This window comes from Pseudochaenichthys georgianus, chromosome 22, assembly GCF_902827115.2.
Source record: "Pseudochaenichthys georgianus chromosome 22, fPseGeo1.2, whole genome shotgun sequence".
Taxonomy (NCBI): Eukaryota; Metazoa; Chordata; class Actinopteri; order Perciformes; family Channichthyidae; genus Pseudochaenichthys; species Pseudochaenichthys georgianus.
In genome coordinates, this window is record NC_047524.1 from 6,971,321 (window position 1) to 7,083,318 (window position 111,998).

The 111,998-nt window shown below is 40.8% G+C and overlaps 3 protein-coding genes and 3 pseudogenes across 4 annotated transcripts; 3 read left to right on the plus strand and 3 right to left on the minus strand.

The window, feature by feature from the left end:
* Positions 1–23,539: 23,539 nt before the first annotated feature.
* On the plus strand, positions 23,540–43,174 carry exoc3l4 (exocyst complex component 3-like 4). Its single transcript, XM_034111024.2, has 14 exons — positions 23,540–23,751; positions 25,116–25,365; positions 26,386–26,505; positions 26,714–26,917; positions 28,261–28,879; positions 30,845–30,962; positions 31,726–31,851; positions 32,592–32,692; positions 33,127–33,219; positions 34,750–34,873; positions 35,394–35,516; positions 36,010–36,162; positions 39,056–39,177; positions 40,900–43,174. The coding sequence occupies exons 2-14, from the start codon at positions 25,140–25,142 to the stop codon at positions 41,117–41,119; spliced, it is 2,349 nt and encodes a 782-aa protein (XP_033966915.1). The 5' UTR covers positions 23,540–23,751; positions 25,116–25,139; the 3' UTR covers positions 41,120–43,174.
* LOC117468232 (small nucleolar RNA U3) lies at positions 40,556–40,744 on the minus strand (annotated as a pseudogene).
* Positions 43,175–45,303: 2,129 nt separating the features above from the next.
* Positions 45,304–45,490, plus strand: LOC117468224 (small nucleolar RNA U3; annotated as a pseudogene).
* Positions 45,491–47,973: 2,483 nt separating this feature from the next.
* On the minus strand, positions 47,974–48,170 carry LOC117468231 (small nucleolar RNA U3; annotated as a pseudogene).
* Positions 48,171–49,672: 1,502 nt separating this feature from the next.
* LOC117467582 (tumor necrosis factor alpha-induced protein 2-like) lies at positions 49,673–62,274 on the plus strand. Of its 2 annotated transcripts, XM_034111296.2 has the most exons (13): positions 49,673–54,544; positions 54,715–54,915; positions 55,455–56,097; positions 56,753–56,864; positions 56,960–57,082; positions 57,805–57,902; positions 58,021–58,113; positions 58,203–58,329; positions 58,797–58,916; positions 59,227–59,274; positions 59,401–59,556; positions 60,278–60,399; positions 61,485–62,274. In XM_034111296.2, exons 2-13 carry the CDS (start codon positions 54,759–54,761, stop codon positions 61,630–61,632), a joined length of 1,947 nt encoding a protein of 648 aa, XP_033967187.1. In that variant the 5' UTR covers positions 49,673–54,544; positions 54,715–54,758; the 3' UTR covers positions 61,633–62,274. The 2 variants fall into 2 exon arrangements, with proteins under 2 accessions (XP_033967187.1, XP_033967188.1); XM_034111297.2 differs by lacking the exon at positions 59,227–59,274 and having other exon boundaries at positions 51,866–54,544.
* Positions 62,275–68,471: 6,197 nt separating this feature from the next.
* LOC117467865 (exocyst complex component 3) lies at positions 68,472–76,566 on the minus strand. The gene is made up of 11 exons (XM_034111754.2): positions 76,319–76,566; positions 74,070–74,535; positions 73,382–73,499; positions 72,723–72,812; positions 72,399–72,499; positions 72,209–72,310; positions 70,920–71,040; positions 70,705–70,812; positions 70,125–70,280; positions 69,902–70,023; positions 68,472–69,757 (listed from the first exon to the last, which is right to left on the minus strand). The coding sequence occupies exons 1-11, from the start codon at positions 76,458–76,460 to the stop codon at positions 69,610–69,612; spliced, it is 1,674 nt and encodes a 557-aa protein (XP_033967645.1). The 5' UTR covers positions 76,461–76,566; the 3' UTR covers positions 68,472–69,609.
* Positions 76,567–111,998: the final 35,432 nt, after the last annotated feature.

Below are 111,998 nucleotides of genomic sequence, written 5' to 3' on the forward strand. Positions count from 1 at the left end.
AGGACGAATTTGGGGTGAAGTGTCTTGCATAAGGACGCAACGACATGCTGACTGCAGTGGGGATTGAACCAGCTCTTCCCAATCCCTTATCAGAAAATCAGCACTTAACCACTGAGCCACAGCCTCCCTTCATCTTCCACTCAGTCATCAGTCAGCCATCTTCTCTCTTAAATCTGAAGAAGATTATTTGAAATGTAATTTATTAATTTGAAACGGAATCCCTATTAACTTGGGAGGCGTGTGGCGTAGTGGTGTAGTGCATTGGTGTTCAGATCAGGGGGGCACAGGTTCAAACCCCACTGCAGTCAGCATGTCGTTGTGTCCCTGAAGACACTTCACCCCAAATCGCTCCTGTGGGGATGGTCCACAGTACTGAATATATGTAAGTCGCTTCGGATAAAAGCGTCTAACAAATAACATGTAATGTAACTTGAAACTAAATACAAATTACGAAACCTCATGATAATTTCTGATCAGCTATAGATCCCCAGATTCACCCGTCAATATTACATGATTGGATGGCCCAAAGCTGAGACCCACAGAGTTTTGGGAGCAACACATTAACACATTTCATCATTTACACTTCCACCAATGGGGGGATACAACACTATGGAGTCACACTATTATGTACTGGTTATCGTGGTGAGAAAGGGTAGCAACAGAAACATTTCTTCATAAGTAAATTTGTTGGGTTTTGGAATAATATAATTGTTTTCAGCACTTCTGATACTCAGTCTTTCAACAAATGAATTACAATTGAAATGTGCCATTTGGATGTTGTCCTTTTGGCTCAGAGGAGGATGTTGGCTCATGCCTGTGATGAGGGGTGAAAACTAGACTCACAAAACACGTTTTCCCATCTCTTTATATTCCCATCTTTTCTGTCTGTCTGTGTCTGCTGCTGCATTATACAGTCTAATAAAGCAGCAACAATACCAGAACTTTCACATGAACAGCAAACACAATAACACAGACAACATCGGGAGTGTAATCAAGAAGCAGGCTGTATTATTTTCCTCTTTTGGGAGTCGCAGCAAGCCACGAAACAAAACAAACTCCAGCAGACGGAGCTTCTCTTCTTGCTGATCTGCCTGAGGATGCCCCAGTTTAAAAGGAAGACACAGGTGAATAGGGTGATCATTTTAACTATATCCCCATGAAACCTCCCCAGTTGATTGCTATGATTAAACCTATATGCATTTGCATTATAAGTTTTCTAAAATGTAATGTTAAATAAAAAAAATAGGGCATTGTATTATCAGGAAAGGTGCTAATTTGCATATATTTACCAGAACAGTAATCTGAACAATGATAAAGCCAGACCTGTTGTTTCATTCTGTATACATGCTGCGTTAGAGTCAAAGGTTTTTACAGATTTGGATATCTTTTTTTATCACCCTATATATCAGAAAAAACTGTCAATGGCTGAGTTGTGGCGATGAATGATAATGATAAAACCCCTCAGAATATAATGAAAAGGGAAAGTGTGGTGTAGGCTACTGAAGTTGAGATTTCTAGCTCGGAGTATAAGGAATACACTAATTGCTGTAAGAGCCCTTGTGTATTGTAAAATGTCATATGTTTTGCCCTTAAGATGAATAAGGTAAACATGTTTATTATGCTGCATCTCAGAAACTACAGTATCTTACACTTTGGCAGTAGTAACAGGATGTCATGGCTGATGATTCAAATACATCTTTGGAGTAAGCTATGAGCACTTATTGTCCCTTTAGCTAACGAGTTAAGCTAACGACAGCTTTTTTCCTCTTCAATACGTTTTTGCTGAAGAAAATTATGTGCAATCAGGAACAATATGTGACAGAAAACACAAAAAAGGGACATTTGAGAGAAGTTATTCATCCAGAAATGTGGAGATGGAAACGTTGCAAAATAAATGCAGCTTACTATGAGTAAACTATTTTACAATGTTAGGCCTAGAAGTTAGCCTCGTACTTACCAACCCCCTACTTCTGTTGATTTTTACCTACAGCATAAAGTCATAAAGAGAAGATGCAGGCAAAGGGTAAAAGACATTTATAACTCTCATCTCTTGATGCGGTGTATAATATTTGCTGTGAAGTTAATACCACTTGATTGAAATGGAACTGTTCCTCATTTTGCTCGTTGACCCGCTCAAAGCCTTGGAGATGGTTCAGGTCACGTCGGGCCTCGGGGCGTCTCAGGCTGAGTCTCTGCATCTCTGACACAGAGCTGAGGATGCCGCATGCATTATTTAAAGTCCATCCAACTCCCAGAGTCATAGGATTTTAATCTGCAGCCTCACGTAACCCTCATTTCTGCAAGGCTCATGTTACAGTTCCCTGGTGGTGCTGACAGAGACACGATGTATTTTTCAAACTATGATGTTGCCCACACTGTTAAGATTCTTTTTTACTCAAGATGATTTGGTGGAAAAAACAGTGTAAAATGTATTAGTTACACTTTATTTTATATTTGTTGCTTTGCTGCTGTTTATTTATTTTTTATGTTGACCCAAAATGTAAAAATGTGTAATACAACATCTAGAGAGAGTATTTGAGGTGGAAAATAGGCTGCAACCATATCATGTCATGACTATTAGGGTCAGTGGCCTAACAAGGTTGTGATTGGCCCCGGTGCAAATATTGTTTTGGGGCCCCCCCCCCCATCGCCCCAAACATAAGCGCATGCTGATGCGCTCACACACGCACGGACATACACATTTATAGGTTATCAACAACAGCCTGCCCTGGCCTCAAACCACCACAGCCTGACAACAGCACAGCAACCTAAGAAGAGGATTACACCTGTTTCCTTGATGTTTGTCTCTGGGGAATGGGCCGGTAGGCCTACATGGACCGGTTGCTATAATATAGCTTTTGATCTTGGCGTCGGGGGTCTCAATAGCGCCATAGAGTCCCCTATAGGTTGGAGCCCTTGGGGGAACTGTTGGACCACCGCAAGGCACAGCCAAATCCAGCCTCTCCTCCTGGCTGGCTGGAGAAGAAGAAGGTTGCACAGCCACGGCCACGGATACAGCTTCACTTGTAGAGCTAGATGGCAATGATGGTGGTGAGGCAGGTGAGCTATCGTTAGCCTCCGGCTCCCGCTGCACGTCAACATTGCTAACGTTAGCGCTTGATTTCGAGGACGATGTATGACCAAAAAAATGTATCTAATTTCGTCAGTTTAGCTGTTACATCTCCTTGTTCTCTCTTGTCCTTTCTCTTTTGAGCGCCGCTCTTGTGCTTTAGTTTGCTGTACATCATAAATGCAAGCTATTACATTTTGTATAATGCTGCTGAACTTGCTGCTGCTAGCTACAGTACAGTACAGGTTAATTAAACGTTTCACTCGTCAAGCAAGGTATCACATGGCATGAAAGGGAGCAAGGTCATTGGACAGACAAATTACAAATTACAAATTAATTTAGGTTGCTTGGTTACTTTGAAGACTGCGTGAACCGGTCAATGCCATTGGGGCCCATGCAAAAAAAAAGGGGAAAAAAAGAATATATATATTCTTTTTTTTTGGGGCCCCAATGGCATTGACCGGTTCACTGGCCGGCTCTGGGCCCCGGTGTGTTGCACCGGCTGCACCGTCGATAGTTACGCCACTGATTAGGGTGTATTGACGTGGACGTGCATCTTAAGACTAGGCGCAGCTACGACCGTGACTAGTCAGGCTTGTTGCACTCAGTGTAAATTCGAATCACTAAGTCGGACGTAGCTAAGCCCGACATTAGAGTTAAGACCTACTTTTCTACGCCCAGCTGGTGCACTCCACTCCCGGAGACTTCAAATCTCTGCCAAGGCCTTTCCTGTGTATCTTAGTGTTTCAAATTGGCTCTGATATTCAATGTATTTTCCTTGGCTCATACTCTTCCAAGTTTCAGTTAAATAAGGCCAGAATAATCCTGCTGACAAACAAACCAAACCAGAGCATAGCCTCATTTACAGAGGTAATAATTTAACACCATAATGTTGATGAGAGATTTACCACACTCTGCTCTTTTAAACCTTGTTATTGAAATGTTGCTCATATCTTTAGTCTGTGTAAACAAAGGGCAGTAGAGATCATGTGTTACTACCTGTTATAACCCCCCGTGGCGGCTTACATTTCCTCCCCTGTTGGCGTCATATGCTGGCAGAGTCGTGCAGGCGCGTCATGGAGCTGCAGCACACCTGGAGCAGCAGCAAACACAGCAGGCCGAGCGTGACTTTCACCGTTCATACAGCTCCGGGTCACGAGATATGATGTTTTATTTATATTTGACTCTCATATTTTTAGCTTACAGCCATCCATTTTCCAAACATATAACCTTTACTTTTACACTGCTCTTAAATGTCTTTATAACTCTGCTGTCAGTAAAGGGAAGTGGATATAGAGTGGTGCGGGAATGACCATAAACGCAAGGGCTCCCTCCAAAAAAACCAACTAAAGGATTTCTCTATTTTTAGTCACTTGTTAGCAACCGCTGTTTTATTTTTATTTTCAGAAACTCTCCAGTGGGGTATTTACTGACAGACTACATGTCATAGAACAACACACCAACATCTCTTAAGATTGTGTTAACAAAATACCTAACTTCCGTCGTCTTACCGATTAAAAAAAGCACTGACTTTGAGATAAGGAAACAAAAAGTGCTAAAATGCTAACTCATTTCCCGTTTTAGGACTCATTCCTGCACCACTCTATTTGAATGGCTAACCATGGTTTATAAAGCAGTGCCCTGCATAGTATAGTGTAAGGACTTATCTCTAACAAGTGCATAAGGAAAACCATAAGTGTGATCAATTTTAACTTGACATTTACAACATATTTTCTCTTTTCACTTTTTGTATTTGTTCTTGTACATGGTGACTTGTAATCTTTCTGTTTTTGATACTTACCTAGGGACTATGGATTTTAACATATAATATGTTATACTGATGCTCATTACCATGCATTTTCCACATCAAATAAATAAATAACCTCATATAATAAAGTACATCTTATCTTATCTTATACCTAAAAGCTCTGCTCGATGGATGATCTGAACCTCAGCTTATAAAGTGTAAGCATTTTTGTCTCACATTTTCCTACATCTTCTACTACAATCCACTCCAACCACTCGTTCTTTATAACCTGCGGCAAACTCGATATTCGTGTTTGAACTCCTTTCCATTTTGATTTTATTTAATATTTCTGCTCAGCTAATTCCTCCGATTATCTCAGACTCAGGTCCCCGCCGCTCTCACCAAACGTCCTTTCCTCTAACATCAAAGCCCAGTTTTAACCTTATTGCATCAGATAAGCTGCAAAAAAGGAGAATAAAGGTAGAATTCTTGCGCTTCACTTAAATTTTACTTTGGTGTCTTAAAAAATCATTCCTTGTCTGCAAACTGGAAAATAACAAAGTCTCATCCAGACAAAAATTGACAGGGTTTAAATCTTTCATGTTCTGTCTCGTCTTCTCGACTCCGCCGGAGATGCAATAAGCCGCCGTTACCATCAATACTCTTCAGCAACGTCCGTTCCCTTAGAAATAAGGTGGAGGAGCTACGCCTCAATACTAGGATCTTAAACGAATACCGTGAGTCGTGCATGATGATTTTCACTGAGACCTGGCTTCAGGAAGACTTCCCAGACTCATTGGTTCAGGTACAGGGCTTTTCAAACGTTCGTATGGACAGGAACAGTAACTCGGGGAAAGTGAGGGGGGGAGGCATTTGCGCTTATATAAAGGACTCTTGGTGCAGCAATTACACAACAAAAGACACTGTGTGTACTCCCGATATCGAACGCTTATGCCTAAAGAGACCATTTTACCTACCTCGAGACTATGGGAACATTTTTATCTGTGCTGTTTACATCCCACCCAATGGGAACGCATCAAAGGCTGCCTCACGTGTAGCGGACTGCGTGCACGAGCAGTTAAAGAACAAACCTGATGCACCTATATTTGTTATTGGAGATTTTAATCACTGTAAGCTAGAACCAGCACTTCCGGGATTCCAGCAATACGTAAAAAATGGCACCCGGAAAAATAACATACTGGATAAATGTTATGGCAACATCAAAGATGCGTATGCTGCTCGGATTAGACCCCCCCTTTAAAATTCGGACCATAACACCGTCCAGCTAATCCCCACCTTTAAGGCTGCCATCAAGAGAAGTAAACCTGTCTCTAAAACTGTCAGTCTATGGCAGGATGAGCATAAAGAAAAGCTAAGTGGCTGCTTCCTGGCCACAGATTGGGAAGTATTCTACCAGGACAATGACACCGATACCATCGCTGAGACCATCACAGACTACATTCATTTTTGTGTCGATACTGTTGTGCCAAAAAAGACCATCAGGATCTATCCAAACAATAAAGACTACATCTCATCGGATATTAAACAGTGTATCCGACGAAGAAATATCGCTTTTCAAAAGAACGATGCAATACAACTGAGATCAGCTCAAAGAGAACTAAAGGGGAAACTTAAAGAAGCCCGAGAGCAACATAGTCTGAGTGTCCGAGAGGATTTCTCAACCAAGAACTCGAAAGAACTGTGGGACTCTGTTAAAGAAATTACAAATCTGAACTCCGGCAAGAGGGAGATGCATGTTCTGGATGAGCTTAACTAAGCAAATGAACTTAACAACTTCTACAAACGTTTTGATATGAATTCTGCTTCTAACATTGATGCATGTAGTAACTTGTCAACCTCTTTAACCTGTGACCCAATACACAATAGAAGAATAATAATTGATGATAGTGCTGTGGCCAGGGTTTTCAACCAACTGCATACTAAGAAGGCCAGTGGGCCAGACGGTATTTTGGCACTCCTGCTGAAAACGTTTGCAGACGAGCTCACCCCTGCCTGGAGTCCATTATTCCAGCTCTCTGCTGACTCGGGAAGCATCCCTCAAATATGGAAGAAAGCTGTCATCATACCAGTTGCAAAAAAACCATGCCCACATGACAACAACGACTTCAGACCAGTGGCTTTGACCTCAATAGTTATGAAGTCACTGGAACGGATTATTGTAGGGAACTTGCGAACTGAGGTGCAACACCTCTTGGACCCCTACCAGTTTGCGTATAGCGATGGTAGAGGTACAGATGATGCTCTGACCTCTACAACTCACTTTATTATAAAACACCTGGAAAATCCTTTAGCTTATGCTAGATTAATGTTCATGGACTTTAGCTCAGCTTTTAGTACTATTCTTCCCCAAATTATGTTAAAAAAGCTCAAACAGATGGATGTGAACCCTTACTTGATCAGATGGTATCACTCCTTCCTAACTGAAAGACAGCAGCAGGTGAAAGTAAACTCGACCCTCTCTGACACACAGGTCATAAGCACAGGGGCACCGCAAGGCTGCGTTAGTTCGCCTCTTCTCTTCACACTCTACACAAATGAGTGTAGGAGTCAGCACACACACAACCACATTATAAAGTTTTCTGATGACACAGCCATACTTAGTCTACTGACAAGAGACTCAGACATTTCTCTTTATAAACTTGAGATTGAAGAGGTCGTGAAGTGGTGTGAGGCGCACAACCTGGTGTTAAATGTTAAAAACACAAAGGAAATTATCTTTGACCCCAGGTCAGCAGGCGATCACAGCCCCGTCCTTATCAACAGGGAGGGAGTTGAGCAGGTTACACGTTTTAAATATTTGGGGATTTATTTTGATGCTCAGTTAGGCTGGGCCCATCAGGTGGATCAGGTATGCTCAAAGATAAGCCAGCGCCTGCATTTTCTGCGTCGGCTCAGGGTTCATGGAGTGGATAAATGCATCATGTTAATGTTCTACAGGGCAGCAATTGAGTCTATTATTCTTTATGGCATCACAACATGGTTTGGTAACTTGTCAGTTAAATCTAAATCACAACTCCAGAGCTTGATCAAAAGGGCTGGAAAAATAATTGGCATGCTTCCACCATCCTCTCTTCAGGAGATATTTGAGGAGATGGTGAGAAAGCAAGGCCGTAAAATCACATGCGACCCCAAACACATCCTGTATAGAGAGTTTGAGTTGCTGCAGAAGGTATAGATTACCAAACTATAGATTGAACAGGTATACGTTTTTCTTTGTTCTGCTGTCAATCAAGCTGCTGAACAGTCAGAAATAACTGTGATTATGCTGTTAGGAGTTGTTGGGAGGTGCAATGTTTACAGTGTAGTTTGTGCAATCGAGAAGGTTAAATAGGGAAAGTGCAATATGTGTAAATAGGTATGGACACAATAGGGATATGTGCAATTTGACGGACACTATGCATAGGTGCAATAGGGAAAGTGCAATATTGATTTGTGTATGAATACAGTAGGGAACATGCAATATTTGATTTATGTATAATGCAATAGGGAAAGTGCTGTACCTGTATGTTTCTTGTTTGTTTCTTTGCCATGTGATATGTGATCTCTGTTCTGTATCTATGACTGATTGACCTGAATGTTTTATGTGTATTATCTTGATGCCCACGACAAATTTCTCCTAAGGGAGACAATAAAGCTTTATCTTATCTTATCTTCTGTTTGTTGTGACTGAACAAAGGGGCTCGAAATCTCTCACAGGAACTCAGCGGCTCATTTTGTATTCTGCATGCAATCATGCTGCCATTTTCATCTGAGCAAGACAGGAGGAGTATTGTGTGTTTACATAAAACAGACAGAGAGACAGACAGATAAATGATGGAGTATAATGGCTGCATCATTTCATGTATTTTATTTGTGTCTTCCCTCCCAAAATTCAGAAAATTGGGATGGCTGCTATAGACTTTAAGAAGGTCGGTTGGTTTGAACAGTTTGTGATGATTAGTGCAGTAATGCATATGTTAATGTATTTTTTTATTACATTTTTTTTAACTTATTCGACTATTTCAACAATTAGACAGTTTATAAATCCAAAAAACAAACAAAAGTAGTAGAAGTGGGAGGGCAGAAAGCATATATCTTATACAGAGGTAGCCCTCCCGTTAGTCTGCAGTTGCAGGATACAGAAAAAAAAGATAATTCCGTAATTAAATACGCACACAGATAAACAATATTCTATATATACATATACATACGCATACATACATACATACATATACATACACATTTCCAGGGTGAAAATAAAATAATAAAGTAAAACAAATATATATATATTCCTACAAATCCATGTTCAGATAACAAGACAATTTCATTTCTCATCCTATTTCTATATGAACTATGATAATGTATATAATTATGTATAAATAAAATAGACATTATAATTATTATAGTATTTATAATTATAATTCATTATAGTGTTTGATGTTTGCATCACCGAGCAACAAGATAGTTCAACCTTTGAACTGAAAATGGGTCTTTGAAAGAAGATCAAACGCCACCTTGATTTAATGCATTTGGCTGTTGGTGAAGGCCGTAGGTGAAGGTGGTGAAGTGCAATGAAGTTTGACTAACAGAGCTTCTTACATTTCAATACAAATTGACCAAATTAGTGACTGAATAATGAACATCAACCTCTAAAAATGTTACTCAATCTAATCTTAAACTAAATCTAATCCCTTTTATCTTGTCATACAAATATCCTGCAATTACGTAGAATTGTTTGAACAACCCAGAAAGTCATTTGTGAGTTTCGTCCCCTGGTCATAGTGTTTTCCATGTATATGTAGCGTAGATACCTTGACTTGTTTGTTAGCAGCATAATAGGATACCACAGTAAAAGATGAAGCATGTTATTGTATTGCTTTCTCTGCATAATAGTTACGGAGGCAGTGTTTGTGTGTCGGAGAGAGAGGGACTCTGAGCCCGTCTCACAGCTGGGAGACCCGTTCCTCAGGAGTGGGGCGATCAAACCAACGGGGCCGCAGGTTATTTTTGAAACCACCGAGGAGGAAGTGCTTATTTTTGCCACCCTCCAACCCCCAACAACCCCCTCCTCCCCCAGCTTCCTGCCGTCTAACAGCTCCCTCTGCTAATTTGCACAACCTCAATTAGCCTTCAGCGAGGAAAATAAAGGAAGTGGTCAAACAAAATCCTTTAAAAGGGTCTATTCACCAAAGACAAGGGGATTGTGTGTGTGTGTGGGGAGGGCTGAGGGTCTAAAAATACATCTGAGATTGAAGGTGTGTTTGATGTTTGCACCACGAAGCAGGGAGGCGGTTAAACCTCTCAACTGGGAATCTTTGAAAGCAGACGTATGATGTCAAATGCCACTTTCATCGAATAACCGTAATCGGACTACATTTTACGACAATGTACTGATTGCTTGTAGATAAGAAGCTTTTTCAATGGAATAGATTTAACGGCTGGAAAAGCCAGAGTCCCCTGCTGATTTCCCCTATTATGAAAGTGTCGGGAAGCCATGTTAAATCTTAAAGATTTTCATTATCGCAGCTGTGACATATAGATTGTGCAAATTGGGGTGAGATGAAGCATGAACATGGTGTGACATTTCTGACATTACCTGAGAAGTTCAGTATCTTAGTTTGGTTTGTTTCATTTCTACTGAACGTGACAGGTATCGGGAGTTTCATTTCTGATAGAAAAAGGTGCCGAAATAAGCTGCTTCACATTATTTATAGCCTGTCATATGCTGATTTTGAAGAAGCTATAGAAGTCCTTTAAAGATAACAGTATAAAGCTGGCGACCTCCTACATATCATCAATCAATCAATCAATCAATGTTTATTTATATAGCGCAATATCACAAATGTTACATGTGTCTCAGTGGACTTCACAGTGTGTACAGAATATCAGTATGACAATACGACACCCTCTGTCCTTTGACCCTCACATCGTACAAGGAAAAACTTCCAGAGAAACCCCACAGTTTAAAGGGGAACATGGGAGAAACCTCAGGGAGAGCAACAGAGGAGGGATCCCTCTCCCAGGACGGACAGACGTGCAATAGATGCCGTGTGTAAATTGAAAAGATAATACATTTGCAACATAGGTAGTCCAAATGTTTGGAAATGCATGTGTGTATAATAGGAAGATGAATCCACGAGGATATCCATCCAGGACTTATGATCCAGGACCACAGCCACGACTCAAGATCCAGGGCTCGCGATCCAGGACACAGGACCGCAGGATCATCCATGACTCCGGATCCCGGCGTATATAGACACCAAAAAGAAAGAAATGTGGGGAAGCTGGGTTAATCGGAACATGAGAGTACACAGGTATAGACAGAGAGAAGGAAGAAGTAAGATGTCCCCCGACAAACTAAGCCTATATCAGCAACATATTTATTTTTGTATACAAATACCATGAAAAGACCAAAACAAACATCCAAACCAATCACCTTTAAGGCTTTCTGGAGCTAATGTCTTCCTACTGGCAATCTAAATCTTTTAAAACAGGTCACAAATATTATAATTTTTTAATTGTTAGCCATTTTCTGTAACACATGTATCTCAAATTGTTAACTTGGGTCTATTAATTAACACACAATTGGTTAAGACACAAAATAAGTTCATAATACATTCATAATAATTCATAATAATTAATTTCATTTCAAGCAACATTTTATCTATAGCTTTTTGCCCTCTGCTTCACATCCTTAATCTTAATCAAACACAATAACTGATAACTTGTTCATTTATTACGTAATGCATGTTTCTTTGCCTCGTGCTTCCTTATAACTGCGTTGTTATGCTGCAATATGGAGGCAACACATGACCAGAGTTAAAAAGTGCCTCCTGTTAAGGTTAATTTATTCTCTGAAAAACGCAGATGATGTGTGTGTGTGTGTGTGTGTGTGTGTGTGTGTGTGTGTGTGTGTGTGTGTGTGTGTGTGTGTGTGTGTGTGTGTGTGTGTGTGTGTGTGTGTGTGTGTGTGTGTGTGTGTGTGTGTGTGTGTGTGTGTGTGTGAGGATGTAATGTGGGAGATGAAGATGGAGGTTGATGTTGCCGTGATCGGGGCATTAGGATCAATCAGTGACCTTCCTCTGTGAAGAAAGCCCAGAGCTCTGGATACTCTGTGTGTGCGTGTGTGTGTGTGTGTTTGCATTCAACACATTCCAGCAAAACTCTTTTGACAATGTGGGTGAGCAGAACATGAACTGCTGCTTCCCTTTGTGCTCTCTACCAATCAGCAAGTTAAAGCAACAAACCTAGCTACTGTAAATAGGCTACTAATCCTTTTGGTTTTTCCAGAGTTTGCCACGGCCCCTTTTCCAGCAGGCAATAACACACCCTAGCATTTGTATTTTGTCTTTAGTGGAAACGGTTACAATGGGTATTACTTCCCTGGACCGAGTACACTGCAGTCGTCACAGATATTTAGCGGTTCCAGCTCTGATGGAAACATGTCACCCTGGTCGACATTATTTTCACCCCTTTACCGGCGCGATCCTATGCAAGATGTGTTGAAGTAATATATTTGGATTTGGATATTTATTATAACTTGAACTCACAAAAATCTTAATTATTATCCTCTATTCAAAGACCCTGAGAGACACATTTATATACCTTGCTTATCATAAAACACTACTTGAAAGAAACAAAATATAACTCCACCCATATTTGTCTGTCTTTTCCAAACTCTAGTTTAAAAAACAGACCAAATAGGTAAAAAGACCATAAATATTTGCTACTGTTTACTTACCCTGCTGTCCGGATGTTGGTCTAATCGCCCAAACAGTGTTCTTCTTCAGTGTCTAAAGGTAATATACTGGAGGCCAAATCAGACTTTCCCATCGCCAATTAAACCCATTCTCCTCTGGACACCCTAACTCAACACCCCTTATACCACATGTGTCAAACTCAAGGCCCGGGGGCCAAATCAGGCCCTTGGTGGATTTAATTTCGGCCCGCATGATAATTTTTAATTACTATTAGATCTGGCCCGCCGGTATATTGCACGCACACCTTCACTCAATGAGGAATTCTTCCGCTCAGAGCCTGAGCCCAAACATTGATGAACTTGCACCCAAGATGAGATGCCAAGTATCTGGCTTAGTGTGCATCACAGAGCAGCACACTGAGTTTAATGGATGTTTCCTTCTGCACTTGTTTTTCTTGCGACAACAGGGCATGTTTGTTTTTTCTTTGAGGGAAATTGTTTTGTTGAAGCTGTTGTTGGCCTGTGGAAAAATGTAATCATAAGAAATGACTCCGGAAAGGCTGCAGATAAAGCCATAAGAAATTAATGCAGCTGATTATTTAATGTTTAATGTTGTTTTTATAGGCAATAATTTAAGCTTTGTTAGTTCCAGGTTTCATATGTGCAAAAAGTTCATTTCAATACGTTTTGCAATAAACATTGAACCAGTTCGGCCCTCGACAAGTACGGATTGTTTTATTTTGGCCCACTTTGTATTTCAGTTTGACACCCCTGCCTTACAGTAGGTATAACAGAGGTAAATGAACACTCGTACACTAAAAGGGTTGTATGTCGTTATGTTTTTGCTCTCAATCCTCTCTCTCTATAACCTGATTTTCATAAATATTCATTTAATTCATAATCATGTCTTCTCTACGTTCATCACCTACATTTCACTCTTGTACTTTCTTTTCATGTCATGCCACTATATCCCCCATCTCTTTTCTCTGCCAGCCTCTCTTTATCTGAAGCTCGTCTGTCTTTTCATACTTTCCCTTTAAATTTCATTTTCATAAAACCGACTGACGGCTTAAAAACCTACCTCACCTGTTTTTTCTTTTTGTTTTTCTGCTCAGGAGAGAGCAGACACAACTGAAAGCAGAATGAGTCACAGAGCAGAAATCCAACCAGAAAAATAAAAACAACAAATATATTTCATTCAGCTTCCTCTTTTGCTTGTGAAGCTGACACTTTCCTGCCATCTGCCTGTTGACTTTCCTTTTGTTCTTGAATATTTTATTGTTTGACAGTGCTTTTCAAATGTTGAAAAAAATAAACATGTTTTTCAGACATAATTGGAGATCAGACATTAGCTTTCAGTCAACTAAAACATTACAATGTAAAATACAACAACTGTGCAATTATTATTTTTTCCTGATATATTCACAGGTGAGTGTTTAAGTTGTTGATGAACATAATAAATAAGTGAATTTGAGGGGAGGCGTGTGGCTTGACGGCTCAGGGGGGTCACAGGTTCAAACCCCACTGCAGTCAGCATGTCGTTGTGTCCCTGGGCAAGACACTTCACCTCAAATTGCTCCTGTCGTCATTGTCCACAGTATTGAGTATGTAAGTCGCTTTGGATAAAAGCGTCTAACAAGTGACATGTAATGTAATGTAATGTAATGTATGTGACTGACCATTCCCTAAGCTCTTTTCCACTCGGACACTGTTGCTCAACCTTAAACACTGCACATACATGGTAACAGATACAAATCCAACACTGTACCATCACAATTCTTAGTAATTATTAAACAAAGAATCCTTAACTGCTGAACAGAAATAGACAAAAGCAGGCTCCCAAATTTCTGGAGTGAAACCGCTGATTTTTTTTATCTTATATGACTCAATGGTCATATATGATCAATGGTAGCTAACTGGCTAACTGGCAAACTGGCTAATGTTAGTTCCGTGAGTTGGTCAAAAACAACATATGGCTATGGCTGGATGTAGTTTAGTTCTTTGTTGGACTTAACTGGAATACAGATTGTGTAGAAATTCAGAAAATGTGAAAGCTAGGCAGCACAGGTATGTATTCGAACCACTAAATCTCTGAACTTATTTACACGTCTTTAAATTAAATAACTGAGGCAGACTTTTTCTTGTCAGTTTAGGCAATGTTTAATATGTATGCCGGCAGTAAGTGCAAAGGGTGTCTTCAAACAAGTTAGCTTGAGACATTCAAAAGTCAACAGGAGACCGTGTTTTCTACCAACTAATGGAGCTCACGTTAGCTTAAATGACAGCAGCATCTGCTAGCTAGCAGAAAATCACAAAGTAATGAGGCTCCTTTTTTTACCACAGTCTGAAAGTGATGACCAGTTGTTTCAATAATAAAATTAGACTTTTGAGTGCTTAATCTGCCACCTTTGTAAATATGCCACTCTTAACTTAATATATGCTGTGTGAGAATGGAAACACTTGACAGGCACAGGAACAACAACTAATGGGGCCAGGTTTTAGCTGTCAGTTGTGCTTTCTTTTTTATTTTTCACAAATTGCCCCTCAAGAGAAAACTAGACAACATGTTGGCTTAGCATGGCTGAGACAAATAACAAGCTAGCAGACCCTGTGACGGATAATGAAAGGACAAACAGGCCCTGCAGCAGAGATTCTGATAGAAAGATTGACGGCTCCAATAGAAAGGAAAGAAACCCGGGGGAAGGTTGGTGGGGTTATTTTTTCTTGAAAAAAGTATAGATACCCTCTGAACAATGTAGGTGGTAATATGATAGACAGCCAAAAAAGATCTACTGTGAATTACAAACACAATAAACTAAGGCATGCGATGGAATAGATACACGAAAAATAAAAAGGAACAGCAATATCTTTTGCAATTAACCAAAGTAGGTTATAATAAGTGTAAAAGCATTTATTTTTTAAAGAATCAGCAATGCAACACTGTGCATCACAGTATTTTCTGTCCGTTGTTACGGTTTGATTGGCATGGAAGGGGGGGAACTCTGAGCTGTCTGGGTCATCTGGAAATTGGACGGCTGACAGGCATGAATGGATCTAATTTCCATATGTAAATTTCAGTTGAATGCAAATTTCGTGCACATAATATGACTATGTATCAGCTGTATCAGCATCATTAATATGAGATATACAAGTATCAAGATCGTTTTTACGTATAGGGCTGCACATGGGTACACGGATATCGTAGTGAAATGGCTGGTATAATACTGTATGTGTCTGTGTGTAGGGGTATAAAACAACAGTTACCACAGTACACCTAGCCTTACCTCAAGCAACAAGAGATTATCAAAACATAATTGACATTACTTTAGATCAGGGGTGGGGAACCTTTTTCCTCTCAAGGGCCATTTCAATTTTTACAACATCTTTCGAGGGCCGTACAAATTAATGAACTCAACGTCTGCTTAAAAAACTAAAATCACAGCCCATTCATTTCGCCTTTCTTTCATGCTGTGCAAAGAAAAAGCAACCTCTTAATCCAGATATTTGACCATGACCTGCGCATGCATATGGTATATGGACACAAGATGTGTGCAAATGTATTTAGTTTCATATCCATGTGGACATGATTTAAGTGTGGGGGGTGGGGGGATCTAACCTCCCCCCTTCACCTCTTTCTTTCAGAATGAAGTGAAAAGTATGAAAAGAGGTGAAAATCACTACAAGTCCGGTCATAGGCACAGCCCCACCTAGTGTCAGCAGAAAGTATTAAAAATAATGATTACAAAAAAATGCAAAAAATAAATTAAAAAATATATGAAATATATTTTAAGATCATGTTTAATCATCTGATTTGTCTGTACATTGCTGTTTTAGTCTGTGTTCTTCTAATTAGTGTCTACAGTGTGTGCCTATTGAGCTGTTTAGAGCCATGTGGGACAAAACCCGATCATGCCCCTCCCTCTCACTGTCTAAGTCAGGGGTCGGCACCCGCGGCCCACGGGCCGCATGCGGCCCTTTAAGCCCTCTTCTCTGGCTCCCTTGAGCTTAGACAAAAATAAGAAGGAAATAAAATAAAAGTATTTGTAGGACTATTTATATTTTGTTGCATGGTTGAAAATGTTTCGTATCTTGTATTTTGAGGTGATACTGTGACACATAAATAAAAAACAAAACGGTTTTAATTAGGTCAACTAAAATATGCGTCACATCCTGCTACGGTCCCGCGCGAGCGCCTTTTCTTGGAGGCGAATAACCTGACCCCCGGCTCGATGAGCGAACTATGGATAAATCAAAGAAAAGTACCGGAGGAACACAGGATTTAATTCTGCGTGGACAGAGTTGTATGCTTTCACAGCAAACGATGCTGGTTTACCGGTATGTTTGATATGTAGAGAGAAGTTGTCAATGGTGGTGCAGCCTTTACGTATCGAGGAACAACAAGGGAGAGGAAGACAGCTGACGATCGTCAGTCATAATTCAATGGGGTATGTAATTTATTTCAGAAAACACTTTTTGTTATATTCCATGGAATGCTCTTAACGTCCCAATAGCAATGAATATATTGAATGCTTTGACAATAAATACATACAAAAATGAATCTCTGGAAGCCGTAGCGCTGTAAAAAGCACGACCAATCATCTGAGCCGGCCCTGCTAAAATAACTGGATGGCCTACCTGCCTGTCAGCCTTCCATCTGTGCACAAACTTATATCTTGCCCTAATTGGTCAGGTGCGCATTCGTGTGTGTTGGAGGAGGGACTCTGTAAGAAAGTCTGAAGGAAGAGGCATATTTTTTCCGGTTGTGTATTTTCAAATTCTAGCGCACTCGAGCTGGTTTCTCCATTCTTACCTTTAACTCTTTTTAGGGTGCAGATATATGTTTTATTTATTTCAAAGTGCGCCCATTTAATAATATTTTTTTCCCCTTCAAATGTGCAGAGGACTCCCCAAGTGCTGTGTTTAATTTATTTTAAAGTAGGCCTGTGTATTATTTTTAATTCTCCTTAGAAAAGTTATTTGTTTCTTATTAGAGGTTAACAGTTTTATATCATGTAATAAATAGCCTAATAAATGCAAAAAAACTGTAGTTTTTGTCTGATATAACAATAAAAAACTATGAAATATGTTTTGCGGCTCCAGACAAAAAAGTGTTGGGGGAAAAGGAGCGAAATGGCTCTTTTGGTCAAAAAGGTTGCAGACCCCTTGTCTAAGTCAATGGTGACTGTAAAAACTACACTGCGCATGCTCAGAATATTTTCCTATTTAATGTGTGTGGCAAAAAATAATGACCATAGGGGCATAGTGCTGCCATCCCCGTCATCTCACATAATTCAGAGCTGATTGGCTGTAAGTACGTGTGCCGCGAAAAGTGTGGTGTGTGAAGAGGAGACGAGAGAGCTGCAGTGAGGCGTCCTAAAACCCGGAAGTAAGCTGCGCATGGCTTCCCTCGACAAAAAAGCAATGAGATTTCTCCATAGGATTTTAGAAAATAGCTCCAAATAAGATCTGTGGGAAACAAACCTGTTAGATAAATGCACGTTTTGTTCAGCCGGATAATATCCACATGTCTACCCTATTTTTATAATTTTCGAATCATAAATCTATTGATTAGATTAGATTTATGATAGACTTTTGAAACTACAAGAACATAAGGAGGACTTTTACAAAAAAGTAAGAGATTTTTGTCCAGAGGGATAGGCAAATGGACTTAATCTTCAAGTCAAGGTAAGACTGCAATTTTATTGAAAATGGGATCTTACTAAGAGAGAACAATTCAATATTTAAATGATGAAATTACATTTTTTGGGTATCCTTTTGTTGAACTGTCTGTTTAAAATTTATTGAAGCATCAGACAAAAAAAGCTTTTGAAAATAATATTATATTTTGATTTAGGTCAAAATATAATATTTGTAAGTGCCAGTGCCTCACCAACCAGTGCCTCACCAGCCATGAACCTCACTGCAGAAGCTTATAGACATTTTTTGTGCCCCACCACTTCTGTACATATAAAAACGCCACTGCACACACCCAATTACAATTGCATGTTCAATTCACTACCCTGGAAGTTAATAAAGTTGTTAAAGTTGGAACAGCCTGTGGACAGACAGCCGTTCTTCCTTGCATGTCAGTCGCCAACACCTTCTTGACCGGCACTTGCTTTTGATCAAAGTCAATGCGGAAAACCTGCACTCACACAGGTAGGTGGAGGCAGGGGCGCCGCCAGGGATTTTGGGCCCCATGAAAATATATCACATTGGGCCCCACCACCAGGCATAGGCCACGCAAACCAAGCACAATTGCTGTAACCACACCTCCAGAACCCAATCGACTCATTTATGCTTTAAATAACTCTACCTGTACAGGCTTGCATCTATCTTGTAGTCCAATACTAACTGCACTATATTTACTGACACTGAGCTGTGAAAATATAACACTGTGCAGACTGCAAATTCTACTGCAACATTCTGCTGCAGTATAATTCACTATTTGATATAACACTAACATTCCTGACAATAGACCTCAATAGTTATCTTTTATGGTGTACATGCCTTTTTAATAACATTTTTGAATGGAACATTCATAAATCAAAATAAGTATAACTTAAATATACATGACTTCTTAAATTAAAATAAAGTGAACATTAACACCAATATTATCATTTATAACATATAACATAAGCAGCAGATTTTCTAATTAAATATACATACCAACTACAAAATAAGCGGGTATTAAAGTGTAAATGGACAACAAAACGGAAATGGAAATGAAAAGGCCTGATGGTGGTGCTAAATCAGAGCAAAACTCTCTTGTCTTTCTCTCCTTTCTTTTCTTTTTTGAAAGCCTGACTTTTTTGTTAGTCGTTGAGACATCATACACACGTAAGTACTCGCATCCCTGCCTCACATGCTCTCACTCTGCTAGAAAATGCGGTGCCGCACAGCGTTTGGAGACAGGACCAAACCATTACATGTAAATAGAGGGGGGTGTTCGATGCTTTGGATAATTAACTTTTCGAACAAAAAAAGTGAAATGAATCGTAAGTTTAGTGAGTACATTATCAATAATTTTATATTAATGTTAATTATTGATGATTGATGAAAAGTTACTTAAACATTTTTTCTTAATGTTCTACCATTTTTGGGGCCCCTGTCAGTCACGGGCCCTTAGAATCGTCCTAACTTTTCACCCCCTTACGGCGCCCCTGGGTGGAGGTGAAGGGAATTAGCACTTACAGCCTTTTTGGCGAGGTGGGGGAAATCGGTCTCCACAGACAGCCAAAAGTGAGCAAGTGTCACTTTACTCATCTTTTTCTCGTTCTTTTTTTTCTCACGCTGCGCCTCCCCTGAAGCTCTCTGGCGGCTCCCAGGGGAGGCGCACCTCACACTTTGAAAACCGCTGGTCTATGGCAAAAGAATTGCAGTATATGTTCAAGAAACATGCAGATGATACAAGAAAAATATTACTGATACATAAAGGATTATACACTATTATTAGTGTAAGACGGTCTGGTAAAGGGACGTTTAAATGTTCAAATTGAGAAATAGATATTCACAGATGTCTCTTTAATTGAAAAAATCTTCTATAGCACATCACGTGACGCAGTTGGAAGTAGCTGACTCCTAAAGGTAACGTTAGCTTTAATATCTAGCTAGCTGAAACGGTTCAAATATGCAAGCCACAACTATTATTGTCATTTTTTTCTTTTCTTTACATACTGTATATTGAGCACATACCTAAAACCAAAAATAACTAATTGACCAAGAATACAGGATTCTTAAGAAAAACTCTTTGTTGTAGTTTAGCACAACACAAGACATTCAAACCCTGTTTTATATTGAGCTAAAAGGTTCTGCCATTGCAAGGTTGCTTGTGTGGAAGCACAATGCTTATTAATGGGAAACCTGGCATCTGAATGAAAAGAACCCACATCTTATTTAGGTTTGATGCTAACATATTGTTTACTTGCTCCTTTTTCTCCACACCATACAACACAACATACATTATGAAATAATCTTTGTTAAATGTCTTTAGCTTGACTAAAAGGGTTTCATATCCATGCAGTATCATTGAACATTCAACATGGTCTAAGCTCAATGACATCTGGACTGACACACTCACCATTCACATGCCACAGCTTTCCTTTCATTATGCAACACTAATCTGAATGAAGCCATTGTGTGGTGGAGATGCTCTTGAGTTTAGCAGCGTGGTAGAAATCCCTGGACTGTTAGGGTTAAAACCATCATTAACTAAAAGGAGGAAGAAGATGGTAAAAGATACAAACTCAGATCTCTTTCTTACATAACAATAGAAACGAAAGGGAAAACATTAAGTGGTCAAATATTCCTGCCTTCTACTCAATTTGAGTGATACAAATGTTCTTATGATTTATGGTAGCCTTTTCAAACGTGAGGTTAACGTTGAAATATAACAATAAGCAACAACATTTGCTTTAGTGAAAAGATGATGGTTTACTTGTTTACATTTAGTTATGTACATTATGGACCTAAATTAAGTTGTTGACTTTTGGTTTCACACAGGACAGAGATAATGATCTTCTGGTTGGTTTAACCACTCCATCACAACCTACACAATACAATACTGTATGTGTTTCCGAAATAAATCTGAGAGAAAATGTAATTAATGGAAACTAATAATGCAGTTTTGGTTTACATTGTTGGAAACATTCATTTGAAACAAGAGATACCGGTAGATTTGCTTATTTAAATATTTCAACAGTATGCATGGGTTACCATTAAAGTTAGACATTTGTGGACTCCAGAGGATGATATAGATTTTTTGTGAAATGCCTCAACAATTGTTGGATGGATTGACATGACTGACATTTCCCAAAGTGGCAACATTTGGTTAAAGTTCAAAATGTATGCAATTAAAGGAAAATACAGCTTCACAGAGATGCTGCATGGACATTTTACATTAGAAAAATAGTATTGCATATTTAAAACAAAATAAATGTCATTGTGTTTTATTTTTTAGTGCTGTTTTTGATACAGTTTTGATTTATTAAATACTCGGTATATATACAGTATTGACAACATTTTGGGTTTAGAGGAAGAATAGGTTGAAGAAGAAAAGGCCTGATGGATGATTGAATGGACAAAACAGGATGTGATGAGTTGTGTTAAGCTGTTGTTGACACTATGCTGTAGATAGCAGCTCAGTAACCCTTTCATTTTCGTAATAGATAGTCATAATCCTCTCACTGTATGTTGCGCACGCACACACGCACACACACACACACACACACACACACACACACACACACACACACACACACACACACACACACACACACACACACACACACACACACACACACACACACACACACACACACACACACACACACACACACACACACACACACACACCATAAGATGGAGCAGTTGGTCACAATGCCATTCATCTGGACCGGAAACACACATTGCTGATCTACTCCGGCCGTGAAGCTGCAGCAGATGTCTGACCGGCTGTTTTGGACTGAATCTGAATTCACGGCAAAATGTTTATATCTACATACTAAAAAACATCATTACATTTATATTTCCTGCTATAAAAAGGAATTGTTTAGGTCAGGGCTTTCACAACTGCAAAATAAAAAATTCTGAATCATCACCAGTTACAAATATATCACATAGCTCCCTCCAGTGGACATAATCACCACAACATTCTTTTATTTAATTTAATTACAACTTTCACACACTTTGACATGGTCTGGCAAAGTGCAGGTAAAAAGGAGTGAGGAATTATCTAAAACTATGGGTTTGTTTTACGTTTGCATGGAATCTACATATAATAGAAAAATGGGAGTGAAGGAGAAATAAATACAACCATCTTGTTAAGTAACAGTCAGGTTTATTTTTCTTATTTTTGCTCTCTTCTTTGGATACTAAAATTAACTTCCAATTAGTTAATTACAAATTAAAGGTACTTGTATACATGAGTATTATATGATTATTATGATTATATGATTATATTATATGATATTAATATTGATATGTCATGCTGTTTACTCAACTACATTCATTTAACATACTCACTTAAAATAAGCTTATAATATATACCACACCACATTGTTAAAGATTAAACCAGTTGTTCTAAACACTTTTGGCTTTTGTCCCCTTACAAAAAATCAATGTCTATCTGAGGCCCCATGTTGGGTTTGAGATGCCAATGAGGAAACTTGCTTTAAAAATCAAATATACTTTGAAGTAAAATAGTTAAAACTGTATCCACAATTGAATGAAACAATTAAAAAACTTAAAATCATTGCTTAATACATAATAATAATAACACATCAAAAAGGACAAATGATAAAATGATAAGTGAAGCAAATTAGAAATACTCGCTTAAAGTAAACAGATACCCTGAAATATTTCAGTCATAAAGTAAATATATTAAAAATATTTTACTTTTATGACAATCAAATAATATGCAGTATGCAGAGGGAACTGCATTTGTTGACAATACATAGATTATACCAATACTAATATTAGTAGAAGTATAAAGCAACATGCAATTAAAATACGAAATTACCATGAAATGTTGTAAAGTTATAGAGTAAATGTACTTACTTAATTTGCCAATGAAAAATGCAATATAAATAGTAAGACATTCTGCTGAAGTAGTACTTTTTATACTTAATTTCATGATAAACTGTTGAAGTGCATGTCAATCTAGCACTTTAACTTGCAATGGAGTACTTTAACATAAATGTACTTGTATTTAAGTAATGGAGAACTTCTTTCATCACAGCTTAATCATTATTAATTTATGACTGACGACCTTGAAACCGGATTTTACAGAGGCTCTTAAAGGCAGCATGGTCGAATGCTTTAACGCCACATTCCAGGTAAGAAAGAAAATCTACCTGTAAACTGATTTTGCAGAAACGTTTAGTATAATCACATTTACTAAAAACCTCTGGTAAAGATCAGTTTAAACTCTCTGTGACTGACACTCCTCCTCCAGGTTATATCTGTTAAATCATTAACTCATCCTCTGTTTTTTTCCAAACACAAATCACAGCGGGTTAAACTTTGTCATGTGGCTTAAGAAAAGTTGTTGCTCTGCTTCTTTACAGACTTATTTTTGGCTCCATTAGCTGCCAATCCTGTTGGTTCTGTAATTTCCCTATTCTTATCTTCCAACCAGATTTACTGTAAAGGTGGAGAAAGGGAAAGCAGGTAGGAGTGGATGTAATAAAAGAGAGGAAGGAGGGCTGGCAGCGTGTTTCTACCTGAGCTACGAAGGTAAGGTGACACCTTTTTACTCTCTGTCTCTCTCAACATACATTACGAGCCAGTTACTTTTTAACCTAGCGAACAGTTTGTCTGTATTGTGAAAATATTTGTCTTTGCAATCCAGGTATTTTACTCCTGAGTTTTTACAGGTAAAACAATGGCGCTCTGTATGTTTTAAAACAGGTTATTTAGTGTCAAACTGTTATCAGCACATCATAACTTTTTAATGGTTTGATCCTGAGCTGCTTTAGGAATAAAAACCTGACTGGACAGGCCTGTAATATATTACATTAATTCTGTTCCATTTATAGAACACTTGACATACGCAGAAAGGAAACATTCAAGTGCTTGATAAAATAAAAAACAATATCACCCAATACAATACAAGTGTTGCCTCTGCAGCCAAAGCCTGCACAACTATTGCCAAAACTACAAAACTAAGATCCAAGTATAGTTAATTATTCTTTAAATGCCAATCACATGTTGGCATTACTGTTCACCTTGACTCTGAAATTCAGGTGAAGTCGTTGCAGGGTATTTCCAAAATGAAATGAAACAGAAAGTATTTCAAGCAGGCCGCGGTTGTTGCCTGACTGAATTACACCTTTATTTACTCAGGGCAGAAAGTCCAACACTAACATGGATACAGTATGCAATTACAAAGTTAGACAAGAACAATAGTGAGACATTTGAAACAGAAACAAAAATGTGTGGACAATATAAGATTTTTTATGTAAGTAATAAATAGAAATGAAAGAAGGTTCTTGGATGTTTTAGGGCAAACAATTATATCAAATATTGCTGCAATTTGCTTTTAAATAAATGAAAACGATTGCTGTAGTATTTAATCTCCTACTCAGTGTGTTTGGCATTGCAAATAATAACATTTCTGGCACGGCTAACTAGATTATATGAAATAACATAAGTGACAATACCGTCATCAGGCAATTTACAAGTAGAATACAAACCTTTAATTTTGAGAAACAATTAAAGGAATCTTTCAAATTAAGGTGTTTTCATTTAATATGGATTATGTGAGATTGACATTCAGAGGACACTAGAGATTCTTTATAAAAGGAAATCATCCTGAAACTATAAAAGTGAGCAGGACAAGAAGAGGATTTTGGGATATCCTTACAATGAATGCCAATGAACATTTTAGCTGCTTTTACAGCACATTCTCAACCTGATTTACGTCACTCTCGCTCTGTGTTGACATGAACTGCACTGTGATGTTATCTGTAAACACAATCTATTCCTCCTTCCTGAAACCACAATAACCAAAGAACAGCTTCACTGCCGTTTCACACACACATACACCTTAGTTCAGAAATATCAGGCAGACATTTAACATTTCTTCTGTTTTCTCACAGGTGGATGTTATTCAACGAGTTGAGATGTCACAAATGATGGACACTGAAAACACGGAAGAGGACAGAGTGTCCCTGAAGAGCAACGGGAAGACGCCGACCAACGGAGGCACCAAGGAGTCGCTGGGCATGTTAAAGACGCTGAGAAAAAGCATCCGGCAGGCGGCGGAGAAAAGCCCGCTGACGTCCGGAGGAAAGGGGTTAAAGGTCACGACTGGCAATGAGTCAGGGTCATTAACGCCTCAGTCACCCAGTGAGTACCGTCATTATGGCTGACATGACATGTGCTTTCAGGCAGGTAGAGTAAGGTGGTCTCTCAAAGTCAGAAGAAGAGTAAAGACTTGTCTAAAAGTCACCCACAAGCTGTGTCTCAGCCTTTAACTCACCAAGCTGCACTTACTGGTAATATTTGCTAATATAATAGAAGATCAGTTTGTTTTTTTGTGTTCGATTACTCTGTCTAAAATTATTTTTCTTTTATCGTGACACAAAGTGCTGAACACACAGTGAAATATGGTTTTCAACCGTCCTAGTATATTAGGAGCAGTAGGCAGCTAAAATACAGGTTTCTTAATTGTATTTTGTGCCTCCATGTTTCCATGCTTTATTGTTCAAAAAGGTCTTTATTTTTCTCAAACTGTCACGTGTCACATGACAATGTGTTGGAGCTCTTGCCAATAGAAGCGTAGGTGTTACATAATGATGTCACTATGTTACTGAAGTAAACAAAGGAGTCCAATCAAGGCATTTCAGCAGCCATCATTACCATTGATTTTTGTTTTTACACTGCAGTGGTTTGGAGGCTTTGAAGGCAGAAGTATGACGTTGATGTTTTAATTTAACATAAGGATTTTCTGCAGAATTCAGTAAGGTTACAGTCATCCAATACGTTTCATTTCAGAGTAATTCTTAGGTTCTCAATAACTGTCTCCGTCAGCAGGAATGAGCAGCACAAACTGCTTCCATTGCATTTCCTTTAGCTGATGCTTTAAAAAATCTCCAGTGAGTTTCACTTTAAATGCTGGAGCCGGGCCAAAGTGACCTGGCAGTATTCGTCAGGACTTAATAATTGCATTCCTTAGTTGTATTAGTTAAGTCACTGTCAGGATAAAACTCTACCATCCTCTCAAATATACATGTACACCTTAAGAAACTGAAATCTTTTGAAAGCACTGACATTTATTTTCTTACTGACGCTACAAAAGGAGATGTGATTGTGAAACAGAGATACTATGGAATCGGTTTACTGAGAAATGTTCTGTTTCTCCGTCAGGTCGGAGCTCTCCGGTGACATCTCCTCTAGGAAACATCGGAGGCCTTTTCAACAAAAAAGACGAAGAAGACAGCGACACTACTCCACAGAAAGGCAAAGGGCTGGCACGTTCAAATACAGGTAGAGCAATCATTTCATATTTTATATTGGTTTCCTGGACACTTCATGGACAAAACAGTTTCAAGTCAAATTAAATATGCTTGAAGTTACAAAGGCTTATTTTAAGGGTTTCTTATACATATTAGCTGAGAAGTTAATATATAGACATAATTTGGGGTATGTTTTTGCCAATGCCAAAACTGCATACATATGTGTATTCTTCCTTCAGATCCCAACATGAGCAGGTTGGACTCTATCCTAACAAGAGGAGAGACCATACGTCGAAGCTTGAATTTTGGCACCAAGAAAGATAAACCCTGCCAACAGCAACCGCTCGTCTCCGTCGCTGAAGGACCAGCGGAGGAGAAGACGGAGGAAAAAGCAAAGGAGGAGGAGTACACACTGCCAGAAATACCACACACACCACTGTCAGGTACATGTTTAATTCCACATGTTGAGATCACTGGCTCTGGAAATGTCAAGCTTTAACTGTGGTTTTAATGGTTCAATGGTTTTAATGGTTTTGCACAATTTGATAATACACAAACATAACAAATGAACATGCCAAAAACCCATTTGGCTTGAGCCTCTACCTATATAATGTTAAAGATCTACACTTTATATAAAACACAAGATCAATGTACAAGCATTTGCATGAATTCACAAAAAATTGCAACCTTTAATAAACAACATATACTATACTTAACGTTTAAATAAAATAACGCTGAGTTGAACATGAAAACCAGGCATCATACAGCGTTCAAAATATTTTGAACGAAGCAGCGAGGTACAGTTTTTTGTTAAGGTTAGAAGGACATTACCAGTTTAATGTTTACGTGTTGTGAGCACCGGCTTTGAAAATGTGAAGCTTTAACTGTCCATATAGGTTCTGATTTTCTTTTCAGTCGCTTATATTTGTATTAGTGAGCCCCAGCATACATACAAAAATGGCCTATAAACCATAGAAGTGCAACCTTTTCTCACATGTTCCTGTCTCTTTCGCCGTCTGCACCTTCAACGTATCTTCATCTGTTTTGGCAACAGAAGCAGACAGTGATAGGAATCTTATTCCAGCTGTAAACACAGGGGTTCAGTTTGTCTGCAGACACCAGAGTCTTAACCCTCATTTACTATTGACATCATGGCTTTCTAGTTTTTTGATCTTATGTTAAATGCTAAATAATAAATATATTAGGCTGTTCACCACAACATCTCATTATGGAAATGGGGCGTGTTGTAATGCTATCTTTCCTAATAAGACTTCTCTGGTACGGTCGTTAGGGCTGTCAACAAATGTGTTTCCAAGCAGGTAGAGTAAAGTGGCCTCTCAGGGTCAGAGGAAAAGTAAACCATTGGTGAGATTTGGTGGTTGTGTGCAGGTTTATCCGACCAAAAGTAAACACAAGATGTTTGCAGTACAGTAGAGCTCTGCAGGTGTATTTAACATTTCAGTCAGAAAACTAATGTTGGAAATGTTTATTAGAAACAGCATATATTTTGAGGTTGTTCTCTAGGCCCGGGCCACACATTTACACATCGAGTGATGATTATATAGAATTGTGACTAAACCAGTAGCAGCAGCAGTAGAGGCAGACACATCTTGCAGCCTTATAGTTAATAGAGTGGCAGATTTAGGAGAATGTGTTTGGTTGGCTGTAAGAGGGGCAACGCGCATTCGTATAAATGTATCATTGGCGCTCGAGTTGACTGCCTGAACTGGCTCGCAGACTTCAGCCCCATTTGTAGTGACTGGGCCTTTTCTCTGTTCCCTCTCAGTGATGCAGATCAATAATCTGATAGAGTCGGTGGAGCTGCAGGACGCACACCTGAATCTGCTCGCCCTGCGTCAGGAGTTCCAGCAGGAGCGGGAACGGAGCGGTGACGACTCCCCCGTGGAGCTCGCAAAGAAGGAAAAAGACCTGAACCTCCTCTACGGAGAGCTGAGGAACAAGATCAAAACCATCGTGCGTGACTCCAACTCTCTTCCCTCTGGAAACAAGGAGCTGCTGGAACCCGTGGCGCGAATCATCCAGGAGGAGGAGAAGAGAGCGGAGCAACCTGGAGGACTTCAGGACAGCTGGAGGGAGGCGTGGAGGGAGGCGGTGGGTGAGGGCGTGAAGGTGAAGATTGGGAGCATCGAACTGGAGCAAAAAGAGAAGAACCTCTCCTGGTTGGCGGTTCACCTGGGGCTGCTGGGTAAAACCATCCTGGAGGATTTGGAGAGTGTGAAGAAGGATCTGCGGTGGTCCTACCCACCCAGCTTTAAGGTTTTCAGTACCTACGTGAGGAGCTACCACAGCGGCGTCGGGCAGCACCTGAAGAAGCTTGAGCCACAGGTGACGGAGGTGAAGGACCTGTACGCTCTGCTCAACTGGATCATCAACGGATACAAGAGGTCAGTAGAATAGAATCTGTGGATTTTATATCAATGGTGTGGATCTGATTCTGAAGATGTAAGTGAGCTATTACGGCCCCTACACACGGCAGCGTGTGTTGGCGCTTGGCAGTGAGCGTGTCTTGAGCTTGGGGAGTTTACGCGAGCAACGACCAATCACATGAATCTCTCCTGTCAATTGCATAAAAGGTTTTATATGTGATAGAGATTTTGAGGGATAACTTGTCCGCTTTCCAAATCTCCGCGCGTCCCTAACAAGCTGGTTATCATACAGGAAGGAATCCAGAGCATACAAGTAACCGTTAAACAATAATCTACTTTAATGGTAATATGACAATGCAATACAATCAATACATTACCATACAAAGCCATATCATATCATATGCGTAATGTCAGGAATATGCCTACTCCTGGCCTTATTCACGGGCTGCCCCGACCTTCCGGTCCGGGCTGCGCGAGAAGAGAGACAGAACCAAAGGATGCATGGCTCTCAAATACCAACAGAAACAGGAAGGGGTGGAGTTTAACTGGTCGTCTTTTCCGGTCATCTCAAACAAACACCTCTGGCATTCACTGTCTCCTATTTCTGCAGCCTCCACACACACATTCCCCCACATTCCAGAGACCACAGTGGGGTCTTGCTCACAAAGATAACACAATGATTTCATCTCTCATATCTCCAACATCTGGTTACACAGATTGCTTATTATTAATACAAAGTAATTAAGCCCACACATATACTATTCAAGATATGTAGACTTCCCTGAAACATGACATGCTAGAGATCTTAAGCAGAATATACTCTCATCCACTTAGCACCCTGTCCTGCATGCCTACACCTCCCCCACAGGGCAATAAAACCCTGTTTACTCTAAACAGCCCTTGTTTATAGCCATTTTAGTCCTCACATTTATGAAAGGATAAAACAGAGAAATCAATATAAAACACAAACGCAGGTATTGTTTGAACAGTATTCCCTTAACTGCTACTATTGATAATTACCAGAGAAACTCAAGGGACCTCTTTTAAGATCTGGAAATTGCAACAAGACTTTCTGCCATTTCAAATGTAACACACTTCTTAAATATCAGATGATAATACTCTGCATATGTCACACTTTATATGATGAACATTTATGACATTAATGTCTATGGTGCTATTTTACGCAACATTCCATGCTGGCTAAATACTGTCTATGTCTGCTAGCTGTCCATTCAAACGAAGTACACTGGATATAAACTCCCCAAACAGGCGAAAACCTACCAGGTTCACCCACTGTCTCTGCCACCTCCCCCCATGCCTGGCTCCTCCGGTTTGTATCCCGGTAGGTGAACAGGGACTGGTCATAAAGCACCGGGTGATTCCCTACCGCTACGATTATTTTCTCCTCCATTTTTTGGCATATGAGGAAATGTCGAAGCGTCAAAAGTAGAACATTGCTCTACTTTTGCAGCGAGCACCGCGAGAGAAGCTACGCTTTGCTCCCACAATGCAGTTCGGCGAAATGTGACGTCACCCCATTCAAAGTGAATGGGCAGAAGCGTTGAAGAGTCAACGCACGCCGCCGTGTGTAGGGGCCGTTACACTTAAAGGGGCCCTATTATGATTTTCGGGGTTTTCCCTTTCCTGTAGTGTGTTATATATGTTATAAGGACATTGGCGTATATACAAAAAAGTGCAAATCTCTTGTGAAAAATCTTTTATCAAACTAAGCATCTCGCAGCTCTTATACAGTATACTGCATTTTCTTAGAAATAAAAACAATTCTATTCTGCTTTTTGTCTTTCTCTAAAGCATTATTTAGTGGTTATCATTCCCAAACATGACAAAGTTCTGCTGAGAACTGAAGAGTTTATCACTTAGTATCTTTCTTTCCCCACACATGAAGCAACATGCCGTCAGCATTCTTTAGTGGCAACAGATTTCATCACATGTTTTTAAACGTTTCTTGTTCTCTCCGGGCAGTGAGAAGATCATGGGAGGTCTCTCCCTGCAGCCAGAGATGGAGGAGGAGAGCTCTGATCTGCAGCTGGAGGAAGACTTTCTCAAGAAGCTGAAAGACAAATACTGCTGTAAATTAAAGGTGAGGAGCACCACGTCATGTTGTCCATCATCTTTCTGGGATTTTTGGGGCATCATATATTATATCTGTAATTTTAGATATATGGCATTTGTTATTTTCAGGCATCAGTATTACTCCATTAGAGTTAAAGTAAACAGGCCTTTCAGTTCTTCATATTGAGAATTAAAATGTTTATTTTCTGTGCATGACAACAAAACAATTCTGCAAACCATAGCTCACTTGTACCTATACCTACATCAGGGTAAACTCATGATGAGTTCATGAATTTTACCAAGTGACGTTTTCCTGAAGTTTCAAACCTTTTTGGTGGGCAAAAACACATAATCTAGGAATACATTGGGAACCAAACAACAAATTAAAATAACAAAAAACTGTATTAAAAAAAAAATCCAAGATTTCATTTTTGCTCACATAGCAGTAGCAAGTCCAACCATTGATTGTAAACAGAAGTGTTTGTTTTTTAATTTTGAGGGGTGGGCTGCCCTCCAGTTTGGACCCTTTTTCTTTAGCCTGCAAAATAAAAGCACAAAGATTTGGAGACGGAAAGACACGTAACCAATGTCTCTGATCTTTACCCTCCTATCGTGGCGCAGTCAGTGGACACAGCAATATACTGTAAATAGATAATAATAATAATTGAGTATGTTTGCAGTCACTGAAAGAAGATGAGGTAACATAGAGTCCTTTCAAACAGGAACTAGCCCTTTATGCTGATAGTTTACCGCCTCCTCCACCTTTTGTCTCCACGTGTTCGTTTCTGCAGGAGGACATAAGATGCACCCTGGACAGAGTCATTGAACAAGAAAATAAGACAATATGGAGGGACGGAGAGACTCCAGAGAAGGACGAGGGCTTCCTCCACTCTCAGTTTCCCATGGACATCTGGACGGTAGGACAATATGTTTTTATAAATATCACTCCGTATCTCATCTTATAAGTCATGTATATTAATTAAAATATAGTTACAAAAAAAAGAAAATAAGTAACAGATATAATTCATACTTTAAAAATAGAAAAAATACATACATTTAAATACATATATACAATGAATACATAACATATGAAAATGTTTTTATTTAAAACATATTTAAAAAGAGTAAATAAAATATTAATATTTGATAAATATATTATTGGTCTCGGAATATGTGGCTTAGTAGCATAATGTTTCTTTTTTGGAGAGTTTTGTGTGACATTGTTGATTTTCTCTGTTTAAAAAAAGTGATTGTGTTTATTTTTGTTACAGATTATAATTTATTGTATTTTTATCTAGGCAAGGCAAGGCAAGGCAAGTTTATTTATATAGCACTTTTCAACGCAAGGCAATTCAAAGTGCTTTACAAAAAATGAAAGACATTAAGCATTAAAAAAGAAAAGCTAATAAAATAAACATTAAAAGGAAAAATACATGGATAAAAGTTACAGTGCAGTCTAAAATATGAATAGTGCAATTAAACATTACAAGAAAAAGAAATAATAGTATTAATGAAAATATTGGGATTTATTCATCTGTGCATGTTGCACTGCAGTGATTGACCCATTTGACGGCAGCAGAGAGCTTCATAATTACCTCATTGTTTCTTTGTTTTAAGTATCTGTCTTAAGCTCTATACTTTTGTGTGTTTCCTGCAGAATTTGAAGGGACGTATTGTATGGTCTGCTGAGATCGATGCTCAGCTGAAACAGAAAGTGATCTCTTCCTGCCTGCAAGAGCTGAAAGACTTTCCCAAGAGGTTTGTTAACACAGAAATACACAAATACTGTGTGAGCACTTCAATTTAAATTATTTTAACAAGATCAACTGAGTCATTGTAGTAAATGTTGTTTTTTACAGCACTTTTGACCTCTAGGCTATTATAGTAAATTTAATGTAAATTCTACATTAATGATGGATTAAAGAAATGTAGAAATGTGTGTAAACTATCCAAAACAAACCAAAAACAGGAACCAGCCCTTCGTGCAATAACCACACTTTTGCAATATGAGAACACTTCCTCTGCCTGATTTATGACTAAGACTGTTTAACACGTGAGACCCCACCTCGATACAATCAATCATTTAAAAAAGCCTCTAAAGATCATGTAGACATTAAAGTCCATTTAAAGTGTGTTGTTTAAAGCCCTTGTAGTTGTCTTGCAGGCTAAACACATGTCTCTCCTCTCCACAGATTTGAGGCGGGGTTCAGGCTTCACTGCAGCGCTCTGCAGCCTCTCTGGACAGAGTATCAGATTACATACATCAACAGCTTCACAGCTTTACAGTAAGTCACATGACTTCCTGACATTACCCCCGGTAGGCATCATGCCAACATGCCATGACAAAAGCACAAACCTGCCACCAGAGGAAAACAGATGATTTCCTGTTTTAAAAGTACTCTTAATTAATGTTTAGGAGTGTATTTGTCTTTTACATTGGTGCTTAACTACTAGAATAACATGAAAAACTGCCTCTAGGCTGTTTAACCTTCAAAATAAAAGCTCTAATTGGTACATTTAAACATGTTTATCGGTTTTTAAATAGTAGATAATACACCTTCAATGAATGAAATCCCTGCAGGTAAAGTAATCATTTTCTCTCTCATGTGATAAGGACTTATGCAGATTTGAAAAAAAGGATTTGGAAGGAACCTTTTCCAAGTTCCCAAGTGATATAGGGTTTGAAAACAAGGTCACAGTATGGTGTTAATAGTACTTTTACTTGAGTAAAGGATCTGAATAATTCTTCCACTTCTGCATGTAACTGGATCCACGTTCAATACTGTACTCTACTTAACATGTATGTGCTTTGATTTGAAAGTCACCCACAACATATTTTATAGTGATTTGGACCAAAAAATTATCTAAATATCTGGTTATATTATATGTTAGTTGATTTGCTTTAAACTAATGATTTTGCAGCTTCTAAAACAGCAAACACGGGGTTAAACTGCACAGAGACTCAGAAGACGATCAGAGCTTTTGTTTGGATGATTCATGTCTGAGCTATTTTAGATTCAGATAGAGGACCGTCTCTTTAACATACAGAGGCTCACCACAAACCCACTTAAAATAAGGGCTTGCCATTGTGAGATTGGCACGCCTTGGAAAGAGTTTTGCCCCACGTGATTTCAGGGAATCGGGGCTGCGAGTGAGAAACGCTCTGGTTTTATAAGAGTGTAGAAAGAGAAAGTAGAGCAAGCTGAACCTCTAAAAGCACCCAGCTGCTATTTGCAGTCACGAGACAGCAGATGCAGCTTCGCTCTGGTTTATTTAATGCAATTGTAAATGTCAGGAGCAGAGTGTGTGTACAGATGCAGAGTAGATACATACATGGAGAGACTTTTAACCTGCTCTGCTTCAGATTAAGTACACATTAGCCAAAGAGTCTCTTCACCCTTTACAAGTCAGTAAAAAACAGAACAGAAAACATACAATATAACATGGGAAAGTACACACAAATCTGTCACGTCATAATGTTAATATGACAGCAAGGTGGAGTTTAGGATTGTGGAAAGCTGACATTTTACAGTTTGCTTTAGCAATGTGAAAGGATTGAAATATCATTTTCATGAGTATGTTTGTCAAACTACATTGTGTTTTTATTGCGTTTAAATAATATTAACAATCATTTTAAGTGATCCCAATTCAACAACTTAATATAAACTACAAAAATGTATCCAAGTGGTTCCCAACACGATGGTCCAAACACTTCCAAAGGATTACAATTAAAGGGAGAGTAAAAAAGCAGTAGACAAACTAAGGTCAGCTATTTCATTACAGTCACTCAGTCAATGCTGTTTTTTCTCCTGCAGGCAGCACATGGAGGGGTACCGGGACACGTGTCCTGCAGAGGTGGAGGACTTAAAGAAAGAGACTAATGGGCTGATCTTCAGGCTCATGCAGGGGCTGGAGGTCCAGTTCAAAGCGGACGTTGAGGTACGATCACAGTACTTTATATCACATTCATGTTATCAATTTACTGCCTGTGCTGCAGCACCTCTTTTCCCCCTCTGTCTGAAACCAGAGCCCAGTCTGCTCTGATTGGTTAGCCGGCCGGCTCTGTTGTGATTGGTCAACCGCTTAGAGATGTCCCACCTCTTAGCCTCATCACGTACAATATGTTGGAGCACGAGCTGAAGTGCGTGTGTTACATAGTGATGTCATTATGTTACAGAAGTAGACAAAGGAGTGAAAGGGAGGCGTTTCAGGCGGGTAGGAGAGAAACTCCCTGGAGGGAACACAGGGATTTGGGCATTTGCAGACCATTTGCATGCACAAAAGCCGATATCACACAATACAAGAAAGGGAAAACCACGTCTCTTTGAAAAGACGTCCGAATGAACAGAAAGAAGAACTGATGACCCCCCTTCAACCTGTGGAGAATAAAACAGTTAAAGCATTATATAGTAAGATTTATTTTTCCCGCTTCAAACCTGTTTTCTGATCTTTTTTCCAGCTGTATCTGAGGAGAATGATAACAAGGAAGTGGCTCACCGACGATGAAGACTTTAAAAAGCTTTTCAGGCGCACGGAACAGCTCTCTCAGCACTGCGCTCTCATGAGGCCTCCACACAACCAGGTGAGGTCAGGGGTCGATTCCCAGCATTTACCAACCACTTTGTTATCTTAACGTGCCAGTTCATTTTTTTTACTTATCAGTAAAGACCACTGCCTCTTTAAAATGATTGGTTACCTGCCAACGTTTGGATATTGTCTGATACATTTCCCATTTAGCGCTTAGGATTTAGATTTTTGGATTACAAGAAACCCTCTTACATGACTTAAAACAATAGATTTCAGGTTTGGCAAACGCATTTGTGTTTTTTTTACTCTAAGAGTTAGTCTAATGAGGAAAAAAGATGCAGACGATCAGCTAAAAGGAGGTCTGTGGAGGAAATTCTTATTTACTTATTGGGTCAGCCCCTCTTGGAAGTTCCAGTTAATCAGTTTGTGCACCATTGTTTCCAGCGGGATGCAGAAATGATTAAAGAGACAAGGAATACATCCTGGAAAACTTGCACCGATGAATAGGTGGAAGTGTTAGTGTGTGTGTGTGTGTTTCCCGGTAACAGGACTTTGCCAGCAAGCTGCACTACCACGTGGTACGAGAATACATCGGCCAGCTGATGAAGAAAAACTTCTCGTGCAAGAACCAGAAACACGAGAGAGCAGCGAGCAAGATCCGCAAGCAGTGGGAAGAACTGAGGGACCTGTTTGATGACATGGTGATCATAATATTATTGTTTTATGTTATGGTGATACACTCCTTTACTTCCCCATCAACGTGAACAGCATCTTCTGCATGTCAATAGGAAAAAAGTAGTACTTCTTCACCAACTAATATTGGTATTGCACATCTTATATTTAATATTAGAGACAGATTTAATTAAGAATAACGCCTTTACTTCCAAGTATGGTTCAATGCCCAAAAATGCTGGGTCATACTGTGCAGTTTCCCATGATGCGACTGTACAAACATTTGTTGTGTCCCGACTTGGATCAAAATAACTCTGAGACGTTATCAGTTTTTAGAAAGTTAACACAGAGCCACTGAATACATTAGCGCAGTGGTTTTCACCCCTGGTCGGTCGTGGAGGTACTGCAGGGAGGTCGCGGGAAGATTTTTTAAATTTGATTATTTTCTCCTTTTAGCTTTGTGAAGCACCTTGAGACCTTGAAAGTGTGCTATATAAATTTAATGTATTATTATTATTATTATTCAATTGTAAACAAACACTGATCGAAAATATCTCATTGGTCAGAGAGCTGTGGGCATAATGCTGCTTTTTGCAACATCCTACTTGTGCGAGATACAGTAGGCTTTTCTGCTGTTGCTGCCATCAAAACGAAATACAGATCAAAGCTGAACATTGAGAATGAACTGAGAGTGGCAGTCTCAAAACAACAGCCCCGGTTTGAGAAGATCTGCAAGGGAAAGCAAGTACAGACAAGTCATTGATGAGTGGAATAGGAGTGGTAAAGTGATCTGATCGTTTGCAACCTGCAGTAGGAATAGTAGTTCATTAATATATTTTCCTTAAAGGAATGGTCCACTCATTAGATAGACTTCAGTATTTAGTGAAACGTTATGTTTAAACCATACTCTGAAGAAATCAGCGATATTCCCCGGTAAATAATGATTTTATAGCTCTTTTTTATCAAAACCTGTATATTCCGTCTGGCCGCCGCCATGTTTGCCATTTTCAGTAGTCACGTGATGGTCGTGACGTCATCCATGCGTTCACTTTGTCAACACATGGAAACATGGTGGGGTATTTCAGTTCGGACTCGTCAGCAGAGGAACAAGTTTTGACCAATGTGAAGAGATTGGATGGGGGAATTCAGCCATACATATCAGTATGACAATATGACACCCTCTGTCCTAAGACCCTCACATCGTACAAGGAAAAACTTCCGAAGAAAACACACAGTTTAAAGGGAACATGGGAGAAACCTCAGGGAGAGCAACAGAGGAGGGATCCCTCTCCCAGGACGGACAGACGTGCAATAGATGCCGTGTGTAAATTGAAAAGATAATACATTTGCAACATAGGTAGTCCAAATGTTTGGAAATGCATGTGTGTATAATGGGAAGATGATATAAGATACTATATGTATGCATGTAGTACGTGTATGTAATACACACTAGCCGGTACTACGCTATATGGAAAGGCCACCAAAAACTGTCCTGGCCTGGACGCTAAAGGACGTTAAAACGGGGCTAGCCGCTGCAATGGAAATGCGCTATAACATACCTTATTCTTACTCCGAGCACTACTTCTGCTCCTCCGTCGCTTCACACTTGCAGAGGGCGATTTCTCAACTGGCCGAACTGGTGTCCTGGTCGGTGATGACACCAGAAAGACCGATGGTACTGCATCTCCATTGAGTAATGGTTGTTCTTTAAATCCCATGTTATGTTTTACCATACTCTCAGAGTAGTCGTCCGGAAATTTGAAATGTTCGCTGCATACATGAGCCTGTGAATCTTTCGGTTCGGGCCGGCCACATTTCGCTAGCCACTGCCTCCGAATGTACTTCTTACGCTTACCTTTTGGCAACAGATGGAACCGAGCATTCCGTGGATTGTTCCTATCAGAATTGTGGCAATATTTCGCGATACAGTGAGGCATATTTGAAGAGAGAAACTACAGTAAATAACATGGAGATCAACGTGTCTTCGAAAACCAAACGCATGGTTTACGTCACGTCCGGAGAATGGCGGCGCCCACAGTGTTGATGTTATTTCGGTATATAATCAGTTTAAAATCACTGATAATGTCATCGGATTAAAAAAAAAAAAAGAGAGAGAGACTGGCAGAGACTGGTCTGTTTTATCGGATGATAATTATTTAAAAATGAGTGTCATGAGCATACCATTCCTTTAAAGAAATTAGAATTAAAAAATCTACTACTAGGCCAACCAGTTTTAATTAGGCCAAATTAATTCACAGTATCTATTACAAGCACTTTTGTTCATGTGTAATCCATAATAAAATATAAAATTATAGTTGGATCTTTGTATCTTCTTATTATTAGCAGAGAAAATGTAATGTTTTTACAACAATATACAATTAATCCTACCAATATAGATGGGAACCGGGTTGGGGGGTCCCGAAAATATTTCCAATTACCCAAGGGGGGCCCGACTGAAAAAGTTTGGGAACCACTGCATTAGTGTTTAAAACTGTTTACATACTCCCCATGACTAATACACTGACCTGTATGTATGTAATGTTGGAGTTTCCCTTTAAAATGTTTTAAGGAAGTGTTTTTTGCTGTATCATGTAAGAAAGTGCTTTTATTGATTTTTTTATTGATTTCTCTACAACTGTTTCTCTTACTCGTTTACATTATTTTTTAGTTTTTAGTACTGTCAATACCGTTTTGACACATTACAATAAACATATTTTTAAACTTGTTACCTGGGGACAGTAAGATATTGAAGTCACAGAAAGGCTTGCATCACCGTAAAAACAATTTTGTATTCTTAAATTGAATAAATAAAGGCACCAATATACCCTAGTGTGTTTCAGGTTACCCCGGTAAAATTAGTCAGAACACTTATATTAAAAAGAATATTGAAACGTAAATATTAATATTTTTTTTCTGTTTTAGAACTCGGCTCACGAGTGGCTCTATGATGTCGGAGACGAGCTGAGCATCGTCATCGAACAGGAAAACAAGAGAGACATAAAGAACCATCTGGAGACTTTAGTGAAGCATTACCCTGACTTCTGGTAAGGTTTTTTTGCAACTCATTTAAAAAACAAACATGTCACAATAGTGCACAAAGTACAAATGTGAACTTGAAACTGAGTATAATATGTCCTCTTTAATGTATTCACATGCAGGACCTCTGCATACTGTACATTTAAAATGATTGAGGCTAAACTACCTAATGCACTTTCTAGCACTTTCTAAAATTCATATTCTAAATCAGTAAATTAACTTTTGGTTGGATGCTAACTGCATGTCATGGCTTCGATCTGCACTGTGCACTATGACAAATATTTAATCTAATCTTTATCTAATAATGTGTCGATTAGCTCGATGTCAGAGGGGTTAAAGGCAGGTCTTTCCTCTCACTCAGTCATTTCTTTCAAAACCTGATAAAGTTAAACATACATGGAGGTTACTGAAGTGCAGCAACGCGTCCCCGTGTTGCAAAGCAGAGTTTTTGTTAGGTTACACAAGTCAGTCACCACAACAAAAAAAAGGCCTGAGTGAAGACATTAAACCAATATCCTGATTTCAATTTCTATTTGAAACCCAAAAGGTTTGACTGATTCCCCTTTTGGTCATTATGGAATAATTAAATGAAGGTGCTTCTGTTCACATGGAGAGGTCAGCAGATTAAAGCGGTGCAGGAATCCCCCCATTTGAGACTGAAACATAGAAAACTTGAGTTAAAGTAACCAAAAAAATGAGGAAGTGATGATGAAAAAAGAGCAAAGAAGGTGAACAAAATGAGGTGCAAAGTATGCTTTTGTTTCTGATTAACCCAAAAACAGAGAGCACTGATCATTAACAATAAACCTCTGATGCTTGTTGCAAAGAACCCACAAGCAAAACACATCTGCAAGATTTCATTACACTTCAAAGAAGTTGTCATGTTAAGTCTAACATATTTGAAAAGTACGAAGTAAAATGTGGATGCAATTTAACATATAGTCAACTTTTCATTTAGACTTATTCACATACAAATGTGTTTTCAATAAGAAATGCTTGATCCCTAAAAGGATTTTATGCAGCATATGGATAGTGTGCACCAAAGAGACTGTGACTCTCAGGAGTTCACCAGCAGTGAAAGTGGTCGTCTGCAGACATAGGACCCTGAGAAACACTCCCCCTGTCCTGCACTCTGCTTGATATCATCCCACTCATAAACAGTAACTTGTGGAGTTTTAACATGTTTCACCAGAAACAACAACAAACTCACCTGTTGGCGTTTTTTCACGTTTGTCCACAACATTTTGTTTTCTGATTTGAAAACACTGGTGTCATATCACAATATATTGAACCTTATGACATGTTGAAAGATTTCATTGGTTTCATGTTTATGTTGATAAATGTGAAGTCAATACAAGAGTTTTTTTTATCACAGCAGAATAACGCTCCATTCAGACCATGCTTCCTCTGTCAGAGTCTCACTCAGAAACACTGAACAGTCTTCAACAGTGGAGAAGAATCAAAGTCTTCCCATCAGTGTCCTGCTCTGAAGGAAACATCTGAATTAATCATCATGGGCAACAAAACCAAACTTTTAGAAACAACTAAATAAATGATTCTTGAAAGAACAGCCTTGGTTTGTTCTGGGTGTTTCTCAGGGCCTTATGTCTGCAGACGACCACTTTCACTGCTGGTGATCTCCGGAGTGTCACACTCCTACAAAAGGGAAAATGTGGATCCAATGCACTGAGTAAAATATCTAATATATGTGTCTTTTCCTCCACCTGCAGCAAGAAGCACCTGGTTGCTGTTCTGTACTTCAGAGGTCTGATTCGAGGCCGTGAACATCAGCTGATCCTGCAGAAATTCACGGAGCTCAAGAAGACACAAGGCAGAGCAGACGAAGACAAGAGCCACGTTTTATTTCGTGACATGCAGATCCCCGCCAACACAGACTGCTTCTCTCATCTGCCGTTCTCCTGCCTCAGCTCCCTGCTGCCCGACAACTAGTGCAGCAAGGACGGAGGACTTTTGACAGAAACGTTTTTGACATATCGCAAACACGGCCGACTAAAGTAACAAACAGCAACTGTTGTACAGAATCACGGTCACATTTATTATCAAACTAGACTTGTTACCTTCAAAATGTTATTCATTAACCTAAAACATCTGTTTGGTTTCAGGATATAACTCGGATATTCGTCCTTTTTTATTATTGTTAACGAATTCCACATTAAAACCCAAACAAGCAAAAGCCGTCATGTAAGAACCATTCATACACATTGACTTTTATTTTTAAAACTGGCACATATAAGCATTTAACGTGGCTTACAAATTAAAACGTCTGACACGTTGTACGATCCACATTCTCCCTTCACCCATAAAGCCCAAAAAAAATACATTTCCACTGACATCATTACTCTTTTATTTGAATTAATTTGAAGTTCAATTGTTATACTCACATATTCAAAAACATATATGGATCTAAGATAAATTCAATGCAAATGTATTCTTATGTTCACCATTATCTTCATCATGGCTTGCCAATAGACTACATAGATTGTTTTGGTCTTTTTTTAGATTTAGTGACATAAAATATATATAAACTCACCAACCTTATCCTTTAACTTAAAGGTCCCATATTACACCGTTTTTCATAAATATATTATAGGTCTCAGATATATACAAAACATGTCTCTGAACTGTTTGACTCGAAACACCAAACAGATCATTGCAGCATTACCCATAATCCCCTCTGTTTCAGCCCTGTTTCCAAAGTGCTGATTCTCTGTCTGTTACTTCAGATGAAAATAAGGAGCCCCTCCCCACGCCCCTCTGAGAGATATTTGGTTAAAAAGAACACTATGGTGCTCTATGAGGAGATTCAGGTGATAGGGTGGGGGGGGGGGTTAACTTGGTTGCTGATTGGCTAATGGTTACACAAGACAAAACATCGTAATGACATCAGAAAGTGGGAAAATTCTGATCAGCTAATTTTCAGACAGGTTTTTATAGAAATGGATCTGGACAAAAAGAGAGAATCTTTTTTCCTGAAACTTTCAGAATCTCTTTACACAGAGGGGACACATGTTGATGTAGAAGAGACATGAAGAAGTGGACTTTGCATAATAGGTGACCTTTAAGTTGACATGAAGTTAAAAATTAATCAAGAAAATAAGTCCACTATACAGATTAACATAACAAATGCAGCCTGACAAAGGAGTGATAAATTGGATGTCTCCTCCAACTCACAGCCAAATGTAGAGAACACATATGTTTCCACTAAAATAAGTCAATAAATGTGACGCATGAACTCCATTACACAATAAGAGTGTATCCAGTATCGTGAGGAACTGCACGATACATTTCTAAGGAACAAACATTTAGCCAACTGGACCGGATCAATTAATTAAAGATTGTGAAACTTTGTGAGAAGCTGCAGATTTGATAAATAAAAAGCAGATTTCAGGGGAGTTTTTCTCAGCAGTGGGATTATCCTATTGTTGACTTTAGTTTGGGTTTAAAATGTAAAACTGATAAAACTGTAAGAAACCTTTTACATATGAATGTGTCAAGCGCTGTGAAAACCCAGCAGACGTTTGAGACGTTTAAAGTGTGTGTGCAAGCGCTCCAAACTCCCTTCAATCTAAAAAATTAGGGCTTTCTTTTGTAAAATATGAATTTTTCCTTTGTTTTCTGTCAAATCTCTGATGTCACATGACCCTGTGTGATCACTCAAGCAGGAAGCCATGCGGAAACGAGCTTAATGTGATTTTCTTTGCACCTTTAATGTATTTATTTAATCGTAATTCTGCTTTATTGTCTTTGTAAATATGTATGTATTTTCAGTTGTGGTGACTTTTTTGTTTTGATTGACTAAAGTTCTCATAATTCCTGACAATTATATGAATATATATATATGAAATACTTCAGTAATTGTTTCCCAGTCAGTGTAAAGCAGTGGTTCTCAAACTTTTTCTGTCATTCCCCACTTTGAACAGGTGGGCCTTTTCAAGCCCCACCTGTTCCTCATCGCTCCAATAAAATGGTAGGCCAAGTTTAAAATTGTCAAATGTATCGTTCTATAACAGGGGTCTCCAACTTTTTTTAGGATGAGGGTTACTTTAAAAAAATAAAACAAGTCGTGAGCTACTTTTACTCCTCTCTTTTGTTTTTTTGCAGTGTATATATTTAGCACATTTTAACATTATTATATGCTACCTTTAACCTTTGAGTGCTGTTTGGGTCTGTGGGACCCGTTTTCAGTGTTTACTAAAATAAAATGTATGCAATTTAATTATTTTAACCTATTTGGTGGTGGACGTCACATCCTCGAGGGTCCGGGGGCATGCACCCCCAGGAAGATTTTTTTTAAATGTTGAAGTTGAATGCATCAATCTGGTGCACTTTGAGCTAGGGCTGCTCAATTAAATCGTATTTTAATCGCAATTACGATTTTGGCTTGCAACGATTATGAAAACAACATAATCTAAATAAAACGATTTTATTTATTTTTTAAATAGGTTTTTCAGTTGAATTATACTTAAAGTTCAGGGTAATCAACTGTTAAAAACATACTTTTCAAATTATTTTCTTCAATAAATTGATGTTTTTCAAAGTAAATGGTTAATCGTTTTTAATAATCGTGATATCAATTATTGACCCAAATAATCGAGATTATGATTTTTGCCATAATCGAGCAGCCCTACTTTGAGCCCAACATGAATTTATGGATACAGCTCTCAACACTCAGATGAAAGGGAGCTGTATACTTTTCAATAATCCAAACTTTAGAATATGATCACAACAAATCATTTAAACTTGTTTATTCTTATCTTATGTTACCTAGTTAGCATTCTTTCTTTTTATTTATGCATATTTGACTAATCACTCCCCTTTTAAACTTTTTACTGTCCTATAGTACACATTGGAATGATTTCTTACTTTATTTTGTACAACTTTATTAAATAGATAAAGATGTGCTCTCTCTCTTGCTTTCTCGCTCCACATTGCTTTTCTTCCCGACTGCAACGCTGTTGTGTGTGTCTGTGAGAGCATTTCACACGTGTGTATGAGAGATTTTTACCAGTGGCGAGCCTGTCTCTGAGGGCCTAAGATATTCTACAAAATAATATTTAAAAACATTAAAACTAATTATATGTTTCTTTATATATATTTTTTAAATATGTTTTTAGTAATATTTGTCAATAGTTTTACCAACAATAACTTGATTAAATTGTATTTAAAATAACATTTCCAAAGAAATAAATCCTTTGAATCTGCCTATTCAGTTTCTGTTTGAATGTGAAGGGTTAAATGAAAGAAGCTCCTCTCTGCGAGTCTGTGAAGACAGGAGCTGATTGGACGTCCAGCTATGAATTCACAGAGGGCCAGCTATAGTAACTGAACGAGAGTAATGTCAAATGACAGTACAATTGACCAATCATATCTTCCCTCTAAATGGGTGGGCTTTATTATCGCGGACTTTATGACAAGTTCCGCCCGCTGTGAAACGTTTCTTATTTCCATAGCAACAACAACTGTCAACAGCGTAAACTTGCCTTCAAAATAAAAGCATGCCAAATTACACTTAAGACATACAACTGCAACAAAAGTAACAAACACAATGCAATATCCTTTTCAATTTCAAAGAACACAAATTGGGTTATCTACAGGTGTTCATTGATACGTTTTGCACCCCGGGCGGTCCGTTGTTTTGATATTCCACCAGTGTATACATTTTTTTTTCCGCGACCCACCTATCACATCTCTGCGCCCCACCAGTGGGGCGCGCCCCACACTTTGAGAAACACTGGTGTAAAGCGAACCAAAATGAATTACAGAGGAAATTATAATGGATCAACCATGTTTTATCTTTTTTTAATAAAAAATATGAAACCTGTTTAATTAATTTCATGAATCTCTTACGACTATATTTACATGTGAAGAAACTTGGTTTGACATGAGGAAGCTTTTCAACGTTTATGAGTTTTCAGTAAGACGATCAAAGGTACTTTGAAGGACACAAATATATGAAAATCAGTTTATCCATCAGTACATGTCAAATTTAGCAGGAACGTGCCACCCTTTCCCCTGATTGTAGTAGGAGTGTCTCTGTGACCCTCAGGAGTTCACCAGCAGTGAAAGTGGTCATCTGCAGATATAAGAGCCTGCAGAAACGTCCAGAACAAACCAAGACTTTTCTTTCAGGGATCATTTATTTATTTGTTGGCTTGAGAAATGTGTTTCTAAAGAGTTTTGTCTCGCTGCCCACGATGAAGGGTTCAGATGTTTCCTTCAGAGCAGGACACTGGTGGGAAGACTTTGTTTCTTCTCCACTGATGAAGATTGTTCAGAGTTTCTGAGCCTTTTCTGAGTGGAGCATTATTCAAATGTGAAAACAAAATGTTCACTTAAAATTGTAATGAAGATTATTTTTCACTCAACACTTATTAAACCTATACATTTAAAATGAAAATACATTCGTCCTTTTCCACCTCTGAAAACGTTTAAAGTGCACCTATCATGCTATTTTCAGGCAATAGGTCTCAGATATATAAAAAACATATCTATGAAGTGTTTTACTCAAAATACCAAACAGATCACCCATTCTAGCCATGCCTCATATCCCTCTATTTCACTTCCTGTTTCAAAATGGCTGATTTGGGGTATAAAGCTTTAAAAAAAAAAAAATTGATAAAAAAAAGGAGGGGGCTGAGCTCATGCGGGAGATTCTACCGGCAGATTCTGTGGTGATGAAACGCCATATCATGGATTATCAAGGATTATTTCTGAAACAGTATGGAGCTCAAAGGCTTTCTCTCTTGCTGGTTACGGCCCGTCCACACAGCGGCGTGTGTTGACGCTTGCCGGCGGGCGTGTCTGGCACAACAACCAATCACATGAATCTCCCGCCCCTGACACACAAGCAGCGGTTTGATTGGCTAGAGCAGGGGTGGCCAACCAGTCAGAGGTTAAGAGCCACATTTTTTCTATGTTACTGCAAAGAGCCACATCAAACACACAGTCACTGATACCGCTTGTTTCAGTATTTTGTTTTATGGAGACAAGATTTCAACCACGTCACTGATGCATTTTTGTGGCATTGGGATATATATTTTTTAAATCCTCTGGAGCAGAGAGAGGAGATTATTGTTATTGATTAATGCATCAGTGTTTCTTAGGGTCAAAAACACTAAACTCACAACTTAAAATGAAAGCGTTTAGTTTATTTAATAAAAGAGCACATGTTCAATGTGAAAAGTGACAGTAGTTATAGATTATTTGCAATTTGGTGCTATATATATATATATAAAAAAAAAATTATATATATTTTGTAAACACCTTGAATTTCAGGGGGGGCGCGGGGCTCCGTTGCCCGGGCGCAGCGCCCCTCCAAGACAATGGTAGGGGAAACACTGGATAGTGTTTAATCAACGATAGGTTTCCCCCCCCTCAAAGGTGATTGGTTCACTGCATCGCAGGTATTATTGTGATTGGTTCTTGGGCCACATCAAAATGAGACGTGCTGTCATCCTCTCATACTGACACTACACATACACACGTAGGGAGAGCCGGGACGAAAGTAACACGGGACGAAAGTAACACGGGACGAAAGTAACGGAGCGATTTTATCCGAGCCCAAACAACTTTGAACGGCCAAATTATGTCAGAATTAACAGCATTCAATACTTAACAGACCTACTAAATATCAGGTTTAACTGTCAGGAGTAGCTAGTGTTGTCATGATACCAACATTTTGATTTCGATACCAAGTCAAGAATTGCAATTCTGATTATTTTTCTATACTTTTCTTAAAAAAAGGGAAACAGTCTTAAATGTAATTATTGTGCTTTATTTCACACCAGAACCATAACACAAACTTTTAAACAATGAGAACAATAAATGAAATAAATGACAATAATACGTATTAAATCAAATTAATACATTTCTCACAGACAGGCCTCGTGGTGTCCGTAGGCTTGCCCTCACTGTCAGAGATATAGCTCAAATACTTCCAAATTTCGCTTCTGACGTCTTTTTTGTCAACAAGCCGGGGCGCAGCGGGAGTTGCACTCCCACTTGCAGCCATGCTTCTCGTTTTCTCACATGCTCTGGCAGCTAGCGCGTGCACGAGAGAGGGGAGGCACTTGAGCGTGCTTGAGAGGGGCGGGACTGCAGGCACGGCTGCAGTGCAGGGAGTGGAAGCAGAGCGCTGAACACACACGGCTCTTATTAAAACGGCGCTTTCTCACAGGAGTACTTTCCCCCGTCATTCTTAAAGTACCGATACTAATGAAACGGAGGAATCGTAACGTTTTTAACGGCAGGGTATCGCGGTACCTTTCAAGTATCGGTACACCGTGCAACACTAGTCAAGAGTCAGTGTCTCTCCCCCAAACTCACACATATACAATTCGATATGAACTGAAGAGCCGCATGAAACTAGGCAAAGAGCCGCATGCGGCTCGAGAGCCGCGGGTTGGCCACCCCTGTGCTAGAGCTTGTACTGGCATATTATTCGATTGGCTGACGCTTCTGCCGAGGCGTCAAAAGTTGAACATTGCTCAACTTTTGCAGCGAGCCACGCCAGCAACGCTCCACGTCGCTTCCCATGATGCAGTTCGGCTAAAAGTGACGTCACCCCATTCAAAGTGAATGGGCAGAAGCGTTATACCACAAGGTGAGTTCCTTTTTATGTCCTGCTTCTTCACACACATGCTCTCCAGTACAGGTTAGCTCTGAGTGTTAGCGATGCTAATGTAAACATGCACCGATCATATTACGTCCAAAACAGTCGGGCATTGTTTCTGATAGCAACGTCCCCTTTCAATTGAAATTTAGTTTTCACATTTGAATAATGCTCCACTCAGACAAGGCTTCCTCCATCAGAGTCTCACTCAGAAACTCTGAACAGTGGTGAAGAAACACAGTTTTCCCATCAGTTTCCTGCTCTGAAGGAAACATCTGAACCCTTCATCGTGGGCAGCGAGGTCAAACTCTTTAGAAACACATTTCCCAAGTCAACAACTACAGAAATTATCCCTGAAAGAAAAGTCTTGGGTTGTTCTGGATGTTTCTCAGGGTCTTATGTCTGCAGATGACCATTTTCACTGCTGGTGTTAGACTTTTCTGTTTGCTGTATGAATCCGAGGAAGCTCATACTGTATTCAGGTAGAACTAAACCTTCCCTCTGCCATACTGTAAACATCTTATTTCCCATAAAGGCTCCACTTTATAAAATGCGATTGCACTCATGTGGTTGTTGTGGTGTCAGCCTGGTATAGTTTCACTTTCACATCTATTAACTCTGGTGCTGATGCAAGTGTGTGCAGCAACTGTTTAGAAACTTGGCTCATGTTGTGCAAAGTTGCACTCCAGCTCGACCAAGACAGTTCTTGTGTCATTATGGAAAGATTTTTTTTTTTTCTTTTCTTTGAAGTGAAAATGTTATGTTTGACAGAAAGCATCACAGCAGTTCCTCTTCTTCTTGACATGTTTGTCTTGCATCATTGTGAGATTATCACTTTTTTTTTTCAGTGAATATGTTATGACAGAAAAACCCAAAACACTTCCTCTTCTTTTTGAATATTTTTCCTTATAAATGTACAATACATGAAAAAAGAAACAACAGACATCCACATAAGTCTTTAAATACAAATGATTTCCTTTATTTTGTATAATGTTTCTTCATGTGGAAGTAAAACAGCAAAACACGGTTTCGTGCGCACACTACTTTGGTTCTGACTGAAATAAATTGACATATACATTTGCAATCAAATATATGTAACCCATAGGATGAACCCAACTCACTTTGGTCACCTCTTGACTTTCCCCCCTAGTGCCACTACGTCATACAAATCAACAACTTCAGATGCATTGGTTCAATGAATAATAATATTACCATCTGTTTGCATAGTAACAAGTAAACTTGTACTTTGTATATCCATTTGTATTATATTGTATGTAACATGCAAGAAACCACACCGCTCTTTTATGAATTGGCTTCTGCCTTCTCTGTTTTCTAAGGAATTGAAACCTTCTTGGTTTATTTTTAGTATTTAAATGCAGCTTGTGACATGTGCTATACAATGAGATGTTTTGAAAAGTTAACTTTTATTGTAAAAGTATTGTTGATTTGTGCCTTGGCATGATGAGATAGGCAGTATTATAGAGTTAAACGTGAATTTGTGGAGGATAATCATTGAGTAATTGTTTTAGTGTTGATAGTTAAATTCAAATGCTGAAGATGACATTTGAAAACCAGAACTTAACTGTTCCTGTATTTGTAAATCAATGTAGGCTCTAAAAGCAAACCTTCACCCACAGTCTGAGAAGCTTCTGATGCGTTCACTCTCACAACACACAGGTGCACACCTTAAAATACCACACTGTCTCAAAACAGCACCTAACCAACATCCTGACATCAAATGTGTTTTGCATTTTTGGCTCACTTCAGTATGAATCCCTGCATGAACTCCACACAGCTCTGAGTCCTGCTGCCTCCCGCAGACGACGCAGAACAAAAGGTAAGAAACACATTTGACAACACAGCATTTTTCAGATTTAAAGTTACCAACAGGGTTTATGGATGACAGATGGTACCAGGAAGGACATTTACATCTGCCAATGTTAATGTTGGCTGTGGCAGATCAAATTCAGCTAACCTGCCGCCATAACAGACAGGTTTTCTCATAATTAGGAAATATTATTCAAAGAGAAATAGTCAGAGTTAAGGTTACATTTTATTTTGGATATATTTACTGTCTGGTACCACATACTCAAGTGGCAACATGCGGTTTCAACAACTTGCAATTAAAAGTGCTTTACAAAAAACATTACAAAAAACCTTAAGACAGAGACGGATTGCCTTTGTTTATAATCGGCTTTACGATTTATAGCCATCAGTCACTGGAATATGCTTCCAACTGAGCTAAACACATACACACACTTCCACTCTCTTTTTTTTCCTTTTTTTTTTATAAACAAACAACCTAACAGACAGCACAATAGCAGTTGGCAAACAAGTAGGATGACAACAGTGCTGCGATTCGAGAATCGAGTCCGACAGGACAAAAAACAAAACAAAAATAAATAAAACAAAAAAGGGACAAATAAAATAACAACAAAATGAAAAACTAAAGGCTCTGAGTCTAAGTCCATTATTAATAAGGCAAATAAAGTAGAAATCAAACAATGTGTATAAATGGAACAAAAAGACCAAACATATCAAATAAAAACATACACAACACACTTGTTGGTCAGTCAGTCACCCACTATTCACAGTTTAACACCGCAGGTCCACCACCCTATTGTACAGAGACATCCGGCATGTCCAGCTCCCGTATATACCTGTAGAAGGGGTTCCACATCTTGTGGAATTTCCCCAGGGAGCCCCTCACTATGCACCTTATTTTCTCGAGTTCACTGAATTTAGGACTTCTTTTAACCACAAGGTGTGCGAAGGGGGTATTGGACACATGAGCAATATCAGGCGTCTGGCTAGTAAAGTAACAAAGGCTATGTAGGCTGTCTCCCGAGAAGAGAGTGGCCATGTGGGTGGGGTTACACCAAACAGTGCGTTCATGGCATAAGGAGCGATCGGTTTTCCAGTGATTTCTGACGGTGATCTAAAGATTTCAGTCCAATAAGAGTGTAAGACCGGACAAGACCAGAACATGTGTGCATGACTCGCCAGTGCTTGGCTACATCTGTCACAAGTTGGGTCCACCTCCTTATATATTTTAGAGAGCCTGAGCTTAGTAAAGTGTGTGCAATGCACAACTTTGCACTGAATCAGTCCATGTCTAGCACAAATAGAAGATGTATGTACATTAGCAAGGGCTTTTTCCCAGAGTTCCTCAGAAATCTCCTCCCCAAGATCTATTTCCCAAAGAGATTTAATGGAGTTCAGGGTAACCAAACGAAGAGAATAAATCTGAGCGTAAATACAGGTCATCATTCCCTTCAGACTAGGTAACGGCCTAAGGAGTGTGTCTAGTGGCGAATCAGTTGGGTGATTAGGAAACTGAGGAAATCTATTATTAACAAAACTGCGAATCTGTAGATACCTGAAGAAATGTTGCCTAGGTAGTGCAAATAGCTGTTGGAAATAAGCAAATGTGTTGTGAATATAAAGGTCTTTGAATGTTTTAATGCCTTGGTTAGACCAAATAGTAAATGCGCCATCTACTAAGGATGGAGGAAAAACATGGTTTGCAGTTAAAGGGGCTAATGTAGAGTATGTTTGGAGACCAAAGAAACGTCTGAACCGATTCCAAATTTTCAAGGATGCTTTGACAATTACATTTTTTGTGTAAGCAGAGGAGGGGGTCTTAATGGGAGAGTGAGCCAATGCTGAAAGAGATACTGGACTACAGGAAGCAGCCTCCATTTCAAGCCAAACAGGCTGAGAGTGCTGTGAGTCAGACTGCAGCCGGACTGTATTATTCTCAGATTAGTAGCCCAATAATAGAACCTCATATTCGGCAGAGCAAGTCCACCCAGCGCCTTTGGTCTCTGTAAAAATTGCTTGCGTATCCTTGGGGTTTACTTGTTTGAAATAAAGTTCGAAATAATAGTGTCAGTTTTCCGAAAAAATGTTTGAGGGAGGACAATGGGCACACATTGAAATAAATATAGAAATTTGGGGAGTATATTCATCTTGATAGAATTAATTCGGGCAACCAGAGACAGATTCAACACTGACCAGCGGTCGATGTCTTCCTGTACGCGGGACAAAACGGGGGCAAAATTAGCTTTTGGGGGGCGGGGGGGATGCAAGGATGACTTCCTAAGACAGCTGATTGTGACATACACAGGACATTACATACACAATACATTACACAGGAGATGCCATATTGACAGGGTCAAAATTAGCTTTATAAAGATCTTTAAATGTATCGGTCACCTGGATCCCGAGGTATGTGAAGCTGTGTAGTGCAGTACACACTTCCACTCTTTACAAATAATTGTAAAGTTGTACTGATAAATGTGCTTGAATGTATATTTGTCTGTCTGTATAACTGTAAGCTTCCTCTGTAAAATATCCATAAGACTTACTATTGCTTTCTGTTTAAAATGTTCAACCTAAAATGGAGAAAAGGGCTAGCCAGAGGAAGGTGCAAAAGACCAGTCTTATTTTGGTAGATGTATACTGTGAACTGTAATGTTTACCAGCTGCGGCACTTGGTTTGGTTTCAGCCTGTGAGTCTGTGATGTGTCATCATGAAAAAATAACCCTCGAAACATTCGTTGTAACAAGAACTAAAGTACAGATAAGGTTTTAGTTATGCGATTTTGTCAATGCAAAAGCGTCACAACGGTGAAAGATGCAGTCACAAAACGTTCCAGATGTGTATTTAAGATCAAAGTGAAGGGGAGTTTGGAGATGGGTCTGCTATGAGCAGAACAAAAGGAAATGAACTACAACACACATAGTTACTTAGATGCAAATCCTTAAATGCATGGTTTGGTTTAGTATGAATGAGGGTAATGCAAAAGTCAGTGGTGTAAAGTGCAAATCTAGCATAAGATGTTTGAGGTCTTTTGTTGAGGTTTTCGAAGAAAGCTTTGAATGTTTATCTTCATATTTCTTCACCACAAACACTGTATGATGTGTAATTTCCTTACATACAAAGTCTTATAGTATTTTGAAATCTGGTCAATGATCAAATCAAATCAAGTTTTATTTATATAGCACATTTATAAACGATTTTTGGTCGAGCCAAAGTGCTGTACATATAATAAAAATAGCCTACAGTAGAGACACTTTACAGCAAATACAACCGCACAGATTGTTCAGAATATCAGTATGAGAAAAACGACCCTCTGTCCTTAGACCCTCACATCGTACAAGGAAAAACTTCCAGAGAAAACCCACAGTTTAAGGGGGAAAATGGGAGAAACCTCAGGGAGAGCAACAGAGGAGGGATCCCTCTCCCAGGACGGACAGACGTGCAATAGATGCCGTGTTTAAATCGAAGAGATAATACATTTAACAGCATATAGACCGAATGTTAGGAAATGCATGTGTCTGTCATAAGAAGATTAATCCACGAGGATGTCAGCTACAATCCTGTGGAAGCCATCAGGGAAGCAGCATGACGAGACCCAAGGCAGGACCGCAGAGACAGGTTCAGCCACGACCCGAACGTCCACGACTTAATCCAGAACTCAGGATAGAGGATCCAAGACACAGGACTACAGCAAGAGGATCAGCCTCGACTCCGGATCCCGGCGTAGATATAGATACAAAACAAGAACAAAGATGTGGCTGGGTTAATCGGAACAAGAGAATACACAGACACAGACAGAGAGGGAAAAGGTCATTGGATAAAAGTTATTCTTGATAACCCTCTAGAAAGATCTCATGAACTTCCCCACTCAATCTATCAAGACCCGAGCAGTTCTATTAGATATAGGATAAGAAACAGAGATAGGAAACAGAGATAGGGATGTCAATGACAATGATGGTGTTGTCTTGTTGTCCATTACCAATTACAGTACTGGAGTTGTAAGGGAAACTTCTGCAGCAATGGAGAGTCAGGACTCAGAGAGACACGAGGAGAGTTGGAGCTTTGATGTCAAACACTGGTAGTTTATTACAAGTATCGGCCGGAGAATTCATATCACAAGTCACAGCAGTCAGAGGTTCTGACTGCACGGGTGGGTTGCCACATCAATTCTGCCCAGCCTCTCTCTCGATAGACATTTTAACTAGTTTACATAGGGTTAATCAACAGCTGGGAACACTGGATATATCCCCAACATCTGGAGAGACTGAATCACTTGCCTGACTCTTAGGCTCTGTGATAACCCTCTAGAAAGATTGACCGGTCATAAAACTGAGAATGAGTCAGGGTTGGTCATAAAACGTCAACAGGCAGAAAAGTTAAATATCTTAGGAGTAAGGAAGAATTATTCCTCTCTAACAGTACTAGTGATGTTTTTATTGTATTATGTTGGTCTGTGCACATGACAGCATACAGCATATTGCACATAATTCCATCCAGGGAGAGTTATCTCTAGTCCATCTAACACAACAATAATTGTATTAGACCTAAAACAAAACAAATGTTGTTAGATTGTTTACATCAGTCGAGACCATTCGTCTTGTTTCTTAACTTGTTGCCAGAGGGAAAAGTAAGGACATCACCAGCGTGGGTTTATCCGCGGGGACCATGAATGTCTCTAGAACATTTAATAATGTTAAGTCCTTTAAATCGTCGTGGAATCTCACTCTTAACCAAACAAAAGTGGCCAGCATTTCCTCAGCTCATCATGTGTTTAAAAAAAGACCAGCTGTGTGTGTGTGTTTCTGAGGGGGGGGGGGGCTTTCCATAGCTCGATCAAGCAGGAGGAGCCTGCTGCTGTAGCTTTTAAAAGACTCACAGCAGCTGAATGGCATCAACAGAGAAGCACTGTAAGATAAGGGTAAGTAGCGTCTGTTGAAGGAAATGACTTACACACTACAAAATAGCTTGCTAATGTAGCAAAAAACTGCTAAAATTGTTGTTAGCTTTTTAACTAGTTTGGTTCAACCGTTATTTTTTATATTAACAAACGTTTGATTATTTACTTTTTGTCTCCATGTATGTTTTCAGAGCATTTTTCTGGCTGCTGGCACAGTATCTGTTCCAGGAAAACGATGAGGGCCGACACACGCGGCATTAGGAACTTCCTCCCCCGTAAAAAGTGGTTCGGGTTCGGCCCCAGAGATCAACCACAACCCCCGGCTGTCAACAACAACACCTCCAGCCTGACGGATGGATCCCCCTTACCCCAACAGGAGGAGCCCCAACCCGGTCAGTTAAGATACATAAAACAGCACAAGCTAATGTGGCAATAATCATCATTTTGTTATTAACTTAACATTTTTGGGTGGTGGGACTCACCTCTCCTCTATCATGTGCATACCAAGCAAAACATTGTATATTTAGTTTAGTTGTGGTGATTTTTTATTATTATGATACACTGAAGGACTAAGTATTTGGATAGGCTGGAAAATGCATAGTCACAGAACTGAAATTAGTGCTGCTTTCATGTTTTCTCATAAAAAGATATGAAAGTTTTGCACGAGATGAAATACCAGAATAATAGCACAACTTTAATGATCCATAGAGGAACCATTCATCATGCACATTTATACAGCAGTAATATTAAACAAAAAAATTATATATAATAGTAAAACACAACAAGACTTTCTCATACTTTAGTTACATGTTTCTGATCAGTCTCACATACTTTAACTTAAGTAATTATAAATACAGGACTTTTACTGGGGAATGTTTTACTGCGACGGTAGTAGGATGGCATTATTTACTGCGACTTTTCTTCCCCTCAGTGATCCTCACATATGAGCAGATGCTCCAGGAAAAACTATTGTCTGAAGCCGGCCAGCTGCTGATAGAAAAAGAGGAGCGTGTGTTTAGAGAGTTAAAGGAGTCAGACGCTTTTACACATCATGAGGAACAAGTAAACCAGCTGAAGGCAGACCGCAAGGCCCTGCAAGACCTTGTACTGCAGACTCTGGGACAATCTCTTTGTCTGGAAGAGGACAGCTTGGCGGGTCTGACGTCTGCCGTGAAGGCCGTGATACAGGAGGAAGACCAGGACTTGCTGTGGAAACAAAGGGATCAGACACCTCCGTCTTGGAGGCCCAGTGGATGGAGGAAGCTGCACGACTCCACGCTCCTCAGCTTGGTGAAAGAACGTATGGAAAACCCTTCAACACCCTCTGCTTGCCAGATCAAACTGACTACTATCCAGGCGGACATCACCAACATGGGCAGGCAGCTGAAAGAGGATCTGCTGTCTGTGGTGGGCGGTGTGAAGAGATGCTACCCACAAGAGATGGACATTTGCAATTTTTACTCCAAGTTATACCACCAAACCTTGAGCGCCAGTCTTATGAACATCGCAGACTTTGGTCTGGTGGACAAGGATCGCACTTTCCTCCTGCGCTGGGTGAACGAGTATTATCCAGAGTAAGTCATTGCTTCAATTGTTTGAATAAAACTCCATGATATTGTGTTTTTATGTTGGTACTGTCACGGTTATCAAGTTTGAGTATTTTCATTTTAAGGGTATTTGAGAATTAAACTTGTAGTTTTGACTCCCAAAAGTCTTTACGTTTAAGGGGTACAAAAAGTAATAAACACAGAGTCAGAAGGGAACGTAGTTATAATCAGAGAAAACATTTTTGATTTAAAAGTGGTCCAAGAAAAGACCCACAAATAATTGAGAACTCTTATATCATTTAGTATCAGTTGCAGGAGTTGCGCAAATATCAGATTAGGTTTTGTTATACAGTTTTCATTGAGTCACTTCTACACAGTCATACCCTGATGTTTCCAAACTATTAACTCACATGTCTTTTACTGAAAAAACACTGCCTGTTCTTGTTTCGAAATTAAGAAAATGAAGTCAATATTATGAGAAAAAACTGTTGAAAATGCACAGAAATCCAAACCTTGATGCTCAAGATGTCTCGAGGGGGTTAATGAAGGCGTGTGGTGCAGTGGGTTGTGTGTTGGTGTTCGGATCAGGGGGTCACAGGTTCAAACCCCACTGCAGTCAGCATGTCGTTGTGTCTAACAAGTGACATGTAATGAAAGCTGTGATGTTTGGTGTCTGTTTCAGAATCCTTGCAAAGCCACAGCTACACAGCGAGATCGATAGTGGGCCGTTGGGAAAGCTGCTGCCTGAAAGGTTACTGAAATCGCTGGAGGATGAATACCTGAGCAACCAACAGGTGACCTGAGCTGCTGTTTTTGTTGTAGTTTGGTTAGTTTTATTAAAGTGTTATCTTTATTTGACTGTTTCAGCTTCATGTTGTTGTGTTTTCAGGGTGAGCTGACTACAATAATCCGCCGGGTGCTGGGTGAAGAAAGGGAAAAGTGGAATGAAGGAGAGGAGCCGGAAACAGAGGACGGCTGCTTCTTTAGTCCTGTGGCATACGACATCATTCAGGTACAATTGAACATCTTTTTAGAGAACAAGCTGCGTCTTTGAGGCAGTAAAAAACGCTAGTCCCGTAGTAGTAGGTGGAGACCAAAATCAGATCAACAAACAGAGTGAATATTGGACACAAACTCCTAAACATTTTTTTTATCTTAATGAGGGATCATGTTGCTCTGAATCTGTCAATGTTGAAATTGGAATGCTAACAAGTGTGTCAACTTATATAGTTGATAATATGTCAAATGTGAGCTAGCAGATTGATTTGGCTGCTCTCTGGTGGCTGAAAATAATACGTTGTTATAACGGTATCAATATAAAAAGCTTCTATCTTCTGTTATGTGGATTTGACAAGAAGTTTGAAATAGGTGTTTGCCATGCATCATGTCATGCGCTTCTTTTGAGCATAAGAGAACAAAATGTAAAAATATAATATTCAACCATGTCCTCTGTTCTGCCGTTTAGACCTTGAAGAAGTTGCATAAGCTGTAGCTTGTCAGAGTATTTTACAACATAACGTTTTCCCAGGCAGTTTGACATATTGACCAAACCGGAGAAAAACAAACAGTTTTAGAAAAAGATTAACCAATAAGATTAACAGTGAGTCAGGGTCTAAGTTATTTATAGAAAGTCCACTCAGTCCAGTTTTTAGTTGGTTTGACCATTTGGGAGAATTAGGCTGTTGTTGTTTTTTTAACATTTGTCATTAACCTGAATCCTCCATCTGTGTTTAGCTCATCAACGGTAAGGTGACTTCATCTACAAAGGTTTTGGGAGATCCGCACAAGGCCCAGAGAATAACGTGCCATATATCAAAAGATTTAATGGACAGGTAACAAGACTGATGATTATCTTCAAAATATTTTGTTTACAAAAGCTTTTTTATCTTGTGTTTGATAAGCACAACAATAACGAAGTGAAAGTAAAATGTTTTTTTATAACCTGTGCAGTTACAAGAGCTTCCAAAGTGACGTCATAAAGCAGAACAAGGCAAACAGCAGGTCGTTCATCAAGGCCAACCTCGACTGTATCAAACAGTTCAGGTACGTTTCTGACATTCACGCATTGTAGCGTAGCCTTCATGCTATCACAATAGAAATGTAAGCTAATGTGACTTATTTGCTCTCTGCAGTGAAGTCCTCAATAAGGAGAGACATCTGTTCACAGAAGATGTGAGGAAGAGCTGTTTGCGTGTTCTGACTGACATGAAACAATCTGCCCACACATACTTATTACAACCTTTGCACGAGCGCCTCAAGGTAAGATTCTTTATTATTGTCAACAAATACTGTGGGAAAAAAACTAATCAACAATGCATGTTCAACGTACACATATGGCCTGTGTACTAAAGCCTGAATTATCATCCTTCCTATAGAGCCATAATGTTGGTCAAAAACCATTAAAAGCACGGTGACAATGCCACATCCATTAACAACATATTTAGTTCATTACCCAAACACACATGTCATAGTTTAGTTTGACAAAGGGAACCAACTTATGCACTATTTCCTCTTATTAGATTGTTAAACCTTCTATTTTAGGTGACTTTTAATGATTTATGCATCCAATGGGCTTGGGGTTATTGCAATGGAAAAGTTATAGATGGGCTAACATATATTTTGGCACCACACATAGGAGTTGAAATCCTATCCTCCTGTAACTGTATTCTCTGCCACTGTGCATGGAAGTGTTTCCTTTCTAATGCGTCATGGTTGGTCCCACACAGCCGCAGTACCGCAAACTGGGAACCAGCGACTGGCTGCACCAGAGTGAGTTTAAGGAGCTGCTGGACGGCATCAACAAAGAGGGTCAAGATCTTCAGGGTTCAACTGAATCCTGTCACAAGGTAGACTGAAGAAAGCTTGAAACACACACTTCAATTCATGTAGACTTTAGATTTATAAACATTGTGCAAAGTATGCTATAGTTTAGATGGACATCAGTTGTGTTTACAGCCATGGATTAAACTACTGAAACACGTTTTCAAAGTCAACACACTGATTTTCAAGCTGTAAAGAAATGAATTAAAGCCATTGGTAAGATAAAGGATCTGTAGTATTTTATGAAGTAATAATCGTACAAAGGTCAGTTTTATTCAAGTAGAAGTGTGTATTTACCTGCTAGTAATGGCTACGCCTCTCTATTTGGACTGGTAGATCTCAGCAGACTGGCAGGTTGGGCACCCCTGCATTAGTGTATCAATGGTATGGTTCTTAAAACTCACCCAAAATGAACTGCTTGGTTCTTTATGAAGGTAAATGTAATTACATTTTAGGCTGAAACTATTCATTTTTTTCTCTGATTCGATTCAATTATTGTATTCATTTCAGGAGCTGATGGGCCAGCTGGAGCAGGAGGTTACAGTAGAATATGTGAGGAAGCTCCTGAAAGGAAAAATAAAACTAAAGGACAAGGTGCAACAGCTGAAGGCCTACCTGACTGTGAAGGACAACGCAGTGAATTTGCATCATTTATTCGTCCAAATGGTGAGAATGGAGCACAAAATCACTTTTTGGTTGTCGTTCAACATCAGAAATACCTGTACTGACTAGGGCTGCAGCGAAAAGTTTGAAGTTTCATTTGCTCTGCAGTTTTTTTTCTGTTTAAACCTGGTATTTCTGCACAGTTGCAGATAAAGATAAGGCTGCACTAGTATTCTTAGTATAACACTTTTTTTGGTTTTACATTCCAGTTCAGGCAGCGCATAATTGTTTCCAGCTTGTGTGATCAAAATATGTCCAATAACTCCAGAGCACTGTCAAGTCGAGATGTAAAAATATATTGCTTCGATCCATATTTCCTGGCGTTAAAGTTCCAAAAAAAACACTTTTACTGTGGTAAAAAAACAAACGAGTTTGCTCTCAAGATTGCTGCACACACTGACGACTTAAATTCATTAAAGAAAGTTAATTTAATAAACAAATGACGGACTAATGTTATCCAATTGATCATTTAATTCAAATTGAGGATTTAGTTATTTGGATTTTTTGTTGGTTTTTGATATATGCGTGTTTTTTTCAAGTGTTCATTGGAAAACCTCGATTTCATTGTAAAAAAAAAGGTAATTGGGTTTAGCCTTGAGCTGACCACAGTGTGTGATAAATAAGTTATACAGGGAAACTCCACAAAACCAAAACAGATCAAATGTTTCCAAAAACAATCGGCGTGTAGATCCCTCTGAATGATGTAAGCACTCTGTCATCACAGGGATCAGAGGAGGATTGGTTGAAGGAAATCCTGTTCAAGATTGCAGAACTGCTGAAACTCCAGGATCTCCCCGCCATACAGATGCAAGTCGTCTTACTTGGAACTGATTACCCTGACCTCAGGTAACCTTTGCAATCAAACAATATATACAAAGCAATGTAGCTGACCTCAAAAGGGCAGTATCATGCTGTGAGTGGTTTATATTAGTGGAGGATAAACAAACCCCCTGAAGGGCAAAGGACCAGGAAGTGAAAATATGTTCAGATATTTCCTGGCAGCAGGACAGCGTTGAGAGCTAAAGGTAGACACGTGTCGGTGGAAGTGCTGTGGTGTGCCATCACAGAACTGCAGTGAAATAAGGAGGCTACAGCTAATGATTCCAGTCAGAGTCAAAGATTTCCAGACTTGTTTAAAAGTGAAGCTACATGTTGACCTTAAAATTGTTATTTTAAAGGCATAATTTATAGACTTTTATACAAATAATCCCTATCATCACTTCTGACCCACTGGAAGTGTGTCAGTGTGTGTATCTGCAGACACCCTGCATGCTATCTGCCTAAATATAGCGAGGAAAATCGAAAGCACACCTTTATCTCTCCAAAATGAAAGTGTGCCAACAGATGGAGTGGAGTATAAGTAGCTATGCTAAATGCTAATACATGAAAGTACAACTATCTCAAAACGATTGGTTGATAGGCGCCAATGGGAGCGTTGAATACAAGATTAATAATTGAAAAATGTCTTGTGCCAGAACCACTAAAGGAACGACTTAAATAATAAAAGAAATAAGCTGGCAAATGAAAACATGAATATGCTTTATTTTCCCAAAGGCTTTAAAACCTCCTGAACACGACATCTACAACTCCTTCATGCCACCAACCTCTAACTTTTGATATTGTTTTGATAGACAGACCTCTAGTGGAGGAACATTACAGATAATGTGTTTGATTGACTTTAAAAACAGTTATGTTATCAGCTCCTTATAGCTGCCACCATTGCTTCCTTGTTGGTTCAAATGATATAGGACGCATTTATGGCTCATACAAAAAAGACAGAGCAAAAAAAAAAATTAAAAAAGTACTTCCCGACCTTAATTGATCAACATCTAATTTAAATAACCTTCAGTTTCGCACCATGTTCAGGTTTCTCTGAGATCGTAATCACAAATAATGCATTGGGGTTGATTTTTTTCCTCTTTCATCCACAGTGAAAAACATGTTTTGGCTCTGCTGAAGCTCAAGACCGACCTCACTAAAGCCGACAGGAAATCCGCCACAGACATTCTGCACACTTTGAGGGAAATAGGAAGCAACACCCAGCCTCGTTCCTTTTTCTCCCTCGTTCAGGTCAAATGAGCCATAAATCACTCAGTTATCCTCATTTCAAAGTTGGCTGAAAGGCGGGTTGTACATATCGTTTACCGTATCATGTTCTGATTATAACGAGTCTACACTGCTCTCTCGGTGTGACAAGGCTCGGTCGAAATGTTACTTATGCTGAAAATAATAATGTAAAATGAGTACTGTGTTTGAATAAGCTACAGTTCACATTATTGTTGCTGGTAAATATGGTGCTTCATCAGGCTGTGCTGAACGTTCACATACAAAATGTTTTGCATTGTTCTTTTGTTTTTGGGTGAGGGGTAATCATTCTGTTTAAATCGAATATTTCTGCCGTTAAAGATTAACTACAAAATGAATAGTATTAAACTATTTTTGTAATCATTTCAGTGGTGTTTCCGATTAATCCGGAGCGATGTCCAAAAGTAAAAAAACCTCACCCACATCTTTGAATGTTCAAAACATTACATTCGGTACAGATCTTGTAACTAATGAGTAACATGAATGTATATGTTTGGGAAACAAGTACTTGTTTTAAGAATCAGTTTTATAGTATTTTATTATTGATGTGTATATTTTGCTTCATCTGTTGTATATAATATTGTAAAAGAGTGTTGAATGCAAGGTATGTTTTTTAAATAAATGTGGTGAATCCTGTGTGTGATTCGATGGTGATTTTCAAAAAAATCTTAAGCAGTACATTTTTAAATATGTTTAACTCAATTTTGTTGACTATAGTCACCCGGTTGATAGCATTGTTCAATATAGTTACCCGGTTGCATAGCATTGTTCAATATAGTTACCCGGTTGCATAGCATTGTTCAATATAGTTACCCGGGTGCATATAGCATTGTTGACTATAGTCACCTGGGTGCAAATAGCATAAATAAAGTAAACATGTCCCAGTAGAGACACCAAATACAAATATGAACCTGTAAATGAGCATAATATGTCCTGTTTGCGTGTGAGGAAAACGTGACCACAACATCACAAGCAGCTAAAGCTAAACTAAACAATCCCAGGAAATCATTGAGATTTTGTGTGGAAATACCCGCTGGGCAGAGGTGTTTCCTGTTTACTATTTCTGAGTAATAATCTGCACCTCTTTAAGGCAGAGGAAGGATGTGCCTTTGCTGCAAATTACTGTCAGCATGTCGTTTTTCCCTGAAAGTTGGACTGTGTTTTGATCGTGTGTGTGCAGGAAGACGGTCGTAAAAATATGATCATTAAAACCGGGAAATGATGAGGCTGACATTTAACTGGATGCTGTATAATGGAACACTCCATTGCTTTTCTGCTGTTTTATCAAAAATACATTATAAATGATAACATAAATATGTGGTAAGAGTACAAAAGCCAAGTATGGTGGCCCTGAAGGTCAAAATGCAACAACAATACAAAAATGATTTTCTATTTCTAAACTTCAGATCTCACCCAGTTTAGATAAAGATACACAAACATGATAATTTTAAATAAAACTAAACTGAATTCAATACAAACATTTGTATTTGTATCAAAACATAAAGTCCTGTAAGTCACTAAGAGACTAGAAAAGCTACGTGGAACTAAATAACTGCATAGAATTAAAAGAAAATTAAACCGTAGTTCCCGGTCTAGGATCCCCTGGAAAATGTTTTTTTACTGACAGTTTTGGACACTAAGTGAAACATGGACACTGTTTTTATCTCTGTTTCTTATCCTATATCTAATAGAACTGCTCGGGTCGTGATAGATTGAGTGGGGAAGTTCATGAGATCTTTCTAGAGGGTTATCAAGAATAACTTTTATCCAATGACCTTTTCCCTCTCTGTCTGTGTCTGTGTATTCTCTTGTTCCGATTAACCCAGTCAAATATTTTTTCTTGTTTTGTATCTATATCTACGCCGGGATCCGGAGTTGAGGCTGATCCTCTTGCTGTAGTCCTGTGTCTTGGATCCTCTATCCTGAGTTCTGGATTAAGTCGTGGATTTCGGGTCGTGGCTGAACCATAGACTGTATTATATAAATGGACGTAGTGTCCGTGACGTCACCCATAGGATTCTGCAGAGTTGCCGTGAAGCCCTTAGTAGGCGGAGTCGGCCACTAACGGCTCAACTGTGACGTCAGAGTCTAATCCCGCCTGCTCCAAATAAGGGCAAAGAGGCGGAGCCGAGGCGGGACCTGCTGCCTCCGAACTGGAAGTAAACAGTAGTGATGGGAATTCCAGCTCTTCTTGGTGAGCCGGATCATTTGGCTCGGCTCACCAAGAAGAGCCGGCTCTTTCGGCTCCCAAACGGCTCTTCAGTTTACCACATATTATACCTTTTAATTAAATCAAATGTAGCCCTGTTTTGACTAATGATGTATATGTGTACACATATATCACTTAAATTATTCAATACATCCTTTGTACTGAAGTATTCAAAAGTAAAAATTACATGTTTAATATAAATGATTTGCTGTGGACAATTGTTTTCATTGCATTTACAGACCTGTGTAACTCTCTGATACCACCCAATGAATGCATTGACTTGCTTGTAGAACCACGCTACACAAAACAGATAGCAACATCTATACAAACTATTTTAAAAAAGGGGCTACTGTATCAACCTATATAAAGTATATAAATATAGTTTTTTTTTCAAAATACCAAAAAGATCCTGCATTTTAGCCATGCCTCATTTCAATAGAGTCTGACTGCAGACCGCTGCAAGGAGGCGGATCGTATAGGGGCGGATCCGATAGGGGCGGATCCGATAGGGGCGTTTCCTATAGGGGCGTTTCCTATAGTGAACGACGGGAGCCGGCTCTCGCCCGCGAACAAGCCGTTTTTTGTTTTGTTTTTGCGGAGGGATCTAGATCGGCATGAAGGCACATTATGCAATGTGCAATGTGGACATTATCTCGCTTATTACACATGGCCACATTCTCAACAAAGTAACGACATGACTCCCAATAATAATTGAAGTGCTTTTATGGATTTAGAAAAAGATTTTATTGATTTAAAAAATAGTTTTTTGTATTGATTTAAATTGACATGCATCCGCTAAGAAAAGTAGTCCGTTGTTACTGTTTGAACTAACGTAACAACGGCAGGAACTGCTTCTATAGTGTTTTTGAGGAGCTTTTTGATTACAGATTTGAAAACATCGTTGCTTGCTTTAAAAGTAGCACAATTCATTATGTCAAACCTTGAAAGATATCCCTGCCCTAATGCCAAAAGTAACTGGCAACTGAATATGTGTCGCCGTAGCTATGATGTCTATGTCTGGACCGCTGCGTAAAAAGGAGGGTTTCTGCCCCGTTACTTCTCTTCTTACTTCTATAAGAATAAAACACGGAGGACGGAGATCTCTTTTTGTCCCCCTCTTCTCCCCGCTGCAGCCTAGCAGCTGATCTCAAAGCACGCTCCCCTCTCCTGCAGGGAGAAAAACTATATTTATATACTTTATATAGGTTGATACAGTAGCCCCTTTTTTAAAATAGTTGTTATAGGTGTTGCTATCTGTTTTGTGTAGCGTGGTTCTACAAGCAAGTCAATGCATTCATTGGGTGGTATCAGAGAGTTACACTGGTCTGTAAATGCAATGAAAACAATTGGCCACAGAAAATAATTTATATTAAACATGTAATTTTTACTTTTGAATACTTCAGTACAAAGGATGTCTTGAATAATTTAAGTGATATATGTGTACACATATAAATCATGAGTCAAAACAGGGCTACATTTGATTTAATTAAAAGGTATAATATGTGGTCAACTGAAGAGCCCTTTGGGAGCCGAAAGAGCCGGCTCTTCTTGGTGAGCCGAGCCAAATGATTCCCATCACTAGAACGAATGACTTCTTCTGCGAGGATTTATAAAAGTAGCTGGAATCCCGTAAGTTGCTATTGGATAAAAAAAAATAGGAAACGCCCCTATACGATCCGCCCCTATACGATCCGCCCCTATACGATCCGCCCCTATACGATCCGCCTCCTTGCAGCCAGACCCATCTCCCTCATTTCGCTCTTTCCAGCGCTGTTTTTGCAGGAGGCTTATTCTGTGAGCTGCAGCTGACCACGCCCCCCTGCAGTAGAGGGGAGCGTGCTTTGAGATCAGCTGCTGCGCTGTCAGAAGAGGGGGAGAAAAAGAGATCTCCGTCCTCCGTGTTTTATTCTTATAGAAGTAAGAAGAGAAGTAATGGGGCACAAACCCTCATTTTTACGCAGCGGTCCAGACATAGACATCAAACGGTGACAGATATTCAGTTGCAAGTTACTTTAGGGCAGGGATATCTGGATACTTTCCAATGAATTGTGCTACTTTTAAAGCAAGCAACGATGTTTTCAAATCTGTAATCAAAAAGCTCCTCAAAAACACTATCGAAGCAGTTCCTGCCGTTGTTACGTTAGTTCAAACAGTAACAACGGATTACTTTTCTTAGCGGATGCATGTCAATTTAAATCAATACATAAAACTATTTTTTAAATCAATAAAATCATTTTCTAAATCCATAAAAGCATTTCAATTAATATTGGGAGTCATGTCGTTACTTTGTTGAGAATGTGGCCAAAGATTTTATAAGCGGGATAATGTGCACATTGCATAATGTGCCTTCATGCCGATCTAGATCCCTCCGCAAAAACAAAACAAAAAACGGCTCGTTCGCGGGCGAGAGCCGGCTCCCGTCGTTCACTTAAAAGAGCCGGCTCGTTCGCGACCGACACATCACTAGTAAACAGAGCTAGCTCAGGCTAAGAAGCTAAGCTAACATGAAATACATGCATACCAAGTTACTGCTAACAGTGTCGTTCCCCTATATAAACACATTCATAATCAAATGAGACAATCTGCAAGAGAATTAGCTATATTTTTTTATTCTTAATGCTTGTCATTCACACGTTGAGAAAAGACGGACTCCACCGCCGGACCTAACGGAGCCGCAGTGGGCTAGCTCCGGGACGCCGGCTGGAGCTATTCCCCTGCGGCTCCGTTAGCTCCGGCGGCCACCACTGGGATAATTGGGTCCCCTATTAACATTTGCTCCCGTTTAGCATTATGGGCGTCATAGCCATAGACTATAAAAGTCTTACCCAAGGCTGAATCATAAACTAAAATGTATATGTATGCATAAAGGGTTACGTCCTTAGCTGGCTAATAAGTAACAAGCTAAAAGCTACCAAGCACACAAACACCTGCGAACGGGGTTAACATGTATAATATTATCATTTTAGACTTCTTGGAAGTTCTGTTAGTACATTCAAGCTCACAGCACAACATTTTAATTGTCTGGTATTTGTAACAATATTCCCTAAAAGGCACAATCACCACGAACACGGCTAAAGCTAAAGGGTCACGTACAGTACTATGACTAACTAACGTTGTAGCCTCTATAGTTGTAGCCCAGCAGAGTGGACAAGTTGCTGTTAGCTGACAGTGAGGCATGTACGTGTCCATCAACGTGACCACGCCCTAATTTATGCAAAAACTTTAAGACCTAATATAAATAAAAGGGTCGTGTTAGAAAACAATTCACTCACAGATTCATAATCATGAAGGTGGAATCTAAGTATATCGATAATAATATGTATTGCATCCATGGGTAGAAACATGTTTTTTTCTGCTGTAAAGTTGGGCATTTTAACATGGGGGTCTATGGAAATTGCTCCTTTCTGCAGCCAGTCCCTAGCGGCCCATGTATGAACTGCAGTGTGTGGCACTTCCGTATTGGCTTCCCGGCTCTACCCCAGAGTTTGCTGCTCGGGCTGAACCTGTCTCTGCGGTCCTGCCTTGGGTCTCGTCATGCTGCTTCCCTGATGGCTTCCACAGGATTGTAGCTGACATCCTCGTGGATTCATCTTCTTACTACAGACACATGCATTTCCTAACATTCGGTCTATATGCTGTTAAATATATTATCTCTTCGATTTACACACGGCATCTATTGCACGTCTGTCCGTCCTGGGAGAGGGATCCCTCCTCTGTTGCTCTCCCTGAGGTTTCTCCCATTTTTTCCCCTTAAACTGTGGGTTTTCTCTGGAAGTTTTTCCTTGTACGATGTGAGGGTCTAAGACAGAGGGTGTCGTTTGTCTCATACTGATATTCTGAACAATCTGTGCTGTTGTATTTGCTGTAAAGTGTCTCTACTGTAGGCTATTTTTATTTTATGTACAGCACTTTGGCTCGACCAACAATCATTTATAAATGTGCTATATAAATAAAACTTGATTTGATTTGCTTTGTGTTCAGTAACCAGGACAACGTGTCTCATCAGCCTTGATAATACGTTTTTGGAGATTCATTTTGATAAGGACAGCGCATTGGGGCCCTTAAAGTTCAAGAATTCAATCAATTAGAAAGATTAGATAGTGGGGCAATGCGAACAAATTCTAAATTTATTTTAGAAAACATGAATGTGTTTAAATACTCTTTAGATCCCTACATCGATCAATAAAGTAAATGCTCTGACAAAAGGGAAAACTATTTAGTTTCTAAGGCAGTCGCAGGACTATAAAAAGTTGGTCCAATCATTTTTATTTGGCCTACAAAATAGTAATATAAAAAACAATATAGCCAATAAAAGCATTGGTCTTTTGTATTTGAGGGTGCAGGTAATGGCCAATAGTTTGACCACTTTAAGACATTTATTTTAGATGTGAAGAGTCAAATGGAACAAAAAGATTCATGCCTGTTTCTCTATAAATCATATGACCCCTCACATTTATCTTGTGACCCATTGAAGTGTCCCGCCCCCAGAACAATTTCTCATAAAGTCAAATGTTTGTACGTTGATGTTAGCCTCCATCTAGTGATGATAGAATGAACACACAACCAACATATTTTCCTTTTATTTTTATTTAATTCTTTTTTATATTTTTTAAATACCCACAAAAAGCGTCCGGTACCGTTACACAAATCAACAGAAATCTTACTTTTTAATAAATCCTTCTATTAGATTTGTATTTTATTCATTAAACATTGTTTGATTGTCCCTGTAACCCAAACTATAAACTCCTAAACAAAAACATCACCACGAGATTACAGTACATAAGATTGTAGTGCGACAATTCAACTCACATTGAAGCTGAAAATAAGATACAGGAATACAGAGCGAAAACAATAAAACAAAACAATATTGTTCAACTCACACACAAGTAGTTAAGTGGAATGCATTATTAAAACATTTAGCAGGCAGAAATAAGAGTAACCAACCTCTGTACCCTGATTGTAAAAGCATTAAAAAGAAAATAGTAGCAAAAAAAGTTTGAGAATAGATTTCACAGTTCAAGTGTAAATCAGAATGGTTTGAGTATAGATAAAGCAAAATACATTTGTAACAATAACGTTTGATACTGTATGATTGACTCTAGTTTCTGTTAAATATAAATATGTTCATATAAATAAATAATTTAATATGTATTAAATAATAAGAAAAATATGAACATGATAATGGAGGCAGTTTAATTTCTTTGACATTAAGTGTATGGAAATAAAAGGACATAGACTAAAAATGTTCCGTTTCATAAAGTATGAAACACAATTTAACTGTTCCACATAAATATTCTAAATATCTTAAATCGTAAACAATAATAACAATCTATAAACCCTTCAGTTTTAAAGCAGCGACAAAGAAGGTTCATTTTGTAGTGATTTAGGTGCCCCCTGTGGACAGAAGCGGTAGTGTGTTCACCCATGAGCACCTCCCTTGCGTGATTTTTAATCTGGCAAGCCGATGCATTTTCTTTTTTTACAATGATAATAAACAAATAACGTCTTGCAATGTATTTCGTGAACAAACTCAAATTTGAATCATGCGTGCTTACCTATATAACTGTACCTATATTTCTTTTATGGATCGCTGGTCAATTCTTCCCTTCTTGTCGTTCCTCACTAAAACTCTCACCTAACTTTCTTACAACTCACTGCCAAAGGTGACATGTTTCGAGAAGGGTGTCCAGGAAGGTTTCTGAACACTCAACTCTGTCATCTTTGCTTGTTTCGGTCGATCCTCTTGTAAAGCAGCGCATCCTTCACCAATAAAAGCACAAGAACAAGGAAACAGATCCTGCTCTGGGTTGATAGTTGGGGAGCTCCTTCAGGATGTCCCCCAGCTCCATAATCTTCCGTTTAGAAAGGCCTTTCCATCGCAGCAGGGCGGGCAGGATCTCCATGAACTCGCTGTGAATTAAAATCGTTTTTTTAGCATCCATTTTTTTTTTAATACCAAAGTACTCATGGATCTCCCATTTCAGAATACATTCAAAAGCTATATCATTGGACAGCATTAAGAAAGATAGGTGTGAAAACGTTTGAAAGATGTACCTCCACGTGTGATATTCGTGATGCATTCTAGCCACTGTGAGCTTCACAGCATCGAAGCTTTCACACTCGTCCAGTTCTTTGACACGGAGCAGCATGAGGTGCCACTGTTCCACACCAGGAGCCTAAAACAAAACATCACAGGTCAGGTTCTACGCGGTAACCAGAGCAGATGTGATCCTGCTGCTGGTGAATTAACTTCATTATGACAGAAAAGAGCACTTACCAGCTTTGAAAAGGTTTCCTGGAGCATTTCAGCATCTTGATTGACTGTTTGGCCGACATCAGGACTCCAGCACCTCAACAGTTTGTTCTTACTTCTCTGGATAAAATGCTTGAGGTAAAGGTAGGTGACGAGCTTGTAGGCCTCGTGCACCACTCTCTGAGAAACAGAAAGAAGAACAAAATCATTAAGATACACATATGAGGAAACAAAAGCCTGCATAACTTCATGTTTTTTATGATTCATTCATAGATCAACGACAATAGGTTTTACACATTTTCCTCAGCAAATATCTCTATTTCTAGAAATCCAAAGTGAAGACTTATGCCAAAGTCTTAATTGGTATTATATAAAGGGTTGTGCATTATACACAAGTACTTTAACCAAATGCAGAAAAGAGAAATGGGAAAAAATTAGCTAAATATTGATATTTCACATAAATTAGGCAGAAATGATGAATAACTGTTCATAGAAATAAATCTTCATTAATTAAAAACAAACACTCTTGAGGAAATAGGAAGCTTTTGTCATTGTCAATGCAAATTCAACAATAAAGATTTGAATGGGGGGATTCAAGACGTACCATTTGGACGCCCTGGAAGCCCTGCAGCTCTGAGAAAAGATGGTTCAAGTCCAGGATCAAGAGGAGAAAGTCCTTGTTCTCCGATTTGAAGTATTTCTTAAGGTACCTCTGTGATTTAACAAAAATATAAACATTAGTTTGATATATGCATAAATCATAATCCACTTTTAAACATGTAAGAAAACATTATACTAGTGATTAAGTTGAATAGATACCTCTGTCATGTCAGCTGTGATTTCCTTCAGGATTTTCACAGTAAAAGTCTCCATGTTTTCAAGTACAGCCAGGGTTTCATTGAGAAGGGATGTTTTGAACTTCTTTCTCTGGATGTACTGCCTGAGAGGAAAAATCAGAGGAAAATAAGTTAAAGGGCCCATGTCATGCTTTTCCGGTTATTACCCGTCCCCTTGTGTGTTATGAAGGTTTTTATGCATGTAAATGGTCTGCAGAGTAAAAACCCCTCAAAGTACACCCTGTAGCGAGTAAAACTCTAACACAGAAAAGACCTCCCCAAAACGCCTCGTTGGAGATTTCTCCTTTTCCAATGTTTTCTTCCTGGGTATCGTGACGTGCCCTTACCCAAATGAACAACAAATTACCGGATTGGTCCAAATGGACCAATCCGCCCAGCACCTCACACACCAGGATCCCTTGGCGTCGCTATCTCGTCTACTACAGGGAGTCCCATTGACTTGCATAGAGCTCCCTGAACGCTGGTAATAGACGAGTTGGGATCGCGGAGATATGCTCTCCGGTCTCCGCAGACCCATTCTCACAGCGTTTATCAACCTTTTTCTTACTCAATATCAAGCCACACTTATTGTTTTTACTTCGGCTGTAAGTGTTTGTGTGTGCTCAGGATGAGTTTTGCTTGTTCTCGCTGTATCGACGACAAGGAAAACACACCGCCAGCGAGCTCACACTGCAGCAGCGAGCCTCGCAACGTCCCGACCAATCAGAGCACACTGGGCTCAAAGGGGGGGGCAGGAGCTCCAACAAGCCGTTTAGGACAGAGTGAAATTCAGTGAATACAAATACAGAGATGCTGTATGAGAAACCAACGTGATTTTGGAAAATTGCACAATTTAAATCTATTCCAGTCGACCTCAACAATGGAATTATGATCAGTAGAAATGGCCATGACATGGGACCTTTAACTTCCTGAAAATACTATGTAACACTCACGCTTCTATTGGATAGCACTTCAGTCTAGTACTAGGAGCAGTGGGCAGCTATTGTACAGCGCCCGGGGAGCAATGGGAGTGAGGGGGGAATGGGGGTGTCCGGTGCCTTGCTCAAGGGCACCACGGCAGGGCAGGAGGAGAACTTGGACCTCTCCAAGTAGCAGTCTACACTACATATTTTAGGTCTTGTCGAGGACTTGAACCGGCGAGCCTACAGCTCCCAGTCCAAGCCCCCACTGACTGAGCCACTGCCGGACCCCATGGAGACATGTCAAAAAAATGATGAAAGCTAAAAATGAGCCGAATAGGTCCCCTCTTACTTGATTTCTTTGCAGTTGTTCAAAGTCTTGAAGAAATCTTTGATTTCTGGTTTGTCCACTTTTGCTTTTTTTTCAAGAATCTCAGTCTGCTCATTGGTGTACCTACAAAGCAAATAAAAAGCAATTGTGATTATTCATGCTTTAGGTACTGGTGTTAATATGTGTAAATAAATCAGTAAATTATTCTCACTGTGTCAGAAAATTCAGCAGCTCTTGGAAACAGACATCCTGCACGCGGCCAGACAGTTTTTGGCTGATTTGTCGCCCCGCCTCGATCATGGCATCAATGCACTGAAAGAGAAACAACAACAACAACATTTTTCAAGATACATTGGAAATCAAATTAAAAAATAAATAATGAAATTCACAATATAATTCTCACATTTTATAGTTACAACTAGATAGATGTTTCATATAATGTACTGAAAAATACAGTATATAGGAAGATATACTTATTAATAGACACATATATGCACACTTTCTATAACTCTCATAGTAACCATAGACTTTGTACCTGGATAGTGTCCACATACAGGTCATCTTTGACAGTTTCTTTGTCCCTCTCATTCTGCAGGATTTTCTCCAGGAACACTTTGACCTCGTTCTGTGCAACAATAGGATGACAGAATACACATCAGAAGTGTTCAGCAGTGTGGTTGTAGTGACAATGAATGCATAATTCATACATTTGCTGTCATGATCCTGGTTTTGTTTACGGTTTCATTTTTAAATGTATTTCCTCCTGTCTTGTCTTGATTTACTTCCTGTCTATGTATTTTCCCGCCTGTTTGATTCTATTCACCTGCTACCCTTTGTGTTTTTGCATGCCCCCTCCCCCCAGCTGTGTGATGTCTCAGTCCTATGGGTATACATCTTCCCCTGTCATCTCTGGTGGTTCGCTCTCTTTGTTCCCGTCCTCCTTCTTTCAGTCCTGCCTGATTTCCCTATGTTATCTTTGTTCCTCGTGCCTCTCTGGTATCTACTTGTTCAGTTTTTCTTTGTTTTTTATAGTTTTGTTTGACCTTGCCTAGGCCCCCTGTTTGTTTTTGTTATCAGCTCCCTTTATTTAAAAGTTCACTTTTTGTTCATACTGTACCTGCCTCAGTCTTTTTAACTGCATTTGGCTGCAAACTATAGCCAAACATGTACATTTACATAATTCAGTATTCTTACCTCCACATTTTCAAGTAGTTTGTCCTTTGCTTTTCCCACCCACTCGGTGAACAGCAGGAGGTCGACGTTTTTAATGGGATCCATTTCTTGAAGTTGAGGATGACAGAGCATCTCCGGGCTGGGAAAGTAAAACAATAACATCAGTTATTCATTATTCTATGATTCAGAAAATATTTGTAGGGTACTTCAGAAAAATAATACGAGGACAATTCTTAAAATCTGCAAAGTGTCTCTATGACCTTGCATTTCATTAAGGGTCATTAAGGGTTGCTTGTGCGATGCATTTGGATCCAAACAGACATTAATCATGGCATGTGGTCAATGTCATGAACACGTGGATCAGTGTCTATGGGTTTAAGCATCAAATGTACTTGGTTAGGTTAAAAAAAAAAGTAAAGGCCCGGTACGCATTCAAGTTGAGGTATTCATAATGTTTCAGGGTCTTGATAGGATAGGTTTAAAAGAGCCAGGGAAGTGAAGTTATATTCTGATAATTTTCTGAGATTGGAAAGGGTAATTAACAAGAAAAAAATCACAAATGTAACAGATAAAATATTCTGTGATTTAAGTCAAACATTTTGGAAAGATTGTTTTTTAATCAAGGGTCTCTTCAATTTGCAAGGATGGGTCCATCTCATTGCCACAAAACAAATAGATATCCAAAGGCTTAAAATGTAGAGAAAGATACCTCAGATACGTATGTAGGACCCATTTCATCAACCCAAAGGAGTTCTTCGAGGATCGGACGTTCTGCAGCAGATCATCGAGGCGAGTAAACATCTCACGATGGTAGCAATCAATCAGACTTCCCATCAGCCCCATACGTGTCAGAGGGGAACCCAGCCTCACAAACTCTGTAATAACCATCTTCTGCACGTTCTCCAGGTACTGATGGAGGTTCTGGTCCACATCTGGTGGAAGCTTTGGGAAGTGTTGGTCCACAGATCTTTGTACGAGGCAGAGATGCTGCTGCTCTGCATTGAGCTGACGGTGTATTGAGCAACAAGATCCATCCTCAAGCGGCACCTGAAGAAGTCCAGCGAGTTTCTCAGGTGTGATCTGTTCCTCACTCTGCAGGCGTTGTTCTTTGTGGATGTCCGAGGTATTCTGAACCAAAGCGTTTTCATACTTGGTACATGGTGCCTGTTCAAATCCTGTGAAAAAATATTGAAATGAAGGTCAAAACACTGTAAATGAGAGTTTTTTAAAACAGTTTCAGAGGAGGCTTGGTGAAAAGAAGTGAGGAAATATTACATTTGTTTAAATATCACAAAAAATGCTTTATTGTGAGATTTGGTTGATGAAATAGTTCAGTGATGCAGTTGTGGGAGAGAAACTCCCTCTGGAGGGAACACAGGGATGTTAGCCTTTGCAGACCATTTACATGCACAAAAACCTATAACAAACTCCAGGAAAGGGAAACCCCAAAAAGGCATTATAGGGCCCCTTTATTGTTTATGTAAGGGAAACTTCTGCAGCAATGGAGAGTCAGGACTCAAAGAGACACGAGGAGAGTTGGAGCTTTGATGTCAAACACTGGTAGTGTATTACAAGTCAACGGCCGGAGAATTCATATCACAAGTCACAGCAGCAAAAGGTTCTGACTGCACGGGTGGGTTGTCATGTCAATTCTGATCAGCCTATCACTCGATAGACCTTTTAACTAGTTCACAGAGAGTTAATCAGCATATTGAGGGAGGCGTAACATCTGTGGAGCTTAGAAAGCCAGCGTTCCCACAGCCGTAAACCATTTTGTGACCGAGAGTTGAACTAATTTATCAAGATAGCTGGAGCCTCCCATTCCTTGAGAGAGATAACAGAGCCAGGGTTTGGTCGTAAACGTCAACAGGCAATAAGGTTAAATATCTTAGGAGTAAGGAAGAATTATTCCCTCACAGTTTATTGTAAAGTTTATTGTATATTTTCTGTTATAAATATATTCTACTGCAGGCACTGCCCTTAAATGTAAATGGCAAATCTTTCTCTGATTGTCCATCTAGCTTCATAATCAGGCCAACAATTCACCTCAAGTTATTTTGTTTATAATACCTGCAAAATAGTCTGAGATAGCTGCTCAGCATTTATTAGCAATTACTAATAAAACATCCAAGCAGAATAACCAGGTACCTATATCTAAATATAGATATAGGTGTGAGTTAGACGTCAACCTGCTGCAACAACTCTCTATGTGGGACTCTCCTCAAGCGTAACTAACATCACATATTTGTCTAGGTTCACAGGGGAATTCCAGCCAGCCTGATATTTACACCAGTGGCAGCAGCAGTTTGATAAACTCTGATTTAAACCCTGATATTACAGTCTTCCATGAAACTGCTCCAACACTTTGATTTGCCTCCACTTATACACTGCTGTTAACCGTGTTTACTGTTTGTATATACTTTTTTTTTATATATATATATATCTAAACACACTTAAATATAGATTTATTTGTTTATTTACTTCATTACTGTAGGGAAAAAGCCAATTTGAGTTACTGTATACTGAATGTTTCCATTTTGTGCTACTTTATACTTTACTTAATAATTTACTTTATAATTTTTTGTATCGCTTTAGTTACTTTAAACATTCAGATTTTGATCATGATGTATGTTGAGTTAAGTTACCCTGCTGTTTAAAAGGAAAAAGAGCTCCACCTTTAAGTGAAGACCCCTATTTATATGCCAATAAGTACTTTACACAAAGTATTTGTTGCTTGTACTTGTACTTAAGATTAAGCATGCAACACTCTTCATAACTCAGTTTTCAGTTGTCACACATAAGAAAATATTACTTAAAATAATACTAAATCACCATGGCCTTTTTTTCAAGCTGTAGCAAAACAGATATACTACCAAGACAGACAATAGTAGATGATGTCATTTATAGTCTACATATAAAAGAAGATCACTTGTGCAAATGATCCAAAAATAGTCTTACCATCTTGTATGTCGTTGTTATTCTCTATTAAAGGCTGTGTGCTTTCTCTCCTGAAAGCTTTTTTTTTCACAACAAATGCCTTGAATTTATTCATCTCCAGTTTCAATGAGTTTGCAGAGGTTGTGCCTCCGCGCTGTGACATCGTAGTGAATGAGGTTTCTCCTCAGTGCCGAGCTTTTTTCTCAGTCTGCAGCTCCCGGGTTATTTTTATAAAGGAGAGAAAGGAGTTGGGTTTTCCCCATACAGTCTATGGTTTTCCCTCACCACATCCAGCGCACTTTCACTTTCATTTTCCCCTTAACTGTAACTGGTTCCAGCTGGATTAATACTACTGCAGCTACTACAACTGTTTATTGACACTAATAATAATAATAATAATAATAATAATAATAATAATAATAATAATAATAATAATAATAATTATAATAATACTAATAATAATAATAATAAATATATAATAATAAAAACACTCCTACAAAAAAGTCCATTAATATTTTAATCATTATCGTTAATAATAATAATAATAATAATAATAATAATAATAATAATAATAATAATAATAATAATAATGATAATAATTACATTGCATTTAGCTGACATTACATTGCATTTAGCTGACGCTTTTATCCAAAGCGACTTACAATAAGTGCGTTCGACCAACAAAATACAAACTTGAAGAAAACAGAATCATATAAGTACATCAGGCTTCATAGAGCAAAAACATTTCAAGTGCTACTCAACTGGCTTTAGATAAGCCAGCCCTTTATTAGTATATAAGTGCTTTGTTAATAGTTCTATCGCTCGAAGTGGAGTCGAAAGAGATGAGTTTTCAGTCTGCACCGGAAGGTGTGTAAGCTTTCTGCTGTCCTGATGTCAATGGGGAGCTCATTCCACCATTTTGGAGCCAGGATAGCAAACCCACGTGTTTTTGCCGATGGAAACTTGGGTCCCCTTCGCAGCGATGGTGCAGCGAGCCGTTTGGTTGATGCAGAGCGGAGTGCACGTGCTGGGGTGTATGCAGGGGCGGACTGGGGGGAAAAAGTGGCCCGGGGATTAATTGATAGACAGGCCCACTTAATGCGCGGCATGTATCGGCCGGCCGGCGACGAAAGTATGTTACTTAACAAAAAACCCTATGCATTTTATGTCATTGTGGACAATTATTCATATAGTAATCACATTACCTGAGCCCTTGAGTTGCCTAGAGCAAAATAGTTACAGCATATATTTAGTGATTTTAATGTTAACAGATCATTGATGCAATAACATTTTGACCCAATTTGCCTCACTTGACACATGGAATAAAACATGGGCGTAGGAAGCATCCTCAATGTGGGTGAGACAATTTAACAGGGGGTATGGGCAGGTGGTGGACCCCACCTCCTCTAGGGGGGTCCGGGGGCAAGCTCCCCCGGGAAGATTTTTTTTTAAATGTTGAAGTTAAACGCATCAATCTGGTCCATTTTGAGAGCAAAATTAGGGTATAAATCTATGGCAGTCAGTAGGGGCTTGGACTGTGAGCCGTAGGGTCGCCGGTTCAAGTCCCCGACCAGACCTATTTGGAGTGTGGACTTCTACTTGGAGAGTTCCCAGTTCACCTCCTGCCGTGGTGCCCTTGAGCAAGGCACCAGACATAGACCTAACCTCAGTAACAGAATGTGGGCAACACGCTGCCAGTGTTGGCAGGACATTAATTAAAATGTCGAACTCGGACTTCATTTTAAGGACATTTCGGCCAGGGGTGTAGAGCTATATTTGTTTAAGCACCGGATTGGCAAAACAGGAGAGTGTGTGCACCAGTCTGCCTTGATCTATGTATTCATGTCTGTGACTCTCACAGTATCTGCTGCCCGCAGCTGTTTTATAGAAGGAAAACCTCCTTCACTTCATGAAATCTCTGCAGCACCAGGAGGCAGCGGGAGGGTTAACTCAGCCTCTGAGAAGAGGAGCGCGCTGTGCCTTTCACGCACCGCCTTTCACGCACCGCCTTCACTGTGTTTACCTTCAGAATCATTAGAAAGGCTAAAGAGCGGTGTGGCTGATGTTTTTTAACCACACACACACACACACACACACACACACACGATTTAAACGCAGACTTTTTTTCCTCCATGTTACGTTGTTATTGTTTCACTGAGCGGACTCGCACATTTTTTTCAAACGCTCCCCTTTGGTCCATCTGCGCGGTTTTGTGCACTGTGATGATTCGGCTGTACCTTTAGTAATGAATATTAAATGTTGTGAGGAAATCTTTCCACCAATAATTCCAATCAAAATGTATTCACTTCAGGTTACGAAAGTAACTGTAATCAGATTACTCGTTTTTCAAATGTAACGCGAGCTGAATACAGTTACTTGATTTTTATATTCTGATTACGTAACGCCGTTACCTGTATTCCGTTACAACCCAACCCTGGCCACACCCCACTGGGCTGGGCTGGGCCGGAACACTTACAAATGTGGGCCGGTAGGATTTAGGTAAGCAAAAAAAAAAGGGAGTGGCCGGAACACTTACAAATGTGGGCCGGTAGGATTTAGGTAAGCAAAAAAAAAAGGGAGTGGCCGGAACACTTACACACAGCACCGGCCCACCGGGGAAACTCCCGGTATTCCCAATGGCCAGTCTGCCCCTGGGTGTATGGTTTAACCATGTCCTGGATGTAGGAAGGGCCAGATCCATTCGCAGCATGGTACGCAAGTACCATTGTCTTGAAGTGGATTCTAGCAGTTATCGGAAGCCAGTGGAGGGAGCGGAGGAGCGGCGTGGTGTGGGAGAATTTAGAAAGGTTGAAGACCAGGCGAGCAGCTGCATTCTGGATGAGCTGCAGAGGTCGGATGGCACATGCAGGTAGACCAGCCAGGAGGGAGTTGCAGTAGTCTAGGCGTGAGATGACGAGAGCCTGGACCAGAACCTGCGTCGCTTTCTGGGTCAGCTGGGGACGCATCCTCCTGATGTTGTAAAGCGTGTATCTGCAGCAGCGGGTTGTAGCAGCTATGTTTGCAGTGAAGGACAGGTTGTTATCTAGGATCACACCCAGATTCCTTGCAGTCTGAGTCGGGGAAACAACAGAGGTGCCAATGTTGATTGTTAGGTCAAGAGTGGGACAATCTTTTCCCGGAAGGAAAAGCAGTTCAGTCTTGTCAAGGTTGAGCTTGAGGTGGTGAGCAGACATCCACTGAGAGATGTCAGCTAGACAAGCAGAGATGCGTGTGACGACCTGGGTCTCTGAGCAGGGAAAGGACAGAATTAATTGGGTGTCGTCAGCGTAGCAGTGGTATGAAAAACCATGCGGGCTAATGACTGATCCGAGCGAGTTTGTGCACAAGGAGAAGAGGAGGGGACCAAGAACAGAGCCCTGAGGGACCCCTGTAGTTAATTGACAAGGGTCGGACTCGGACCCTCTCCAAGTAACCCTGTAGGTGCGGTCTTTGAGGTATGAGGTGAGGAGGGAAAGTGCAAAGCCTGAAACTCCAAGTTCTTGGAGAGTGCGAAGGAGGATCTGATGGTTCACTGTGTCGAATGCAGCAGACAGGTCCAAAAGGATGATGACAGAGGAGAGGGAGGCTGCTTTAGCAGTGTGCAGTTCCTCAGTGACAGCAAGGAGGGCAGTTTCTGTGGAGTGACCTGCCTTGAAACCAGACTGGTGCGGATCCAGAAGGTTGTTCTGATGGAGATAGCAGGAGAGTTGTCTAAAGACAGCGCGTTCAAGTGTTTTAGACAGGAATGGGAGGAGAGAGACAGGCCTGTAGTTTATAACATCTGACGGGTTGAGAGTGGGTTTCTTTAGGAGAGAGTTTACTCTTGCCTCCTTGAGACTGTTTGGAAAGTGACCAGAAGTTAGAGAAGTGTTGATGAAATGGGTGAGAAACGGTAGAATATCAGAAGCGATAGTCTGAAGGAGGTTTGAACGCAGGTGACCAGCACCAAATTCCTTGGGGTGTCCATCACTGATGACCTCACCTGGAAAATCAACACCACCGCACTAGCGAGGAAAGCCCGGCAGCGCCTGTACTTCATCCGGAAGCTCAAGCGAGTGAACTCTGCCCAGAGGATCATCGGTGCCTCGCTCCCCTCACTACAGGACATATACAACACCCGCCTCACCCGCCTCACCCGCAAAGCACTCAGCATTGTGGGTGACTCCACCCACCCCTCCAACAGCCTCTTCAGCCTCCTGCCTTCAGGAAGAAGGTTCCACAGCCTCAGCTTGGGCACCGTCAGGCTGGGGAACAGCTTCATCCACCAGGCGGTCAGGATGCTGAACTCTCTCCCCTCCCCCCTCCCCCCTCCCTCTGACATCTCTCCCCTGAACTCTCCACCCTACCTCCGACCTTTCTCCCCTGCCCCCCCCCCCCCCCACACACACACACACACACACACACACACACACACACACACACACACACACACACTCACACACACACACACACACACACACACACACACACACACACACACACACACACACACACACACACACACAACCAACCTCCCTCATCCAGCACCAGTCACTTTTCTGCCATCTCCGCTGAACACTTTTATTACTGACATTTTGAACTGTATACCCTGGTTATCTAGGCCCTTTGTTTTGTTTAAAGGAATGGTATGCTCATGACACTCATTTTTAAATAATTATCATCCGATAAAACAGACCAGTCTCTGCCAGTCTTTCTTTTTTTTTTTTTTATCCGACGACATTATCAGTGATTTTAAACTGATTATATACCGAAATAACATCAACACTGTGGGCGCCGCCATTTTCCGGACGTGACGTAAACCATGCGTTTGGTTTTCGAAGACACGTTGATCTCCATGTTATTTACTGTAGTTTCTCTCTTCAAATATGCCTCACTGTATCGCGAAATATTGCCACAATTCTGATAGGAACAATCCACGGAATGCTCGGTTCCATCTGTTGCCAAAAGGTAAGCGTAAGAAGTACATTCGGAGGCAGTGGCTAGCGAAATGTGGCCGGCCCGAACCGAGAGATTCACAGGCTCATGTATGCAGCGAACATTTCAAATTTCCGGACGACTACTCTGAGAGTATGGTAAAACATAACATGGGATTTAAAGAACAACCATTACTCAATGGAGATGCAGTACCATCGGTCTTTCTGGTGTCATCACCGACCAGGACACCAGTTCGGCCAGTTGAGAAATCGCCCTCTGCAAGTGTGAAGCGACGGAGGAGCAGAAGTAGTGCTCGGAGTAAGAATAAGGTATGTTATAGCGCATTTCCATTGCAGCGGCTAGCCCCGTTTTAACGTCCTTTAGCGTCTAGTGTGTATTTTCCCCCAGTTTTTCCGGCCCCATAAAATCGTGATTCTATGGCCAGGGACAATGAAGCTGAGTATGCTAAACTAGAGAGGGAATCGCTAGCAAGGGTGGTACTACATGCATACATATAGTATCTTATATCATCTTCCTATTATACACACATGCATTTCCAAACATTTGGACTACCTATGTTGCAAATGTATTATCTTTTCAATTTACACACGGCATCTATTGCACGTCTGTCCGTCCTGGGAGAGGGATCCCTCCTCTGTTGCTCTCCCTGAGGTTTCTCCCATTTTCCCTTTAAACTGTGGGTTTTCTCCGGAAGTTTTTCCTTGTACGATGTGAGGGTCTAAGGACAGAGGGTGTCGTATTGTCATACTGATATGTATGGCTGAATTCCCCCATCCAATCTCTTCACATTGGTCAAAACTTCTTCCTCTGCTGACGAGTCCGAACTGAAATACTCCGCCATGTTTCCGTGTGTTGACAAAGTGAACGCATGGATGACGTCACGACCATCACGTGACTACTGAAAATGGCAAAAATGGCAGCGGCCAGACGGAATATACAGGTTTTGATAAAAAAGAGCTATAAAATCATTATTTACCGGGGAATATCGCTGATTTCTTCAGGGTATGGTTTAAACATAATGTTTCACTAAATACTGAAGTTTTGATTAATTATCTAATGAGTGGACCATTCCTTTAATGTATACCACGTTTATCTAGGCCCTTTTTTTGTTTTGTTGTTGTTTGATATGTCGCACCTGCGAGAAACAATATTTCGAGATTTCTGGATGTACAACATGTAGAATTCTTGACAATTAAGCTGACTTTGACTTTTTGACTTTGACTTTGAGAAAAGCATTCGAAACAAGTAAAAAAGTATCTTACCTCCAGGCAAGCGAATGGAGTCGCCACTGCAGGAAACCCGGTCCTGTCCCTCATGCCCGGCTTCATTCTTTCACACACAGTGACGTCACAAGCTACCCACAATGCAACGCGCGCCATATATATATATATATAAATACGCCATTTTCCTGGAGGTACAAATATCCTGGAGGTGCAAATATAAACAGCTAGCTAACGTAGCCAGGCAGAGCGCACTAGGTGTTTTTTCTGAATTAACAACCGAAGAAATCGCTGCATTTCTTCGGATTACATCTCTGGACTTGAGGGGTGTGCTCTAGGTCGTTACCAGCGTAAACTAGAGCTGTGTGGGTTGTCGGATTGCCCTTACAAACTGCCTGCAGATGTATGGAAAAACGACCCTCAAAAGTGGCCTTCGTCGATTTTGGCAGCATCTACGTCTAATTTCTGGAAACACCAGGTGAATACCCCACTTGTCACAATAATATTATCATGCCATTGCATATATGTGGTATTTTAGAGTTGACTAGATATTGATTAAGGCAATAGACTATGATATTCAGTACAGGAAGCTTAGCAACACCTAGACGGTGTACGGCTAAACCCTCGGCCTGCTTGCACCTCGCGTAAAATGGCGGATACCGGAAGTACGGTGTCGCCCTCGGCCCAATACCTGTATGTGTGTGTGAAAGAGTAGTGGGCGCCAATCCCCACCGTCGAGTGCCTGGGACCAGACCATGCTGGAGACGAGCTCGAGGTAGTGGACGTGGGAGACCAGGATATGGCCGAGGCGACGCCACCAACGTTCGCCATCCTAGCCGTGCGGGTTATGGCTCGGTTTGCAGAGGAGGAAGAAGATGACTTCGCCTCATCGGTGTCCGACACTTCCGGGTGTCGGAGTCCACCGCACATGTCTGCCCACCAGGACTCCCCCTGGTGATGGCCATGGCAGCGAAATGTGTCGGACTACCGCTACCCCCACTACTGCCGCCGATGCCAGTAAGCCGTTTACGGTCCGGCCCGCTTTGCGGAACCGGCTTTCGTCTCGTCCCTATTGCCAGATATCTGGCAGTGTGTGGAGGCGTTGTGGCAACAGCCACTGAGAGCGAGAGCTCCGGTGGAAGGAAAAGTAGGTATTCTGAGGGTGCAGGGCTACACGGGTACCTCATATCCTGGCGTGTCCCCCCTCGATGAGAGCTGGGCAACACATCTGCTCCCACAGGCAGCAGGCTGGGTGGAGAACCTCTGCCCCGCTGCCGCGTGACAGAGCGGCTGCAAGTAACACAGGTTTGTTGGGTGTCTCGCTGCTTGCTTCTCCGCAAGATGCCCCCACCTCACTGGATCAGAGCGATTATCTGGGCCGCAGCATCGGCCAAATTAATATCCTGGTCCACGGTGTGTTTGCCGTGTGATGTCCCTGGCCACAGTGGGATCACGCCGCATAGCACTTTCCAAAAAAGACCGTGATGATCTCCCGGGAGCCCCCGTGTCTACGGAAGGGCTCTTGCGTCAATTGGAAGAAGAGCAGTCCCCTACCTCACCAGCAGGTGGGGTATCTGGGGATTTTGCTCGATGCAGCCCCCATCGAGAGAAAGGTGTATGCCCCATCGAGAAGGAGGGCAGGCTACGTGCCACTCTTTCAGAGAACAGACAGACGTCCCTGCTTCAGGCAGACTGAATGTTGGTGCGAGGAAAGGAGTCTGAGCCTCTGTCCGGTACATTGGGCTCTATTCTATCCTATCTACAGCTACTGGTGGACAGGGGGCTTGCTCATGCCACAGTCAAGGTGTAGGCAGCAGCCATCTCATCCTGAGGGATTTGGCGGCAGACCAGTCTTTAGCCAACCGCTTATGAAGCATTTTTTGCAGGGGATCAGGAGACAGCGCCCAGTGGACTACCACATGACTACCCTACTTTTATAATTTTCGAATCATAAATCTAATCGATAGATTTATGATTGAATAATGATTTATGATTAGAAAATTATAAAAGTAGGGTAGACGTGGAGATTATCCGACTGAACAAAACGTGATCCATCTCCCCTTCTCTTGCGTTAGGTCATACCCCCCTTCCCATGCTATTTTTAGTCAAAATTGACCGGTGTGTTTTGCACAGTGATATCTCTGGAACCCCTTATCCAATTTTGATGGTTGACATCTCATTTGAACAGTCAAAGCAAGTAGAATCAAGGGGTGACAGACAAAATTACACCAGGGGTGAATTTCATATTATTTTTTGCAGTAAGTTCAAAGATAGTGCTTATTTCACATTACTGTATATTATGAAAATGCTTGCCATGTAGGCTGTGTTTACTGGAGATGTAAATGCTTTAGTTAGTGTTGTAGCTGATATTCTTCCCGTTCCAATGATGTATGGGATGTATTGATTTGATACAAGCAAGCTTGTGTTTCATGTCATGGTCCGGACCCACCGGTGGGCCCATCAAGTTCAGCATTCACTGCACACTGTGAAGAATATAAAATAATACTGTTTTCCTCAATGCTCAATGAACATGTATTGAAAGAGAAATGTACCATAACAGAACATTTGTGTGTGTGTGTGTGTGTGTGTGTGTGTGTGTGTGTGTGTGTGCGTGCGTGCGTGCGTGCGTGTGTGCGTGCGTGCGTACATACTGGCAATGCAAAATTGTGGAATGTCACCTCAAGCTCCTCTCCCTCAGGAGCTTCTATCTCAGGGGCCTCTCCCTCAGGGGCCTCTGACTCAGGTGCATCTTCCTGGTCTGTTGTAGGCTCATAGTCTGGATCGCTGTTGTCTTCCATTTCTGAGACATCTTCCTCTATCTCCTCTTCATCTGGTTCAATCTCCTCTTCATCTAGTTCAAAAAATGTGTCCAGAGCCTCTCGTACAGAAAATCGCCTAATCGGCCGCCTGCTCATTGTGTCAATGAGTCAAAAGTCAGCAAGGCATAAATATAACTGCTTGAGAGACAGTAAGGGAGGCGCATCTAGCGCGAGAAAGTGAGAGGTTTGTGTTTCTCGAGGGGCACAGAGCTCGCACCTGTGAGAAGGTATGATACATTGTATCATACAGCGCGAGAAAGGGAGAGGTTTCCGTAACGTGTGTGTGTGTGTGTGTGCGTGCGTGCGTGTGTGTGTGTGTGTGTGTGTGTGTGTGTGTGTGTGTGTGTGTGTGTGTGTGTGTGTGTGTGTGTGTGTGTGTGTGTGTGCGTGTGCGTGTGCGTGTGTGCGTGTGTGCGTGTGTGCGTGTGTGCGTGCGTGCGTGCGTATAGATGTTTTCCAGGATGAACATAATACACTCATACCCATTCATTTCCTATGGCGGTCAATTCTGACCAAAAACATCATGGGTGTTTCACTGTTGAATAAATCACTCAAAATTCAATGCAAGTGGTGATCATCAAGTGGGTATGTTCAGAGGCCTAGTGAGGAGGATAACGTAAGGTATTGAGGCAATTGGATGAAAAACACAATATTTATGATTAAAACAAAAGTAATTCGGTCACTTTTGACCCGAAACGCAAGAGAAGGGTTTAATGGGTATCAAACCAAGATCCCAGTGTGAACATCGACAATGGTTTGAAAATCAACAGACCAGCGACTGCAAGATGTGATTCACAACACCAACATGTGACGACCATAAAAATCCCCAAATCATTATCTGCCGGCCCACATCTGAAGGTAAAACGAACAATCACTGAGATCTAATCTAATCTTCTCCACTGCATTTTTCTGACAGCTTTACTTTTCAGATTAAACATTTTCTTCCCCTATCTGTAAGTATCTCCATATGTCTATGTTGTGCCTCTAATGCGACATGTCTCCATGCTTTAATGTTCAAAAAGCTTTCTTTTTCTCATACTGCCTGTGCTGCAGCACCTCTTTTCACCCTCTGTCTGAAACCAGATCCCACAGTCTGCTCTGATTGGTTAGCTGGCCGGCTCTGTGGTGATTGGTCAACCTCTTAGAGATGTCCCGCCCCTTAGTCTATGGGACTAACAACAATGGGTTGGATTGCTAGCCAAGTGGACATTTTATTTTAGAAAACATGAATGTGTTTAAATACTCTTTAGATCCCTTCATCGATCAATAAAGCAAATGCTCTGACAAAAGGGAAAACTATTTAGTTTCTAAGGCTGTCGCAGGACTTTAAAAAGTTTGTCCAATCATTTTATTTGGCCTACAAAATAATAATATAAAAAACAATATAGCCAATAAAATCATTGGTCTTGTGTATTTGAGGGTGCAGGTAATGGCCAAGAGTTTTGACCACTTTAAGAAATGTATTTTAGATGTGAAGAGTCAAATGGAACAAAAAGATTCATGTCTGTTTCTCTATAATCATATGACCGATATCTGAAGAAGTTTATGAGCAGGGTTGATATCACTTGACTGATATATTTTGTATATGCAAAACACTGATATTAAGTGTATTTTTTAAATATCTATTATTACATTTGTTGACATTTTTGCAAATAATTAGCCAATGGTGTGGCCAATTCAAACCAGCTGCATTGGACATATGGACAAAATAGATTTAGAATAAAACCACAGCTAGGTTTGCATAATTGTTTTTCTCATGGTTTCCAATTATTCTATTTACAAAATGTCTAGGTGCTGTAATCCACAAATTAGTTTTAAATAATAAAATTGTATACAGTATACCAATTTGATAATGAATTAAAATATATTAACTTAGGACATTAATTATTCAAAATGATTTAGTTTGGATTATAACATATTGCACCTGTTATCTATTACATTTACTGCAGGTCTAAGTGTAGTTATATTTGCATTGTATACATTTGTCTAATACCTATGTATCTGTTTTCTGCTGTTTTAGAGCAATGAATGTGGTGGTAGCTATCATATGGAGAAAACTGGGTTGGAGCGCTCCCTGGCTCATCATCCCCTCACATTTATCTTGTGACCCATTGAAGCGTCCCGCCCCCAGAACAATTTGTCATAAAGTTAAATGTTTGTACATTGATGTTAGTCTCCATCTAGTGATGATAGAATGAACAGACAACCAACATATTTTCCTTTTATTACATTTTTTCTTAGACCTTTTTCTTCAGCAAAAATACCCACAAAAATCGTCCGGTACCGTTACACAAATCAATACAAATAAGACTTTTTTATTCAATCATTTGATTCGATTTATATTTTATTTATTAAACATTGTTTGATTGTCCCTGTAACCCAAACTATAAGCTCCTAAACAAAAACATCACCACAATATTACAGTACATAAGATTGTAGTGCGACAATTCAACTCACATTGAAGAAAAACAATAAAAAACAATAAAACAAAACAATATTGTACAACTCACACACAAGTAGTTAAGTGGAATGCATTATTAAAACATTTAGCAGGCAGAAATAAGAGTAACCAACATCTGTACCCTGATTGTAAAAGCATTAAAAAGAAAATAGTAGCAAAAAAAGTTTGAGAATAGATTTCACAGTTCAAGTGTAAATCAGAATGGTTTGAGTATAGCGAAAGCAAAATACATTTTTAACAATAACGTTTGATACTGTATGATTGACTCTAGTTTCTGTTAAATATAAATATGTTCATATAAATAAATAATTTAATATGTATTAAATAATAAGAAAAATGATAACGGAGAGGCAGCATTTTTTTTTTTGTGCAGTTTAATTTCTTTGACATTAAGTGTATGGAAATAAAAGGACATAGACTAAAAATGTTCCTTTTCATAAAGTATGAAACACAATTTAACTGTTCCACATAAATATTCTAAATATCTTAAATCGTAAACAATAATAACAATCTATAAACCTTTCAGGTTTAAAGCAGCGACAAAGAAGGTGTCACAAGTTAGACACTTCTATTGTTGTTTGTTTGGTTTGGCTCATTTTAACTCTCCTGTCATTTCAGATCCCATCTTCCTCCAGGCCCTTGTAATCAGCTCACTTCCCTCACCTGGTCTTCCCAGCCCTTCCCCTCACCTGTTACTCATTCCCTCATCACTCCCCAGTATTTATACCACCTCACTATCACTGGTCCTTCGCCAGATTGTCTTGTCGTTTCCGCCAAGCTCTCCAGTGTGTGTTACTCTCTAGCCTAGATTTGTGTCCTGCCCGGTTTTTGACCCCTGCCTGCCTGTATACGGATCTCGAGTTCCTGCCTGCTCCCTGTCTGGTTTTGGTTGCCTGTCTGACGGATTTCCTGGTTTTGACCCTGCCTGTCCCTGACCTGAATAAACTGAACATTGCTAAAAACTGGTTGTATCTGAGTCGTGCTATTGGGTTCTGATCTGTACCTGTGATCGTGACAGAAGGTTCATTTTGTAGTGATTTAGGTGCCCCCTGTGGACAGAAGCGGTAGTGTTATCACCCATGAGCACCTCCCTCGCGTGATTTTTAATCTGGCAAGCCGATGCATTTTCTTTTATTACAATGATGTCAAATAAGGTCTTGCAATTTATTTCGTGAACAAACAACAATTTGAATCATGCTTGCGCTGTACAACTGTACTATACTCAGGGCTGCACATAACTGGTGTGCAGGTGCGCATGCGCACCTCCGCCAAAAAAAGAGCACCGGGTCAATTGAAAAAAGGCGCATTCGCGTACCAAAATTGAGAGAGGGGGAGAGAGAGAAGAGAAAAGAGAGGAGAGAGAGAGAGAAAGATATTTGCAAGTTGCATATGAACTCAGGGTCGGCCCGTAGCACTGGCGTTATAGATGTTCACCTAGGGCAGTGGTTCCCAACCTGGGGGGCGCCAAAGATCGCAGGGGGGGGCCAGGCCTCAGATGATTAAAGGCCAAATATCATATTTAGACTTTTTTTTGTGGCAGCGCTGGGGTAGGCTACACCCATACCAAGAAATGGCTTAGCCCCACCATGAAAAATGATGTTAAAGTAAGCAAAATAAAGTCTGCCAACTCGCGCGGAGTAAATTGCACAGACAGCAGTTAGTCAAATTGATTTCAGTCGCCACGGTTTTGAAAACTTTTGTCACGTAGTGATCGTCTTCTCAATAGAACATCTTTGATAACAGCATGGTGTTGTTGCAGGAAGTCCCGACGGAGAATACGTTTGCTGTAGTACAGGGGTGCACATAACTATAGGTTACCTACGTAACCCCAGTTCTCAGAGTAACATGAAGTGAGATGTCTCACTATGGGATGCGCCTCATCGCGGAGCAAACAGAAGCATCAATCTCATTACGCCAATCCCGATTGGCTGGTGATCTTGACGTCAACGTCAGGGGAAATCACCCCCTATAAGTAGCTTGCGCCACGACGCATGCGTCATTCAAAATAAGCACCTCTTCTCGGTTCACCATAGCAAGGAGGGCCGTCTGGTGAGACATCTCACTTCATGTTACTCTGAGGACTGGGGTTACGTAAGTAACCTATAGTTCTCATTCATAATACTCCGTTCGATGTCTCACTATGGGATATTGTAGCTCCCGTATTGCCAGACGAGCTTATCTCGAAGACCACCGACCAACCGGAATTTAACAGGTGGAGTCCCGACTCAACAAGGTGCCCAGCACTGCTCGGGCCACGCTTGGAGCGGATACGCCCAGCCTGTAAAAGCAGACAACCGTGAGCGGCGAAGACCGGCTTGCCGCTGTACAGATGTCTTGGATGGGAGACATCCTGGACAGAGCCCAGGATGCAGCCAGACCCTGATTTGAAAGAGCTCGCGGACCCGAAGGTGCCTGCAAACTCTGACTCGTAAGGGTCTCAAAGCAATAGCCTCCACACGACAGTGGGAGAGCCGTTGCTTAGTAACCGGCTTGCCCCCCTTTAAGGGTTAGCCCAGGACACCAGGAGTTGGTCATTATGACAAACACCCCTGATCTGTCCATACAGGTGCGTAAGCACAAACTGGACACAGCAAATCCCGCTGCTGTTCCCCGTAGGGACCCAGCGGCTGAGGAAATGTCTCAATATCCATTGGGTACATGTACAGACAGTGTCTGAAAACCTTACTGGCTCGCCTGGTGGAAGCCAGGGTCAGTAACAGCACTATGTTAGAGAGACCTGGTGTAGGAATCTCTCGCACTCTGAATAGTGTTAACACCCTATGAGGGAGTCTCACTATATTCAGGTTGTACCACTCACGGGCCAGGCCCAGAAGGCCAAGCGCTCTGGGTGTGGGTGAAAAATCTCACCCCCCGCCTGGGACAGTATGCCCCTGTGTAGTGGGAGCTGCCATGGCTGCCCGCACAGCAGCTGATAAATCTCCGCCAGCCAGTACATAGCTGGCCAGTGCGGAGCTATCAGAATAAGTGTGTGGCGTTGTTCCCTCACTCTTGCCAGAGTTTGGGGAATCAGAGCCAAGGGTGGGAACGCGTACAGAAGGCCCGAAGGCCTAACGGTGCGTTTAGGTCGCGCATCGAAAAGAACAGCTGACACTGAGCATTTTCTCTTGATGCGAACAGATCCACCGCGGCTCTGCCATAACGCACCCACAGCTGGCTCACAATCCTTGGATGTAGAGTCCAGTCTGCATAAAGTGGTGTACCTCTGGACAGCAGATCTGCCCCGAGGTTCAACACACCCGGTACGTGCGTCGCTCTCAGAGAGAGGAGACGCCCGCTGCTCCATAGGATCAGTTTGCGTGCCAGCATGTGTAACTGGAGAGAACGCAAACCCCCTTGGCGGTTTATATACGATATTGTCGTCGTATTGTCTGTCCTCACGAGGACATGGTGTCCTCTGAGAAAAGGCAGGAAGTGCTTTAGGGTGAGGCACACCGCTAAAAGCTCCAGGTAATTTATGTGTGCCCGCTGGAGGTCTCTGCTCCAGAGACCCCTCACCGGGCGGCCTTCATAAATACCTCCCCAACCTGTCAGACATGCGTCTGTGGTGACCACTCTTCGTGAAAGGACAGCACCCATAGGCACGCCCCGTACTAGAAAAGTCGGGTGCAGCCAGTGGCGCAGTGCCGTTACGCATTTCACAGTAACCATTACCCTCCGCGCGCCATGACGCGCGGGGTTTAGTTTTAAGGCGGCTACCCAGCGCTGAAACTCCCTCATGTGTAAGCGTCCTAGTCGTACGACCAGGATGGCTGACGCCATGAGCCCCATTAACCGCAGGCATGTTCTGAAGAGAACATGTTTGCGCAGTTGGAATTGAGCGAGACAAGCTCTGAAAGCTTTCACTCTTTCCGCTGACAGGCGAGCTGAAAAGGGCACCGAGTTCAGGTGTAACCCTAGGAAGAGTATAGTCTGCGCGGGGCACAACATGCTCTTCTCTGTGTTTATTATGAACCCCAGGTTGAGCAAGTGCTTTACGAGAACATTTGTCTGCGTAATAGCCTCGTGCTCCGACTGTGCGAGAAGCAGCCAGTCGTCCAGGTAGGTCGCCAAGCGAATACCCTGTTGTCTTAACGGGGCTATCGCGGCTTCCGTACATCGTACAAACACTCTTGGACTGAGAGACAGGCCGAAGGGAAGTACTCTGTATTCGTAACAGATCCCCTGAAATGCGAATCTCAGATATTTCCTGTGTGGATAATATACTGGGACGTGGAAATATGCATCTTTCAGGTCGACTGATGTAAACCAGTCATCTTGTCGCACGAGACGCAGCAGAGATGTGTGAGTGAGCATTCTGAATTTATATCTTTTTAGATATTTGTTCAGAACCCTCAAATCCAGTATTGGCCGGATTCCGTTCCCTCCTCGTTTGGGGACGAGGAAGTACTTGGAATAAAAACCACTCTGACTCTGCTTGGCAGGTACAACAGATATAGCTCTCTTTTCTAGAAGTGAGAGGATCTCTCTCTCTAGAATATGGGCTGACTCTCCTCGGGCTTGTGAATACAAAATGCCCGAGAAACGAGGGGGGGTGACAGCGAATTGGAGTCTGTAACCCCGTGTTACTGTCTTGAAAACCCAAGCAGATGTTGTGAGCATCTTCCACTGTGTGCTCCTTAGAGCCAGCGGAGATGTCACATCTCTTGCCCTCTGAGACTCTGTTTGTTGTGTCATGGGGCCCTCTAGTGTCTGAACACGGTGGTACCCCATTTCAACAGTCCCCACCGTTACTGCGCACGCACGTGGCGGTGGCTTCACGGACCCGTCAATAATCCGTCCTTTGAGAGATGCCGTAGCTGCTCTCGAAAGGGAAAGGATTGACGGGCCGTTCTTTACAGCTCTAACCGGCACTGCGTGCGCACGTGGCGGTAGTGCCCTTAAATCCCCAACCGGCACTGCGCATGCGCGTGGCGGTGGTGCCTTCACAGACCCGTTTATTATCCGCCTTTTGAGAGAGGCCGTAGCTGCTCTCAGAAGGGGATTTATGGTTAACGGACTGTTTATTGTTTTTCTTTTCATTTTTTTGAGCTGCGCCCTTGGCCGAAGCCTGGATGCGTCAGCGAAAAATGGTTTATTCAAACAATAATGATGTGACATGTGTTTTGTGCGGACTTGAGGATGGCGTTGAGGCATCTCTTGAGGCAGCGGGAACACAATTTGAGCCGGAGAAGGAACTTCCAGCTCTGTCACAGAGGGGAGAAGGAGGGGCTGTCATGCCGCTCGCTTCTTCCTCCTTGATTGCTGGCCGAAATTCTGGGTTGGCTGCGCCTGGGCTGCAGCCGGGACCGGAGATTTTCTAGACCAACTCGCCCTCGTCTCCTGCCTGGGCTGGGGACTCGGGGCGGGCTGCGACCTCTGCTGATCTGGTACTCTAGATCCAGCAGGGTTCGGAGCAGCTTGGGCGAAGGGTCGCTGTTGCGGAGGCAGCGGCTGGACCCTTCGAGGGAGACAGAGGTGGAGGGCCTCGTCTTCCTTCTTTTTCGACTCGCACCTCCTCTGCATGGAAGCGAGAGCGGAGCCGAAAATTCCCTCGGGAACGATGGGCATATCCAGCACCTCTTCTTTTTCCCGGTCCGGGAGGTTGGTGAGGTTGAGCCATCTAGCTCTTTCCTGCACCACCATGATCCCCATCACTTTGCCCATGGCCTGGACGGCGCAGCGTTGGACACGGAGACAAATGTCTGTGACCGCGGCTATCTCGTCCAGAGTGGCCGGTCCAGAATCGCTCGACAGATCCTCACAGAGCTCCGCTTGGTACGCGGTTAGCATTGAGGAAACGTTCAGAGCTCTGGCGGACAATGCTGCAGCCTTGTAGGCCCATTCCGTCATGGTCGACTGGAATCGGTCTGTTTTTGCTGGCAGCGTGGGGTTCCTGCTCGGTGACGGGCCCATCCTCGGTAGGAGGTGGGCTGCCACCAGCGGTTCCATAGGCGGTATGTGGAGCAGGCCGAGCCTCTCCATACCGTCACAGTCAAGGGAGGAGGCACCCTGGATTGGGGCCTTGTTGCTAAAGGGCCGGTCTCTCCACGAGACCGACACCTCATCCAACATCTCCGGGAAGACCGGGAGGAGTTGCCTCTTTGCCCTCGTTGTTTGGAAAAACAGTTTTCCCTCGTAACGGGACCTGGAGGTCTCCTTGGCCACCTCGGGCCATGGGATGTCTAGTCTGGCCGCAGCACGTTGACACACGGCTTGTAGGTCCATACTGAGACAGGGCGAAGCTGGTGTGCTATCGCCCGAGAGAGCAGCCATCGCTCCAGGCTTTGCAGCCTGAGCTGGTGACATGAAGACGTCGTCTTCTTGCTCGTCCGAATCAGACAGGAGGAACTCAGAGGCATCCTCTTCGTCCTCCATGTAATTTAATTCCAGGACATCCTCCGCGGGTGAGTCGGGAGCCCCAGCTTGGTATAGCGTGGGGTCCTGTTCCCGCGTCCTTTGCCGCCACCGGGACCCGGCCTGATATGGCGCGGGAAACCGGTTCCGCGGCTGCCGCGGTTGATGAGCCCCAGGCCGTGAAGGCGAGGGACTCAGTCTCTGCGGCGGACGCCCCCGTGTCTTGGTTGCCAGCCGGCCAACCAGTGGACATGAGGGGATCCTGTCCCGACAGGCTAGCTTGTCGTGCTAACCGTCGGCGAAGGCTCTTTATGGTGAGGTGGGCACAATGCCCGCACGAGCCGGGGTCGTCGATAGCCTCCTGGGCGTGTTCCAGCCCGAGGCAGGACGAGCAGACCTGGTGTGAGTCTGTGCCTGCTATCTTCAACCCGCAGTCGCAGAACCGAGCCTTCGAGTCCCTGACTCCTCTGGTGTGAGGGAGAGAGGCGTCCATGGAGAGGACCCGCTCTTAACAGGTATGTCGAAAAAAAGTGTCCCAAACTGTCCTTTATCCGGAGAAAAAAGGTAGTGTGGGTCCTTTCCTCTCAAAGAATATTACCTGGTGTGGCAATATTCTTTAAATCCTTTTATCCTCCGGGGAAGAAAAAAAGAATAAAAAACGTCCTCGCTACCGTGGTGTCGGCAGTGAGGGAAAAAAGCACAAGCTAGCAACTGGTGTGTTGCTAACTTGCAAGTCAAAATATTACCTTACTTCCAGAGGAAGAATTCGGCGAGGTTGACTGTGGTACTTCTTCTGAGAGAGAATAGGGTAGCCGGCTAACGCCCGTCGACCGAAAATTTGCTTTGGGTTCAGTCTGTGGACTGTTAAGCTAGCCCGGCTACCATTCGAGATGTGCTCTGAAGCGAGAAGAGGTGTTTGAATGACGCATGCGTCGTGGCGCAGGCTACTTATAGGGGGTGATTTCCCCTGACGTTGACGTCAAGATCACCAGCCAATCGGGATTGGCGTAATGAGATTGATGCTTCTGTTTGCTCCGCGATGAGGCGCATCCCATAGTGAGATATCGAACGGAGTGTTATGAATGAGAACTGGTACACAGATTATGTGCGTAATCTGAAATGTGTACCGTCACTTGTGTCACACAGCGCATTTGCGTATCGACGTACTTGTGAAGCTTTTCCAGAAGGCGGTTAGATCACCGGACGACAGAGTCGGTCTCCGTGTGCACAGGCAGGGAGCTGTTAACGTCGGTCTGTACAACGGAATTGTGCCAAAACTACGCCAACCGGCTGCGGAGGGAGACTCCCCCCTTCACTGGAGAACTGCGCTAAAACAGCTGATCACAACGTTCACACTCTGTGGTCACGAAGTACTCCACGAGCCGCCGCCGCCCCCTCTGTCGACTTTCCTGAAGTACTCCCCCGTTGATAGAAATCAACACGTAATGAATTAAGACCCCACGGTTTGATGATTGTGTGTGGGCTGTCTTTCATTTTGACACGCAGAAAAATGTTATAATAAACATATGTTAAATGGATATATCCGCCTTCTTTCATGTATCTTTCCATTCCCACAACAATAAAGAAATGGCATATTTTGGACATAGTTCGAATGGTGATTAATCATGATTAATGAATTTTTAAACTGTGATTAATCTGATTAAAAATTGTAATCGTTTGACAGCCCTAAATAAAATATAAAAAATAATTGATTAATTAATTTGAATAACAATTCAAGTTAGCTATTAAAGGCATAAAAAGACAGAAATTAATAATTTTTTCTTTAATAGAAATGTTTCTTCCACCCGTAAAGTGTCCAAACCGGGCTTTTCTGGATAAGCGCATTTTTAAAACATAGACATTGTCCATTCCGGTTTCAGTTAGATTATTTGTCACAGTTGCTCCGATCAGATCGGTCTCCTCCATTTTGTAGATTATTTATGACATTTGAATCCACATCGGCAAAATCCGGCTTACTTTGAACATGTGTTTTAATCAGTTTTATCCATTTGTGAATTGTTTCCACTTCTGCGCCTTCCTTTAATTTCTTCATACAGCGGGAATCCAAATGAATTAATCCTGAGTCCAATAACCATCAAAGTCACTCCAATAGTGCTCCTTAATTACGCTTTCATCGTCCTTTAACAAAATACTTCACATTCATCTAGTTTGTGACAGTAGTTGTAGCATTTTTGAGACTTTTAAACTTTAATTACCGCTGTTGTAATCACAGACTCAACCAGAGAGAAAGTAGTAGGCCTATATCATCAGCTACCATGTCTGACAGAGCAGAAGACACTGAGGAGAACCGTCAGGAGAACAGTCAGGAGGGTAGTGATGACAGTTTGTAGGATTACTGGTCGTGCTAATGTTGTCTTGTGTTCACCTCTGAATGTGTGTTCAGTGCCGTGTGTCTGGCAAATAAAGTCAAGACCCCCTCTAAAGTTACGGTTTATTTCATTTTAAGGATGAGCACCAAGCAACATCTCCAGGTGCTCCTTTGAGAACCAGGGCAGAAAAGTTATGTGCAGCCCTGCCTATACTTCTTTTATGGATCGTTGGTCAATTCTTCCCTTCTTATCGTTCCTCATTCGGTCTCTTCATCAGCCATAATTGCATCATATATTGTACAAAAATCACTAAAAATCTCACCTAACTTTCTTACAACTCACTGCCAAAGGTGACATGTTTCAAGAAGGGTGTACAGGAAGGTTTTTGAACACTCAACTCTGTCATCTTTGCTTGTTTCGGTCAATCCTCTTGTAGAGCAGCGCATCCAGTGGCGGCCGGCCCATAGCGGCTTGGGGCGCCCCCCCCCCTCTTCCCACATTAAAAATACAAAATATATTTTAAAAAATATTTTTTTTGTATATTTTTACTAAACAAGGTAAATATTATATAATTGGTATCAGTAAAATGTATAATCTACTCTAAAATCTCGTTTAAAATGGTGTTACGATGTTTAAAGTTACTGATATGTCACATGTTTCCTGCCTGGCCTTGTCCGTGTATCATTACCCTCTCTCGTCTGGGCGCTATGCACAGCGCCCAGACGAGAGTGCAGCAAGTGCAGCAGAAGCCAACTGTTGCTATCTTTAAACTATGCCACCGAAACATAATTTCAGCCAATCAGCATCGTCAAATCTGATCGTCACAGGGTGCCTACGTCAGCGCCAGGTGCAGTCTGTGAGTTGTTTGGACTCGTATCCAAGGAAACAGGAATCTGTCATACACTCTAGAAGCTATCATTAGCAGCTAATATGAAAACTCAGTTTTTGACATAAAAATGGAACTATGGATTATCAATAATTTTTTCAAAGTGACAGACACATTGGATTAACCTATGGATTAACCTTCAGCTGCGTTTTTCTCGTTTTTAATCAGAATAACAGCATAACTCCGTGTTTTGCTACCTAAAGCTGTCGTGTGATGTCTATATGTGCTTCCCCTGTCGCGAGTTCTGATCGCTTAGTGATGATACTTATATTTCTAGAATCTGTGGAATCTCAGCTTGTTAGCTAGCTTTGTTTGTGCATATCCGATAAGTATATCGATTGATTTATACCTAGAGTGCGTTAGCATTTTTTCACTCAGGGCTCATTTAGACGCTTCTTATGAGACTTGTGTTTTGTTTCGGTAAACATGGTTCATATCATCAGTTAGCTGAGTTTCTTCCTGTTAAAGTAGGACACATGAATATGAACATGAATGAAAAGATTCATAGCTAACCACATCGAAGATTATGGAGGTATTGATCAGTCTTCTCATATTTTTAAGCCTCAATTTGTCCTTCCCCCCCCCTCTAACATCCCCAGAGGTCATAATTTAAGGGGTCTTTTCTCAAAAAAAATTACCGAGGGAGCATCCCCCCGGACCTCCTTAGTATTGTTTGGTCACCATTTCCACAGCCCCACCTAAAATATTTTCCACCAGCCGCCACTGAGCGCATCCTTCACCAATTAAAACACAAGAACCAGGAAACAGATCCTGCTCTGGGTTGATAGTTGGGGAGGTCCTTCTGGATGTCCTCCAGCTCCATAATCTTCCGTTTAGAAAGGCCTTTCCATCGCAGCAGGGCGGGCAGGATCTCCATGAAATCGCTGTGAATTAAAATCGCATTTAGCATCAAATAAATATTTTTTAAATACCAAAGTACTCATGGATGGTCCATTTCAGAACAAATTAAAAAGCCACATTATTGGACAGCATTAAGAAAGATAGGTGTAACAACATTTGAAAGATTTACCTCCACGTGTGATATTCGTCATGCATCCAAGCCACTGTGAGCTTCACAGCATCGAAGCTTTCACACTCGTCCAGTTCTCTGACACTGAGCAGCATGAGGTGCCACTGTTCCACACCAGGAGCCTAAAACAAAACATCACAGGTCAGGTTCTACGCGGTAACCAGAGCAGATGTGATCCTGCTGCTGGTGAATGAACTTCATTATGACAGAAAAGAGCACTTACCATCATTGAAAAGGTTTCCTGGAGCATTTCAGCATCTTGATTGAAAGTTCGGCCGACATCAGGACTCCAGCACCTCAACAATTTGTTCTTACTTCTCTGGATAAAATGCTTGAGGTAAAGGTAGGTGACAAGCTTGTAGGCCTCGTGCACCACTCTCTGAGAAACACAAAGAAGAACAAAAGCAGCAAATATCTCTATTTAAATCCAAAGTGAAGACTTATGCCAAAGTCTTAATTGGTATTATATCAAGGGTTGTGCATTATATTGAACTAAATGCAGAAAAGAGAAATGGGAAAAAATTAGCTAAATATTGATATTTCAAATAATGGACGTAGCACCTTTAAATTAAGCAGAAATTATGAATAATTGTTCATAGAAAGAAATCTTCTTTAATTAAAAACAAACACTCTTGAGGAAATAGGAAGCTTTTGTCATTGTCAATGCAAATTCAACAATAAAGATTTGAATGGGGGGATTCAAGACGTACCATTTGGACGCCCTGGAAGCCCTGCAGCTCTGAGAAAAGATGCTTCAAGTCCAGGATCAAGAGGTGAAACTCCTTGTTCTCTGATTTGAAGTATTTCTTTAGGTACCTCTGTGATTTAAATATAAACATTAGTTCGATATATGCATAAATCATAATCCACTTTTAAACATGTAAGAAAACATTACATTAGTGATTAAGTTGAATAGCTACCTCTGTCATGTCAGCTGTGATTTCCTTCAGGACTTTCAAAGTAAAAGTCTCCATGTTGTCAAGTACAGCCAGGGTTTCTTTGAGAAGGGATGTTTTGATCTCCTTTGTCTGGATGTACTGCCTGAGAGGAAAAATCAGGGGGGAAAAAAGTGAACTGCCTGAAGATAGTGACATCAATATGTAACACTCGCGCTTCTATTGGATAGCACTCCAACACATTGTACGTGACATCTCTAAGCGGTTGACCAATCACAAAAAAGCTGACCAGCTAACCAATCAGAGCAGACTGGGCTCTGGTTTCAGACAGAGGGTGAAAAGAGGTGCTGCAGAGAGAAATAAAGAGCTTTTTGAATATTAAAGCATGGAGACAAGTCACAACATTATGAAAGCTAAAAATGAGCCGAATAGGTCCCCTCTTACTTGATTTTTTTGCAGTTCTTCAAAATCTTGAGGACATCTTTGATTTCTGGTTTGTCCACTTTTGCTTTTTTTTCAAAAATCTCAGTTTGCTCATTGGTGTACCTACAAAGCAAATAAAAAGCAATTGTGATTATTCATGCTTTAGGTACTGGTGTTAATATGTAAATCAGTAAATTATTCTCACTGTGTCAGAAAATTCAGCAGCTCTTGGAAACAGACATCCTGCACGCGGCTAGACAGTTTTTGGCTGATTTGTCGCCCCGCCTCGATCATGGCATCAATGCACTGAAAGAGAAACAACAACAACAACATTTTTCAAGATACATTGGAAATCAAATTAAAAAATAAATAATGAAATTCACAATATAATTCTCACATTTTATAGTTACAACTAGATAGATGTTTCAAATAATGTACTGAAAAATACAGTATATAGGAAGATATACTTATTAATAGACACATATATGCACACTAGTCCTTTCTATAACTCTCATAGTAACCATAGACTTTGTACCTGGATAGTGTCCACATACAGGTCATCTTTGACAGTTTCTTTGTCCCTCTCATTCTGCAGGATTTTCTCCAGGAACACTTTGACCTCGTTCTGTGCAACAATAGGATGACAGAATACACATCAGAAGTGTTCAGCAGTGTGGTTGTAGTGACACTGAGTAACGGAGAAATTAATGCATAATTCAAACATTTGCTGTCATGATCCTGATTTTGTTTAAAGTTTTATTTTGAAATGTATTTTCTCCTGTCTTGTCTTGCTTTACTTCCTGTCTATGTATGATTGTCAGATTCTATTCCCCTGCTACCCCTTGTGTTTTTGCATGCCCCCTCCCCCCAGCTGTGTGTTGTCTCAGTGATTAGTATGGGTATATAAGCATCTTCCCCTGTGATCTCTGGTGGTTCGCTCTCTTTGTTCCTGTCTTCCAGTCCTGCCTGATTTCCCTGTGTTATCCTTGTTCCTCGTGCCTCTCTGGTATCTACTCGTTCAGTTTTCTTTGTTTTTATAGTTTTGTTTGACCTTGCCTAGGCCCCCTGTTTGTTTTTGTTATCAGCTCCCTTTATTTAAAAGCTCAGTTTTTGTTTATACCTGCCTCAGTCTTTTTAACTGCATTTGGCTGCAAACTATAGCCAAACATGGACATTTACATAATTCAGTATTCTTACCTCCACATTTTCAAGCAGTTTGTCCTTTGCTTGTCCCACCAACTCGGTGAACAGCAGGAGGTCAACCTTTTTAATGGGATCCACTTCTTGAAGTTCAGGATGACAGAGCATCTCCGGGCTGGGAAAGTAAAACAATGACAGAATCAGAACTGAGCACACAAATATTTAATTTCAGTATCAATTAATCTATGATTCAGAAAATATTTTTAGGGTACTTGTTACGTGCCGTAGTGTGTGTGGTGGTGTGTGTGTGTGTTTTCCTCTCTCCCTCTGATTGTCCCCAGGTGCAGCCTCTCCCCAGGTGATCCTAATCGACAATCAGGACTTCCATATAGGACCGGAGGAGGGCGGCAGTGAGGCCCCTTCTTCCTCTCCTTCTCGTCTGGCTGCATGTGTGCAGCGTGTCTCTGTGTGAGACCCAGCCTAGTGGTGTGCTGTCTATTGTAAACTTGTGTTGTAATTTGGCTGGTGAGCCGCCTTACTTATGTTATTATTAAAACCTCACTTAAACTCCTTCAGCATTGAGTTTCCTCTCCTTTTTCTCTTGTCCAGCTATCTTATGTGTCGCTACTTCCCTTGGTACCCCTATATCTACCAGGGAACGTAACATGGGGGCTCGTCCAATCTTTGAGACAAAGAGTGAGTATTTGGTTGTTGGTTAGTGTTGATATTGTGTGTGGTGGTGAGCAGTAGTGTATATAGGTGTAAGAGTGGCTGTGAAGTGTCTTCCTGTTGAACAGCTTCCTCAGTTTAGACAGGGGAGTGTCTAGCTGGACTGAATCAGTCCTTCCTTCAGGCACTCATTTTTTATTTTGCCTTTTTTATTTTCGGGGTAATCCTGGGTGGGGATTCATTCCCTGTTGGGGGCAGGCGATTCAGGGTTTTGGCCGCTGATGTTTGCCTTTTTAAAGTCGCCTCGAGCCCGGCACGCTCCAGAAGATAGTTAGGTAAAGGTTGGTGGGCAGGATCTGGGGAAGTTTGTAAATAAATAAATAATAATATTTGTAAGTAGCCGTTACTATGGGGTCTAAATTAGATGCCAGGGTAAAAGTGCGTATGGCTCGTCTCCAGTGTGAGAGGGAGGAGCGTGAGTGTGAGCGAGAGTTTCAGCTCAGGCAGGAGCTGGAGATCAGGAAGTTGGAGGCAGACACTGCTGTCCGGATGCGTCAGCTAGAGCTCCAAGCAGCTGTGGTGGGTGATTCTGCCGTTACACCTTCAGGTTCTGCTGCTGCTTTTGATGCTGGTAGCAACATTCAGCTAGTCCCTGTCTTTCTGGAGTCGGAAGTGGAGATGTTCTTTAGTGCATTTGAGCGCATTGCTGCTGCTCTGCTCTGGCCAGAAGACGTGTGGGCCATACTCGTACAGTGCAAGCTAGTCGGCAAGGCTCAAGCGGCTTGCTCTTCTCTTTCTGTCGAGGATAGTTTGGAGTATGACAAGGTGAAAGGTGCTATTCTCAGGGCATATGAGCTGGTGCCTGAGGCCTACAGGCAGGGTTTTCGCGGCATGAAGAAAGCTGCTGGCCAAACATACGTGGACTTCGCGAGGGAGAAGAAAGTCCTCTTTGACAGGTGGTGTAGAGCATGTAAAGCGGATGACATCGCTTCAGTATGTGAGCTGATGCTGGTAGAGGAGTTCAAAAACTGTGTACCGGAGCGTACGGTAGTCTACCTCAATGAGCAGAGAGTGACTACCCTTCAGCAGGCTGCCACTCTGGCAGACGAGAGTGCGCTGATACACAGGAGCGTTTTGTTTCAGCGGGACCCTCCTCAGCGGGACACTTATCGGAGAGCTCCTAATAATGATGTTCCCTGTGCCAGTGTTCCATTGTTAGGTCCCAGGATAGACAGAGCTTGTTTTTTTTGTCTTGACCCAGGTCATATGATAGTAGACTGTGCAGCTTGGAAGCGAAAGCAGGCCACCACTATGGCGGATGAGGAAGGGCTTGAGCTTTTGGCTCAGAGCGATTCTCCTCATCGTTTTGGTTTCCGGAAAGCTCGTAACAGGCGTGCCACACAGGCTCATTCTGCTTCTCTTCCAGGACCCAAGAAAAAGAAATTGTGTTTCTTTTGTCTTGATCCTGGTCATCTAGAGGCAGAGTGTGTAGCTCGGAAGGAGCAGGTGGCAACTGCTCTGGAAAAGCCAAAAGACCGGCACCCGGTTGCGATGCGACAGAGTGGTGTGGTGCAGTTAAGTTCTGCATCCGTCTGTGACAGTGCTGTGGGTGTTTCCGTCTCTGAAGCGGTGGGTGTGGACCTAGCTCAGAGCGATGTGGATCTGTGTTCAGTGAGTGGTGTGTGTGTTCCATGTATTCCATGTGTTGCTCCGGTGTTGGCTGCTGGTGAGCAGTATAAGGTGTGTTTTATGGGGGGAAGTGTTACGTGCCGTAGTGTGTGTGGTGGTGTGTGTGTGTGGTGGTGTGTGTGTGTGTTTTCCTCTCTCCCTCTGATTGTCCCCAGGTGCAGCCTCTCCCCAGGTGATCCTAATCGACAATCAGGACTTCCATATAGGACCGGAGGAGGGCGGCAGTGAGGCCCCTTCTTCCTCTCCTTCTCGTCTGGCTGCATGTGTGCAGCGTGTCTCTGTGTGAGACCCAGCCTAGTGGTGTGCTGTCTATTGTAAACTTGTGTTGTAATTTGGCTGGTGAGCCGCCTTACTTATGTTATTATTAAAACCTCACTTAAACTCCTTCAGCATTGAGTTTCCTCTCCTTTTTCTCTTGTCCAGCTATCTTATGTGTCGCTACTTCCCTTGGTACCCCTATATCTACCAGGGAACGTAACAGTACTTAAGAAAACAAATACAAGAACAATTCTTAAAATCTGTGTCACTATGACCTTGCATTTCATTAAGGGTCATTAAGGGTTCCTTATGCGATGCATTTGGATCAAAACAGACATTAATCATGGCATGTGGTCAATGTCATGAACACGTGGATCAGTGTCTATGGGTTTAAGCATCAAATGTACTTGGTTAGGTTAAAAAAAAAATGCAATTGAAGGCTTGTCTCTACTATAAGCCTGCATCAAGTAAAGGCCCGGTACGCATTCAAGTTGAGGTATTCATAATGTTTCAGGGTCTTGATAGGATAGGTTTAAAAGAGCCAGGGAAGTGAAGTTATATTCTGAAAATATTCTGAGACTGGAACGGGTAATTAACAAGAAAAAAATCATAAATGTGCCAGATAAAATATTCTGTGATTTAAGTCAAACATTTCAGAAAGATTGTTTTTTTCATCAAGGGTCTCTTCAATTTGCAAGGATGGGTCCATCTCATTGCCACAAAACAAATAGATATCCAAAGGCGTAAAATGTAGAGAAAGATACCTCAGATACGTATGTAGGACCCATTTCATCAACCCAAAGGAGTTCTTGGAGGATCGGACGTTCTGCAGCAGATCATCGAGGCGAGTAAATGTCTCACGATGGTAGCAATCAATCAGACTTCCCATCAGCCCCATACGTGTCAGAGGGGAACCCAGCCTCACAAACTCTGTAATAACCATCTTCTGCACGTTCTCCAGGTACTGATGGAGGTTCTGGTCCACATCTGGTGGAAGCTTTGGGAAGTGTTGGTCCACAGATCTTTGTACGAGGCAGAGATGCTGCTGCTCTGCATTGAGCTGACGGTGTGTTGAGCAACAAGATCCATCCTCAAGCGGCACCTGAAGAAGTCCAGCGAGTTTCTCAGGTGTGATCTGTTCCTCACTCTGCAGGCGTTGTTCTTTGTGGATGTCCAAGGTATTCTGAACCAAAGCGTTTTCATACTTGGTACATGGTGCCTGTTCAAATCCTGTGAAAAAAGATTGAAATTAAGGTCAAAACACTGTAAATGAGAGTTTTATCAAACTGTTTCAGAGGAGGCTTGGTGAAAAGAAGTGAGGAAATATTACATATGTTTAAATATCACAAAAAAGGCTTTATTGTGAGATTTGGTTGATGAAATAGTTCAGTGATGCAGTTGTGGGAGAGAAACTCCCTCTGGAGGGAACACAGGGATTTTAGCCTGTGCAGACCATTTACATGCACAAAAACCTATAACAAACTCCAGGAAAGGGAAACCCCCAAAAGTTATAATAGGGCCCCTTTATTGTTTATTGTAAAGTTTATTGTATATTTTCTGTTATAAATATACAGCAGACACTGCCCTTAAATGTAAATGGTAAATCTTTCTCTGATTGTCCATCTAGCTCCATAATCAGGTAAACAATTCACCTCAAGTTATTTTGTTTATAATATCTGCAAAATAGTCTGAGATAGCTACTCAGCATTTATTAGCAATTACTAATAAAACACCTCCTCCTTTCCCTCACTCGCGTCCCTTCCTTGCGTCTTAGCTCCGCCTCCATAAGATGCAAGCGATAGACACGAGGAGGAGACGAGAGAACAGAGGAGTCCTCAGGTATTAATTGGGATGTCCTCGTTCACTCAAACGTCACTTTTAAACGCCGTCTGTTAATGATGACATGTGCACAGCTGTATCCCCTCATCGGGCTTAACCAGTCTATGGGCTTAACTGAATAACCCTTTAGAACTGTCCCATTTGTTGTTAAATATGTATTTAAATGAATACATCTTTCTCTTGTTAGTCAAGGAATTCAATGTATGATGGTTGGTCCTGCTTTTGTGTTCCGTTTTGGTGTAAAATGTAGCCTACATTTAAATAAAAATATAATTATAATAATGTGAAAGCCTTTACTCTGAAAATGTGTGTCCTATGTGTCCACATTCACCACAAACCCACATTCAGGACTGTGAATTTTAAATAATTTAACTTCTGAATATCTTAACACAAAACAATACAAATAATTGTTATTTTTTCAAGATCTAGCCATTCATGAAATAGCTTTCTTAATAGCTATGTTTTAGTGACATTCAAGATCATTAAACATGACTTAAATTGTTAGTATAACCTTAAGAAATGAATTGCACATAATTCCCACGGAGCTGTGAGCACTTATAAATGTATACAGTATGTGACGCTTTTCCACTCATTCTTCCAGTTCTCCGTTTTCCTGTATTGAAATCGACCAGCTGTGAATGTGGGGGCGGGGCTTTTATACGCGAGTAGTGAAAACACTTAAAGGCTTTCACATTATTATGATTATATTTTTATTTAAATGTAGGCTACATTTTACACCAAAACGGAACACAAAAGCGAATTCATTGACTAACAAGAGAAAGATTCATTCATTTAAATACATATTTAACAACAAATGGGCCGGTTCTAAAGGGTTATTCAGTTAAGCCCGATGAGAGGGGATACAGCTGTGCACATGTCATCATTAACAGACGTCGTTTAAAAGTGACGTTTGAGTGAACGAGGACATCCCAATTAATACCTGAGGACTCCTCTGTCCTCGCCCTCCTCGTGTCTCTGGCTCGCATTTTATGGAGGCGGAGCTAAAACGCAAGGAAGGGACGCGAGTGAGGGAAAGGAGGAGGTGAAAGATTAAATTGAGACGAGCCTCTCTCCCCGCAGAGGACCTGTTCTGGGAGGACAGCCACGTCGCTTATACTTTTGCCTTGCCTTTTTGTTAGGTTTTGGTTACGTTGAGTTAATGTTAAATACATATATTTCCTATATATTCTTGTCCTTTGCACGCTTTTTGTTATGGCCAAGAGCCAGGCCATGACACAAGCGTAACTAACGTCAAGTATTTGTCTAGGTTTACAGGGGAATTCCAGCTAGCCTGATATTTACACCAGTGGCAGCAGCAGTTTGATAAACTCCGATTTAAACCCTGATATTACAGTCTTCCATGAAACTGCTCCAACACTTTGATTTGCCTCCACTTATACACTGCTGTTAACCGTTGTTACTGTTTGTAGGCCTATATACTTTTTTTTTTAAATCTAAACACACTTAAATATAAATGTATTTGTTTAGTTACTTAATTACTGTAGGGAAGAAGCCAAAATGAGTTCCATTTTGTGCTACTTTATACTTAAGTGCATTTTGACTCCACTTTTTACAATACATTTTTGTATCGCTTTAGTTACTTTACATATTCAGATTTTGATCATGATGTATGTTAAATTAAGTTACCCAGCTGTTTTAAAGGAAAAAGAGCTCCACCTTTAAGTGAAGACCCCTATTTATATGCCAATAAGTACTTTTAACACTTTAAGTATTTGTTGCTTGTACTTGTACTTAAGATTAAGTATGCAACACTTTTCATAACTCAGTTTTGAGTTGTCACACATAAGGAAATATTACTTAAAATAATACTAAATCAACATGGCCTCTTTTTCAAGCTGTAGCAAAACAAATATACTACCAAGACAGACAATAGTAGAAGATATTATTTATAGTCTACATATAAAAGAAGATCACTTGTGCAAACTCATGATCCAAAAAGAGTCTTACCATCTTGTATGACGTTGTTATTCTCTATTAAAGGCTGTGTGCTTTCTCTCTTGAAAGCTTTTTTCTTCACAACAAATGCCTTGAATTTATTCATCTCCAGTTTCAATATACGTTTGCACAGGTTGTGCCTCCGCGCTGTGACATTGAAGTGAATCACGTTCCTCCTCAGGTGTGTGTGTGTGTGTGTGTGTGTGTGTGTGTGTGTGTGTGTGTGTGTGTGTGTGTGTGTGTGTGTGTGTGTGTGTGTGTGTGTGTGTGTGTGTGTGTGTGTGTGTGTGTGTGTGTGTGTGTGTGTGTGTGTGTGTGTGTGTGTGTGTGTGTGTGTGTGTGTGTGAAAGTTCATTATTTCCAGCAACATTTTATCTATAACTTTTTGCCCTCTGCTTCACATCCGGTAAACACGTCAGACTTAATCAAACACAAGAGTGACTGATAACTTTTTCATTTCTTAAGTAATGCATGTTTCTTTGCCTCGTGCTCCCTTATAACTGCGTTGTTATGCTGCAATATGGAAGCAACACATGACAAGAGTTAAAAAGTGCCTCCTGTTAAGGTTAATTTATTCTCTGAAAAATGTGTGTGTGTGTGTGTGTGTGTGTGTGTGTGTGTGTGTGTGTGTGTGTGTGTGTGTGTGTGTGTGTGTGTGTGTGTGTGTGTGTGTGTGTGTGTGTGTGTGTGTGTGTGTGTGTGTGTGTGTGTGTGTGTGTGTGTGTGTGTGTGTGTGTGTGTGTGTGTGTGTGTGTGTGTGCGTGTGTGTTTTTCGTGTCAGACAGAACGATTTTAAAAGCAATGTATTTCTATTGGTTGTATGTTTCGTGCCTGCAACACGTATTTTTTTCGGTCGGGTCTTGGAAGACCGGAAGCTGTGTGGTTCATAAAAACATGTTCTTGCTCAATATCAAGCCACGATTATTGTTTTTATTTTAAATCGTATAATGTCGGACTTTTTTTGCCGTATGTGAGGAAAATAAATGGGGCTCAGAGCCTCGGAATACTGAAATCTGTATTTTTTTAATCTTTTTGTCCTTCTAATTTGTTATTCTTTTCTAAATAACATACTGTTATTTACTCAACAATAGCACACAATTATCGATGTTTTTATTTATTTGTTTGATTCCATAATCTCGGGCTTTTTTGGCGTCCGTCTGGAACTGAATTTCAAAACAAAAATAACCAGAAACAGACGTAGGCCTATATGGGACATTTCGGGCATCATTGCGATACACAGCCACTGAACTGATTACCCAAGATCCTCAGCTATGGTTTAAGCTCGGTGATTAGATTGTTTAGCTGCAATGCACGTTGGGATATGGTGTTTATGTGATATGAAATCTGAAAAACATTTTTTTTTTAAAGAAAACAATACTTTATTCCGAGTGTGCTTGCTTTTCTCTTTGAAAGTCATCACATAACGGCAATAGGCGCATTCACACCGCAGTACTTTTCCCACAAAGGTTCATGAGGACTTAGTTCATGAGAACTCTTTTGTCGCCTTCACACCAAAAAGAGCCGGTACTAAAATTAGTTCATGAGAACCTTTTTACCCCCTTTTCAGTCCCTGCTCTCTAGCAGGGACTTGGGGACTGGCTTCAGTAGAAGCTGCTGGGAGTCCCGGCAGCTTCTACTGAAGCCAGTCCCCAATTCCGGGGATTTCCGGCCGGGAACTTTGGGCGGCAGTATACGCCGTGAAGTTCTGTACTTAGTTCATGAGAACTAAAGAGTTCTCATGAACTAAGTTCTCATGAACCTTTGTGGGAAAAGTACTGCGGTGTGAATGCGCCTATTGTAATATACGTTTCGGCTGCATTAAATATTACACATCTGCCTTAGTTCTTTATTTATAGAGCCCTGATTAGAAGACTTCTACAGTATACAAACTGGAAGAACTGCCACGGAAACGGAATATGTGACGTGGATCATAAATATATCAGCAATTAAACAACATCTTCAATTTCTCTTCACACAATACGTCTCCTTGCAGTATCAATACTAATTCGGCTGACTTTTATATTTGATCCAATTCCAATCCAATTCTTTGAATATAAGAATGTAAATATGAGTTGAAAGAATAGTCAGGGGTTTTGGGTAATGGGAGACACATCTATGGATTCAGAATTTCAATAGCTTACCATTAAATGATGGATATACCTTTCTGTCTGTTTTACAAATCAGATATTAATGTGTAGAAGTAAAACATGTGAAATAATATAGCAATATGCTGTAAAATTATGTGAAAACATGAATAAAACTACACATCTTCAGATGTTATCCATACATAAGTGTCCTACACTAATAATAATTAAAACTGCGGTCGCACTTGTGCGCACAGTGATGAGCGGGCCCTCACGTCCGTGCGCCTGTCGGGGAGGGCAGCCGGTCGTCCCGGCGTCAAGCAGACGCGCGTGAGTCCTGGGAAATGAGCCGTTTCTCATTTATATCATTTTCGCGTCCCAGACTCCCAGGTCCTCCGGCAGCGACCCGGAAACGGATGTCGGCGCGCCGTCTCGAAGGAAAACAAATTTCTCTAAAGGCTCGTCGAGGATCGATTATCGAGGAGGCTGTCTGGAGGAGCCGTAACCGAGGATACACTGATTTAGAGGAGAGAGGAGTGTCTCTAGAGGAGCTATAACCGAGGGTACACTGAAGTATTCTCCTGAGACGATTTCAGCCAACAGTGATGTTTAAAAGTGGTGTGACGCATGGCTGGACTTCTGTCAACGAAGCACAGCTCTGCAAACTGTTCCCGTTGTGATTATAAGTTATTTGAGATGATCAAATGTGGATCAGACTTTCTGCCCTTTACCGTTTGTTTACTCACTAATCACATGTCCCCTGGATGTTAGGCTATTTTGTTTTCAATACAACGGCTTTCATTGTGACGTGATGTTTACAGTGAGAACAGCTGCTGAGGTCAGTGCAGAAAGCAGAACAATGTGTATAATATATATCGCTCAATAATAAATGTAACAGGCCTACATTTCACTCTAAGCTTTAGGAGATATCTACAAATAAACAGTAGGGTTAGGGTTAGGGTTAGGGAGTGTATAGGTGTCTGTTGTAATGAATATGCCGCCAGCAAAGGGCGTTGTTGGACTAACAGTAGGTGTGTGTGTCTGTTTGTTTGTTTGTTTGTTTGTTTGTGTGTGTGTGTGTGTGTGTGTGTGTGTGTGTGTGTGTGTGTGTGTGTGTGTGTGTGTGTGTGTGTGTGTGTGTGTGTGTGTGTGTGTGTGTGTGTGTGTGTGTGTGTGTGTGTGTGTGTGTGTGTGTGTGTGTGTGTGTGTGTGTGTGTGTGTGTGTGTGTGTGTGTGTGAGAGTTGATGTGCCAGGCAGACAGGCAAGTCTCAGTAGCTTATCTGACATATAATTGGTCAAAAATGGTACATTCTCCATTAGCCTACGAGCTCCCCGTTTGAGCGAAGGACTATTCGTTCTCAATGTAGCATGACATTGGATATGCGCTGAAGTTGTCCTGGATTGGAATTTTTCCGATCATTCCCCTATGAGGAGTTTGCAGAAATGTCCTTAAAATGCATGAAAAACGCAATTTTTTCAAAATGGCCGACTTTGTCGGGGGCGGGGCTAATAAAAGCCAATTTGAAATATGTCCGCAATCATAAGAGCATTGTGTGTTTTGTGAATATCGGAATAACTATATCCGAGTAGTTTGGAGTAATTTGCGAAATGTAAATTGTCAAAAATGGTGTATTCGCTGTTAGCTTACGACCTCCACGATTGATTTATCAAAAATGTTATCTGCAATTCTTCATGACATTGGCCAGGGGCTGAACCTGTCCTGCATTGGAATTTTTCCGATCATTCCCCTAGGAGGAGTTCGCAAGAATGTGCTGAAAATGCATGAAAAACACACATTTCACTTCATTAATCAGAATCTGCTGGTCCCGTTCGAATCCAGTTTTGGATAGTCTGCCGTGGTTTCGTTCCATTTCAGAGAGCTATTTGACGCTCGGCGTAACCTTGGCGCACTGCCACTCCAACATCCAATCCCAGAGCTTGAAGATTAATCACGGGGACTGTAGTCCCAAACGATAGATGGGGATTATGGGTAGTGTAGTGTCTTCGGCCATCCTAAACTCCGAAATGTTTTTCGGATTTCATATCACATAAACACCATATCCCAACGTGCATTGCGGCTAAAACATCCAATCACCGAGCTTAAACCATAGCTGAGGATCTTGGGTAATCAGTTCAGTGGCTGTGTATCGCAATGATGCTCGAAATGTCCCATATAGGCCTATGTCTGTTTCCGGTTATTTTTATCTTGAAATTCAGTTCCTGACGGACGCCAAAAAAGCCCGAGATTATGGAATCAAACAAATAAATAAAAACATCGATAATTGTGTGTTTAATTTTTTTAATCTTTTTTTCCTTCTAATTTGTTATTCTTTTCTAAATAACACACTGTTATTTACTCAACAATAACAAATTAGAAGGACAAAAAGATAAAAAAAATACAGATTTCAGTATTTTCCGAGGCTCTGAGCCCCATTTCTTTTCCTCACATACGGCAAAAAAAGTCCGACATTATACGATTTAAAATAAAAACAATAATCGTGGCTTGATATTGAGTAAGAACATGTTTTTATGAACCCCACAGCTTCCGGTCTTCCAAGACCCGACCGGACAAAAAGACGTGTTGCAGGCACGAAACATACAACCAATAGAAATACATTGCTTTTAAAATCGTGCTGTGCAACACGAAAAAAAGGTGAAAATCGTGTTGGTGAACACGAATCAATAGATTAAATGTCGTGACTATAACACAA

Coding starts and splice junctions, on each gene's coding strand:
- LOC117467582 (XM_034111296.2), top strand. CDS start 54,759: ATGAGGGCCGACACACGCGGCATTAGGAACTTCCTCCCCCGTAAAAAG. Junction 56,098..56,752: donor GTGAACGAGTATTATCCAGA/GTAAGTCATTGC, acceptor TGTCTGTTTCAG/AATCCTTGCAAAGCCACAGC. Junction 57,083..57,804: donor TGGCATACGACATCATTCAG/GTACAATTGAAC, acceptor ATCTGTGTTTAG/CTCATCAACGGTAAGGTGAC.
- LOC117467865 (XM_034111754.2), bottom strand. CDS start 76,460: ATGTCACAGCGCGGAGGCACAACCTCTGCAAACTCATTGAAACTGGAG. Junction 72,813..73,381: donor AACTACTTGAAAATGTGGAG/GTAAGAATACTG, acceptor ATTGTTGCACAG/AACGAGGTCAAAGTGTTCCT. Junction 70,813..70,919: donor TCACAGCTGACATGACAGAG/GTATCTATTCAA, acceptor GTTAAATCACAG/AGGTACCTTAAGAAATACTT.
- exoc3l4 (XM_034111024.2), top strand. CDS start 25,140: ATGTCACAAATGATGGACACTGAAAACACGGAAGAGGACAGAGTGTCC. Junction 28,880..30,844: donor ATCATCAACGGATACAAGAG/GTCAGTAGAATA, acceptor CTCTCCGGGCAG/TGAGAAGATCATGGGAGGTC. Junction 34,874..35,393: donor AGTTCAAAGCGGACGTTGAG/GTACGATCACAG, acceptor TCTTTTTTCCAG/CTGTATCTGAGGAGAATGAT.